Raw genomic sequence first — 142,859 nt, forward strand, 5'->3', positions numbered from 1 at the left:
ACTCTTTAGCTGAGAGGCAGTCCATACAAGTCGATTACCGAATGCACAGGAGTTCAGTTCAAGAAGGAAAGTACGTATAAATCTGATAATTGATTGCCTCGAATTATGTCACTTGAGTCACGGTTAGTTAGGGCTAAAGACTACAAGTGTCATGAGGAAATGTAACTTAGCAGTGACCAGGAAGTCCCATGTGTGTATAGTGCTTGATGTTTTGCATTATTTAAGGTTTTTATTATGAAACACACTTAAATTCAATTATACTGATGAATTCCTGAATTTTAATCAGATCCAAGTCTTACCCTATTATTATCCTAGTGATTATTTTGCAGATAAACCTAGTAAAGTTTGAGGGCTGAAACATATGGGTTTATGTGATTGTCAACACTGTCCATGTGCAACAGCACTTTGCTGAGCCTCGATTTAGCTTCAGTCGGTTATTCTAAAATCATTATTACCATTACAATATTTACAGAAATAATCAGTGATGGCAGGTGTTGGACTCATATTTATTGCCTGTGATTATTTTCTGTACAATCATACAATCAGGATTTTTATGACAAAAAACAGGCACTCAGAAACTCCATGAGTCAATAAAGTCCTGTTGTGCCCCCTGGTGGAGGTTTATGTAACTCCCAGGGCCCAGTGACGCATATCATGTCTCTTCTTTTATTTTATACATTTCTTTGTAAACTGACAAACTAATAATTCACATCTGCACAAAGATGTGCCTGAAGTCAGCTAAAGGGAATTAAAAAAAACAACAAAACAGCTGGCGTGCATCTTAAATCTAAGTCACAGGATCACTGACCACATGACTAAGTCCTTGCACGCTCTGCCTCCGGTCTGTGTATCAAGCCCTATTTGGAGCTGGTTCCTGGACGGGCTGCTCCTGGTTTGCCTTTACTTTCAGCTCCTTTAACCACACTCAGTGGCTTGTGGAGGGATAAGCTTGCCTTCTGGGTCACCTCGTGCTCAATCTTGTTCCTGATGGCAACCTCTAGACCCTTCAGGAAGCAGCAGAGGAGATCATGTTAAATTTAAGTGATCAGTCAAGCTCGCTAATGTCTTAACTGTTAGTCTGAGAGAAATGGACACTTTTTTGTCCTCACCTTCTTCAGCTTCTGTTGCTCAACCACTTGAGCCTTCTTAGGTGCAATGGTCCTCCCTTTAAAACGAAAAAATAAATAGAAATGTTGACATTTTCAAATGACCTTACTAACTAAAAACCAACAGTTTATCAAAATAAATAATAAACACATGCTTTGTCTGTCTAATTAGATATGCCTGAAATGTATTTTGTTACATAATGCAGAAATATATGGGGTTCCCTTTGTGTCAAGTTATATCTATGTGACTGAACACAACTCTGACTTGTACTTCTTGCACTCCCTGTCATTTGAAAGTTTTTCATGTCATCCTGATGCGTCCTCCTCTTTGTCATTTGTCTGTTGTTAGATGTCGACCACAGCGTTGTACTACGAAGCAAGTTTAACATACCCAGGATATAATTTGGTTATCTTGCTTCATTAACCCTAACATCTGCAGTCAAGCTTAGCGGTCACACAGCGGTGGTTATCCCCTTGATGAATCAACCCAATAATATGTGTTCACAGGGAAAGTGTTTTCAGCATATGGCCAATCACAAACATGGACTGGTCTACTGGCAGGAGAGCAAAGAGTAAACTATAATTAATTAGACAAATATGCAGAAAAGTTCAACACATAATCCAGGTAAAAAGTAAAATAGTTGCAGCTGCTAAATGCAGAAAAGAAAGCTGACACATTTTTAAAAATACCACTGTATAATGGAAAAAAGCATGCACAGCTACAAATGGAACCGCGTATTGGTGCACTTTAAATGTCCAGGAACTCTTCTTAAATACTACGAAAAATCAAACACATCTACAGCCGAAACATATTTGTTTTTGAGCATTCAAATAAGGAAATTATTATTATTTTTTGTCTTGTTATTAATAGTGTCATAAATGCATAAATAAATGTAAAAATGAATACAGGAATAAATAAACGCATACATAATTCCAGAAATAAATGAATGAGTAAATAAATGTGTAAATAAATAAAATAATAAATGCATGAATACATTAAATAATAAATAAATGATTTAGGCTTATTTCTACATTTTTGTTCACCTTTAATTGTTTATTTTCAGCATTTTTTTATTCGTGTAATTCTGCATTTATTTATGTTTTCCTGTATGTATTTATACATTTATTTATTTATTACTGCATTTATTTATGTAAGTCATGTTTAGTCCTCCACACTAGGTCTACCTGTCTATCAGAGCATCTAGCTTAGTAAACTGTGCTGTCAGACAGGTAACTGATTGTATAATTAGACCGGAACATATTAATCTGAACTCCTGTGACTAAATCTGGGTCAGACCTCTCTATTTAACAACGTGCGCCGCTGTTTGGCTAATAAATAGTCTAATAACAGTCTAATAAGTAGTCCCCGCGCCTTCTACAGCAGCCTATCAGAAAACATGAGATAGTGTGGATTCATACCTCCTTTCTTCGGGCCTTTGGGTTTGCTTTGTTGGTGTTTTTTAGAGGCTCCGGGCCGCTGCGTTTTAAACTTCTTTGAACCCTGAGCCATCTTTGCTAACCGGAAATACACAACGTGCAGCTCTTCTTCTTCTTCTTCTTCTTCTCCTTCTTCTTCGTTGTTTTTCTTTTTTGCCGAATGCAACACCAACTCACTGGTACCAATACTGCCGCCTACTGTACCGGGGTGTGGCGCACAGGATCTGGTTTTACATTGGTCTTTGAAAGTCAAATGCAATAAAGTTAATTAAAAGAAAAAAGAACCAGCAGAACTGCTTATATTATATTCAACAATCCGGTGTATACCATACATGTATGTACTATATTACTCCCTGTTTATTACCCTCACTTTATCTCCATCTGCATCTCTTTCAAATCACGCTCTGGTCCAGCATCTCTCCCCCTTGTCAGGAAGGATAAGTTTGAAAACTTATCCTTCCTGACACCTTCATCTGTCTTTTTCCTTCTTTGTTGCATTGCTGCCTGCAGGAGTCTCAGTGACAGGCCAAAATATAACAGACAAAAACAACTCATTTGTTTCACTGTGGTTTTATTATTTTTACTGTATTGATGTGAAAGAGAAATCTCTTAAGTCATGACTGCACTTTACAGCATTATATTCATATACATATATATTTAAAAAATCCAGTTTTTGAACCATTTCCACATGATACAAAATAAACCCAGATCAAGTGATTATCAATAACAACAATAACATACTTGCACTTAAAGAGGCCATCTGAACAACACTCCTTCCATGATGGTAACTGCAGGCCATACTAATCATTGAGAATAATACACAAACACTTGCTCTGATGAATTAAATCAATGTGGAAAATATGTGGCGAGCAGCGCTGAATTTTGGCACCTGATTATTAGCCGTGTTTGGGCGTCTCCAGGCGAGGTTGGTTGAAAATCTTTTCAAACACTGCTGCTGCTTCACAAGCGTAATGCAGTAACAACCAGCTGCAACCCAGAATAACGCACTAGCCTGAACCTCAGCTACTCTGGCAAACTAAAAGCACAGCCACAAATTATTTGTCACGATGGGTTTAGGATACAAGCATTAGTGAGATGTGGAGAAGTTTAGACCAGATATTTTATCTGCTTTGCCTGGCACGTTAAGTGCATGTGTTCGTGCATTTCGGTGTTTGAGTCCGTGTAGGCAGACAGAGAGGTAGTGTGTATGGTTGAGGAGGCCTCCCCAGTATGGTGTACTAATGGCCTAGTCACAAGGAATCACAATGTCATGAAATAAAACAACAAACCACAGCCAAACACTTATAATCATGATGTACAGAAAAAACAAAAAAATCTTGTACCTCTTAAAGATATAGAAAGAAAAAATAAGTGGCTGGTCTGACGGTCACAAAATTGCTACATATGTCTGGAACATTGTCTCAATTTGCCCCCAAACACGTGATGTCTTACTGTACAAAACCAAAGAAAGAAAATTCAAATGCACAAGTGTCTTTTACACTCATGTGTGACCTAACAGCATCTTTGTGAGTTGAGGTTTGATGGGTGGACAGAGGACAAACGAAGAGTAGAAAAATGAAAGCGAAGGAAGAAGTGAGCTTATATTACAGCATGATATGGACAATGACACTATAAGCGCTGCGGCTAGTTTTATTATTGACATTAAGCTTTGTTCTTAAAAGTGTCTTTTTTCTGGACCTCTCAGTGGTCCTGTTGAGTGTGAGGTTGTGTATTTTTCACCGGGTTCAATGAATGAAGTGAATCCACAAGGGCTGTGTGGGACGTCAGGAGTTAAGAAGGAAGCATATTATGTGGCCAGACCTCTGTCTCACCAAAGCTCTTCTCCAGATATCCGCAGGCTTGATGAGACGGTGGTCAGGCTACATAATAACTAAAAGAAACCAGGGTCATGATGCCAGCTCAAATCAGCGAGCTGCGTTGGTGCTGCACCTGTAAGGCAGTGAGCAGTCTGGCCTTGTGACATTCAGTGCAATGAGGCGGTGTGTGTCACATCTGGGACTTTTCGATGGAGCCTCTTAGAACAACAAGGCATTGCAGGTTCACTGGCCAGGTGACAGAACGGCAAGAACTCAGCTACACACTAACACCTTTCATACAATAACTGTTTACTGTTTATGGGTAAGTATTAGCTCACTGCCTGGTTTTAAAGGTCCCATACTCTGCTCATTTTCAGGTTCATAATTTTGTATTTTGGGTTTCTACTAAAATAGGTTAAAAAACACATTCTCTATCCTGTCTGTTTGAATATACCTGTATTCACTCTGTCTGAAGCGCTCCGTTTTAGCGCCTGTCTCTTTAAGACCCCCTCCTGAAGAAGCCCTCTGCTCTAATTGGTCAGTGTTTCTGGGTCTTCCAGATCGGTGCTTTCTGCACCATCACTGCAGCCGGGGAATAACTGTAACAGCACTGTAGCAGCACTTTCTACCGATATAAAGTATAGTTGCGAGATCACAACTATACAGAAGTCCTGACGGCTCGTTTAAAGACTACACTTCTGAATACAGGCTGTGTGCATTTCTCTGTGGACTGAATGTTTGGATACCCCACAGTATTTATACAGCACCTCAACCTGCTTTGAAATCGAAAAATACATGTAAATCTCACTTTTTACAATATGGGACCTTTAAAACTGATGGCAGCAATGTTATTTTTAAACGAGTCAATAAGGGTGCATGATGTAGTAAAATAGCAGATATTTACATTTGGCATTTTTGCTCCAAAAGTACTTCAGTAATTATTTTATCCAAATAGTCACTGATTATGTTTCTGTTAATCTAAAATTTGAGCACTAGACAAATCAGATTATTCAAAAGATGGCATTCCCCGTTTTGAAAATTGCTGCTCTACAACAACTTTTCTGCCATCTTCAAGATCAAGATAAACTCACAGCTGACAGGGCTGGAAATCGAAATTATTGAGAGAACTGTTTGTGTAGCCTTGTCCTAAATGTCTACCTGTCCTCAACCGCCCATGGCCCCGATATCATGCAGGAGCCTCATGGAAGTGAGTCTGGAGCAAAACAGGATCTCAGTTATGAGGAGGTATTAATCCAAAGAGGCCAAACACATTCTGAACAGAGCACAAAGGCAAGAAGTGACCGAGTGTCTGAAACGGGTTCAGACAAAAGCAAGTTAAAGGAGCAGAACTCAACATTCAGAGCATTAATATTTCAGCAAACAAATATCTGCCCGTATTTCGAGTACAGCTCCTTTAAATATTACATTCTGCTTGTTTGTGGCATTGCGTTACGTGTCGCAGAGCTCTCTGCAGTCGGATGCTGCAGTGTGGATAAAATCCCACCAAATCTTAAAGGAATAGTTCACCTCAAAATAAAGACATGAAGTCCTCTACGGCTCATCCTCACATCAAGTTTTTGATTGTCTCTGAAATATTTATGGCCACCGCAGTCGTCCTCTTAGACTTCTGAGTAACTGCAAGTAAAACCATGTTTTTAAGGATCTACAAAGTTAAATAAAATAAATGCCTTTGTTTCTCTGAACACTTTTAAATACCTGCATAATGTCACAACCGTGGGTATTTAAACCTACGTTACATTTTTTTTTTTTAGCACTGGGGGGCAGCGCAAGAAGGTGTAAACACAACTTTGACATATTACAACCGTATAAAGAAAACTGTGTAAATGTCCAGCGCAAACATGGTGGATACTATTTGTGAGTAGGGTAGGCATTCACACGAATGGTCCATTAGCATAAGTACGCGGAATATTTCCATATCAGACACCGCGTCCTGCCCCATATGTCCTATTGAGGTCCTGCTTTCAGAGATCCATAAAGGAAAGTTGATCATTTTAACAGCGTCAGCAGCAGAGTTAAGGGATCTGCTAAAGCAGAGGAAAGAGAAAATTATAAGTGCTAATATTGAGGTTGTACTGTGGCTGAAATAAAGAACTGGTCGCCACCGCAAGATAATCGATGACTGCTACGGGAGGGGATCAAATATTTTGAGTCGCTTTGCAGTTTGAGATGTTCATATTGATACGAGTCAAACAGCATCATGTCAGCATAATGATGAAATGTAATTTATATTTATATTATAACAGCCAACTAACTGCACATGACTCCTCCTTACTGGACTACTCGAAAACTGTTTTCGCACCCAACAGAAAATTCTTAATACGAGAAAATTGGCTAATGCGGCAAATACCCCTAAATCACTCGTACAGGCCACTTAAGAACGGATCTGAGCAACACGTTTCACAGTGCATGTAGTCATTTTTTTCCTAATAACTACAAAATATAGAGCTTTAAGTTCAATATTTAGCTTATTTGTGTTGTAATTGTTATAAAATAATTAAGGATGAGCCTTACTTTAACAATAATAACAAGAAGAAGCTATACAAGTATTTTTTGGTTGCACTAAACCCTAGTTAAGTCTTGACTAGGGCTGGGTACCGAACTCCTATATTTTTAGGCACGACCTAATTGCCACCAAAGCCCGGTCATTCATTAACAAACTTCAACACCTAAAGAATAATAACATCAGTGTCAGTGAGCCATTAAGCATGATTTAATAATGCCAATGGTTATCTAACGTTGCACATCGTAAAAGGCAAGCCTGAAAAACACAATGTTAAGCGCAGAGGCGGGCCTCACGTGTGTGTTTGTGTGTGTGTTGAGAGGCTTGACTACAGTGTGCAAGCGTAAAGGAACTACAAAATAAGTAATTTGTAATGTTGTAATTTCTTCTTGTTAAAAATGATTTTTATAAAATTGGTGGCGTTCAAGAACCAGTATCGAAGTCAAAGCACTGGTATCTAACAATCTTGAACGATATCCAGCCCCGGTCTAGACTGACATGCAAGTGAGCAGATGACCAAACCTTCATTTGGGGTGAACTATTCCTTTAATGGTGATGCCTGTATTACAGAAATACACAGCATAACAGACTTCTGAGATCACATCAAAAGCTATTATGGCAAAAATGACACAATTTCCTCCTTTTTTTGTTGGTTTTTCATTTTTACAGAGCGCCCTGTGCAGTATGGTGAATGTTTGTATGGTGCTGAAATAAGTACGGTTACATATAAATAAGAACATTATGAGAATACATGTGTGGTATGATACAGTACAATTGGGAATAGCAACATAGAAACAAGGAGTGAGGTATAAACACAGACGTGTATTGTCATAGGCTTCAGCTGACTAACGAGGGACAATCAAGGAATTTAAAATTTTGCCGCACAGCAAAAACGTGACTAAAATCTGGAAAACTAATTAGCTATAAATGGATTATTCTTCTACAAAAGGTTTCTATGCGAAACAAAATAAAATAAAATGTTAATATAACATTTTTGTTGTCAAATTTAATTTCAAATAACCACCTTTTTGGTTAAAATAGCAGTACCTTTTACTAGCAGGGGTTAGTTTTCTACATATGTACACACTACCAGCAAGAATATGTATATTTACAAGTAGGTAGAAGCATTTTAGAAACCATGGCTGATAAAAAAAAAACACTATTTTGAAATTTAAAAAAACTTTGTTTGTGGTTAAAGAAGCCATGAAAAATTGCCTTATAGCTTTTTTGCCACATGGAATTTAGGGCGCATTCACACTGTCCTTCCGCACCGGCCCAAAACAGGTTTTTCGGGTCAAGCCTAGTGCGTTTGAGCAGTGTGAGTGCAACCGCTCCGCACATAACTGCGGCCAGCTGGCCGTCCACGGCCCGTCTGAGAGAGGTGGGCTTTTGTAGAGCGCGTTTGCACATGTACGAGCGCGCGCACGTGTACGAGCACGAGGCCTACGACGGTTCTGACGTAATTTATGTGCGCCTGTTCGGACATAGAAAATAGAAGGACGGACCATGCGCGGACTTTTAACAACAACAACAATGGCGGTGAAAGGTTCCCGTTGGTGTGGTGCGGAGGTGGAGTGTTTACTGCAGATTTGGTCGGATGAAAATATTCAAAAACAGTCGGACAAGACGCACAAAAACTCTGAGGTCTATGGAAAGATTTGTAAACAAAGCAGACATTGCGATGATGAGAATCAATGCGTGTGACGTGTTACGGCGTGATGACGTATGGACAGAAATAAGCATTTGCGCGAGGCCCAGGCAGTGTGAGTACAAACGGGCCTGGGGCGCGGGGGGAGAGGGAGGGGGGGACAAGTACCCTAAAGCCCAGGCCGCGGTGCGGAAGGACAGTGTGAGTGCGCCCTTATTGGATTGAGTCCAGCTGAGCACTATTCATTGCTGCAGAAGCCATTTAAAAAGGAAAAGAGGCAAGAGACAAAGATGAGATGGAAAACTTGGGAACGGGTGGAATGGAAAGACAACAGAAAACAAAGAGGGACGTAAAAGAAAGGGGAGACTGCACGTGCGTCTGCTTGACTCCCTGCAGTGAATGTGAAGGTGAGTAAGAGACTGAAGAACATTTTTTCTTCTGTGTGCACCACTGACATGTAACGGTGACTGTGCGTTGGCGAAAATTAAATGAAACCACAACAATGACTGTGTCTGTGTGTGTGTGTGTGTGTGTGTGTGTGTGTGTGTGTGTTCTGTGATGAAATGAGAGTGTCTTCGAGTGTGTGACGTTAAGGTGCAGTGGTGCACACGGACCAGTGGGTGGGGCTGAGTGGCTCTAGAGGGCGGTGAGGCGACCGGTAAGCGCCGCCTGTAGCTCAGAGGGGAGGAAGACTCCCAGCTCTGTGATGATGCCTCCCGTGATGAGCTGGTGAGGGGTCACGTCAAACGCGGGGTTCCACACCTCGATACCTGCAGTAAACAGTGAGGAACGAGTGACAAGGTTAAAAAACAAAGCTGCTGATGTTTGAGATCGGTGGTACCTAACCTTTTTTTGGTGTTTTTTTCCAATACGTCAATACGTCTTTGGTGACACTGACATTTATTTCAACCATTTATTTTAGCTTTTAACCATTTATCCATTCATTTTAGCCAACAGACCATTACTTAAAGCTAACAATTTTAACTTTTTATCCGTTACTTAAAGCTAACAATTTTAACTTTTTATCCATTACTTTAAGCTAACAATTTTTACTTTTTATCCGTTACTTAAAGCTAACAATTTTAACTTTTTATCTATTACTTAAAGCTAACAATTTTAACTTTTTATCCATTACTTATAGCTAACAATTTTAACTTTTTATCCGTTACTTATAGCTAACAATTTTAACTTTTTATCCGTTACTTAAAGCTAACAATTTTAACTTTTTACCCATTACTTAAAGCTAACAATTTTAACTTTTTATCCATTACTTTAAGCTAACAATTTTTACTTTTTATCCGTTACTTAAAGCTAACAATTTTAACTTTTTATCTATTACTTAAAGCTAACAATTTTAACTTTTTATCCATTACTTATAGCTAACAATTTTAACTTTTTATCCATTACTTTAAGCTAACAATTTCAACTTTTTATCCATTACTTTAAGCTAACAATTTTTACTTTTTATCCGTTACTTAAAGCTAACAATTTTAACTTTTTATCTATTACTTAAAGCTAACAATTTTAACTTTTTATCCATTACTTATAGCTAACAATTTTAACTTTTTATCCGTTACTTATAGCTAACAATTTTTACTTTTTATCCGTTACTTAAAGCTAACAATTTTAACTTTTTATCCATTACTTATAGCTAACAATTTTAACTTTTTATCCGTTACTTATAGCTAACAATTTTAACTTTTTATCCGTTACTTAAAGCTAACAATTTTAACTTTTTACCCATTACTTAAAGCTAACAATTTTAACTTTTTATCCATTACTTTAAGCTAACAATTTTTACTTTTTATCCGTTACTTAAAGCTAACAATTTTAACTTTTTATCTATTACTTAAAGCTAACAATTTTAACTTTTTATCCATTACTTATAGCTAACAATTTTAACTTTTTATCCATTACTTTAAGCTAACAATTTCAACTTTTTATCCATTACTTTAAGCTAACAATTTTTACTTTTTATCCGTTACTTAAAGCTAACAATTTTAACTTTTTATCTATTACTTAAAGCTAACAATTTTAACTTTTTATCCATTACTTATAGCTAACAATTTTAACTTTTTATCCGTTACTTATAGCTAACAATTTTAACTTTTTATCCATTACTTATAGCTAACAATTTTAACTTTTTATCCGTTACTTAAAGCTAACAATTTTAACTTTTTACCCATTACTTAAAGCTAACAATTTTAACTTTTTATCCATTACTTTAAGCTAATAATTTTAACTATTTATCCGTTACTTATAGCTAACAATTTTAACTTTTTATCTATTACTTAAAGCTAACAATTTTAACTTTTTATCTATTACTTAAAGCTAACAATTTTAACTTTTTATCCATTACTTTAAGCTAACAATTTCAACTTTTTATCTGTATCCATTAATATTTAATTTGTTCTTTTAAGAATCCTTTTCATCATTTTCTAAAACAGCTGGGCACTGTAGTTTTTCATTTTGGGAGGAGTAAATAGTGCATTTGTTGGGGGCCGCTTTCAGATACAGATGAATGCACATTTGGTGTACGTGGGATTGAGTCTAAATAAACTACAGTACCATTGTTTATGGTAAAGCCACTATGTGTCTTATTAATTTGATTTTAATAGTTTTTGGACAAATAGGGCTCCATGGCATAGAGGAATACCCTGTAACAGGCTTTGGCTACACAGGCAATACTTGTTAGTAAAATCAGTTCATTGCTGATCTTTTAATGAGATTTGTTGACAGAAGAAAAAGGTAAAATAATGACCTTATTAAAATAAAATAAACTTTTTAGCATTTATAGCAAATGCAGTTAACAAGAAGGACCAAAGAGGGTGAGAGGAAAGTTAAAGAGAAAGGGAATCTTAGCGTACAAGCACACATCCGCCTCTCCGGGGGCAAGTGCTTTAATTACTGTGATGTCACAGAGCACCTCTTTGTTCTGGCAACGTAATTAGAGATCAAATTGAGTGCTAACAAACTCACCTTTAACACACTTTAAATGTCTGTTCTTATGGACTCAAAGAATTTGACACATAGGTCTCGAAGGGCTCAGGGCGTTCCCAAAAACGATTGAGGGCGACTTAAGGGCCGTCCACCCCAAAAACTAAAATGATAACGACAACTATCACGACGTGAGCTTTCACACTGATGAGCAAAAACGTTGACCACAGTGGCTCCGTGCACACGCAGCGCACTGCTGCTGTAGCTTTTATCTGTCATTATTGTCATGAATATATATGAGAGAGATGGGCGGAGAGGTTTTATATTATATTTATTATATAATTATATTGTTGACGTTACAGTTGTGGTGTTGACTTCACCCTTTGCATGAGTTAGAAGGATTTTGAAAAAAACTTTATATTTATAGTTACCCGTCTTGGTGTGGACAGCTCTTCGCCCACAATTAAATGCATTCAAATGTTAAAAACATTGACCGGGGACTCCCTGATGGTTTAAGGCGCAGACCATGAACTGCAACATATCTGGTTGGAATCTGACCTAGGACCTTTGCTGTACGTCATTCTCCATCTCTCTAACCCCCCATTTCCTGTCATCACTCTACTGTCACTGTCCAATAAAGGATAAAAAAATCCCCCAAAACACAGAGAGCTTTCAAGAACAAACTTGCAAGCAAACAGCACCGCAGACTTTGGGAAATCAGAGCCCAACACTTAACTGGCCACAAATATGCCTCTGCCCCCCTTTCTTCATAAAGTATTTTTGCACCCTCTTTCACTCTGGCACTTGCTGCGAGTGACGTCAATTAAAGTCTGTGAGGGTTCAGTGCTTAGGGCTCAGGGCAGACATTGGAACTGGGCCACGCTCATCCATCTCTCCAAGCCTGAATGTTTTCCCATTGCCCTCAGTCCTCTGACCTCACTGTTCGTACTCGTTTTTAACATTCAAAGTGAAATTCTGGTACAAAATCATCCCATGGTCTTTTATCGTGCTTTCATAAATCAAATAAACTATCAAGGCAGATTTTTCCGTGTAACAACTATTAACAGAGAAATCAACACTGATTAGCTCGGGGCAGTACGGTGAAGGCATTAAAACGTCTTTTTTAATCACTAATATTGCTCAAAATAACACCAAACCTCTGCAGCAGCATGATAAGAGTCCTCACACACAAAACGAAGCATCAATGAGCTCCTTTCCTTTGGATTGACTTTGGTAATCAACTTGAATGGTCTTTACTACGAGAGGAGCTGGTACAGGGGCCCGTTGGTAAGTCTTTCAAAACACTCCTTTAACAAACTCTGGGTTAGCCAACTACATTGTTGGTGCTTCGTTTTATGTGTAGGGATTCTTCAGCAGAGGTTTGGTGTTATTTTGATTAATATTAGTGTTTAAAAAAGATGTTTTAATGCCTTCACCATACAGCCCCGAGCTAATCAAGTGTTAGCCACGTCTGATACTCTCGGGGATTTCTCCGTTAATAGTTGTTACACAAAACAAACTGTCTTGATGGCATATTTAAGCGCTAAAAAAAAGACCATGGGATGAGTTTAAGCTGGAATTACTGTTCCCCGGACAAAATAAAACCCCATCATTGCACACTTCTTACCCGGGGCAGCAATGGGGACTCCATTTATACTGGTGAGTTCCTCAGGGGGGCGCACTTCGATGATGATGTCCCTGCCGCTCTCCAGGCTCAGGTCGCATGATGTGCTGGGCGCAGCCACATAGAAGGGAATCCCGTGGTGCTTTGCGGCGATGGCCAGCTGGTATGTCCCCACCTTGTTGGCCGTGTCACCATTGGCAACCACTCTGTCTGCACCTACCACCACAGCTGAGAGCGGAGAACGCGATAGAAAGAAAGTTAGTGCTCAGAAAAGAGGGACACTCGAATAAAAAGGAGAAAGACGCCACACACACACACCTGTGATGTCCATTTCTCTCATGGTGAGGGCTGCCATGCTGTCCGTTATAAGTGTAGCAGGGATTCCCTCTGCTACCGCCTCATAAGCCGTCAGTCTGGATCCCTGGTTGTACGGCCTTGTCTCTGTGCAGTACACGCGCTTCAGCCTTGCCAGCGCGTGGAGGCTTCGCACTACACCTACACACAAACACAGAGTCATTATTAGTTACAGTGGCATAAATACGTCACCCTCTTTTCTCATTTGACACCAAGGCTCCAGTCATACCGAGTGCGGTCCCGTATCCAGCTGTGGCCAGCGAGCCGGTGTTGCAGTGCGTGAGGATGGTCACAGAGTCCCTCGGAACGCCAGAGAGGATGTGCTGGGCGCCGTAGTTTCCGATCTTCTTGTTGTCATTGACGTCACGCTCCAGCATGTCTTCGATCCAGGCAATTACACTGCAGGAGGGGGCCCACAAGAGGTGAGAATTGAGAAGAGGCTCCGTCTGCCACTGTGGGGTTAGTGTGTCCATCAAGTCTGCAGTTTACAATATGTCTTCATGTTGGTTAGTCCTGACTTCAGTTCCTCTATAGCTCCTTTCTCCATTCCTCTAATCCATAACCTTTTCCATAATGTTAATGTATCCCTCCTTCGCTCCTTCTACTGTAGCTGTATCAAATTCTTCCTCATGCGTCAAGCATCGATCCAGCTTTTTATTCCGTATACAGACACTGATCCCTCAACCCAAGGAGTGCACCGATATCGATTCTTGCTCCGAGCCCCCCCCCCAATTTAAAATCTGCATGGAACTTATTTAAATCATTGTCGTGTGATCGAATATTAGGCCATGACGGATTGTTAAGGCGCGGCGTCGAAAGCCAGCTGAAATTGAACGACTGTAACTGATATCAGAAACACTGGCTTCTATAACGACGTTAAATGTGGATCGGTCACATCTGGCCGATACAAGATCCATTTCATAAAGGTCAGTATTTGAGCAGATATTCATTTGGCGTACTGGATCGGTGGTGTATTTTGGTGTATTGTCCAAACATGACAGCATCTATTGATGTACATACACTATGGATGCTATGTAACACCATATTCTCTCTCAGCCCTTCACACGTGTTCTGCTTCTTTCCTGCGTGTGCAGCTCTAAACTACGGCCCTGTTGATCAAATTAACACCGTAAAAATAACACTACTCGGGGCTTCTTTTTAATACTGACAATTAATCTGCAATGACATTTAGAATATACATGCTTCCCAGTTTTCACATTTTATGCAACCTGATAACTCTCACAACTTTCTAAAAAAGGCACCTGCAGCTGCTGTCAAACGAGAAACTCTTACAGCAAGGAAAGTTCAAATAACTTAAATTTAAAGTTGACTGACATAGCAGAGCGACCTATATACTCATTGTTTGCTGACAGTATACATTTGCCTTCAAGGTGTCCTGTTCGGTTATCTTGAAAACAAATAAAGTTCGCATACACTAAAGTTCACCGCTGTGTGTATCCTTGAGGCAAAAAGAAACGCGTTATCTTCTCATTTAACACTCGCAGTGTCATTTTTTTTGTTTGTTTGGAGCAAGCATTGTTAACATTTGTGTTTACTTGCAAATGGTCTTCTAGTCTGCTCAACTGCCACCAGTCTATCAGTGGAAATGGAAAAGTAGGGTGGGTTAAAGAATAAACCAATGATCAAGGCCCTTATTAACAGACTAGGGGGACTCATGGAAAACATTTGCAATGGGCCCAAAATGACCCCGTTTGTGACAATTTAAGACAAAACGTTACGAAATAAATTAGCAATTAAAGGATTCGTGATCATTTTCTTAAGTTTATGTAAAAACAATGCTCATAGTCTGTATGTGTCTGGCCCTGAAGAGATCCCAAAATCTACGGTCCTTGCTCTGTGTAAAAATGCATTTATCCAAAGCTATTATGAAGCTTCAGCAGCCTGAATGTAACTGGCATTATAACAGAGGGATATTGCTCAGGCATCAAAACAGACGGTTTTTGAATCGTGTTACAAAGCGGCGTAGTGAATAAATATGCAGCAATAATCTACTTTTAAATTCATTATGCACAGACACGGGACTTAGCTTATAAGTAACGATGTGTGTAACCCTAACCAAACCCTGTCTTTAACCTGAACCCTTCATAGCTTGCTAGCTGCGGACATAACTGTTGATACTTGTGCAGTAAGTTCATGCAGTCACGCTCAGTATCAACATGCCAGCAACCACCACTCATCAGCCGGGTATCCTCCTCCATAGTCACTGTCGTTTTTAGTGTAGTGACAGAAAGAGAGAGTAATGTTGTTGAACAACAGCAACTTATGAAGAGACACATTTGATCTGATAAAATACAACCTGATGAAGCCTCACGTTAGCTTTGGTTGAACTTTAAGAATCTATATTTTCTTTGAACAAAGATTGGGAGTTAGGAAAGGGTCTGTGAGTGTAATTGGAAAATATTTCTTTGAATCAGGGTTTAATTTAAATGACCCCAAACCATCGGACACAACAACGAGTTGGCAATCTCCAACCAGCCCACCTTTCTCTGAGCTGCTCTGAGTTCTTCTCCATGCTCTCGTTCTCAGCAAACTCCATCAGCTCGCGGGCGGCGCGGCCCATGTTGACGGCAGTGGGCCGAGCGGAGGTCAGGTGACACAGGGACTCCCTGATGAAGGTCACGGGGTCGTCACCCCCAGCGCCCGCCCGCAACTCCACAGCCAGGCTGAGACAGCCGACGATGGCGATGGCCGGGGCGCCCCGTACCTGTTAGAGAAGCGGGAACAGGAAAGTCAGAATCACATGATGCTCCTTGTCTTTGGTTTCTATGCCAACTTCCAACAGCTGTCTCCAAGTGGATTATTAATCTCTTTCCACCACAGAGATGTAAGTGGCTGATCACAGAGTCAAAAGTTGTTGCCCTGACAGAGTTGGACTGAAATGATATAATTGGTCTTGGGAGTCATTTATCTTTCTGCTATGACTCCATTATCATCAACCGCTGCTTATCTCTCACACACACACACACACACACACACACACACACACACACACACACACACACACACACACACACACACACACACACACACACACACACACACACACACACACACACACACACACACACACACACACACACACACACACACACACACACACACACACACACACACACACACACACGTGTGTCAGGGCTTCTGCTGTGGAGGGGAACCGAGCCAGAGGTGTCACCGAGTGCAGAGCAAGACCAAAACGCGAACAAAAACCCTGGCAAAGGTCATTAATAATTCATCAATAATCTCTCCCAAAGAAAGAGGAGGGGGGGGGGTGTTCATGCCTAGTGTGTCGCGCGTGCACATGATAAAATATATATACCAAAGACATATATATATATATTTATAAACCATAATATAAAAAGATGGCTGTGGGGGGTAGATGGCAGGTGTTGCGCGTGCATCCGAAACAAAAATACAGGCCGACAACGGGAGCACGGCGGCGAGCATACGGCAACACATGCACGCAGCTGTGGGAGCACAAAAGACCCGACAAAAACATGCACGACGGGAATAAATGCACAGACAGTGGAGCGTGCAGGTCGAGTGTGGAAGCGGAGGAGAAAAAAACCCTGAATGAGAAGAGCCGGAGAGAGAGAAAGAAAGAAAGATTCTCCGTACCTTCATGGACTTGATGGCCTCATAAGCGTCCTGCACCGAGCGGATCTCATCGTAAGAGGTCTGGTGTGGCAGCAGCAGCTGGTTAAGGATCTGCAGAGACCCGGCCCGGTAGCGGATCGCTTCCAGCGTCATGACCGAACTACGAGGCGGGATATTTGGGGAGAAATGACACGGATCGACCGGTTGCGGGGCGGGTGCGCGCACACGCACGCACTCTCTCGCTCTCACTCACACACACACACACACACACACACACACTCGTACACTTTCACTCTCTCTGTCTCTGAGCGGATACACGTTGAAGTGACCGCGGCCTGGCTGTCGGCAGTCCCGGGAGCCGTCGCAAAGTGAAGAAGCGGGAGGAGGAGGAGGTGCGGGAGGACAGAGAGGAGAAGGTCTGGTGTGATGTGCGGGAGGATAAATGGGGAGAGGAGTGAGCGAAGGGCTGCAAACCTTCACACACTCTGACAGAGAGGCAGGGAAGGCAGACACGGAACCACGTGCTCACCCGAGCAGGAAGCCCTCGCCTCTCTGTCCACGCCCACCAAAGTCTCGCGGGTTGTCCAATTTTCTGTTCTTGTGTGCAGCGAGTGAGCGCACCATCCCCCCTCTCTCTCCTTTCCCCCTTTTGTCAGGGGAAATTTCACATTCAAACACGTTATTAGCATAACACAAAGCCCCAAGCTTCTCCCCCAACAGCAGCAAGCATTGTCTGAAAGATATATATTTTTTTTTTATTGTTTCAACCCTTGTTTTTTGGCTTTACTTCCTCCCATCACTCACTGCTATATGGGTGAATAAATAGTATTCATCTCTATAAAAATCAACCAATGTTTTTCCAATTTCTTTGAAACCTGCTATGAAGAAAAGTATTGAAAGTGGATATTTGAGCGTGACAAGATACTGAAATGACCATGTATTATTGTTATTGCACCAATAAAGATAACATTTCATGTTAATACATACATACATATTGATATACATTTGTATAATGTATATCATACAATATTTCATACTAGGGACTCACAACACAAATGTGGACACTCTTTTCAGGGGTTTGGGTGGAAATGCTGGTTAGAAGGTCCTGCCAACACCAGTCACAGATAATTATATATATATAACTATTATTTTTATATATATATATATATATATATATATTTATTGTATATAAATAAACATATAATCTTTATTTGTATGAAATGCTGCTCAATGTGCTTCACATAAAACACAAATCAATAACACTTGTTTACCCTCATGTATGTGATTAAAAACTAAAAACACAAACTGAATTGGATCATCCTAGTTTTAAAACAATAACGGGCCATTAAACAAGTATGAGATAAAATAAATCGTTTAACTAAAATAAACATCAATTTGTTTTGAGCTGTTTCTTAAAACTATTGACAGACGTTTGTCTGATTTGTTTTTAATTTAAGTTTGTCCCCAAACTTTGGTGCAGAACTACAAAAAGTTGCTTGACCGAACGTTTTGTAAGTCATTTTAAGTATATTGAGCACGCCAGGAGCAGATGACTTTAGGAACAGTTTGGTACATACTCAGATAAGCAGTCAGAGACAAGGTGCTAAAGCATTTGCGCCTTGAAACAAGTAAAGTAATCCTCATTACAGGGAGAACTGGTGTTAACGTGTCCTCTTTTACACGAGAGAACATCAGATGTAAATCAAATGAAATCTATTATATGGAATCATGTTTTACAGAAACCAAAAAGAAGTAACCTCAATTTTCTGTGGCAGACTTCTGAAACAGTCATCTTACAATTACAAAAAGCCATAAAGTGATTAAAAACTTTTTTAAAAAAAAAGGAGGCACAGGATCTTAACTCAAACGTTGATCAGAAATCAGTGCAAATGAGAAAAACTGGTCAGAATGTTTCAGTCCAATGAAGACACAAACGCAGTGCTGTTTCACCATTTTATTCATGTTAACACCGACCTCCTACAGAAGATAATACAGCCTTTACAGTCAGGCCTTCATACATTCCCCATTTGAGCTGCACAAATCATCATGACTCACACATAAAAATAGAGACGGAGCATATTATGCTGTATATTTACTTTACAAATATAACATTTATACTGATTGCCCTTACATGATTTTAACAGATTAAAAAAATGCCATAGGTTCAAGAATAGTATCTTTCCAAGCCATATGAATTTATGTACTGCAGCAGATCAGGACCGAAAAATGACCAACGACAAACAATCACCAAACGTTCTCCTTTTTAAATGGAGTGCACGAGCAAACAGAGAGAAGAGAGTGTGAGAGTGTGTGTGGGGTCCTGTAAGTGTGAGAAAGGAGTGTGAGTCACCAGCAGGACAAACTTTAACAATATGTCCCTCTCCTAGAGTCTTGACCATCCAACGACCACACTGAATGCCGATGAGCTTGTTGTCATGACGACAGGTCAGCCTCAGAGGCCATGAGGTTACTCGAGCAGTGGGGAGGTGTGTGTGTGTGTGTGTGTGTGTGTGTGTGTGTGTGTGTGTGTGTGTGTGTGTGTGTGTGTGTGTGTGTGTGTGTGTGTGTGTGTGTGTGTGTGTGTGTGTGTGTGTGTGTGTGTGTGTGTGATGACATGAGGTTAAAGGTTTTGGAGTTAAAGAAAGGGATGCTGCTCAGTTGCAGTTTAAAATATGCCATACGCAGCCATATTTCATCTTTACATGCTTACATTTACAACAAACTACATAGTTTACATCTCAGTTAATCCTTCAAAAGACAAAGTGGAGTGTCGGTCCAACAAAACAGGACATTTGAACACATTGTCTTAGGTTTTAGGAAACTGTAAGACATTGCTTTTTCTGGCCTTTTATAAACCAATGAATTGATCTACTTTCCTAATTGTTTCAACAGTTTCAGGCAGCCATTGGCTTTCATTCATTTCCATACCGTCTAAAAAAAATTAGCTTGGCTGATGTTTGGCTTAAACATTGACACATTTGTGTTCATGTTTGTGTAAATGTTTGCGCCAAATGTTTGGCAAGCGACAGTCTGCTAACTGATTTTCGTACAGAAGGGCAAATACATGAAATCTGAAACATTCATTGAAAATTTGTCAAAAATGTTAAGTGTCCATGACTTCTAGTTAAGGAGTTAAAAGTTGCAGACACGCAGTCCTTTCAGTGCCACCCCACATCAAATTAAAAGACTAATAGTCATCTGTCCTTCCACCGACCCGTCCATCTAAAACAATATCAGCTGATCAAAAGCACCACACCGTTTACAAAGTGTCCGAATATATTCTCTCCTGATAGATTTCTTTTTTTTTTTTTAAAGTGGGGGAAGGGGCTTAAATAAAAATCAACACAGACTATGGAGGGCCATATCAGGTCAACTTTAACCAGGATTATTTGCTAATGTGGGTAGGCAGTGGGTGGATTAGGACGAACACATGATTCTCTGCTTTGTCACATGACCAAACAACTATAAGCAGAGTAAACAGACGTCATCCACGTTGAAGAGTCAGATAAAAACGTACAGTAAGGCCCATTTAAAGTAGTCTGCTACATCCTGACTGCATGCGATAAACATGGGCCAACTGAATCTGCGTTCGGGGTAGCAGGTTGTTATCTAACATCCGTCCAGGGTACTAAACAGAACAGGGAATACATGGCAGCAATGTGACATGTTTTTGTACATTTAGTGTTGTTATGGTGAAGCATTAGTTTCAAGGTGTCTGCATTTGTCACACATCTTACAAAGTTTCACAGGAGCCGATAGAGTTGTGTCCCCTTGACTTCACAATGAGTGTTAAAGTAGAGAGGAATGACAGGGATGTCTATGGGGCCACAGGAATAGAAATGAACAAGTACCCAGCCTTACTGACACATATTGGATTGTCCTCCTGTGGGGAGACAGCATCCACTGGGCTGCCACAGGATTGCTCAGTGGGACAGAATCTGGTTTTGTAAACTGCATGTGTCAAAATCTGTGGAAAACAGCAGCACGCTGACGCAGCAGCTGTTAATTATTTTCTAATCGACAGCATAATAGGCTTAATATTGTTTAAATCCAAGTGGAGCAGCCTATTACTCATAACTCAGAATAATCTCTGAATATACGCAAAGGAATTAGTGGGAAGATGAAGAAGTGGAGATGAAGAAGACAACAAAGAAGAAACAGCTGAGGAAGAAGAAGCATTCCTTTTGCAGAGTTAAGCTTCTGCCACATTCAGGCACGCTGCTAACACCCCCTCTCCCCAGTCCCAAAGGCAACTCTACGTCTGATCAAGTCGTCTCCTTGGTGACACAAACACTAATCCCTCATTATGGGATGTAGGCTGCGGCGCCCCGAAGCCCGTTTTTTTTTATTACCATATCACACCACTCCAAACGGAGCAGATTACTGTAATCTGCGAACACTGGAGCAGACAGATTAGATTAAGCTCATTACACACATAAAATATGGGAAAAGGGGTTAAAAACACCTTGGTCCATTGGTTAAACACACTTCAGAGCACACACAAACACACTTTTTTGGTCATCTGTGTACACCAACAAACTCTGAGCTGGTGCCAAATGTAAAATGTATAAATCTTCTTACGGATCTATTCACTTGCAATTCTCAAATGGAATTAAAAAACAAAACAATTAACAGCGCACAGGTAAGGTCTGTAAAGGCGTGCTTTAGAAGTGTTTAAGTGCAAATAAGCCTGCTTCTCCCATAACACATTTTAATGCTTGCCTGAATTTCTGTCCCTTTGTAGTTACAGATGTATTTTTAATGACTGTGGCAGGTGACGAACCACAAGTGATACAAATTATATGATCAATTGACACAATTTTCCGATCGGTTCATGCCGTTGTCTTGGACGTGAGCAGCATGCTAAAGGTGCTTAAAGTACCCACTGTAGTGTTTGTATATGAGTGTATGACGGAGAGAGAGAGAGGGAGAGAGAGAGAGAGAGAGAGAGAGAGAGAGAGAGAGAGAGAGAGAGAGAGAGAGAGGGAGATGATATAACAGTACTCCAGCCAAGTTTCCGCTCCCTTACTCTCCTCTCATCCCGTGCGTTTCCTTTTCAGCGACTCCAGCTGTAGCAGAGAGAAAGAGTACATTACATCGTGCATGATGCACATACATGATGATACAAATATTTGGTTATATTGACAGTAAAGAGTAACCCTAACCTCAGTCTCTACCATCCTAAACCTGCCCAGTGCATCCTTGGCAGCGTCCTAGAGAATATGGAGATTGAAAAACATACACAATAATGCTGCATTCATGTGGTGTCAGAATATCAGAAAATCTAGTTAAATACGGGGGAAAATTCATGTAAAAACCCAATCAAGTCAGAATGACAACTCAGAGTCATATCAGTCATACGTTACACATAAACATGGCGGGCAAAAGTAAATGTTGGGTTGATGATAAGTAACATTTTATCTGAAATATGGTATTCGGTTGTAGCTGTTTAATTGTGGTCCAAGTAAAGGGACTTAGATTAGTTAGAAAAGCTTTTTGTTAGCATTAACCCTGATAACAGGTCAGGCAGGCTGTAAACCAACTTTTTGGCTCACCTGCTAAGCGGACCGTTGGATGATAGAATCTACCTGCCAAGTAAATATTTTACACGCCAAATAATAAATTGCCTCTTTTTGTTGCATATACATCTGTTTCAGTACTTTTCATTGAGATGAACAGCACTGTATAGCCAGACATGCTTAGAAAAGAGGCCAAAGTATTATTTAGAAATATATTTTAATATTATCAATTTCAAAACATTGCAAATTGAGTGCAAAACTTTGACAAAGTCTGACTTAGTCTGCATCTCTAATCAGAACTCCTCATCACTGTCTTCAGCAGACACCCTCTTTGCACCACCATCCATATAGTCAGGCCGTCTGCTTCTAACTGACCTCTCGTGCCAGAGTCATAGTGTGTCCGGCAGATGGCGCAAAACATGACACCTGTCGAGTTTTCGGACTGAAGCCATTCCTTGTCGGTCTTACACTTCTCACTCAACTTCCTCACTTGTGCTTTTTTCGTCGATGTTTCGCCTTGTTTTCGACCTATCTCCTCTGTGTTTTTCCTCTTTGGTTCAGTCAGTCACTTCGCCAAACTTTTAAAGAGCGGTGATGCGTACGCTACCATTTGGCGAGTGGCGACCGCTAGTTTACAGCCCTGAGGTCAGGTATTGTATAGCAATATTCAAGTGGTTTTGGGGAATATACTGGTGCAGCAACAAGTCTGTGACAAAATCACAAATATAAAGCTTCAACCTGATTCAGCACAAAAGTGTATAAAGTGCACAACTGTACTCACCCTGTTGCCTTGGCTGGAGTATTTCTTCACAGAGTCAGCATAACCTTGGACGGAGCGCTGCAACACGTGTTCATACTCTATATGTGATGAAAGGAAATGTGGGTGTTTGAGAGGTTGAGACAAACTGTACTACAACCCAAATTCCAATGAAGTTGAGATGTTGAGTAGAACGTAAATAAAAACAGAATACAATGATTTGCAAATCCTTTCCAACCTATATTAACAATGAGTGTTTATAAGTTTATTGGCCTGAACAATAAATATCTTGTCTTTGTAGTGTATTCAATTGGATATAGGTTGAAAAGGATTTGCAAATCATTGTATTCTGTGTTTATTTATGTTTAACACAACATCCCAACCTCATTGGAATTGGGATATATGTGTTAGTGAAGTAGATACTTGTGTGTATTCTGTGTGTGTTACCTGACAGTAGAGCGGAAGAGCCTCGCTCCAGCTGTGCTTTCTGCCACTGTAGCCGGTGTGTGACCTCTTTGTGTTGATGGATGAGGTCAGATGGGGGATCCCGTCGTGCCTTTCGGTACTCTGCAATCTGAAGAAAGGCGTAATGACTGACAAGACTTTCGAGCCTTTGGGCCATTACAAGCATTAGTGAGGTGAAGACGGGCTTAGACCACACAAACGCATATACTGTACATACCTTTCTCTCCAGGCGCTCCTTGTCATAGTTAAGGAGGCTGAAGCTGTAGAGTTTGTACTGTGGAGGAGAGTTGTGGGAATGACTGCTCTTGCTGCTCGCTTCATGTCTGGTTTTAGACCGAGGAGATGGAGCCTGACACACACACACACACACACACACACACACACACACACACACACACACACACACACACACACACACACACACACACACACACACACACACACACACACACACACACACACACACACACACACACACACACACACACACACACACACACACACACACACACACACACACACACACACACACACACACACACACACACACACACACACACACACACACACACACACACACACACACACACACACCTTAATAGAACTGACTATCAATATATGTTTTTGCCAATAGCTTCTGTTAATCTTGCATGTGTTAACTTTGCAAAGGGAGCTACAGGATGACAGCATATTAATAAGAGGGTAGCAGCTCACATCCTCACTGAAGGTTGGGTAATGCTTGTGACAAACTAGATTGTACGACGTGTTGTTCAAAGACAACTAAAGTGTGTTTAAAGCTGTCACTAGTGGCCACATTTTAAAGCGGGGCGCAAAGCCTGCTCTCATAAGTCCGGTTTCCCTCCGAATGTAGCGCACATTTTAATCAAATTTTCTGATAATGTGCTAAACAAAATGGAAATGAATGCACGTTTCCATGTACTATCGTTAAGCCAATATTAGGAGTTGGTCAACTGAAATAAACAGCTGGTCTCTTGTGCCATTAAACCCTCCCAGAAGAAAAGCACACAAGTAGGTGATGGAATTAAAGTCCAAGTCAAATGTCAAAGGAATGAAAATGATGTAGAAAAACATGATGGAAATATAGCACTTGTTTGTTTCATGTATTCATTATAGTTACAGTCTCCTAATTGGTTCACAGATCAGAACTTGAGTTTCAAATGAAGTTTTCGCACCTATATGATTAATTTGTAACCTTGGAGCGTTATCCTCTTGGTTTATTTTCCCAGAGAAAAATACAAGTGAACCAAAATGCGTCACTACTAACCATGGGAGAATGTTTACTCTGCTTATTAATCAGATATGTCTGGAGCGAGAGCAAGAAACACCTAAGGAAGGTCCTTTGTCATAGACTAGTGCATATTTCTGTGAGAGCAACATTGCCAATTCCCTGTCTGAGTGTTACTACTACTACGCAAGCTGCTACAGTTTGTGTGTGCACTACTGCAGTCCAGAATGCAAAGCAGACCAGATGACAGCAGCCGTTTAGCTCAAATTTGTGGAGTAAACCTGGTAGATGGGTCTGATCACAATCTCACCTAGAGCAATATGTATATATATATATATATCATTAAAATGCATTTAAAATGTTGAGCGTAAATACCACTTTATGTTCTGATCCTTGCACGTTATGTTCATTTTGCACTGAAGTTCATAATACAATGAGCAAATACTCAGTACTTTTTATTTGTCAAGTATTTAATTCACACAGGAGTACACAAGAATAGGCTTTACTATGTGGTCATTTCATATGTACTATTTATTTATTAAATTACCAGAAAACATGCTATATCATGATACATACCTTATCAAGATAAGAAATGACCTTAGAATAAAACTATTTGGCCGTATCAATCAACTTTATTCTCACCACAAGCCAACTGTACCGAAGTGTACCTGAGTTTGTTTGTAACAAGACTGGTTGTTTTGGTCCACACCCGTGTTTGACTGCTGTGACTGCTTTGACAGCTGCCCAACGAACGCACCAAGGGTGTAAACGCTCCAGGGTTCGATTCAACCGAACCAAAAAAGGCAGGTGTGAAAACGCCTTAAGTCTGTTTGTACTTTTCTATACAGATAAACATTGTTACATACAGATAAACAATGCAACAGATGTAATGTATAGAGGGAGTGTAACTGAAGCTACCCCCTCCCTGGTTAGGCCTTTTGTTAAATCTATGTAGGGGGGGATTCCTAACACTGATAATCTGACAAACACTTCATTACGAGAATACTGACCCTTACAGATATCCCATTTTAAGGATGGCACACTGGCTTAGTTTTTTGCACAGAAACACAACCAGGTTTTAAGTGCGGACATCACTCGGCAGGCTAGAGCCTTTGTGAGGAGTCTGCATTTCCCTCCCGTGTCCTCCACAGTCTACACACATGCAGGTCAGGGGAATGAGAAACTCTACTCACCCGTTCTTTTTGTCTCTCCGGAGGAGAAAGAGAGGACACTGGATCAAGAACCAGCCACTTCTCTGTTACAGGCTGGAGATCAGCTCCCGATAAAGGCTCTCTGATCTTCACCCTCACCTCCAACTTTCCACCTGTAGCTTTACGTCCATCCATCACCTATGAAGCACATGCACGCTGTTGGATAGTTGTGGTGTGTATGTGGGTGTATGCAGTTGTGTTTACGGGTTATTGACACTCACCTCTATTATCTCTCTAATGTCACAGTGGTGTTCTAGAGCCTCGAGCTTCAGCTGAGCAGTGCCCACAACTCTGTCTGTCTTAAACAGGCCCCTGTAAAGTGCAGAGAGAGAGAGAGAGAGAGAGAGAGAGAGGGAGAGAGAGAGAGAGAGAGAGAGAGGGAGAGGGAGAGGGAGAGGGAGAGGGAGGGAGAGAGAGAGAGAGAGAGAGAACACCACAACTGATAAAAGCGTGTTTGCAGCATAAATCATGAGGATAAACAGGGAAGATTGTGAGTATATTGCCGCAAAAGCAGTAGTGGTTTTTACCCCTTGTGGACGATCTCAAACTTGACGCCTTTGGACTGGACGACTCGTTTGAAGCCTTTGTGGGTGCGGTTGATGTTGAGTTTGAAATTCTCTTTAAACTCTGGGCTGTTGGTGTTCTTTACTGTGTTTGTTTTGTCCCTCTGAGCCTCTTCCTACACGCACATAAATACATTAATTAAAGCAGATCTTGATATAAACAGAGCGAGATATCCATAATCTACTCACTGAGTGAGAAAGATCCTTACCGCACTAGGAAAAGGAAACTCAAACTTCACACTGGCATCCAGATCGCTCGGTGAGACACCTGAAGGCAGAGACGTAGGTGTAAGAGAACATACACTTGACACATTACTGCCTGGTTAATTAGAAGTCGCAGAGCTGCCTTCAGTACCTGAGGGAGCTGGTAGGTTGATGCCTTTGATGATGTACAGTATCAGGTCATTAGAAGTCAGGTTGGTGTGGATCCTAAACAACAAAAATTGGGGTCGTGATCTTTCAGAAACAGCACCAGTGATAGACAACAACCAGTCAGCATCATTGAAAGCCAAATAATCCTGACTGTAGAATGAGTCACTGCCAGAGCCACCTAGCTGTTAGCTTGGTATGATACTGGAGCAGAGCCAAAGTGAGTCACAGGGAGTCGATCTGACTCATCTGCCGTGCTAGTCCGTGAAATTCTGATGCAATGATACAGAATCTTAATAACCAACTATACATTCAGTTCAGTTTTAAAGCCTATACTAAAACATGAAGTTTATAATCCTTAAAAGTACAATGAAATAGGAATTATGACGACCCAATGATATACTGACTGTCGTACTTTACTTTTAAACTGAATTTCAGGGATTAAAACATCAGGATTGGATTGCTGGTAAAAAAAAGTTTATATAATTACTGCATCATTTAGCTGTCACAAAACCTTGGGATGAAAAAAAATCCCTTAAGTGGAATGCAACGATTATGCAGCCGGAGTTTATCACACATCACTGTAGGTCCAAGTAAAAGGAAACAGGATTTATGTGCATGAACACACAGAAATGCACCTCCAAACCCAGTAATCACAGCCAATTTTAAAATTATATTGAAGGTTTTACGACAGAAAAAACAACACGTTAATAAGAACAACTTACTCATAAACCAAAGCACTGGACAAAATAAAGTTTTGATTTAATGATGCCACTAAAGGAAAAGTCAGGGGATCACCTCAGTTCATTCTGTGGTGGATGTAAATGTGTGTACCACATTGCACGGCAATCCATCAAATAGTTTTAAGAAATTTCAATAAAAGCCAGAAATAACTACCTCAGGGTGACGCTACAAGAAACGCCAGGGGATCACCAGTTGTTAGGGTTTATCCTCTCAAAACCCTGAATCTCTCTACTAAGATTAATGGCAAGATTAATATCAACAATCTGATAGTAGTAGAGCTATTTCAGTCTGGACCAAAGTGCTGGACTAACCACCGGCATCTCTACAGTCGCTACATGCCATTTTGAAGAAAATATATTGTAATAAAATATTATCATGCAGTCCACTGTCTAAGAGTTTGTTGCTGACTTGATGGTGTTGAAGGTCCTCTCCTCTGTGCGGCACTTGGGGACTGGCTGGCCCTTGGCGTGGGCGTTTTTCAGTATCTCTATGTTCTTCACACACTCCTCAACGAGCTTCTCAAACCTGGGGAGAGACAGACATGGTCCTTACACACAAATGATCATACGTCATATGAAGTCTTACAGAATGGCCAGGTGCTTTCACAGGTCTGATCTCTGCACAAACAGCTCTATTTGCTGAAAAGAACCCATGTATTCCTTCATTTTGGAGCTTTATCTTTGGAAAAAACATGTTTCTGGGCAATAACAATTTTTCTAAGCATATCTGAAGAAAAGGGAAGCAATGCTGAAGACTGTTCAGGAGTGCATGATGTGTGAGGGTTAAATGTATATGAAAATCTGTGAAAAAGATCTGTGAGGAAAATGTGTAAAATATGCAGCGTGACATGAAGATGACACCACCCTCCACAACTGTGATGATGTGCTTCATTGATCAAATCGAACAGTACATCAACTCAAGAATATACTGCTTACCTGATAAGTCATTTCGCAGGTAAATATTAAACAGTAGCCTCTAAAATGTTTTTCTATTTAAGGTAATAAACAATGTGTTTCTCTGGGCTTGGGACTGTTAACTCAGCAATTTAAAAACGCTGGGTTGATGATATTTGTTGAAACAGCAAACAGCTAGCTAACGTTATTATTGTAATTCATCATACAGCATTCTATGAACATGATGTTGGTCAATCACTTTCAGTCACACTGTTTCAGCCAGTACTCACTCACAGTGGGTATTTTCTCTAGACTGAGTTTTTTCTATAGTACTTCAACCTGCTTTATAATCTTTTGTCATTTAAATTACTATTTTGACAAAAAAAAAACATTGTGAACATGTGTGTATGTGTGTATGCAATTAACCCAACTTCTAACACCAGAAATGTATTGCATTTTAAATGCACGGCTGCAGAAACATGCAATAAAATTCATATATGGAAAAATACAACTAAGGAATGTCTCTTACTTCAGAGCCTCAGCCACATTGCCCATGCGCGTGAGCTCTTGAGAGTATCCCAAACATTTCTGTAGATTGAGGTATGGAACAAAAGGAGGCATGGGTATGAAAACAGACAATAGCCAAAGACAATACCATACAGAACAATTGTGATTTAAAAAACTGCACAACTGGAAAAAATGATGAACAATATTTAAGGCTATAATCATTGGTGCTGTATGACATCAACATCAGTGTACGCTGGTCACTGATATACAGCAAGATTTAGGGTGTGCACTTTCTTATATAATTTACATAAAAAGAGAAGGGAGAGAGGTGTGTCTTGACCTCATGCTGCTTCCGAAAAAGTTCCATGAGGCCATGGTACTGTTCACTGGAGCGAGGGGAGAGAGGGGAGGTGCGGGAACGAGCCAGGGAGTAGTCCTCCTCACTGACTGGAGCATTGGGGATCTGTCAGGAAGGAGACAATTACAAATCTGGTAAGAAACAAAAACAAAACCTGAAATTGTGAATATCTGTTTCTAAGCTTATGCAATATTCTGCAGACAAGAAGACAAACTAACAGAGGCACAAGCTTAATATTCCTGGTTATTACACTGCGAGGATGAGTCAGAAAAAAAGTACATAGATTATACGAAGCAGAGATGTTGAATAAAGGTTAGGCAAAATGAAAGAAAGCCATATGGGAGAAGCGGTACTGGAAGTATGCAGATAAACTCACACACTCACAGGTACAGACAAACACACAGAAGGTGAGTGATGTGATACTGACGAGCACAGAGGGGTTTTGATTTCACCCCGTGCGTTTTTCATACCGCTTTCTATTTCTGTCCCATTTTGTGTTAACACACCTCACACTTTTGTGACAACATGTTCATCACACATACACCTGCTGTCTCTTGCCTGTTCTTGCATATCATTCATTTGCACATAAGAATACATTTATGACCTTGGTGATATCAACAGGTAGGCCAGACTTGGCAGCAGTGATCATGGGGTCCAGGCCCTTGGCATGTCGGAGGTGCTGCGCTGCTCCATTCATGTCCTGCAAACAATCACATGGCAGCAGGTGCATCGATCAAACTGCAGCAAACACAACAGATGTTCATGACTCCAATAAAACAAGAAGTGGCTGTGCTAAAGACATTTAGGTGTGTGTGCAGGGAACCCTTCTACAGCAAAGAAAAAAGCTTACCTTCATCTGTTTGGAGCGCAGAGCTGCACGCAAAAAAGACTGTCGCCTTAGCAACAGAAAATCTACTTGCTGCTGGGCTGCAAGGATAATTGAGAGAAAAAGAAGTGAAACTCTGCCACGTGTCAAACACATTTGGTACGTGCAGGAACTGGGCAGGCAGGTGGGCATGTTCATGCACATACACAACCCCTCACTCTGAATGCACCTTTAAGTCCCAGTTTTGGAGCCGAGGAGCCTCCAGGGGCCTGAGGAGCTGGAGACTTTGCTTTCTGGACAGGTGGGCGCACTGCAGGCTGCGAGGGATAGAAAATATTAGGTTTAGTCACCACACAAATGCAATCAAGTATACATTCCAAGCTACAGGATTATTCTCTTGAAGTGCAACTTGAGAAACTTGTGTGGTTGTTTTAGTATTTTTAACAATTTTAGCAAAGCTAGGTCTTCACTAAAATGTGGGAGTTACTGTTCTGTAAATAACCAAAGTATTATACTTTACTGTGGCAGGAGGTGCAGCAGAGAAAACACTCATGATTCAATAACCTAGCACAGAAGCTGGCATGGTAAACAATAAAACATTGCTAGCTTTGGTTAAAAGGCAACCGATCAGATTACTTGGCTGCACAACAACAACATGACCATTTGGTAGTGCCTTTATTTATTAATTAATTTTTACCTTGGCAGCCTCTCTTTGTCCATCCCCTTCTTCATCTTCAGCGTCTGCATCCTGATTAGCTATTTTCATAGCAGTTTCCAGGACACCCATGAAGTTCTGCGGACTCCCCTCTGAGCCCTGAAGTGGTGGACAGCCTGGAAGAGCAGCACACACGTGAGTTAGTGTAATTATACAGTGCAACCTAGAGGTATAATCCTGAGACACACATGGAGAGAGTTACCTGGTGGCACAGGTAGATCTGACAAGTTGACAGGTCGTCCAGCTTTGTGAGCTCTGATGGCATCCTGGTATTGCTGTTATGAGGATAATATTGAGAATCCTGTTATTGAGGGTCATTTCCATCCTTGGATACTCTTACACTACTGGTAGTGCATTTCATAACCTCTTTTTATGACTTGATGTTTTTGTAAATGAATATAACATCAACACTGTAAATTAAAAAACACAGCATATTTGCAAGAATACAACCTCCACATTTTTCTATTCTCTCACAAAATATAAAGTGGCGTATTCAGAAAAACAGAAAAAAAACAAAAAACAATACATACTGACAAAAGCTTAACTCCCACATGGAAATCAATGTCATCAATCTACTCCTACAAAAGCAATATACATGCCACACAACCGGATTTTGTCCTTTCTTTCATGTTCTTGTTTTATCTATTTTCCCTGCCTTAGCCAAATCAACTTTGATCAAAGCTGTCCTAGTTTCCCCACAATGGCTTTCAAACAATCCTCAGAGAACAAGACAAACTTTATTGCAGGTTTTTTTTCTGGTAGGCAATATGAGCAACAGTAGTGGTTACAGGCAAAACAACAGAGGGTATTTCCAGTCAAAATGAAGTGAGTCATACACTAATTATTCAGAGAAATGAGGAAAACACACCAGTGAATAGCAGCACAGAGCCAGGAACACAAGGTGCATCGCAAACAGCTGTATCTTTAGGAATATCTAACGCCATAAGTAGGTGTTACTGATGGAGGAAAAAAGAAACGATTCAAAAATATTCTAAAGTGTATGGTGTGTACCTTGACAATGCGCTGGTGCATGCGAGCCTTACGATCATCTCCTTTGCTCTTGGCTCCCTCTGCTGCTGACTTGTAGATGTCCATCCTCTGCTGCAGGGCTTCTGCCAAACTGCTGGGAGCTGGCAGATCTTTGCGACACACACACAGACACACAGACAAACTTTATTCTTGAAATTCCCATGGATCATTTTAAATCACCTGAAGGATCATGGCTACTTGGGTCTTACCAGCAGTAGCCACCTGGGTTGGGGTTGGGGCAGGTGCAGCGGGGGCAGCAGGTTTAGAGGAAGACTGAGGAGGAGGAGGGGCACACTTTTCTGCCACTACGTCTTCTGCAGATGATCAGACATGAGTGGAGGGTTGGAGATGGGCTATCATTATCATCATCATCATCATCATCATCATCATCATTATCACTTTTAGGTCAGGTAAGCAGCAGAAATATACACAATAAAAAACACATCCACTTACACACAAGCACATTTTTAACAGAATCAGAAATGATCACACATCTAAAAAAGTATGTTAAAAATTCTATTTGTATGACGCTTATTTATGTAAGGAAGTCTTTCCAAGTTCAGTATTTATTTACCCATGGGGTATTAACAATGAGCCAGTCCCAATGATAGCGTGTAGTTCTCTTCTTGTTGTTAATGAGGACCAGCCCACTCTTTCATATAATACAAAGAGATTAGTATGGAAGGCAGGCCACTTGGGTAAACTGCATTAAGTTCACAGACATTTATAAGATTGAACAATCTAGGATAGAACTATGGATTCTTGAGAATAAACCATGTTTTGTCTTGTCGGTATTCAGTATGTAAGCTTGCAGTAATTTCTTTCTAAAAGAAATTTATAGAAATCTAAACATGGCCTGAATTGGAAAAGGGTCATGTGCTCAAGTCTGTGTTCTAACAGACAAATATGCACAAACCCAGTTTGAGCAAAAGCAAGCAAAATACCATTTGTGTAGTAAAATGCAGTGATCAACATTATCAAAAGCCTTGGGAAGGTCAGGAAGTAGTGCTCTAGAGTGGTTACACTGACCAGGAGGAGGAGGTAGTGAACTCAGCTCTAGTGTTTTGCCTCTGTCCAGCGCGTCCACCAGCATGTCCAGCTTCTGCATGAAGGAAGGTCAATTCTATTAGGATTAACTTTTTCTGTATACACTTACACAAACAAATAGATGTATTAACCTGATAACTTTGACATTAGTTTCTGTCACCTTAGCAGTGAGGTAGTGCTGCTTTGCCAGGTCTATGTTGCCGCTCTGTTTGGCATTTATGGCAGCTATCTTATACTCCCTCTGTCTGGACAACACTGCCTGTTTCAGCTCTGAATGGAGAGAAGACATACGTGTGTTTGTGGGTGTAACGGAATGAGAGAGAGAACAAACTAAAAAGATTTTTGGTTTTAAAAGTTCAGGAAGATGACAGTGACATTAAGCAGGGACTTTTGAAGTACTGTGTCTGTGAGCAGTAATAAATAAGGAAAAGTGGTTATGTAGAGCTAGTTGATCGCTTTTAAAAATAGTAGAGATCACTACGTATTTAATTAATAGGTTTGATTATATTATGTTTATAACACAGCTTTGTTGAATACTTGGATAACAGATCGCTTCTATGGATAATATATGGACACAGTTCTGATCATAAACTCTGCAAGGCCAAAACAAATGTCTGATAATTGCGATCTGATCAGCAGGTAATAAGAAACAGCAACATCAGTAAACATGTACTATATTTACTTTGAGAGGACAAAGTGTGAAGCATAAATGTGCTGGATGAAAAGAACAACACACCATTTTCTAGTAGAAATAAAGATATTAAGTTTTAAATTGGGATTGTACTATAGAAAAAGTTATCGCCAGTCAAAAGGGTTCAAAGGGACAATCAATCCACAAATCCATTGATCAAATTTCAGCAGTTTTGTGGTGGTGAGGTTGCAAATGTGGAGAGACAACCACAGAGTACTCTGTATGTGATCATGAGCGTTCACCTGAGTGCTGTCCGTCAGGCTGGCTGGGGGTGAGGGGAGAGATGGCAGGTGTTCCCGGGGTGATGGCAGCAGCGGGTTTCTGGGGCACGGTCAGATGGAGCGGCTTCATATTTGGAGCTGCCGGCGCAGCCTCTCTAAGAGGCTTCTGATTTGTGGGAGGAGAAGGCATCAGCGTGGGCTCTGGCAGTTCTCGTTCTTTGATCGATTCAGACTCTGCTGTGATGGTAGACTTTCCACCAAGAGCAACTGGGGGCGGGATCTCTTCCTCGTTGACTGGTTTTCCTTTCCTGATAGACGTCAACATGGACTGCAGTGTCTAGGGTTGAAGAAGAAAAAAAAACATGAACATATGTTTTTAACATTACACAGAAGAATTGTTCAAAATGTTACAATATAAGATTGATGTATAAAAGACACATTTAGACATTTGAAGAGAGTTTGAATGAAGTATGGGGATCAAATTCTACTGAGGCTGCCTCTTTTCCCTCTCAAATTTACCTTTAACCCGCGGTCATATCTTCGAACTTTGCTCGTTTCCCCCGCAGCCTTGGCATTGGAAACTGCTGTCTTATACATCTCAATTCGCTCTAATAGGCACGACTCCAACCCAGTCGCACCACAGGGAGCAGCAGGAGGAGCAGAGTGGGATGCGACGCTCACTTTGGGAGCAGTCGGCGTGACGGCAGGAGGGGTGGGTGCAGGAGTTTGTTCCTCATCATCCTCTAAAACTTCATTCAGTTCTGCCTATGTACAGAGACGCAGGGAATTATACAGTTAAAATAAATCAAATATTTAGAGCCATTCAACATTAAAGCCTCTCCCTTATGAACTAAATGGATTATGGATGCGGTTAACAATTTGTATTTATTATCAGTTCACTATTTTTTCACTTAATCAAATAATAATTGTCTGTGAACTGTCAAAAAAGGTAAATATGCCTGACACAATTAACCCATTGTCAAAATACTGTGGTTTTAAAATTAATTTTCTGTCTACTTAACTGATAGATTAATTGTTTCAGCTCTGACAAAGACAACAGTGTCTTACCAGCAGATCTTCATCATCATCCAAATCTTCATCCCCCATGTCTTCATCATCTAGGTCTTTCATACAAAGAGCTGCCATTCGCTCTATATCAGCCATGTGAACAGGAGCTGTACGTACACAAGCATCACTAATATTCACTAACATATTCAGATCGAAGCACTAGGACTTGAATGAGACAGAAAGAAAAAATGTACCCTACAGTGGTAGATGTCAAGACATTAGAATAAGGGAATAAATGACCCTTTTTCACCTTTGCCTTCACCCTTCTTCCCCTGTAATCTCCCTCCACCTCCTCCCATCAGATTCAGAAGCTCTGCCTCCAGCTCTTCATCATTTCCCTCATCATCCATCCCTCCATCCGGGGTCAGGCCAAGGAGCAGCCCCATCTGAGACACAGTGAACAGACAGGAGGAAAGGCAAAGGGAGAAAGCTTCTGAATTATACCTGATGTTGACATACTAATATTATCATGATTCACACATCTCATTTTCTCACATGACGGGTGTTACCTGTTTGGCTCGCGCTGCCCCCTGACCCCGGGGAGGGGGGTTCCGACTGCGACTCATGGACTGTTACTACGCAACCTTAAAGTTAAGGAAGGATTAAATTAGTTGTGTAAATGGAAAGAAGGAGAAAGGTGATGAAAAGTATCCACTGCTAGTACACCTGTGACGTTATATAGTCGGCCATGACTTCAGTGGCAGTCACTTTGTGCCATTTTGTGTAATAATTCAAACTGCTTTAACGGTCCTGGCTCGAGTTTGTGCTCATGCTAGCTAACAGCAAGCACAACACACAAGAATAACATATCTACATAGCAACGCAGGCAGGCTATTTACCTTGTCAGTTTCACGAACCGTGATGTTACTGTTGCGGCCAGTCGGGTCGGTTATTTAAGTGTAAAACTGCTCAGAAACAAAAGGAGAAAAGACAGAAAAGATATACAAACACGCAGAAGAAATTTCACGTTTAGTTCGATCTGTCAAAACAAGAACGGTGAGGTGTGGAATTCACTTCCTACATTGCGTCTCCCATGGCAACGCACATCGCGTTTTACGGCTAGACGAAACACGCCCATTACTAACGTAAAAGAGCGAGCTATATATATATATATATATATATATATATATATATACATGATAAATAAAGTTAAAAATATATTTTATTATTTATTTTTACATTATATATTATATATATATATATATATATATATATATATATATATATATATATATATAATATAAATATATATAAATAGATATATAAATAGATATAAAATAAAATATATGAAAAATTGAAAAGGGGACAAAAAAACAAAGCGACAGACATTATCAAACCATTTAAATCAATCATATATAGTACATAAATAATATAAGAAATTAAGAAATGACAAAATAATAAGTAAATAAAATAAATAAATAAATAAATAGGTCTGATAAAATAAATACATCAAAAAAAGAAAATTTAAAAAAAATATATAAAGGGCAAGTTACAATGGCAGTTCACTGAATTTTATTTGTAATAAAATTCAATAGCTGATAAACCTAGACTCAAAATATACTTTTAATTCAATTAAAAAAAATGGGAATGAAGGGGTGGCCTTGGACATTTTACTTTATGTAAATGGAATTTACCTAGTAATATGAAGACATTAATGATGTTAAATTTATTATTGAGAGAGAAAGAGACAAAAATTATATTTTTCTCATCAAAGTGATACCTTTCTGTAGTTTTAGCAAAAAGAAAATGTTCCACATTTTTCCAAAAGATGATACAAAATGGACACTTATAAAATAAATGGATGATACTTTATCTTTTTTTTTTTTTTTTTTACAGAAGGGACAGCTGTCATCAGTGTCAGAAAATGTGGATATGTACACATTAGTATAGATGTTATGTAATAGCTTGAGATGTGATTCTCTAATTTTTGTTATAAATTGAAAATGTAAATGTGACAAGCCAAACTCTACTTCAGTTTGTATCATTTAAAAGGGAGTTCACATAAGTCTTTCCATGAGGGGTTATTTTCCTTTTGCCATAAAAGCATCTTCTAATATGTTTATTGGTACATTTGTGACTAATAAATCTGATTCACTCTAAGTAAAGTGTCTGTTGAGGGTTAATAACCTTGTGTAGATTACTACAGCCGTTCACTAGCTCTTTCAAGCCATTGGAGATAGAATTAACTATAACTCTCTATTCCTTGGGTTTGATGGGAAATCCTTTTTCTGTAGAAACATTTCATATGACATTACATGACCTTTGTTGTTAAAAGGATCCTTTAAACGTATATCCAGCTATAAATATTTCTTTTTTTATTGAAAAGATTCAATACAAACATTACTTTTCTTACATGTTCCAGAGTTATACTCAATACCAAAAATGTATTTCTAAATGTTGAAATAATAGTAACATAAAAAAAAGACAGTAAAGTAAATGAAGGATATCAAAAACAAAAACGTAAGGGGTCTGTCAAACTAATGGAGTAAATCTGAAATGGCTAAATAATCTAATAGTTTTTGCCAATTTTAGGTTTTCTATAGTGGTCAAATATGATTTAAAATCTGAATCTTTAAAAATACAAAAGGAATGCTGTTTGTTAAAGGTTGAATATGGAGAATGAGCAGAACACCGCCATCTAGTGTCTCAAGATTGTTGTAGCAACAACAAAACATAATTCCAGCAGTCGGGTTGCCAGGTTTGTTTCCGAGTGTGTCAGTGATCAGCCTGCTCCATGTCAGTGATGAATCAAACAGGGTAATGACTACTTCTGTCTAATCAATTAATTTAAACAGTATTAAACTTGAGCCAGTCTTTAACTGAAGTCTTTCTGTGAGTGGTGAGTAATCCATTAGCTAGCTCTCGACTCAAAATTATTCCTTGTTTCTGTAGCAACAACAGACAAGTCCGGCAACCGCCAATGCTGCCGCTATTGGCTGGTAAATCGTGACGTAACACAATTTCAAAATATGATTTCCGGTCCAAGCCTCGTATTTCTACAATGCAGCAGTGCCGTGTTCCCAGGTGTTTGAACAGTTTTAAGAAAACAACATAATTGTCATTTAACCTCTTTGTTACGGATGAAAAAGGTGTCTAACCGACGTTAGAGGTGATAGTAATTGTTCACATGTTCGGCCGTTGTGTCAGTTATGTTTGTACCCCGAAATCGTATTTTGAAAGGTTGTTATTTCAGAATAAACAGAACGTGACAGAAAGTCGCTGTCAAACCCATCAAAACAAATGTAAATATTAATTCAGACTAAATATATTTTTTATGGAAAAGCAATACTTTCATTCTGTACCCCTAAAACGGTAGGTGTAGTTTTTTTCTTTAATATAGCTTTAAATAAAGATTCTACATATTCAACCTTTAAAATAATTATAAGGATATGGTATTTTGCTAAGATATTGATCAAATAAATTATTTAAGTTTCACCTGCATAAACTTTGGCGTTGTTAAGAATTAGTAATAAATCCATCTTTGTTAGTAAAACATTTTTTTACTTTATTTTGAAAGGTTCTTCTGTGAATCAAACAAAAAGAAGTAACATGAAAAAAATCTCCTAACATGTTCACGTAAAACACCGATATGACGTCACAGTCCACGCACGGTTCAGGTAGGTGCTCATAAAAAAAAAATACAACGCTACCGACTGGGAATTAACTAAATCAGTATACATCGGTTATTTGAACCCGGCAAGTATACTCGGTACAAAAGATGTATCTTCAACTTCCTTCAGTCAGAGTCACTTTCTCGATGTTAGCTAGCTGCCTACTAACTTCCTCTAACTTTACTACATTCACTAGTGTTAGCTGTAAGCTAACTATCTGGATATAACCGTAACAATGGTACTTAAAGGCGGCAGTCTTCATACTGTGTTGTTATGTCTTCATTGAGTTCACTTCTTTTTATTCTTCAGGAAGAGGGCATGACCAAAGGAAAGGCACAGATCAACAGCAGTGGTAAAGAAGATGCTATTATCCCTAAACCTGAACTTTAATGTGCTACTGTTGAACAGCAACAATATATGATTGTTAGATTTTTTTAAGGAACTATATTTTTTTTACTACATAAAAAAATTCCCCTTGGTATAAAAATATATATTTGTATCATTAATACACGAACGGTGTTATTTAGTGATTACTTTCACTGAGTTGGTCCTTCTGTGTTAAGTGAGCTTAGCTCCACCCCAGCCGAGGTCCCTCAGGTCCAGGAAGAGGGAATGTCCAAGTGATGAAATCTTAGACAAAGACGATGTTCAGGTTTCTCTCCATCATCAGGTAATTTAGGTGATTGAAACAGAACTCGTGTTTATATCTTATTAAGCCAAATAGCCTATGAGTCAGTCTTTTTTGTGTGTTTTATTTTAGAACACAAAAGGAAATAATACAGCAGCGGACGCCACGCTACCGCAGTGCCCCCAGCCCATGATTTCAACTCATCAGCATGAGGCAGCAGAGCAGGCCTGTGTCACCAAACAAGATCCTGACACAGAAGAAAAACATGCAGAAGCGACAAATGTGCACTTAAAAAATGTAAAGGTTAAAGCTCCTGAAGAGCAAGAAGAGACTACACTTACCAGTCCCAACAATGATTCTGCGCTGGAGGGCTTCACGGTACATGGTGATAATGATGCCGACAAGAGTGGAAAGGATGAAGAAGTGACTGCAGAGGAATGTAGCACATCTCAAACGTGCACTGATCAACTCCAGGTCTTCTTGCCAATCTTTGAAGATGGTGATGGGACTGGTTTGGTAGAGCACCTTGGTGCAAAGGATAACTCTCAATGTAAATCTCTCAATTTGGAAAGAAGCCAAGAAGAACCCGGTAATGTGAACATGGCTGATGTCAATGAAGTCACAAAGGAGGCTCCAGCAGGGTTACCGGCCAAAAAGAAGCGAAGGATGGGTATGTGTGGTCTGACAGAGAGGGAGCGAAGCCACTTTTTACAGACACAAAAACGTGAAAATGGCCAGAACGGACCGGAGAGAGCTGAGAAGCAGATTTGTAATAACACTGCTGACCTTGTGGCTCAGGGTGAGATTATACCTTCACCTCCCTTATCATCCTCACAACCCATCCCAGCAGGAAGTGTCACAGAGCAAAACGAGGCAGAGATAAAACATCAGTCCAGTCACTGTGAAGAGGATCGCAGGTCAGAAAAATGTAGTGAGGAACCCAAACTACATATTAAATAATTTACATTTTTAGTTTCTAAGTTTAATTTTTGCATTGTCATGACAACGGCCAGTAGTGGAAAGAGTTGTCATGTGCTTCTCAAGTTAGATCAACATCTATCAATAACATCTGTACTATATTATTACTATATACACATTTTAAAGCATCCACATTATAAAAAGTGATATTTACGTGTCTTTTTTTTAAAATTATAAAGCAGGTCGGGGTGCTATAAAAATACTATTAAATTATCCAAAAGCTCAATCCACAGAGAAATGCACACAGCCCGTATTCAGAAACTGTGTCTTTAAACGAAGCGTCAGGACTTCTGTACGGCTGTGGTGTCACAACTATACTATATAAAGGTAGAAAAGGCTGCTACAGTGCCCTTATAGTCTTTCCCCTGCTGAACTGATGACGCAGAGAGCACAGATGTGGAAGACATGACACGATGAGCAATCGGAGCAGACTGGGCTTTTTCAGGAGGGGGAATTCAGGCATATTCAGACAGACAGTATGAAAAAAATAATGTTTTTTTTCAGCCCTAAAGCATGTTCTAGGAGAAACACAAATTAGTAGGAACCTGAAAATGAGAATAATATGGGACCTTTAAGTCATATACACTGCTTCAGTAAAAGTTCAAGTGTAATCGCTGAAAAGCACAAAATAATACTTGATCACACAAACAGGAGTAATTGTCATTTGTTACGTCCCCCCTTTGACTACAACATTGTTTGTCACCACACAGGGAAGAAACTGAAGTCCACATTGCTGTCACTACTTCAGATGGGAGCAGTGCTGTGTGTGATCCAAGCTGCTCAAAAGGGAAGGCTTGTGAGGTTAAAGGAGTGCCTGGTCCAGAGCAAACTGGTGACCTTAAGTCAGACCCACTGGCAGAGGAGGGGCTTTTAAGGAATCAGGAGCAGCAGGAACTTCAGGAACATAAGGCTGAACAACCTCAGGAACAAATAAAAGAGGGAGGGGATGGATCAGCAGTAGAAGACCAAAGTCCTGCCATCACTTTTAACTCTAATCCAGCTGAAAATGAGTTTGCTGAGAACACGGATGCAGTCGAGGCTGCCCTTTTACAGGTGAATAGTGTGACCAGGACAAGAGAAGAGACGAAGTTGACTGCCGATGCTGGGGAAGGTGATGGAGCTGAAGCTGGTGCTTCACCCACAGACAGCGAGTCAGGAGGAGTCAGCCCTGTGGAGCCCTGTGAGGCTGCAGTGACAGTCAGTGGCTTAGAGCTGAAAGACAGCGTGAGTTGTGGGACAAACATTCAAAATACCAGATTAGCGAAGCTCAAGATGTCCAGTTTTTGTTGTGAAAAAAAAAAAATCAAAGTTTTACATCATCTTAAATTGAATATCTTTATGTTTTGGACTATTAGTATGGATAAAACAAGCTAATTGATGATGTCACCTTTAGCTCTCTACTTGTGAGGGGTGTTTTTCACTATTTCCTAACATTTATTGACTAAGCAATTGACCAATTAATTAAAATAAATCTGAAAATATTGTTTGTGTAAATCAAATGTAGACATGCTTTGTGACATACATGTGTAAGCTTGAGCAGATTCTGTATATATTGGATTGATATATCCTGAGGGTGATGATACTTACGTACTACTTTACCTTATAACTTTACAGAAATGGTCGATTGATTTTTGTTTCACACAGTGTGCTTGTGACGATGAACCTGGTGCTGGTCCTCCTCCTACTGTGAACGCTGAGCCTCCTCAGACCACCACCACCACCGACCCGTTTGGATGTGGGTACTTGGATTATGTGTCGGACTCGCAGCTGAACACCATCATTCTCACGTAAGGACGTAGGGAAGGGCGTTAAATCCCACAAGAACCCTGACAGTAATGTGAAGAAAGGAATGGTCAGGGAAGCAAATGAGCCTTTGTGGACGGGCTATTCAGATAAAGTGTAAACAAATCTCAGGGTTTAGCTCATTAGAGGTGTGGGAAACCCTACGGTGTCTTCTGTTACCTAGACAAACAACTTACTCATTGAATCGTAGTAAAAGCTCCTTTGGCCCCAAAGATTGTACTGTACTGTACTAAGTTGTTTTTTTTAACAAAACGTCCGATTAACATGCAGGGAATTCAGATAGTTTCATTTTGTGCATTTCCTTACCTTATCTGCAAGAAGACATCTATATTTTAAAAAAACAAAAGAAATATGAATCAACATATCTACACATTGCTGTACTCTTTTGAAATAAAAACAATAACATGTAGGATTTGTTACAAGGTTATATGCCACTTAAAAATCCAACCTTGGACTGTGTCTGTCCAGTGAGGAGGAGGTGATGGAGAGGGAGGAAGATCATGACTCCCCAGACTGTCACGAAGATGCTTCAGACCTGATCTGTGGACTCGTCAGAGAACTCTCCTCCCTCAAGTAAGTAAATGCTTCTTTTTCAATATTTTCTATCATATTGCCTGCTTCTTCTTGGCCACTTCGTCCTTTTATCTAACCTCTGCATTCAGTTCATGCTTCTCTCAGCTTTAGTCCGGATGTAGACTGCGGGCATAAGCCTTCCATTGGTGTATTTCAAAGGCATTTTCCTCCCATTCCGCTTTCTATTTTGCAAGTGTGCCAACGCTGCATCCTGGGCAAAGCGCTGCCCAAGAAGATTATGATTGGTTTATAGAAATACAAACAAGCCAGAGCCTTTTTTCCCCTAAAGACAAATGATAATCAGTAGAGAGAGACACACACAAACACACACAAACACACAGCAATGACACAGCGCTATGGAGATATGGCTGTGCGAGACTAAGGACTAAGATGAGGTTAAACAGAGTACAACAGCGACTGGAGCAATAACAACTGCCTCCTACTCAATAAAATGACTTTATTGCCTTTTCTAAACACTTGCATACATTGAAACTAAATTTGTTCTCTTTATGTAACCAATCCTGTACAGTAGGAACATGGGCAGTTACAGTGCCCGGGGACCAACTTCAGTTTTTTTTCTCAGTGCCTTGGTCAGGGGCTCTGACAGGTGCACAAATCTAACCCAACATGTCCCCAAAGCAATTTCAGTTAAAAGCAACTGGACTTGGTTATTTGTCTAGGAAGATGTTTCACTTCTCATCCAAGGGGCTTCATCAGTTTATGTACACAACTGACCGCCTGGAAAGTCTTCCTTGACAAATGACCATGTTTTGTCAGTCTGTGGTGGCAATGTGCTCTTTTATGCTGCGGTCTGATGGGGAGGTAGCTGGACAAGCTGGTGAAAGGGCTGGCTCAATGCTTGGCTGGGGACTGTGGTGGAAAGATGCACATGGAGTAAGGTTCAGAGGCTTGATCCTGGACAATGTCAGTCATCCCATCAACAACATCCATGCAGGACAGAGCTGCTCATCTAGTTGCGCTGTGGGACTGAATTCTTCAGGAGACCATTTGTCCCCACAGCATTTTACAACGCTTCAGCCAATGGCAGAGGTTCATGACCTGGGCTATAGGTTGCTCCTTCCTCTCCCCATACCCACTGAACTCTGTGTGTCCTTCAAGGACAATCTTTTTGTTGGCACCTTTTCTTTATTCATGTGACATTTCTATTAAATAATTGTTTTGTTCTGTTTTTGACCCTGTGGATGATGCATTATTAAAGGTATTACCTTCTTGTATTGGGTACTGTCTCTAATCTACATGTATATATGTTAATATGTATTGTGTGAGCTACTGGACACTTTCAAAGGGGATGAATAAAGTATCTACCTCACTAAGGGCCACAAAGGGGTGGACAATTTCCATTAATTTTCTGGAAACTTTCCAGAAACTTTCATGGGAGTGTAACTCCATAACCATAACTCAAACTAGTGTAACTCCGTCGAAATTGAACCCCACAGTCTTTTTCAGCATGAATATACATCAAATAAGCCATTGAGACAATTTTTTATATTTATCACCTATTAACAGGAATCCCAGAGAGTCGCTAGCAGCCAGACATTACTAACTGATTAGCTTGTGATGGAGTGCATCCGAAATGGGTTTTTTTACCCAAAAATATTGCTTTTTTAATACGACTGTTTGGGATTTCTCTATTAATAGGTGATCAACAAATTATCTGATGTACTGTATAGTCATGCTGAAAAAGACTGTGGTCCACGAGTTACACTTTAAGATCAGGAACTTTGGAAATATTCCAAATTGGAAACTTTCCATGGGAATTAACTGGAAGTTTGGGGTAATTTAAACAGACTATCATATTCAAACATAAATATAAACATTTTGTTTTGTCATAGGCAGACATCCATGCAAAATAAGATTAAAAAACATTACATTTCAACAGATTTATTTGTTCCCCAACTATATTTAAAATCCCTGTTAAGGGCCAGCCTTTAAGTGTATTCCCATAAATTCCCAGAAATTTACAACCCTGATCTCACTGTGGGTTTGGTGGAAGCTAAAATACAATTTGCCCACCATAGAGCAACATATTTGAATAAGGTTATTGAAACAGATAATCACTGATAATTTGTCCTCTGGTTGTTGTTTTCTTTCTAGTCGTATGGTCATGGCCACGCATAGAGAGCTGGAGAACCTGCGCCGTAGTAGTAAAAGTTCAAGGACCGCCATACGGTGAGGATTCATTTCAAGTCCCTGCCATCCTGATCTTACCTATGGTTTGTGGGTGATTACTTCTAAATGTCACTTTACAGCTATTTTCACTTTTGTTGTCGGCTGGATTGTTCTGTTTAATGGCTTTGTTGTTCTGGTTCTCCCCAAATAAAGCTGGGTGTTGTTTATTAAGTCTGAGTATTAGCTGTCAGTGATGCGCCCAGATATAAATCTGCCCTTAAATCATTTCAAAGAATAGAGAGAGATGATGACAAAAAATACCCACAGCACTGTTGTCAGTGTAGATATTTTTAACTTCTGGCATACAATAATTCCACACAGAAAATTTGCACAAATTTCTTTTCACAAAGCAAGAAAAGCTGACATGGCATTTTAGAAGAGCCTCATATAGGTCACAATATTCAAATAAAATAAAACATAGCTCAAGAACAAGTATTTACTCATTAGAACAAGAACAGGTCACTTGTATTTTAAAAATTTAAAATGCAGTCATTGTACAGTGTTTACATGCTGCACTGTACATCTTGGAGAAGTTTGATAGTGTTATAATCCTTAAATACATGGACAGGAGGTATGAAACTGGACATAAAGGTGACCACGTTTTTAAAAATATGTAAAACAAACATACATTTACTTTGAAATATTTTTCCCCCGCTTTCATCCCACGAATAATATTTGGCAGTCGTTAAACGCACTCTACAAAATGAAAACAGACGCTGTTAGAAGGCTGTGGGTCGAGAAAAAGACCATGGTAAATAACTCCAATCAGAATTACAAAAGGCTCCACGGCAAACGTGCCAAAGCATGCAAATAAAAACCAAACCACACACAAACACACACGTGCTAATGAACAAAAGCACACTAAAGGAGGTTTCAGCCTTCTGCGTCTCATTTCTACCTACTGTACCACCTGTTGGTTCAGCGTCTGCTCTTGGCGTACACGGAGCTGTACGCGCTGTCCACCTTCGGACAGAAGCGCTTGGTGTGAGCTCTGGCCCCCGTAGCTCCGCACAGAGGACACGCGTACTGTCGCAGGTAGGGACACGTTACATCTCCGGCCTGGTTCTTCAGCCTGTGGGACCTGCAAACCAAGTCAGACTCCCCGTTGTGCTTACAGAAACTGCAAAACATGCGCTCAGATGACACAGGGATCAATGGTGGATCCGGTGTTTTGAAACAAGTGGTTTTCTTGCGGTCTTTTGGTCCCCGGGAGCCCGTCGGTCTCTGCGCTTGCTTCAAATCCACCGCGTTCGGTGTATCAGCCCGAAACGGATCGGTAACGATCCACGAACCGTCAGGTGGACGTTGATGAGCCAAAGGCCCTGTCAGCGTACTGGGGGGGTGCGGCGTACACTCTGCCCTGAGGTCGCGCCTTCGGCAAACTGCGTCGATGCGCACAGAGGCCAGTGCCTGGCACAGGTCATCGGACTCTGACTGCGGAGCTTCGGAGGCAGGGAGCGAGGACTCAGTGGTCGTGTGCCGGCCCAGGATCTCTCTCATTGTGTCAGACAGTCCCATGTAGTCTCTCCAGGGCTGGAAACGTTTGCTCTCAGGCTCCATGAAGTGCGGTAGGTGATGAAAAAGTCCCCAAACCATGCCGTTCTTTCTAGCTCCTTCTCGGCCAAATGGTGTCGTCTTATCTTCCAGACTGCCCTTCAAGTGAGATGATGGGAATATGTAATAACGATGTAAAGGACAGCAAACACACGGAGCCAAGCGCGCATAACAGAGTTTTGAAGTTGGTAATTGGTAATTGAGTGCAAGTGGTGAGAGGCACACGCCCCACCGTACCAGCAGCCAATCACATGAACTCATGTGCCACACGTGCAGGTCATCAAACAAGCGCAGTGACATGTCTCCTCGTGCCATGAGGCCTCTAGTAAAGGCCAACGTTGCAAATACTTGTTTAGGTCTCTTTTCTAGTTCAGTTTGAATGTATTTCTTAATGCAGCAGTGACTGATTAACCTTCAGGTGCTGGTGAAAGAGATGAGCAGTAACATTTACTGGGAGTCAGGAAAAAAATCAAAATAAATGGGAAATACATGCAAATGCTTTCATGCCAACATATCCAAAGCATTCTCCAGTGCTACCAGTGAGTAAATGGTACTCCCATCTGGTATTATCCAAAATGTTTATGATAATGTGGCCACATGTCCACCGTGGTCATTATTTGACGACCAGATTTAATTGAATCACAATTAAATCAAACACAGAGGCTGCAACCTCTATGTAACATCTTCATGTTTAAGTAGCAACAATGTTAAGTCTCAAACAATTTTAGTGTTAAAAAGATATACTTTACAGTGGAAGTAGAACGGTTTGAAGTATGAAAATAATGTGAATCATATGCTAGAGACATGCAAAATAGTTTAGTAATCTATTCCCTCAGGGAAATAAGTAATTGACAATGTCTCAAACAAATACAGTATGTGCAGTGACAGTTGCATTTCATATCCTTTAAATGTAATATTGGATTCTGAACTCTAAAAAAAAAAAAAAAAAAGAGGACAAATGCTCATTAGTAGGGCTAAATGCTTGACCACATTCAGAATTATCATAATTGGGCCAGGCTAAATGACAACAGAGAAAAAACAGTTTTTATTGTTTGCAAACAGCACCCTGGAAGGAAATAATACACTGGGATAAAAATTAAATCATCCATTATTGATTATTTAAAGATACAATGTTTTTAAAATCACCACCTATCATCAAAACTGTACTCAAATGACCAGTCTAAGTGTGGAGATTGTTGCGCGTGCACCATCCTATCCGCTTGGTCGTCCCTGGTCTCCGACCGGTCATTGACCTCTCTGGTTCTGAGGGAGAGGAAAGAGTAACAGTGATAATGGTGAACATTTTTACAGTCCAATTTGGGCTAAACTGGAGAAGACATTTGCACAAAGTTTAATTTGTACGTGTCTTTAACCAATCTATCCTCTTTTTAAAAAAAAAAAAAAAAGGGGTGGTTGGGGCAAATACTGCATCATCCAATACACTCCCACTGCAGTGAATGCACATGTATGTTTATCAACACATGTAAAGCTCAAGATGTTTTTTAATTAAACGTTCATTATTGCAACAACTGCAGGACTTTACTGACCTGCAGTTGTTGGACAGATTAAGGGCAGCGTAGAGCTCAGGCGTGCTGGGGGTTTGAACTCTGACTCTTCTCTGATGTGATCTGGAAACAGCAGTTGTTCCCGACTTGGTGGAAGGTGGTGTAATGGGAACACAGCCAGATATGCCCGTGGGCCCCAAACTTGAGGAATCTGTAGTCACATACATGTGTTTAGGACTTTTGCACTAAAATTTCTACATTAAAAAATATGATAATTTTTAGTTTCAGTTTGTCTTTTTCCTAGAACATGTTGCCATGCTCCGTTTTATTGACTGTCTCTTTAAGACCCCCTACCCTCCCGAAAAAGCCCAGTCTGCTCTGATTGGTCAGCGTTTCTGGGTCTTCCGCATCTGCGATATCAGAGTCTCTGCACCATCATTGCAGCCAGGGAATGACGGTAACGGCACAATACCAGCACTCTCTACCTATATAAAGACTAGTTGTGACATCACAACAGTACAGAAGTCCTGACGGCTCGTTGAAAGACAGTTTCTCAATACAGGCTGTGTGCATTTCTCTGTGAATTGAATGTTTTGATACTTTCACAGTATTTATTGTGTTTTAGGGACCTAGACCTGCTTTATAAAATAAATTTAAACAAAAACACAAAACAACAAAAATATCACTTTCATAATATGGGACCTCCCATCACTCCACCAATTTATCGGCATACTCACTGAGCGTAGTGCTCTCCCTTCTGTTGTTGTGTTGTGCTCCTTTACCAGACAGAGGTGAGTCACATAGATACTGCTGCTTCAGGAGAGAGGCCTTCTGTTGCTCAAAATCACGGCGCTGTACACACAGAAGATATACAATGTACAACTGTACAGATTGTAAAGAAATTGAGGCAAATCTGCAAAGCAACAGTGTCCTAACCTAATTCCGTCCCACCTCATGGCTCAGTCGTATGGCAGCATCAGTGAAGGATTGCCTCTCTCTTTCAAAAGTCCGCCTCTGATGATCAAGCTCTGCCCAGCGCACCTGAAGACGTTCCCACTCCTCTAAAAAGTAGGAATCGGCCAGCTCAGATGGGACGGGGTAAGAAAAGCTCTCCTGCTGACAGAAAGTAGTATTAGGAAGTCTGACACTAGCAAAAGTTCATATGAGAACGTGTGTTTGATGGACAATCATACCTGCAGCAGCTGCTGCTGTAATCGGACAAGCTGTTGACTCTCCTTCAGTTCAGTTTCTAGTTGAGCCAGAAGCTTGTCATGGTCCGTACCAAAACCAGTGTGGCCTACACAGTCAAGAAGGACCACATATTGTATTCCTTAGACTAGTGTCCCTCCATCATTGCCTTAGCGAAAATAAATTAAAGCTTAAGACAAATCTGGAAAGTGCAGTTCTTGATATAGTATTCCCCAAAAAAAAGATACAACATAAATCAGGACTTTAAAGATTGTTCATCCTGGTTGTTTACCTTCAGATAAGGCGTCACCCAGTCTCCTCTGCACCTGTCTCCAACTCTGAACCACACCTCCTGTTACGTGGTCACCGAGCGCTCCCTCAGCTTGATCCAGCCTTTTGTCTTCGGTCTGGGCCTCATCCTGAACATCCACCACATCCGACAGGGTCTTTAAAAAGGTTAGACTGATTGTTATGTTGGATACTTACCTTGGATTCAGCATTATAACTTCCAAGATTGAGAGTTTCAGAACACTTTGAGGCTGTCTTATCCATGGTGAAATTAAAAAGGTCCCTTATTTATAAGAGTGAGATACCATGTGCTTTTTTGTAAAAAAAAAAAAAAAAAAGGTCGAGGTGCTGTTTACATACTGTGAAAATATGAAAATGCTCAATCCACAGAGAAAAAAAAAAGCACACAGCCTGTATTCAGAAACTGTCTTTAAACGAGCCGTCAGGACTTCTGTACGGTAGTGATGTCACAATTATACTATATACACATACTGAAAATATGATAAAACATGTTTTTTAACACCAAAGCATGTAAACATGTTCAAGTAGAAACCCATATAAATACAGGTATGAGCCTGAAAATTAACATTAAATAGGACTTTTAAGAAGTTCGAAGAATGAACTTTCAAGCTCGAGAACAGCTACTAAGTTGACCTTGTGGTGTGATGGTTTTGTTAATGAAAAATTATCTTTTGATAGGTTCACTTAAGTGTTTGACGAACGTCTCTTGGGCCCCTAATGACGAATGATAGTTATTGACCAGCACGGGTGTCTTCTTTTACTCACATGCTCCATGTTGACTCTGAGTGCATGAAGTAAAGTGGTGAGGCTGTGCCGTAGCTTCATCGCCTCCCTGAGCTCCGCTTCTCTGCGCTCCAGCATCAGACGTAGTGCCGCTTCTTCTCGTCTACAAGGCGGGCGAGAGCACGTGAGGACGAGTGCATTTGAAGGCTACAATCACAAAGGGATGATATTAACCTACTTTGCAGTAGACCTGAATGTTCTGATTGGCTGTTCTCTTTTGCCCCGACCTCCAGGCGGGAAGTTCAACACCTCTATGGCTGGATAGAAAAATGCAAGATGGTGAATGTTGCGTTGTTTTCAGTGAATATTTTCTATACATATATGGGTGAAATATTCTGTGAATTTAATTGTAACAGGGCTGAGCCGGTCTCACAGGGTCCTTTCTCTTTGTGTCGGTCAGTCAGCTGAGACACTCGCTCCTTCAGTCTGTTTGTGTGCTGCTCTCGACGCCTCATCTCCGCCTCCTGCTGCTTGCACTGCAGCTGCAGACGAGTGCACTGGTGAGAGGGTAGAGATTATTTTGAGAAAGAAGGGGAGTAGTGTCAAGGTATTCCGACAGTAACACATTCCACTATGTCTGTCTCATATTAATCTTACTTTGGCCCGTTCACATCTCAGCATGTCCTGAAGCCTGGCCACGTGTTCATCCATATCCTTCAGTTGCTCCTATAAAAAGGTAGCGGTTTAGTTTCCCCCTAGAATTGACAACATTAATCTATTTCATTCACTTTTTTTCCCTCACCCTGAGGGCGTCTCCTTGCTCACTGTGCTCTTCCCTGTCAGCCGAGCAGGAGGCGCTGTGAGAGAGCTCATTCAGAGTGCTATGGCTAGAATCTCTTAACATGAAGGAGTCTAGGTAGACAAGAGGAGCAGCCAGGGGAAAGGAGAGATGGTGTGGATTGTTTTTTCCAGCATGTGTAAGCTGAAGGCTCATGCATTTATATTTCAGGTAAAAGGTGACAGTATTACCAGAGTTCTCTGTGTGTCTTCCAACTCTCTTCTTGCCGAACCTGGAAGCCATCTGGGTGCCATATTAACATATTAGCCAACAAAGACTTTACCACAACAATATCAAGACAATATGTACACATGCATCAACAACAAACGAATACTACTTTATAACTATAGTCGCTATGGATCAGTTCATGTTTCTAGTGCCTTACCTGAGCAGAAAAGTATAACTTCCACAGACAGATCAGATGCTGCCTCTTTTATTTCCAGGTGAAGGCACTTCTGCTAATTACCACCAACAACTGCTTCCTACCAAACTTTACCTTGAGCACATGATTTGAAAGCAAGCATCATTCATAGGACCAGTCACAAAGTGCTTCATAGCCAATGGAAAATACTAAAGTCAAATAAAAACATCAGATGAAATGTACAAGGGGAACAGACTGCTTTTTGAAGAGCCCCTAAGACCTCAAACTTATCCAGAGACTATTCCAAAGCTTAGGGGCTGCTGACTGGAAAGCACAATCTCCCCGAGGATTGAAATGTGTCCGGGCTACACTTAGAAGACCCTGGGTAGAAATGAACTACTTTTTATATATGGAACTGAAGGTGTTGCATGCCACATTCAAAGAAAACTCTTGGTAATCCCTGAGATACACGCACATTTACACACTCAGCATTTTTTTCTAAATCTGATCTAAATCCCAAAGTTCACATCATGTCAGCATATGGTGAAATCGTTCCAGTGAATCTGAGCATGGTTTTCTTTTTTCCCCCCTTACAAATATGTCAAATATCAATGAATGGATCTGAGAAATCTTCCAGGGCTCTGCCTGTATGAAACATTAAACACTGAAGTCGATTCTCGAGTGCTACCAGTGAGTAAATGGTACTCCCATCTGGTATTATCCTAAATATTTATGATAATGTGGCCACATGTCCACCTTAGTCATTATTTGACCAAGTAAATTTAGTCCGGCAGTTCACCGGCCTACGAAACAATCACCCTACTCACTTATACGACCAGAATTAATTGAATCACAGTTAAATCAAACACAGAGGCTGCAACCTCTATGTAACATCTTCATGTTTAAGTAGCAACAATGTCAAGTCTCAAACAATTTTAGTGTTAAAAAGATATACTGTACAGTGGAAGTAGACAACTTTCCAACTAGCTGGCTATGCTAGCTCACACTGTCCGCTTATCAACTCCTTGATAACTTCGACCACTGCTCATCTTAGAAAGGCTACTGCAAGAAAAGCTGTTCTTTGTTTAGATTTCCTCCTCCATCTCCCCAGGATCATGCCCGGTGGCAGCCAGAATAGCAGTGAAAACTAATCTAAACACACATTATATAACATAAAGAGTGTTTCCTTGCAGTGGACTTTTTAGAATGAGCAGGAGTGAATGGTACTGTAGTCTGTTATGATCAAGGATTTGATAAGCAGCGTAGCTAGCAAATTAGCAAAACGTTGTCTACTTCCACTTTAAGAGGGGGCTGTACTCGACATTCAGAACATAAATATAGTTGCAAACAAATATTTGCTGTGTCAAGATATAGTGGGGTAATGGCATCCGTCTGTGTTGATAGCCGGTCCAGATGTTCATGCATTAGTGCCTTGTGTGTCAGTAGTCATGTGGAGGCAATCCCAGCTCACTTTTCTCAGTATATCGAGTACAGCTCCTTTAAAAGAATAGTTTTCTTTTTAAAATAATTGTATTCAAAAATCACACACACCAATTAATCCGAAAAAGTAGTTTAATTCTTAAAAGGTTGCCCACAGTAGCAAAGGTAAGAAAGATACAGGCTAACAGTAGTAAAAGTTTGGTTGATTGGAAAATGATTCCAGTGTGGAAACGATTAATGCAACAAGTCAATGCAGCATGATTCATTCAATACAAACAATATTTGGAAGTTTTGAACAGATATATTAACATATGCCATTAGGCCATGTGTATCTAAATTGATTTACATTACATTTTTCTACCAGGTTTCATTTTCTTAACAGTGTAAGGCCTTGACGGTTTGTTTGTTTTTTTAAATTAAAGACAGGAACATAAAGCAACCTCAACAGGCTGTTAAATATATACAGAAAAGAGACGAGACTGAAGGAAAAAAACATGCCCTTCACTGATAGGGTTAAAGTCTGTACCATGTTGCTGTACCTTAGAATAGCAGGAACACCTTTAGCATTGCCACAAATACACGGATTGTTTAAGACACCAATTGATTTAGCTCAAAAGCTACCAGTATGTCTGTTGGCCACATACACAGTGTTTTCTAAAGACACACAATACATTTCAGTGTTTGTGTTTATATATATTCTTGAACAGCACCTGGTTTAAATTAATGTTTGACCTGCAACAAAATACAAGAGGAAGTTGCACCTTCAGTAGCCAATCACAAGGGGGACAGACACCATTAGGGCAGGAAACTGAGACTGGACATGTTAAGTACTAGGTAAACCAAGAACAGCTTAATCATTAGTCAAGTTAGTGTCATAATAGATTTTTTTTTCTGAACGTGGAGTTTGGCCCTGCTTTAATGTAACAGATAGGAGTTATGATACCATTAAATTTGGCAAACAAGTGGAGCAGTTCCCTCCCAGAACCCATGGGTCCCGTTTTGCATCATTCAAGAGGAGCTGCTGGTCGATCTACGGCAACATCAGGTAGAAGTGAAGAAAGCCTTCGACAGGGTAAATTCAGAAGTCCTGCACCATTCCTTCTGCTGTGGACAGAGATATCATAAAAATGAGGAAGGAGACTGAGCAAGCAGGCGTGGTTTAAATTGTACATTTTTCTTTTCACTGCACTTTGTTCATAGTTTTGGTAATATAAACTTAGCCCTGCTTGTTAGCCTAGTTTGGTAATCATGTTAATCTAAAGTAGATCTTTTGTGTAACATTTACATATTTTTAATATACTGTAACTAATTGGTAAAACAGAAAATAGATCTGTTACTTTGAGCCAAGATGACCTTTTATAAATGTCACTAACGTGTTTATAAGAACAGTTGCACAGTGGTGCACAGCAGCCGTGTGTGATAATATTCACCTAATGCGGCCACGTCTGCCAGCTTCCCTCCAGCCCCTCGACCCGTGCCGGGTGAGAGACCCGTTCATCACTGCTTGTAGCTTCAATTGATTAATGAAATTCAGGTTTGTTTTTAACTAAATATTAAATCTTAGCCACAGGGGTGGTAATTGGCTTTTGGCTTCACACGCAGACATGTTAATGTCGTACTTTTTTATGGCTATTATGTATTTGTATTGACATCATCAACTTGTTTTTATCACAAGTATCGTTTTTTAATCTATTTGAGATTTTTTTTATTGATTTGTTTTTTGCTTTTCAAGTTATTTTGTTTTTATTACCAGTGTAGTTAAGTTTTGTAAAGCACCTTGAGCTACATTTAATGTTATGAACGGCGCTATATAAATAAAGGGTTTTTTTTGGCAAACATTTGCTTGTTCCAGCTTCTCCAATGTCAGGATCTTCTGCGTTTCTCTATTTTATGTAATCAAGTAAGTACATTTAGCATAACTAAGCACATTTACTATATTTAGGTTGTTGGCTGTTTGTTGGACAAAACTTAAGACATCACCTTGGAAAACTGCGGTGGCCATTTTCTGATATTTTCTGCCCTTTTATAAACAAATCGGTTATAATCTTTAATCAAGAAAGATCATTTCCAGAGTGATCTACGATGATGAAAATAATAATTAGTTTCCAACTAAATGTGCATACGTATGTGGTGTGAGTGATTCAAAGTCAATCTTGAGTTCAATAAAGTTCATGTCATGTGAAATATTAGACCTGTCTGGGGCTCTATAGCGCCTTGAGTAGATTGACTTCAGTAATAACTTAATGTTGAGGTGTAATTCTTTTTATTCCTATAGTGTTATTACTGGTGCAGCTTAAATCTGCAGCTGAAGCCTCGTGAGGCAAAAGCAGGTCCATACCTCAGAACAGAGAGCAGGATTTGGGGGGTCTGAAGGGATTATCACTGGAGGGGACCCCGACCAAGAGGGGGTCCTTGGAGGCATTTTGCAGACAGAAGTTCCTCAGCTCAGCAGCAGCCTGGGACACCTGCGGAGCCAGACATATGATCATAACATAAACAGCACATGTACAGTACGTGTAATGCTCCAGCTGGCCTGCTGTCACACTTGCTCGACCCAACATTTACATACACGGACACTGACCGACACTTTCTTTTGCATATAGGCTGAATTTGCAAAGCAACGGAGCCAACGCTTACAGCAATGGGTGTGTCCACTACTTAACATTTTGAGAGATATGCTCCTAATCACCTGTTTCCTGTCGATAAAAACTAACACCGAGAGGCTTAACTTTTGATATACGTGTCACTTCTCTCGATACTTTGACACTTTAAAGTGGCGACGCCTTCCCCAAAACAGTCAACTGAAGTGAAGCTGTGGATTGGACAGCCAAATCAGAAAACAGCGTTTGTGTCGTGTGTGTAACTTCAAAGGCCGCTCATGTAGGAGTCCTCTGTGTCATTTCTGCAACAGTGTATCTCCGCCATTCAACAGTCTTCCGTGTTTGTGTGTCAGTGTTGTTGAGGGGTTCGTACCTTGATCCTCCGGAGACTGGCCTCTAACCGGAGCTGCTTCACGGCCCTCTGAGCGATAATTAAGTTGTTGCTGGCATTGTTGTTGGACATGACGACGGCTGTCGGCTGAGAAAAGTTAAGGGCTACTTAATCTACGGCCACCACCGAGCGGAAATTAGCCCCAACTGCTCCGTAAACCCTGAACTAAAGTGGGAAACACTGGTCACAGGCTGCCCCGCCCCCACGGGAGACAGCCGGACATTCTATTGGGTGCTGCGTCTGTCAATCAAGAAGTGAACTGACACGCCCCCCTGCTTACGCTGGCCATTATTATGAGTTTCCTAGAGAGCAGCTGATCAGTGTATACAGTGACCTTCAGCTGAGGGTGAACAACAAAAACACAGTGGGTTATCCCCACTTAATTTACCGTGCTGCAGTTTGGTTCTATTTCAAATAAAACATGTCAAATGTGATTGTGGATTAATTGCATCAAAATGTAGTGTGTTTGAGGTAGGCCCACTTCTATCAGGCCAGAAAGTCAGGGAAAGCATGGGGGGTCAATTCCATATACATTGGCAGTGGTGGAAAAATATCATTTACTTAAATGAATTAATAACTGACAACTAAAAAATGTTTTTTTTTCTGTGCTTGCTTTTGATGATCTTGTCTTTAATTTAGCAACTATTTTACTTGAATGTCATTTTGTGTGTTTCTTCCCCATTATTTTAAGGTTTTATTTTTTAACGACTGACAATTGAATAACTGGCGTCTAAGTTTGTGACTAAAAATGGTTTTGTAGGTTGTTAAGGCAACAAATTTGTGCGGTGAGGATCCAACGGCCTGCCACAAATAGTTTGATTCACCAAATAAATCCTAAACTCATATGCCCTGAATTTGCATTGACTATATAGGCATCGCTTTATGTTGTGTCATTGATGCTGCTAAAATTCCTCTTTTATTTAAATGTCATTCTATATGTGTTTCTTTCAATATTTATGTAAAGAACTTTGTTGTTGAATTGTGCTCTACAAATAAACTTGCCTTGCCTTAAACAAAGAGACCAATACAACTGTGTAAAAATATTCTGTTACAAGTGACTTGCATTTTGAAATCTTACTCAAGTAAAAGTGAAAACATATTAGCATCAAAACCCACTTAATGTAGGCTACTGAAAGTAAAAGTAATCATTACGCAAAATGACTCATTTAAGGATGATATATAATTATTATCACTTTTAATTAATGGTGCATTAATGTGGACATCACTTTACTGTTGCAGCTGGTAAAGGTTGAGCTCCTTTTTGCTACTTTATTTACTACTGGATAGCTTAATCTATAATATTACATCATAATTCATTAGTCAAATTATTATAATTAGTATTATTAACATGGGCACAGTGGTGTAGTGATTAACAATGTCGCCTTACAACAAGAAGGTTCTGTGTTTGAACCCACTCTTCTGTTGCTCCTGGTGTCAGTGTGGAGTTTAAAGCTTCCTCCCACAGTCCAAACACATATTAACTGGTGAAATGAACGTAGTAGTGAATGCAAGCGTGAATAGTCATCTGTCTCAATATCCAATATCAGTTGCTCCAGCCACCCACAACCCTGACAAAGATAAGCAGATTACAGATAATGGATGGAAAATATAAATCTGTAAAGTAACTTTAGATCATGTCAGATAAATAAAGTGGAGTAAATTTGGATCTGATACCAGGTCCGGGAGCAACAAGAAAATAAGAAAAAGAGGAAATGACAGTTCAAACATAAGAAAAACAGAAAAAAGAATAGAAGGCCTCATTTCAGGAGAAGTCATTGACAAAATAAAAAAAGAATAAAGAAGAAGAAGAGACATTTTTATAAGTAAGTAAATGTGCTTGTACAAATATGCAGACTGTATGTACATTTCTATGTATAAAACAAAACAAAGGCATCCCAGGCTAAACAAATCTCATGATCAGAGTGGAGTTAATCTATGTCAAAAATGGTTCCCAGGTTTGCGAGTAAACTTCACCTTTATGAGTGTGATACTGTAAGTACGTTAGATAGTCAAGGGACCAGTGTTTTAATATAATTCTGTGGTAGCTAGCAGGCATGGTCTCATGTCTTTAATCCACTTTAATGACACACATATTCTTGCATAAAAGGTTTACGAAGTAATATAAGTAGGACGACAGCCCAACAGGATTTTGCTCAGTTAGTGTGAGACCTTATACCAAGAGTTGTTGAGACATTTCACTCTAGAGCACACACGTCAGCCTCATGGTGGCACTAGATGTTAAGTCAGGGGATCACCAAAGTCATTATAATGCATCCTCTGGCCACCGTAGATAGATGTGTCAAATGTAATGTAACAAATAGTTGTTGAGAAATTCCACTCTGGACCAAAGCCACATGTCACACAATCTTTACATTTTATTTGACTACTGCATATTTCAATTTTAAAGTTCGTTTTGTCAAAAACAAAAGTGACATATACACATAAATCAGTGACACAGTTTACACTTTAATATGTCAAATTTATCATTGGATCTAAAGAATAATCCACGTTATTGTTTGGTAAAATGATTCCTAAGTAACAGAGACAATGCATTGTGAACAAATGCAAGGAAATCACTTTTAATATAACCCCATATTTTTGCTCACTCAGGTGACTTCTCCCCTGAAGATAAATAAGAAAGAGAGAGGAGACAAAAACAAACATGGTTATTTATCCCATATAGTTAACTGTGTTTTGACTTAAGCCCAGAGACCAAATTTTAACTCATACTCACAAGTGACTGGTCCAATGGTGAAGGAATTCAGAGGATCATAGTTGGAAACGGAGCGACGGGTCCTGCTTGTGCAAGGCTGTACATGGGAGAAGGCGGGAAAAGTACCATCAAAATCCAGTGTTCATTGGCATTGATTATGGATTGATGCTATTGATGAAGTAAACAACTCACTGGAACACAAGAGAAGATCCTCCGGTTACACAGACTGAGGCTGCAATGAAGGTAAATGTCCCTGTATTCATTCTGGAGCAGGAAGAGCAGGGCAGAGAAACGAGCCCGGAGGGATGAGCCGCTCTCAACCACCGACACCTGTTGGCTGTCAGTGGGACACCTGGCAGAGAAAATGGAGCAGTACACATGACTATACATTTAAAAAGTTCCTTTTTCCTATCACACTACACAAACCAAGGAGGAAGGACACTAACTTGTTCTGGATGAGAGGGTATTGCATGGAATCATCAGGGTTTGCAGAGTGGCTGGCGTAACAGTCCTCCAGAACAACTGCAAAGCTTGGATCTCGCTCCTCCACAGAGACGCCTACGTACAACGGTGAGCCCACTGGCAGGGTGACCCGGCCTGCTGAGTAAGTCTCTGTGTAGTCGGAGTTTCGGAACAGAGACATGACGGCTCTGGCTGTGGTACCAGAGCCAGAAATGCCACCCGCCAGCCTGTCAAGAACATTTTTGTCATGATCTTCATGTTGTCATTCATATTATTCTATAATGTATTGTTGTTTCTGGGTGTTTCCTTGGTTCAGACAACATTCTTACAAATAAAAGTCTCTTCATAAGCATTTTAAATCGTTACGCAGGTTTCTTCAGGTTCATCCTTGCTGACTGATGTTTGTGGTGTCCCGTATTTTGCTAATTTTCAGGTTCATTGCTGTATTTTGTGTTTCTACTAAAACATGTTTTACATGCTTTAATGTTCAAAAACACATATATTATATTTATTATATTTTTTCATGCTGTGTATCTGAATAAACCTGTATTCATCCTCTGTCTGAAATGCTCTGTTTTGGTGCCTATGTCTTTAAGACCCCGTCCTGAAAAAGCCCAGTCTGCTCTGATTGGTCAGAGTTTCTGGGTCTTACGCATCTGCACTCTCTGCGTCTCTGCGTCTCTGCACCGTCATTGCAGCCAGGGAATGACTGTAACATCCCTGTAGGTGCACTTTTTTTTATTCATTAAAAATTACAATCATGGTCAGACATACAATATTATTTCAGAAACCAAAAATAAATCACACACACACACACACATACATATATATATGTACACATATACTGTATTCGAGATGTGTAGAAACCAATATACACAAACCCTTCTTCTTATTAGACAAAAAAAATTAGAATTTACATAAAACTCTCCTCTTGGAATAATTTTGCTTTTACTTTGCAAAATTTGACAAATATACTTATTATAAAATTTTTATGATGTAAATCAATGCCATTAAAAGACAACGTAGGTTGAACATATGAGGTATTTAATATGCTACACATGCAACAGGAATTCTGTTTGGTGAGTAATTAGATATCAAGACAAAAGAAAGACCACCAATCTTTATCAAAAATGTGGTCAGGGATGAAAAACCATATAAAACTCTGGATATGCCAGGCATCATTTAAGCCAGTTAAACAGTAGGAGTGGAGCCTTGGAGTAATTAACAAAAAGCAAAAATAAAGGGTAAAAAAACCGAGACAGGCACTCAGCTTTCTGTAATGTCTCTTTAAAGCCAGAGGTTAAATATGTTCTCATTTGTTCTCAAAGTTCAAATATTGTCTGGCTAAAAGACCTGGATATAAATACACAAATGTTTACCTACATTCTTTGCAGTGACATTTTCTATTGATGTATCTTCACAATCATGCAATGGCAATAATCCACATTTAAGCATATTAAAGTGTAAGTCCAGCATTAATGGATCCTGTGGTCTTTTTCGGCAAGAAGGCTAAGCCCCTGATGAGAGACGGTTCATACAAGTCGATTACCGAATGCACTGAAGTTCAGTTCGATACCCTCCTCCTTGAACTGAACCCCAGTGCATTTGGTAATCTATGTGTATGGACTGCCTGTCAACATGGATGTAGCCGGCTGCTAAGGCTTTTAGCATTGTAAAACAGTTTTAAAAAAATAAACTCCGGGTTTGCTAACTACGTCTTTTGTGCTTTGTTTTTGTGCAGGGACTCTTCTCATGCTACTGCAGAGGTTTGGTGCTATTTTGAGCAATATTAGTGGTTAAAAAAAAGTTTGGATGCATTCAGCGTTCCACCCTGAGCTTCTCAGTGTTAACCATGTCTGGCTTGTGGCGTCTCTCTAGGTTTTCTCTGTTAATAACAGTTGATCAACGAAAACCTTTTTTAAACCTTAGCTTTAGGAAAACTATCTCAATAGCTTTTGATAACTGATCTCTGTCTTTGAGGAAAAGTTGTGTCATCCACTCATTGCAAAATTTTTATTTGTCTATTAAATATGGATATGCCTTTAAGATCTGGATCGTGGACAATATTTATGGACAAAAGCTCAAAAACTAAAATAAAAAAGGGATGAAATAGGGCTACCTTGTCTCATGTCCGCTTTATATCAAATCTTTAAGGAAGTGTTGAAGTTTATTACTGTGGCAGCACTTTTCGATTTATAGTATAGTTGTGTTCACATTTTACAATATGGGACCTTTAAACCATATTCAGGGACTGAATATGTTAACTAGGATGTGGGTGTTAACTTTACTTTAACTATACTTTGAAATTTGATACTGTGATTTGTGTTTTAATGAGTTCTTCTGTGAGTGAGGATGTTTGTGCCTTTGATGACTCCCAGTAGTTTAAAGAAATGATATAATCACATAACAAGTGTATGGATAGGAGCTTCATTATATAACGACTGGTCACATTCAATGAAATGCTACTTACGGCAGAACTGGTCTGATAGCCACATTGAGACTGGCTTCTGTGTCCAGGGGATACGCGCAGGAGAAGGGAAGACTCACAGGGAGGCTGAATGATGCGTTAGTTATTGGGTAGATGAATAAACTATTGGAGTAGATGACATGTGTGTCATTGATCTGAAAGACAGAGGACGATCTAATTATTAAACAGTTGAATGGTTATTGCAGCTTGAGAAGATGTGCTGCGTGCTAGCAGCAGCATAACCAGGTGGTTAGAGAAATTGTCCTAAAGGTGGACGAGTTGATCAGGTTTACAGCGACAACATGTAAAGACTTAGTTAGGACTTTACCCTCAGCATGTTTCCACAGGCACCTTCCTTGGCCTCCACTTCATACCACACGACATCATCACGCACTCTGACCCAGGAACAGTTTCCCGATGCCAGGTTGCCAGAGAATGGGTTCAAACCAGAGGGTGTAAGGCCATTTAAATCCAACCCCACCTGGAGTTTATCACGGCCACAAATAAGCTGAGGATGCTGTGGTGGAGGGGGCTGGACTGCAGAAACAGATAGAAAGTCACCAAATAAAAGTATGAGAGAATGTAGATAAGTTGGTAAACAAGTTTAGGAACCTCCATAAACCTCCACCTCAGTATGTAATTTTAAGTATTTTGTTTCAAATCATTTCAAAACATAAAAGGAAACCTACATTCACAAACAACGCTGGCATCTTCATTGTGACCACAGTTATGGACGCCAAACCCTGGATATCTGCAGTCAGTTATCGACGATTCATTTCCAACACAAATGACATCGTCCAACCAGATGGGTCCACTGCCCTGCCCAAAAGCTGCCTGTGTTGGTGCTGACCGAGCAGTGCCACAGCCCAGCTGTCTGCACACCACGTTGGCATCCCTCATGTCCCAGCCATCGTCACACACTGTCCCCCACTGTCCAATGTGGTAGACCTCCACTCTGCCAGAGCAGCGGTTGTCAGAGTTGACCAGCCTCACTGGTGAACCAGCTAACAGAAAAAATCATGCAACATCTTATTGTTGGTGTGAGATTGAGATGAAACATGGACTTCATGTAGACCATGGTATTTTAAAAAGTTAAAACTTAATACATTATTGTCTAAGCTGCACAAATTTTGTATTTACCTTCACAGACGACACCAGCATCTTCATTGTGACCACAGTTGTGAGATCCAATCCCTCCGTGGCGGCACTCGCTGAGCTCAGATTCTCTGCCTGTGCACATGACATCATCCAACCAGATGGGCCCTCTGCCCTGTCCAAAGCGTGCACTTGGTGGCGCTGACAGGACCCTGCCACAGCCCAGCTGTCTACACACCACCTGAGCATCAACCAGGTCCCAGGCATCGTCACACACTGTCCCCCACTGTCCACGCAGGAAGATCTCTACTCTGCCAGAGCAGGAGCTGTTTCCTCCATTGGCCAGGCGGACCTGCCCCTCTACTCCTGTGCTGTTACCTGCTGTTGTTACGGGAGTTGGCTCCGCACTGGTGCTGATGTTTTGATGTGTTGGGTCAGGTGTGGTTGGGAAAACTGTGCTGTTGAATTCTGGCTGAACTGAAAGAAAAGTCCATGTGAACACTCACCTTTTTTCAGATTTGCTGAAATTGTCACTTTATCCTGACAGCACAATGAGACAAACAATCTGTGAAAAAGTATCTTTACCTACATCTGCTGCTCTTGTCTGCTCCCAGAGCCCTCTCTGTGTGCTCCTAATGGCATCTGCTAGTTTCAACCATGCCGGAAGAAAAACAACCACTCAGATCTGAGGCGTCTCTGACGGAGCATTCAAGGCTGCTCTGAACTTCGATCAAACTGAGAAACTAGGCAGCACTGATCAAACATGAATCAAGATTCTGTTACTGTACTTTCTATTATTTGGATAAAGTGTTTTCAGAACCATATTTTAGTGTACTGTTTAGCTGTAAAATGAGAACTTTTGTGACCAAGTTGAAACAAAATCAAGCCTTGCCGACGAGCTGACCTGCTGGACAGACTTTCTCATTTTACAGCTAAACGGTACACTAAAATATGTTTCAGAAAAAACTGTGTGTGAGAAATAGGCAATACAGTGACAGAATAATGATTTTTATTTGATCAGCGTCGTCTTGTTAAACAGTTTGATCGGAGTTCAGAGCAGACATTGATGCTGTGTCAGAGACTGCTCGGCTCTGAATGGTTGTCGTCAGGTGCAGTGAAATCTTGCAGATGCCATTAGGAGCAGACACAGGGAGAGGGAGAGATAAATTACTTTTTCATAGATTGTCTGTGTCATTGTGCTGTCAGAATATAGTAACAGTTTCAGCAAATGTGATTTTTTTTTAATAGAAAGTTACCAACTTCAGCTTTAATGAGAAAAACACCAATTTTCTTTATTGTAGATATAACTAATAGGCATTTTGAGGGGGGATGCCAACCCCCTCATTAGCAAAATTATCAAAATGCATGCCCCTTGTTAATCTGCCATCCCACGTCTCCATCTCCTATAGCAGAGAGAGTGCAGCGGCAGAGGGGTGGTTTAGTTGAAAATGTTGTTCTAGTCTGCCTGACTCATTGATGGATTATCTGACTAAGGTTTGTGACACTTAGAATCTGTGGCCCCGACCATGGCTCTGAAATATCATTATCCTGACTGTGCTGTGTATTGATAAATCCTTGGCACTATCCATGGTGCTGAAATATTGCAGCCAGATTTGTAATTGCCACCCTGTCTGTCAGTTTTGTCTTGGATCTATAATATTTTCTCTAAACTATATAACTAAAGCAAACCGAGTCTGACCCCACTGTCAAATGTTAACAAATCGCCTACTGGATATAACTGATTAAGTTATCGTTAGGCACAAAACTCCATTCACGTTTTTAAAACAAACTTATCATTTAATGTCTATTTGACTTATTGAGCTACAAACATTATTTACTATGTGTGCTAAATATTGAAGAGAATTGTTGAGGCCATTTTTCTAGTTAAATGTGGGCAATGAGAAATGTAGTGTACTTTAAATATATGTAAATATTCACCTTCACAGACGACGCTGGCATCTTCATTGTGGCCACAGTTATGGACGCCAAACCCTGGATATCTGCAGTCAGTTATCGACGATTCATTTCCAACACAAATGACATCGTCCAACCAGATGGGTCCACTGCCCTGCCCAAAAGCTGCCTGTGTTGGTGCTGACCGAGCAGTGCCACAGCCCAGCTGTCTGCACACCACGTTGGCATCCCTCATGTCCCAGCCATCGTCACACACTGTCCCCCACTGTCCACTGTGGTAGACCTCCACTCTGCCAGAGCAGCGGTTGTCAGAGTTGACCAGCCTCACTGGTGAACCAGCTAACAGAAAATATCATGCAACATCTTATTGTTGGTGTGAGATTCAGATGAAACATGGACTTCATGTAGACCATGGTATTTTAAAAAGGACTTTATACATTATTGTCTAAGCTGCACAAATTTTGTATTTACCTTCACAGACGACACCAGCATCTTCATTGTGACCACAGTTGTGAGATCCAATCCCTCTGTGGCGGCACTCGCTGAGCTCAGATTCTCTGCCTGTGCACATGACATCATCCAACCAGATGGGCCCTCTGCCCTGTCCAAAGCGTGCACTTGGTGGCGCTGACAGGACCCTGCCACAGCCCAGCTGTCTACACACCACCTGAGCATCAACCAGGTCCCAGGCATCGTCACACACCGTCCCCCACTGTCCACGCAGGAAGATCTCTACTCTGCCAGAGCAGGAGCTGTTTCCTCCATTGGCCAGGCGGACCTGCCCCTCTACTCCTGTGCTGTTACCTGCTGTTGTTACGGGAGTTGGCTCCGCACTGGTGCTGATGGTTTGATGTGTTGGGTCAGGTGTGGTTGGGAAAACTGCAGGGCCTGTTCTGTTCACCTCTGTTTGCAATGAAAAAGTTTTATGCTCATAAATTGTCCATTCAATTTAAGAACAAGAGGACAATAGTATCTTGACTAGTCTTAAACACTCAAATGGATGTATTAGTTAAGAAAATGATTGTTACAGTTTAAAGATGTTTTTAATTGAAAATTACCTGCACAGTATGCATGGAAGCATGCATTTGGCTTCACAAGCTTGTAGACATAGTAGTTTCCATAGCAGAGCTTGACATGGATGTTTGAGCTAATAATACAACAGTTGCCGGCCCAGTTACTGCACGCAGTGCGACTTTCAATTTCATTTAACTGTGTGGGATGAGGTGCTGTCATCCACATAGTAGCATGGGTTCCACACTTGTTTATACCTATACACCTCTCTGGAATATGAGCACTGGTTTGCCAAAGAAACATTCGGTACCAGCCTTGCCAGTTGATATCATGGTCACAATGAATCCCATTAGTCACTGTGTTATTCGTTGAACGCCAGTCATCTTCCAGTACGGTGTAGTGGTCACAGGGGTCAGCACAGCGAGTCCCATTATTACTGATGCAGTCCATGCCTGAAGGACAAGCAGCATGTGCACAGTTGAACTGGACAAATTGGGAAGAGGTGTCTGATCTGCTCCTGGAGGAAGGCTCCAGGCATGTGAAGGACCCAAGGGTGTTGTGGCAAATCTGAGGTGGGGCACATGGAGAGTCTGGGAGGGAGCACTCGTCAGTGTCCACGCAGCCCATGTCAGGTGACCAGTGATAACCTCGGCTACAGCAAGAGGAATCACTGCAGAGTTTTGTACTGTAACAGGTGAGACCATCGCCTACAAAGCCATCTTTACAGACACAAGAGAGCGCTTGGCTGGTAAAAGAGTCGCCTCTTTCTCTTGACTCCAGGCAGGTGGCTTCATCGTGGCATGATTGGCAGCTGGAGACAAGTGTACCTGTGAAAAGTACGAAGATATTTTAATACATGGTGTTGCTCAATTTTAGTAGCTCTTCCAAATGAAAAGTTGAAATACATCTATTAATGGCAATAGTCATGAATGAACAAAACTTTTATGATTGAAGATAATTTATGTTGAGGTATTCTATGAGTAGGGAAGACCAGTGTCAATTTTTGGTTTTTATATCATGTCTTAATAACCTCTTGAACTATTTGGATAAGATATTTATATATCGTCACCCTCTTAAAATAATGGCCTGAGAGTATATGATCTTTATTAATCATTTCACACAAAAAGGTTATGTCAATAGATGACTGTTGACGTGCAAATAATGATGTCAATTGATTATGTTACATAAGAGGATTAGATGACAATTTGCCTTTGTGACTTACACAATTTTGAAACTGACTGACAGACCATGGGGAATCACTGACCAATAGGGAACGAGTCATGTATCATGGCAATAACTTCACTAGCTAGGTATCATTTCTTTAGCTTTGAAGCAGACGCCATCTGGAAAAGAGTCACTCTGTCTTGTGACTTGGGCATGATCTGTTCAACTGCAGATGTAAGTGATTTTACCCGAGGAGGCCAGCATCATGACAAACTGACATGTTTCACTCATTAACAGTTATCAAATGTTTTTTAAAGTAATGTTAGAGTCACAATATTGACTGAAACACTAGAAGTCAAATGTTACATCTGCCCCTATGTGCAGGGGCGATTGTGAAAACATGGGTTATATCTCCATATAAATACCAAGGATCACAATACAGTCTCAAGAATATATAATAAAACAATTTAATAACCACTGAACAATAAATGAATAATTAATAGTAATAATTAATTAAAACACTACAATTAATCACATAAGTCTTGGCAGAAAAAACATTGACAATTATGAGACATCAGCCTGCGAGTGAATGCACAAACATCCAGTCGCAGGCTGAAAGAGATCCCCGGGGTCATTTCAAGTGTTTCATGGTTCTATCTTGTTTCGAATTGTGACATTTTGAGAAGTTATAATTGCCCCTGTCACCAACAGGCTAGCGTCCCAATGTTAGGACCCATAGTGGAAAATCATGTGTTTATCGTGTTTCCTTATCAATATAACTGTAACTTACAAAGTTGGGTATTGTAATGTTGAGCAAAAAATAACTTGTACTAACCTTATGAGTCTGCTAATGTTAGCTGGCTATGCAAATGTCATTGGTAAACATGTTAATTGAAGTGATTACATTGGGTGCTGTTATTCTAGCGTGAGCTACGTTACACAACAATAAAATAATGTTACCTAACATTATGTTACAGTTAGGGTAACTTTTAAGGCAGTAGCCCTTCTCTTTCTGTTGTGTTATTGGTGGCGGTCGTGATGCTAAAAATCAACTTTGAGGCATGTTATTGTATCCTGATTATATCATCTCTCGCATACAAAATTTCAGGCACTTCCTTCTCGAGGCTCGGGACCGTAAAAGGGTCCGGTGGAGGAGGTGGAGCTAGACCCTTCTGCTTGTTACGATTGCCCCCGCTGTCCCCTACAATTACACAGAAAACATTCAAATCTTGCAGCAGAGGTAGACCTGCAGAATGACATGCGAGGTAGGCCTACAAGTGTGTGAATGCCATCATTCACATCAAATTTAGATGTCTGCCCTTTAAACTATATCATCACAGTTTATTTTATATTTTCCAAGGACATAACATTTCCACTGAATATAAGGTTTTAAGTGGCCTCTCAAGACTCATGGCGGATTACTGTAACAAAGCATCGTTCGCACAGAACTGTATTTCAACTCTAGTTTGAACCAGCAAGTTTTCAAATAAATATCTAAAAATTATGGTAATAATGTTATATTATTTATATTATATGACAGAATAATATTTGAAATTATGCGCAGACATCTATATATTTTCATTTGATGCAATGGTGCACGTAATAAGCTTTTTGGTTTTTTCATACAGAAGGGAAAGTACAATTACACAGTAAATGTGTATAATGTCTAACCTAAAATTAAAAGACGCTTACCTGAAGTGATTCCTGTAAAGATCTGCAAAATTAGGAACAATACAAAACCTCCAAACACTCCCATTATGGACCCCGGCCGCAACAAAAACCTGCTGATAAAAGATAAAAGAGATAAAACCCCATTTTCAAGGGGTGCTGCCACGCATAAAATTCATTATTGTCAGTATTGGTACTTACCTTTGAGACACTGTGTGGGAATCCAGAAGTTGGAGTTGAAAAAGTTGAAAGTGAAAATCTCCCGGGGAGTGAAAGTGTGAGGATTTATAGGTCTGTTTGTGTGTTCAAAGGACCTTACTAAGCAATCATTGGTGAAACACATACAGTACATGGGTCATTTACAGCGCTGATTCATACGACATCAATTTAGTTACTTATTGATCAAAAAAGGCAAAATTATGATTAAACAGAACTGGCACACAAAGTCCTCAGTCAATATCTTTTATGATTTACCACAATCAATCTCAGGTCAGTGCTGAAACATAATGGAGACCTCTTGGATAAGTTTGCACATTCCAACATTAGTGTTTTTACAGACTGGCCCATTTTAACCACCTTTTGTCAACAGCAGTGAGAGTTTCAAGTTTATTTAGTACTCAAAGGAGCAAATTATCTTAAATCAAGGTTCACTTCAGTCTGCGGTGGAGGGGCACTTCATCCGTCTTATTCCTCTCATTTTCTCCATCAAAGGGCCTCCAAGAGGACACCTTTGCTGTGTTTTTTTTAATCTCAACACTTTTCATCATGCATGAAATAAACTGCACATCTCCTCTCTACTGTCATGTGCATGTTGGACCCCGATTTATTTGAAACAATTATTATTTATTAAGGAGAAGTTTTATCACACTGTAGGCAAGGGTGTTTCCAGGGCGGCCTGGGGCAAGATAATGGTACCTACCATGACACAGCTTATGTCAAGAAGGGGGCTAAATAACGCTTCAAAGTAAAGTTATATTTTGGCGAGGGAAGAACTGCTTAGGGGTCCCTTGAACTTTGACCTCATGATATCTGAAAAAAATGGGTTCCATGGCTACCAGTAATTCCCTTTTACAGACACACCCAATTTATGATAATCCAGATCATTTGGGGAAAAAACATGCAGTGTTTCTCATACAGGGCAAAAAAAAGTATTTGAGTATTTGAATATTTCTGCATATTGGGGTCCATAAACAGTTTTTGAACTGCATAAATTGGGTCTGGTTGGAAAGCTGAGACTCTTATGAATTCAGTGAGCCCAATTGTATTAATGTGTAATGATGTTAGTCCCCATTAGCCATTTCACTGTATAAAATGACCTGTTTGAGGACCATAATAGCCTAATGAAACCGCAAATGACTGAGGGCACCTTGAGACCTTGGCTCTTCCAGGTATAATGCCAATAAGGAGGTTTCTTAGCAGTTTACAGAACAGATTGTTTGTTCTCTTAATGTGGTTTTCAAAGGTCTGTTTGAACATTTGGATCAGTTTCCAAGTGATAAAAAATTGCTGCAAAAACTTTTATGACATAATAGAGCATGAGAATGGGACTGATAAAGTATTTATGTTCTAAACCCTTATATGCTCTAAACCACATGTGTCAAACTGATCCAGTAAAGGGTCGCTGTTGCTGCAGGTTTCATTCCAACCAAGCAAGAACACACTTCTGTCTTCTTGCTTGGTTGGAATGGAGCCTTTTACTGGATCAGTTTGACACCCCTGCTCCAAACCTTCAACATTTCAATGGGCGTCTAACAAAAGCAAATGCTTATGACAAATGTATGACTAGAATAAACATGACACACAGTACTGGGCTGCATCTCAAATGAACATTCATGTTTCAAGGCTTTCATATGATGTATACCACTTATATGCGGCATCAACTGTTGACCTGCTAAAGTATCTCCCCCCTAAAAAAGCCAGTCCTCCCAAAAATACAAAAATGCATCTACGGTGGGTCTCTAAGGGGTTAAAGTACGCTGTAGAAGAATAGTGAGTAGAGACAAAAATGGTTAATTGATGATATTCAGATGTGTGCGTGTGCATGTGTGCACTTATTTCATAATACATGGGACCACCCCAGTCATGCCACAGTCTGCAGGGAACAGCAGTACTGTGCACCATGTGAGTGGATGACCTTTCCCAAGTCCTCAGTTTGGTTTATTGTGTTTTATTATATTGATGTGTCACTTCTTATCATTAACATGTAATATTTCTAATCTCACTTCCTCTTTCAACGTTTATTATTACAAGAAAATAGTTGACCCAGCACTTTGTTCTGCAAGACAAGAGCGCTGATAGTGTTTTTACAACACATTATTCCGGTAAGAACCTGATAAAAAGGTATACTACAAATCAAATTAAACACATCCTTAAGGAGATGGACATCATTCAAATAGAAATCCTTACGCAAATACAACTTTCAGTCACCCTGGCAGAAGCATTGCTAAGAAATAATATTAGTTTGTGGAGTTGAGTGCTCAAATACTTCACTAATAAGATCAAAAGAATTAAAATAAATCAAAACCAAAAGTAAATCACACATTGGGGCCCAGTAACACTGGACTAGGCGGGCTTTTTGATCTTTCTCATAAATAGATATGGTTTTTTTTTTTACATGACTTGCCCTAGTGATTCTTTTTAATTGAACCCATTTGACCTACATGATAGAGAAAACCTTATCTTTACAGCCCTTTACGGGTTGTTTCAGCTGTCATCACGTGACATAAGTATGGAACTTGAGTCACTCAAGATAACTTTGCTCATCGTCTCTCTCTGTCCACTAACTCAACTTTTACCCTTTCCCAGTCGATGCCGTGTCTCACTGATGTCGCATAGATGTTTTCTCTCTTTCCGTCTTCCTCTCTGGGTTTACCAGTAGAGGTCCTAAAACCCCTGAAGACACTGTTACAAAGTACAAATATTTCTTATATATATATTTTTATATTCTTGATATAATTTAATAATAAATTAGCAAAAATGAGAGATCAAAATCTGACCTTAGTTATTATTCATTAGGAGTTTATCACTCAAAAACTCAGCATATCTGCTTCATTTGGACTGTGTGGGTGTGAATGGATCAGACTTGATTGACTGACATGTTGACCTTTTCAAAGTTGTAAACATAAACATCAATGACATCACCTGACAGGCAGTTAACAAAGTTAAGCTGTTGCTCTGTAAGGGTTGGACTTAGGCATAGATATGCATTGAGCTAAATGTAAATTTCTAATATGCTAACATACCTCAAAATGACAAATGACACGGTCAACATCATGGCTGCTCTTTTAGTTGCTTGTAGCAATTGCCATCAATAAAACGGATCATAATGCTTCACTAATAGCTATGAATTGTGTTGTATTGTATTCAAAATTGGTAAAAAGACTTGATTTTTTGTGTTTAACATGAACACAAGACAACCACACAGAGCTGATAGGAGTCCTGATGGTGAACTGAATGGAAGAAGCAAGACAATCAACATATTTTGTTTTCACTGGTATCTGAACAGGAACTTTACCAAGTGATGTTACTGCTTTGTTAATATTTAATAAAGCTGAACACAGGGTGAATTACGAGGTCAGGATGATGGATGGAGAATGAAGAATTGATTCAGCTAACATAAACTGCATAACACTTCATCATTTTGTACATTTGAAACCACTGAAGGGCTAGACCTTACTACTCTGTGTCAACATACACTAAGTGTGGGGAAACTGCTTATATAAGTTACTTTGCAAACTTCGCTTTGAAGGTTTGAGGCCTTTGTGTTGTTTATTCAATGCAGGCATGTCTAGAAAATAAGGGATTGTATGTCCTAAGTGGTATTTTTTTTTTTATACTGATCAACTGAAAAATATTTTGCATCATAGTGAAAACTTATCTCTAAAGTGATCTAATATATAATGTAAAACCTCTATGTTGTCTTTAAGCTTGAGAATACTGCGACGATGGATAGTTTTGTCACAGATTTTATATTAGAGTGCTCGTGTTTACATGTATATTAAAACCTGTGGAATTATGGGGTGTGATGTGGAGATCATCGGAAAACTCTGCTTACAAGAAAATCTGTGTGTTTTGACACTAATGCTGCAGCATCATGGATGAATCACTGTTGAATTTGGCATTAGACACACTCCATGACGACACCAATTTGTGGGAGTGGTGCTGGGACTTATCAGGTGGCTTCACTATAACGCAAACAGACACACACAAACGCACATGCATACATTTGAAAATGTGCACTTTTTATAAGTAAAAATCCTCGTACAGATGTGGAGATTTGGGTTAATAATGTAATTCAATCCATGTCATTGTGATGAGTTAATTAAAACCACTTATTTACCATAACAAAATAAGAGAAAACCAATCACCTTCAGCCCTAAAACATAACAGAGATAGTTCTTTAATAAATATATTCCAGTAATATTATGTCTCTTATTATCTCCTCATTCATACAAAAAGCATAGTGTCCATCAAAAACATATAAAAGTCTATAAAACACAGTAAAAGACTTCTGGTCCAATGTTAATGTAGTGCTGTAATCTCGGAGTTCTCACAGTGATTTCCAAAGTCAAGTTTAGCCGTACACCTAACAACCAGTTACTCAGGTGTCTTCAACTTCATAAGAGCCCAATGATCCCAGATCAGACATGTCCCTGATCACTTGATCAGTACTCTTGCTACATCGCTTCTGTCCAGCATCAAACCTCTCCTCTCCAGTCTGTGATTAGGCAGTTTTTGTGTCACTCATTGAGGAGGTTCTCTGACATCTGCAGCGCTGCCTCCACGCTGTCTGTAAACCTGAAGCCCTGCAGTTCAGCTACTAGAAGAACCTCCAGAACAGAGGGCTGCATGTGTGAGGAACACAGAGACAGAGGGTGTGAAATAGACCAAAACAGAGGGAAGAAGATATTTTGATTTGTTGTGTTATTAAAAGAACTGAATTCTGGCCCCGAACAAAGAGGCATTTTATTTCAAAATTCTAATGAACAAATGTGCCGTTCCTGTTAAAACTGAACGTACCTGCAATCTGGTAAAGACCAGTTGCACTTCTCGTAGTTTGAACTGCCTCAGCAGGTCCCTGAGTTCGTTGATCACTGTGTAATCTACGATGCTGACATGATGGCAATCCAGGACCACTGATCGCGGAGGAGACACTAGGGGAGACAAGTTAACAGGGGAGAAAAAGAAAATGAAATGGTGGTAAAATCTTAAAGAGAGCGGGTGGTTAAACAAGACACTGAGTGTGCTCTAAACAAAGACAGACTACGAAACACACCCTTACCCTGCAGAGCCTGAGTGTGTATCTTGTTACTGAGATACTCTGTGGCAGGAAAGCTGAGTCCACCGCCCAACTCCATCACCAGCACACCGTGATCAGACACCTGCACACAACAGGAACACATCCGTTTAAAACACTCCAGCCGGCATTTTTGGTTGTGCCTATGTTTAATCAATCATCCTCATCTTCTTCAACTTAAAGTGTAATACCGGCGCAAAATCATCCCATGGTGTTTTTCAGCACTTACATACATCCAATAAGCCATCGAGACAGTTTTTTTGGGTAACAACTCTTAACGCAGAAATCCGGTGCAAACAGCCGGACGTGGCTAACACTGATTAGCTCGGGGCATTTATTTAACTACTAACACTGCTAATGGTAATACCAAACCTCTGCATTAGCATGATAAGAGTCCCAACACATAAAACAAAGCACCAACAACGTAGTTAGAGAAGCCAGAGTTCATTAAAACATTGTTTTGAAAGACTTACCTACTACAGCTCCTCTCATAGTAAAGTCCATTCAAGTCGATTACCAAATGCAATCCAACAGGAAGGAGCTCATTGGTGCTTTGTTTGATGTGTAGGGATACGTATCTATCTATTATCTACTTATCAATATTCGCCGGAATTACACTTTTTTACACTCTCCCTGAGGTGCACCCCTCCAACCATTGAGGATGTTGGTATTGGAGAAACTGGAACTGCCACTTCTGAGGCTGGAGTTTATTACTATCACTACTTAAGGCAACAAAATCTGACTAATAAACTTCAGTCTTGGATGCATCGAATTAATGATCCTGACATATAGTTTTAATTAAGAAACATAGACTTGTTTCTTGTTTTATTCTCTCAAGTCTTCCCCTGGCATGTTTTTCACTGCCTCTAACCCAAGAAAATGACTATTGTACCTCTACAGGAAACAAACAAATCAAAATTTGTTTGCTTTAAAGGCTACATAAGTTTCTCCTCACTTAAACACCGTCCTGTACAGAATATTATGGTACCTTTATCTGCGGCCTTGCAGTGTTGTACAGCAGCAGGGCTCCAGATACAGCAACACCTCCTATGATGCCGTACTGCACCTGCCAGAAACTCATCAGGAACGTCACAACAAAAGGCAGCAGGTCTAGCTCTGTGGAGGACACACCAGCACGAGACCACAATTAAACCAACACACGTATATGTGAGACACACTTAACTTGAGAAAAAGAGAGGACACCTACTGCGTATCCTCCACATCTTAGCCACCACACAGTAATCCACCATGGGAGCTACCGCACAGATGATAACAGCAGCTAGAGAAGCTTTGGGGATGTAGTAGAAGGCAGGCATGAGGAACGCCAAGGAAAGCAACACTATCACACCTGAAAAAACAGAGAGATAGATAGAGAGAGAGAGAGAGAGAGAGAGAGAGAGAGAGAGAGAGAGAAAGAGAGAGAGAGAGAGAGAGAGAAAGAGAGGGAGAGAAAGAGAGAGAGAGAGAGAGAGAGAGAGAGAGAGAGAGAAAGAGAGATTCCTCATTTTTAAACTAAAATAAAAACACAGACTCAGAGAAAGAGAGCAAATGCAAGGATAAATGTAAATTAATGAAAAGGTAGCTAGTTTGTTTTCCAAATAATTATTTAAAATGGAAAAATAAATAATAAAAGAACATGTTTTCTTAGTGTTTTTATTGGCAGACGAGATTGGTGTTGAAGCATCTTTTACCTTTGTGATGTTGAATGGAACCAGAAACGTTCTTTCAACAGATAACTGTGTACGCTGTCAGACTCACTTTTTTGAGCATGGTTAATAGTAATCTTCTAAGTTTGTGTTGTGCCCTCCGTGGATGTCTCAATTCCTTATATGCATCTCTAGGAGAGGGGAGGCTTGCAGGAGGAGCTATGAGCGAGGATAAACAAACGTATACCTTGCGGAAGTCTTTTCAGCACCTGTGACAGTTAAAAAAGTACACACAAATCATGGGATCTGTGCAGCAGGTCATATTTTATTGACATTATTTAAAATGACGGCTCTGAAGCAAGGATGTCTCATTTTGTCTCCTCCTTCCTCGTGTCTCTTCCTTGCTCTCTCTGCCTGCATCTCAGGTTGGAGGGACTAAGACACGACGAGAGGAGGAGAAGAATCGAGGATGTACAAACTGAGAAGTGAGAAGAGGGGTCGGACGTCTCAGGGAGACAGAGACGGAAGAAGAAACCAAGAAACAAGAGTGGGGATAATAGATGATACCACAGACCACCATAAGAGGGCGGAAAAGATAAAGTGAAAGTTGAAAGTGTCAGGACTCACTGGTGACGATCCCTCCGGCTGGAGTACAAATACCAGTCTGGGAATTCACTGCTGTCCTGGATGTGATGAGAAAACATGACACTGTAAATATGAGCTGAACCTGAGCTCCTCTCTTTCTCTCTCTCTCTCTCTCTCTCTCTCTAACACACACACCTCCCAAAGCTGCCAGTGACTGGGTAGGCTGACACAAAGGAACCCATGATGTTGGTCACACCAATTGCCAGCAGCTCCTGGTTGGCATCAATTCTGTAGTCGTTCTGACTGGCTGAGGAGAAACATGAAGTTGTAATCACTCAACACTGTCTCAACAAACTCATTCTTTAGCCGCCTGGATTATCTAATGTGTGGTACGATGTACAGTATCAAGTGCAACATGACACGTTTTATAAAAAAATGCATGAAGTCATTGTGAGTTCTTGAAGTAGCTTTTTACAGTTGCACTAGCACCTCTATGCTAACATCAGCACGCCAATGTGTTCACAATGACAAAGCTTACATGTTCTGAGGACAAACACAAGTACATTTGGGGCCAATGGGATGTCATTAGTTACGTAGGTATCTCGTTATAAACCAAAGTACTGGACAAATACCTGATGACAGCATTAGAGGAAAAGTTGAAGGATCACCAGTTATTACAAGTCATTCTAACAGGGATGTAATGTCTGTACCAAATTTCATGGTGGTCCAGATATTTCACTCAAAATATTAACCTCACTGTGGCACTGGAGGAAAAGTCAGGGGATCATTCTGAACAAAACTTCATTGAAATCCATAAAGTAATTGTTTTCAGTCTGGACCAAAATGGGGTACTGACCCACTGACAGAGCAATATTCCCATCCCAACTGCTGCTAGCGTGGCTTAAAACTCTTACCAAAAGCTTTAGCGATAGCTATGCTCTCCAGCACACCCATGAAGGGGATCACGGCGAGCCCTCCTCCCAAGTCCTTCAAAAACACACACAGAGCACTGAATCAGCTGTTTTGTGAACCAGAAAGATTCTGGGAAGTGAAAGTTGCATCGTCACTCTGCTCCTTACTTCTACAATCTCTCCAAAGGAGACGATGGTGCCGTTGCTTGTGGTGTCTGACGTGGGTGGGGGCCTGAAAGGCGGGAGCCCCTGGGAAGCGGCCCCAGTGACAGTAAACACGGGATTGCCGTAAGCGTTCCAAGAAAATGCAACAAAGGATGCAGCCACGACCACCAGGGCGTTACGCACTGACCAGGACAGAGAAGACACAAAGACATTGGAGAAAATTTTAAGAAAAGAAAAACACAGTGCAGACACCTACACTCGAATACCACTCAAAGATATAGATAGATACATAAATAATAATAGTCATAAAGTTAAACAAGATACAGTTTTAGTTTTGGGCTAAATTAATTTTTCTCTTGAAAAACACGGGTACTGACTGGTAGCAACAGTCCACACTAGTTTCCTGGCGACTCTGGAGGCAGGGGCGTCATCGGAGCCCAGCGTCGTCTTCATAAACGACAACATGACCAGCAGAGCGAGACAAAGCAGACCCAGTACCACATCACCGATCCTGGCTTCTGGGATCTTGTAGAAGGTGTAGTAAACCTCCAGGAAAAACTCGTGGGGAATTCCCTGGAGTCCTAGAATATTCTAGAAAACAGGAATGACAACATCAACTGAAACATCTCATACTGAGTGGAGTCGCTGATGTGGTCTCTGTCGTCTTTGTTAGACAGAAAGAGTAACTGCTAAATGAGTGTGCACACCAACGTGCTGACCTTCACAAGCCTACTCTGATGGTCAGTGTTTCAAAGTCTTCTGCATCGATGCTCTCGGCATCTCTGCACCATCCTTGCAGCCGGCACTTTCTACCTATATAAAGTATAGTTGTGAAATCACAACTGTGCAGAAGTCCTGACGGATCGTTTATAGGCACAGTGACTTTCACAGTATTTTTATAGCAACTCAACCTGCTTTATAATCAAAAAGACGTCTCACAAATCTCACTTTTTTACAATATGGGACGTTAAACTCTTACCTTGACCTGGCCAAAGCCAATGGTTATCGCAGCAGCACAAGTGAAGCCTTTTATTACAGGGAAAGAAATGAAGTCTAGCAGAAAACCTGCAGAAGAAAAGAAAACCAGTGAATGATTTACAGAGTTATGACACTTGAAGCGAAAAAGTAGAGAGCTCAACAGACTTCACAGAAAGTGTGTGGTGGTTAAGCTGAGGAAGTCGTAGATGTGCTGGTAGGAAGTGGCTCTAAAAAAACTAATCTCTACAGTTCTGTCCCTTAACATTTATGTCTCTCTATTCTTAACAACTAATTTCTAAGATCGTAATATCGTTAAATCAGGCTTTAATACAGAGCTCACACTACATTTTACAGACTGAAAGATAAACGCTAAAATATAATAGCTATTGGGTGAAAACAATGTGTCACATTGTGAATAATAAAAAAAAAAAATTGCAAAAACTGCTGTTTCTGAGTTAATCGACATGGCTCACGAGTGTCGTCTAAATGAAGAAAAAACTAAACAAACTGGTGTCACAAGGTTTCACATGACCTCAGCAGCAGCCCGCCCCTCACCTAATCTCAGTAACGCCATTACAGCCTGGATGAGTCCACAGAGGAGGCTGAGCAGCACGGCCCGGTGTGGCTGCCCCCCCACCACGGAGAAACACAGGAGGGACATGATGGCTGTGGGACCCAGTGTCACGTCCTTAGAGGTCCCCAGGAGGGTGTAGATGAACCCTCCCATGAAGGCAGAGTAGAGTCCGTACTGTGGAGAGAAATACTTTTAGATGCCTTTTTCCAAAAATGTACTGTCAGCTGCCATATCTGTAATCAATTTCTTTTCCCTCTAAAATCGCTATCAGGTTAAAAAATCCCATATTGGTCTGGCCCTTTATAAGACAGAAGAACAGCAGCAAAACCCCAATAGATTGACTCCCAAAACAGCTGCCGATTAATATTCCACCAATCAACTAATTGTTTAGGCTGTAATGATAAAAATAAATAAAGATGATGGTGTTAAAGTGAACGCAGAGGCATCAGTTCAAATTTACCAGAATGATGCAGGATGTAATCGATGGATGACATCGTGATATCAACTGTCTGAGGTTGGGAAGAAGTGACAAAACGTTTAGAGGGGATGCACACCTGTTCACTTTTTTTGTTCATGTAATTCTAGAGAATAAAGAATACTGGAGTTAACTGGAGATTATTTTAATAACTTAATAACTTGAAAACAGCCTGACAGAGTGATCCGAAGAGAGTTGAATCTGAATGTAAGTTAAATCCAAAGGATGAACCTGCACAGAAAACCCAAGTAGGATTTACCTGCACAGGAAGGCCGGCCACTTCTGCATAAGCAAGCGCTTGCGGTACAGTCGTCAGCCCAACGGTGATGCCTGCGAGTAGGTCCATCTGAAGCCACTTTAGATTGTACTTGGGCAGCCAGGAGAGGATTGGCAGCCAGGCCTTCAGGGTGCTGTAGGAGAAGCGGCTCCGGGCAGCCCCTCGGCTCAGCAGAGGCGAGTCCATCGCACAAGGATCAGAGGTGAGGGAGGAGAACCTGGAGAGCAGGATGACGACGGAAAGGATAGGGGGACAGCAGCAAGTGCACAAAGGTAATGTTACATTTTACATATTCAAATGTGCGCATGAGTAGACCGATTACACGATAAAAGCCACTCACTGAAAGTGATTAAGTTTCCTTTGCTGCTTTAAATGTTACTCCTCGGCCTTTGAGAAGTGATGCTTGGATTGCCTCCTCTCTACCCACAGAAACAGCATCCAGGGAGACACAACAAAGACGTGCTCTGTGTGTGTGCGTTTGTCAGTGTGCCTGTGTGTGTTTCTGGACAAACACACAGCACATGAAAGAAAGAGGACGCCATGTCTTCAGATGCATGCTGCGTTTTGTTTACAATGGAAAAAACAACAAAAAGTCTTCAGTCAACACACAAGTTATGTTTCATTTTTATTGGTGAAGAGCAGGTTAATGAAGGGTCGACAGTAAAATGAAGTGTGTTGGACAAGAGAACGGGTCAACTTAATAAATATAAATATAAAAAAAGATACAATAAGATAAAAGGACATTAATAATCAACACAACTACAACATCTTATATAACATTATTATTGTGAAGACATTAGTATAATATGATGACAATACCACGGAAAAAGGTGTTAATAAAATAGGAAGACAATAAGATAAAGTGACAATAAATGGAGAGGTACGATGAGATAATCGAACTATATCCATATATGGAAACGAGGGTTGAGTGTAAAAGTGAGTGACAGTTTTTCTGAAGGCTCAAATGAAGGGAATGAGAAGTTCTCCAACTTTGTACATGACGTACCACCTCATAAAATATCAGGCTCTCTCAAGTACAACCACTAAGATAATGTTAAAATAAAGTAGCGTAGGCCGACACTATTCATCTACGGACGGGAAGGTTTATTTCTAATCAGAAGATTATTTATCTTTAGCCACAGCCACGCTGTAGGAAGGACATGTCAGTTTTTTCAAACCAATCATTTTACCTCTGCTCACTCTCTTCCATCACAGTTTAGCTCGTAACTCATGACCGTGACTACGTAACAGGCTGCTATTCAAACAAACATGATATGACAGGAAATACTAAACTTATTTTAAATTACCTTTCAAGGATCTTAAAAAATGTTCTTAGTATTTATATTAATTTAGTAATTAATGTTTCCTTTTTTTAATTTTGTAAATTCCTTCAAGTCCCACCAGAGAGAGTTTGAGTACCACCAGTGGTACACGTACCACAGTTTGAGCACCAGTGGAGTAGTGAATCTGAAGGCAACCTGCCAAGTCAACCTCAAGGCAGACAAACCTCTTTTTGTGACCCCTGACCTTAACGAGCCGTTAGGTCTTTGAAATCACAAGACGGTCATATGACAGGTATGACCTCTCTTTGACAGCTGATTGTTTTAGAAATGCCATAACTTCCCCTATACAATCAACCACAAGTCATATAACAAAGAAATACCCCAGTGTTGTATGAGTTACGACTAACTTCATCTTACAGTATGCTGTTTTATTTATCTCCCATTATGATGTCCAATAATGTGTTTATGTTATGTAGGTGATAATATTGTGCTGAAATAGATAATAAAATGTTGAACATGAACATGAATGATTTAAAAGCAATAGCTGAGTGACTGGAACAAACAGAACAAAGAGAAAATAATGTATTAAAATAGAATAAAATAAAACAGAGCAACAGCACAGTAGAGCAGAATAGAAACAGAAAAGGACACAAAAGAGCTGCATATATAACAATGACATAGAATAGAGCAGAAAAACAATGCAATAGAAGAGAAAAACAACAAAGTAGAGTAAAATAGAAAACCAAGACAACAGAATATAAAAGATAGAAACTCTTACTGAACCTGCTGTCTTCTTCTTTATTTCTCACTGGTTCTGCTGTGATTTTCAGGTCCTTTTCTCTCAATGCGTTGTTGTAACTTTTGCTTAAAAACCACTTCCTAAAAGTCAAGTCATTTCGCTGATGTAGCGCGAGACAGACAGGTTCCTGTGTTCTATTCTCACGTGACCTCTGTCATGTGACCACGTGTGGGCGGGGCCTAAGTTTGTTTGCGGAAGAAGTGAATTAGTACACTACTGTTGTGATGCAGCTGCCACACAGCTCTTCTTGCCACTTCATGTACTTTATGTATTAATGTTGACGACTTGTAATTTCATGTTATTGTTGTGACTCACGTTAAATGTTTCGTGGTCAACACAGACGTCATTTTGAGACCTTATGGGAAACCGTGGAGAGTGATAACCATCGTCATCATGCTGCTGCGGTTGTTTCTTCTGCTCTTGGCATCATGTTGCATCGGAGAGGCAAAGAGGAGAAATGTCCTTCTGATAATTGGTGAGTGAGCGTCTGCTTCTTTGTAAAGTATGTTTATTCCCACCCTCAGAAGCAGTACACACTAAACATTTACACAAATACACACATTTTAGAGTAAGAATGAGATGAGTACATGAAAAACAAAAACACAGGCCAGCCCTTTGTTGACAAAATTGTTTGGTCAATACTAAGGATGCGAAGCTTGAAAGATAACAACCCAACATGCGGTGAAGTGAGCCAGCAAGTAGTAACATCAGAGTGTGAATCAAAAGCCAGTGCTTCATTTGTCCTGTAGTGTTTTCAGTCAGGCTGTGTAGTTTACCACAGGTCCCCAGACAGATTCAAATCCACCACTAGACCACCTCAGGTTTAACTTAATCTTCTCCAGGTTCAAGAATAGCATGAAGACTTTAAGTTGTATAGAAGCTTTGGGGGCAAATGGTAATTTCCATTCAAACAATATTCTTCTTCTAGATAATAATAAGTCAATGCAGTCGTAAGTTTTCCTCTTCAAACTTTGGTGATGGTGAGTAAACGTATACATTTACATCCAGTGCCAGTTTCAAAACTTCAAATGCCTTTTAAACTCTGACTGAAAGAATTATAAAGCTCAAATGTTGCCAGATTATCAGGTAGCTCTGGATAAAACCAATGCAGTACAACAACCCTGTAATCAAACCTATTGCATTTTACATAGAGGTGTTTCTGTTATTTAGCCTTTGAAATAGATGGGGTGGACAAAGTAACGGAAACATTTATAATGATGTACAAAAATCTTAATGCTACAGTGTAAAATGACATCAGTGTGCCTTCAACTTTGTAGCAACAGTCTGGGGAAAATGTTTCTGTTTCAAAGTGAAAATCCCACCGAGCACAAAGCTGGTCCATCAAGAAATGTTTTTCCTCCGTCTGGTGTGGGCGAGCCTGCACCTTCACCACCATCCAACACCTTTGGGATGAACTGAAACACTGACAGCGAGCCAGGCCTTATCGTTCTGCAACTGTCATCGTGGCTGAACGGGACCAAAATGTTGTCTACATACAGAATAGTGATAGACCGATACATCGGCCAGCCGATATTTGCGTTTTTAGGTGTATCGTATCGGCCGATGCGGGCTGCTGCGTTGGCCAATAGTTTTTTCCCGTCATTATTTAAAGACAGGCGTCCACAGGCAGCTCCGTGTTGCACCTTTTTTAAGTTCAATAAATGTTCCTTTTTTAAAAAATGATTTCTCGTAACATTTGTTATCATCATTGTGTATTTTTTATGATGTAAATTAAGGGAGCAAAAGTCGTATCGGCTCCAAATATCGGCTCAAGAAAATCGGCATTCTGTATCAGTCATCTGGTAAGGCTGATGGGGGGAAAAAATGGTATCGGCATCAGCCCTAAAAAATCCATATCAGTCGAATCCCTAATACAGAAACTGGCGTCAGTCCTGCGTGACTGCGTGAGTGTTAATCAAACAAATCGATACAGTATAACAAAAGCACAATATCGCGATACTCAAGTGTGTTGATATTTTCTCACGCCCCTAGTGTTTTCTCTCTTCCAGCCGATGATGCAGGCTTTGAGACAGAGGTGTATAACAACTCTGTGGTGCACACCCCCCACCTGCGCTCTCTGGCCCAACGTAGCCTGGTGTTCAGCAACGCCTTCACCTCTGTCAGCAGCTGCTCCCCGAGTCGCTCCACCATCCTCACCGGTCTGCCGCAGGTGAAAACACACACACCCACCCCCCACCCCCCCCCCACACACACACACACACACACACACACACACACACACACACACACACACACACACACACACACACACACACACACACACACACACACACACACACACACACACACAAATATATCAATGCCTCTCATTAGTGTTAATGCACAGTATTTAGGTATGTTTGATGTGTTTCCAGCACCAGAACGGCATGTACGGGCTTCACCAGGGAGGTCACCACTTCAACTCATTTGACGGAGTACAAAGTCTGCCGTTGCTCCTCAGCCAAGCCAACGTACACACAGGTAAGTGACAAAGAGAGCACTTTGTTTCAAGTCTACTCTCGCACACACACACACACACACTCTTTCCTCTTATCATTATTTCTCCCCCCCTCTCTCTTTTCTTTTACTCTCTCACTCCCACAGGTATAATTGGGAAGAAACATGTCGGCCCTGGATCTGTATACCCTTTTGATTATGCCTACACAGAGGAGAACAACTCTGTCCTCCAGGTGGGGAGGAACATCACCCGCATCAAACTCTTGGTCCGAAAGTTTTTTCAGACCCACAACAAAGAAGCCTTTGAACGTAGGAGAAAGAAGGAAGAGGACACCATAAAAGAGGATGAGAGGCCGTTTTTCCTGTATGTCGCCTTTCACGACACCCACCGATGTGGACACTCGCAGCCCCAGTATGGAGCTTTCTGTGAGAAGTTTGGAAATGGTGAAATGGGGATGGGCAGAATACCTGACTGGACTCCAGAATATTACACACCAGAACAAGTAAAGGTCAGCGCCATACAGATTTTATGTTTTCACATGTAGAAAGAAAGCCCACTCTTATTATTAGCCTTAAAACATATGCATTAGTTGGTATAGCAAGACATTTTAAAAACATTTTTTATATATACTGGCACGACTTCATGGTCACACTTCTGCTGCTGCTGTTATAATCACACAAAACAACTCTTGGCACATTAATCTGCTCTGTCCTCATGTCATATACTTCAGGTTCCTCCTTTTGTACCGGACACACCTGCTGCACGCGCCGACTTAGCTGCGCAGTACACCACTGTTAGCAGGCTGGACCAAGGTATGTAACAACACATGTGCATACAATTACACAAAAAAGAGGGTTATTCTTAAAAGCTATAATGATGTGTAATTCCTCTGCAGGTATTGGTTTGGTTCTTCAGGAGCTCAGAGACGCTGGTTTTGAGAATGACACTCTGGTCATCTACAGCTCAGATAACGGCATCCCCTTCCCGAATGGCAGAACCAACCTGTATCACTCCGGGACAGCAGAGCCCATGCTGGTGTCCTCTCCGGAGCACAGAGAGCGATGGGGAGACACCAGCCAGGCCTTCGTCAGCCTGCTGGGTAAGAGATGGAGGACAGGAAGAGGTCGGTTAAATATGGACCATAGAGTCCAGCAGCCTCTCGCTGTGAGCACAGTGCCCATAGCAGGTGTGGTTCCAGTTTAGTGCTCACACAAGTGGCTCCCAACCTTTATGTGAGTAGGTGGCCAGGGTTAATATATAAATAAATAATAAATAAACGGTTGAGTCAGTGTGTTCATCTGATGTGCTCGGTCGGCCACAAGATGGAGACTTAACAATGATGCATTAGAAGCACAAGATGAAAATGATTCCCTGAGAGGGGATAATTAAATGTAAAAATGTGTAAATATGAAAATAACATCCATTAAACAATCTTACCAGTTGTGACACAAATGCTTGCATATTAAATCAACTGTAACTATGGCAATTCTTCAAGTTCATATCTAGCAGGTGTAATGAACAAAAATGAGTGAGATGTGAGACAGTAACATAAATACTTGACGCGTATATTTGGGTTTTAAATGGTTTATTTACCTTCAAAATTGGACAATTTTTCTCATCTGAAAAATTTAAAATATCCAAATTTAGAGACGTGTTTTTTTATTTGACCTTGAATTCACAAGCTTATTACTATATGAATATTAACATTAAATTGATATTTATCACCTCAGATCAGTTACTAGTTTGTCTTATTTTCTCACCGTCTTGACTCTTCGTCTCTCTCTCTTTTTTGGCAGACATCACTCCCACCATTCTGGACTGGTTCTCTGTTCCCTACCCGTCCTACCAACTGCCTGGCAGCCCCGCCACCCCGGTCCACCTCACTGGTCGCTCCTTACTGCCCGCTCTGGTCACTGAGCCCAGCAGCTGGCACACGGTTTACGCCAGCCAGTCCCTCCACGAGGTCTGTGAGCACCACTGCTGTCCAGCAGGATGTCATCGCCTCACTGCATTTTACTTCTGTACTGTCATTTTGATTTCAGGTAACCATGTACTACCCAATCCGCTCAGTCCACCAGGGGGCGTACCACCTTCTGCACAACCTACACTACCGCATGCCCTTCCCCATCGACCAGGACCTGTATGTGTCACCCACCTTCCAGGACTTGCTGAACCGAACGAGGCTGAGTGAGCCCACACACTGGCTCAAAAGCCTGGAGCAGTATTACTACAGGGAGCGTTGGGAGCTGTTCGACTCCAGGTCTGTTACAGCGCTTTCTTTGTATGTTTTTAGCTTAGAAGAAGAGATGTGCTCGCTATGATGATTCACAGATAAGTATCAGTCACATTTGTTGAATGAGTTTGGGGATCAAAGCCTTAAGAAGGTGTGTAAATGACCTGCCACCGCTCATAGTGTGTTCAGATCTAATAAGGACATGGTCAGAAACTTCCACCATAAAGAAGAGAAAATGGACTAAAACAAAATCAAATTTGAATATCATAATAATAATAATAGTATAAGGGTAAATAAGTGTGCTTCAGTTTGGTGCTCTACCTCATAAAAATAAAAAAAACACCCTGCAATCTATTTCCCAAAAACAGAGTCAGGTAAAATGCGGCAAAAGCATCATCACTTGTGTGGGGACTGACAAATTCTTATGTTGTCAGTCCATATTAAGATATATTGTCAATACAATAAATTATTATTAGTTAAACCTCTTATATATTATATTTTTACGACTATAAATGCCTAAATTTGAATCACTATTACAAAAAAAATTTAAAAGCCCCAAAACGTATATTTGTATTTAACTTTACATCAAGCTGCAACCGCTGGGGCTGAAAATCTCTAGAAGCAGCAGTTCCTCGAATAGCTATGTGAGTCTGGCTCCAGAGCGAGTCAATGCCCATAGACCCCCGTGTAAAAATCTCCAATTTACAGCAGATTGGATTAGCCATTTTGCTCTTCAGAAATCTATGGATGACGTCATAGAGTGAAACTAGCTTGTAACCATCACGCTGCTTTCCAACACTGTAAACTGCTTTTTCTTGCCACATTAGAAAGGGAGGAGGCTGCTGGTAATGAGTCTCACCGTCTTTATAATTTTAAGTTAAAGTCTGAAATCCAAATCTAAGAAAATTCCTAAACTCATGAAGCTGGAGATGAATAAAGAAGGTAAATACGGAGTCAGTAAACAGAGTGCTTCATCACTTTGTTGGGTCCACAACATCTAGAGACACTCCAGCGTTGCTAAAGTGAGGATTTGATGAACAGAACATACAAAGAAAACTCAGCTCAAACAAATTCTTATTAACATGAATAAAAAGAATAAATATTACATGCCTGAAACGGAGTAGAAGTTTCCATTTAGCTGGCCCTACCCCTTTTCCACAACTTAAACAGTTAAATCATAATAATCAAGTATACATTGGAGAACAAGTTATCAATACTTGATTTGTTCTGAAATGTTGGTTGGACAAAATAATTGCCATTTGAAGACATTTCAATTGGCGCTTTTCACTATTTATAGATATTTTACATCAAACTAAATGACTTTTGCTTGACTGTGACGTAATACAACCAAGAACACAGCAGGAACATGTTGATCTCTGTGTAGAGAGAAGAGAATCAGTGATGCTTACACACACACACTTCTGCCTTCTTTCTTCTTATGGGACTGAAATACTAACAAACAAGGTAACAGAATGTTAGAACTGATTGCATATAATATAAAAAGTATGTATTTCCACTTATACATACTTTCCTGCTTGTAATAGGGAAGGTTTTCGTTGCCACCGTACTCTACGGGGGAATTGTTGGGTCTATTTAAATCATAAATAAGTCTTGAGTGTAGTCTTTACCTACTCTGTCAAGTGTCCTGAGATAACTGTTGTTATGATTTGGCACTATAAATAAAATTGAATTGAATTGAATTGAACTTACCTTCTGAAGTTATCTTGAATTTCAAACACCATCATTTATCACAGTCGGTTTTTCTCTGGACTGAGGTCATGTCCTCTGTAAATGTCAGAGGACATTTTATATTGTAGTGTTTTTAGACTTAGTATTATTTAAAGCAGACTACTTCTAGGTCCTAGAAAATAAATAAATCTATCACATAGTATTTCTTCACCCTCATTCATATTTCTGGCAGCTGGGAGACCTTGAAACAGCACTGAGACCTTCATCCTGAGTTTAAACAATAAAGCTTTATTTTACCATCAAAAGTTTCCTAATCATTTTCTAGGCGATTTAAGTGTACCGGTAATCTGTAACTAATTTTAGGGAACACGAGGACCTAAGTATAAAATAACAAAATATCGTTCTCTCAGTTGATGATGTTTAGATTTGAACAAATGCTTTGCCAACATAGGACGGACCCACAGGAAGTGAGGAACCTGGCAACAGACCCGTCCTACAGCGCCGTGCTGGAGAGCCTGAGGCAGAGTCTGCAGAAGTGGCAGTGGGAGACAGGCGACCCCTGGGTCTGTGGACCTGACTACGTCCTGGAGGACAAACTAGAGCCTCACTGCAGACCACTCTATAATGGACTGTGATGGACTCTAATGGTACTTTTACTCATCTTGATTGACATGATGTCCGTGTACATGAGCACATTCTTCTTATAAAATAAAAATCATTTATTTGCAGTTTTATTTTTGTATGTCTGCTTTTAATGCTTAAATAAAGACAAAACTTCATTCGACAAACAAAGCCAAATTACCTTATTTCCTAACGTTGTTTTTGGTATTGTGTCATTCTTCTTTATGTAACCAGATAATTGCATTTTTCAAGTCAGTGGTCCTTCTTATCTGTCTCTATACATTTAAGGGTACATTTTCCCATCATCCAGACCCCCTCATAACCCTGTTTCAAATAAAGGCAATATGGTTACACACTATTGATCAGTTTTTGTTATTATTTAATTGAACAAATGTAGATGCATCTCTTTTTGTTTAAGTCTCCATTACTGTTGTGCTCCTGCTGATACACACATGGTGGACATGATGACGCATGACCCGTGAGGTCGGCAAATCAATCATGAAAAGAGTTTGTATTGATTCCTCAGAGCTCTCACTTTGAAGACTGATTCTCAATCCGTCCATGTAGAAAGCTGTAAGAACGGAATATGGATCAGTCGATTATTCACTAATGTTTATTGATCTGCTCTTTTCTTTTAACTCCTAATCTGTCCATTTCACTCTTTTAAAGCCATGCTCACTGATCCTGCTTTGTTATGCACCTTTTGCTGCACGCAGTGGGTGAGCACTGACCCATTTTAACAGCTTTGATGCACTTTGTGTGTGATTTTTACAGACAAATTGATCCAAATCCCCAAATTTTATCAACCAACTTTTCACTGGTGTCTGAAATCAGAAATGTGAACACCAAGAAAGAAACAGACGTCAAGAAGTCCTCAAACTACTTTCTGACCAACTGGTGCCAGGGTTCACAATGATATTCAACCTGTCCCAACCTGTCAGTCTGTCATACCCACTTGCTTCATCAAGTACACCATCATTCCTGTGGCCAAGAAATCAAGACCAATCTGCCTGAATGGCTAGCGCCCAGTGGCACTTACCTCTGTGACGATGAAATGCTTTGAACGGCTGGTCAAGAATTACATCTGCTCCCCACTACCCAGCACAGTGGACCCACTACATTTTGCCTACCATCCCAACGGATGTGCACATCCTCCACACCATCTTATCTCACCTGGAAAAGAAAGGAAGCTATGTGAGATTGCTGTGTATTGACTACAGTTCAGCGTTTAACACCATAGTTCCCTCCAGGCTTGACCCAAAGCTCAAGGACCAGGGATTAAACACCTCACTGTGCATGTGGATCCTTGACTTCCTGACAACCAGACCTCAGGCGGTGTGGGTGGGGAAACACTCCTCTTCCACCCTCATCCTTAACACCGGAGCACCCCAGGGCTGTGTTTAGAGCCCACTGCTGTACTTTCTGTACCCACACGACTGTGTAGCCACTTTCAACTCCAACACCATCAAGTTTGCTGGTGACACAGCTGTGTGGGGCCTGATCACAGATAACAATGAAAAGGCGTACCTGAAAGAAGTAGAGGGCAAAACGAAAACCTACTCAGGAACATCAGCCATTCTGAGGAGATGATAGTGGACTTTCGGAAGAAGCAGGGAAGGAACTACACCCTCTTAATATCAACAGGTCCTCAGTGGAGAAGGCGGACAGCTTCAAGTACCTTGGTGTTCACATAACCGAGGGCCTGACCTGGGCGCTGTGTACTGACTAGTAAGAAGAAGAAGTAAGAAAGGCTAGGCAGAGACCGTTTCACCTTAGTATCCCCTCAACATTGAGGAATTTCTATTTCTGCATCATAGAGTGACGGGGAACATCACTGCCTGGTACAGAAACAGCGCTGAACAGGAAGAGCAAGAAGACCCCGTAAAGAGTGATTTTCTTTGGCAGAACATACAATAGACGGAGCTCTGCCCTGCCTTAAAGCTACTTACACCTGGTGCGGCAACAATAAGGCTAGGAGAATCATTAAAGATCCAAAGCCAGAGGGTAACAGCCTGTTCTCCCTGTCGAGATCTGAGAGAGGGTACCAGATACGATACGAGACCCCTGACCCCCCCCCCCCCACCCAATCATACACAGATATTTATTACTATTCTATGTCTTTGACTCTTTTTAATACACACATTAAAGGACCATTACATTTTACCAGCATCGTACCTGATATGATTACAGACAAATAAAAAATTGCATGAAGAGCACACAGCATTTTTATATCTATTTATTTAACCTTGATCCAGTGCTCAATATCGAATACCTGGTGCTCTTTTGTGATTCGTTTTTAATGAATTCTTTGTTAGAATTGAATTAGATTCTATTGCGTTTTAATGTTTTTTTTTAATGCATCCTGTCTGGATGTGATGTGTTTTAAATAGAGCTAGACAGATATATCAGACAATCAGTGTCTATCAGTGTAAATGTTTTATCATATGAAAACCTTTTCTTTTCCTTTTTTACAAAACTTATAATGTAGAAAACGATGCTTTGGGTGATTTGTGTCATATAGCTATTTTATGTATTTTTATTTATTCTTTATTTAAATGGTGATCAGCTGACTGCTACTGAACACACAGTAGTATTTGTCTATGTATTCTTTTTTATTTATTCTATTCATTGAACACAGCTATTTATTGTATTGCTTTTCTTCATTTACATGATATGTTGATTACTTGTGCATAGTCATACAGTATCTGTGCAAAATCCAGTTGACATAGACTATTTTTATTATCAATTATCACTGAATTTGTTGGAAAATCTCAAAAATCCCATATCATTTGGGTCCTAGTTTTAATGTTGGCCTAATCTTTTTAATGTCAGATCTGAACATGTAAACCAAATACAATTTTCTACCTTTTTGCACTTTAAAAAAAATAGACAAATTGTTTTCAATTGTATTTTATTTTATTCTATTGAATTGCCTGATTGATTGATTGATTGATTTATTCAAGGTTCTAGAAAATAACCAGTCTGCCTTTGTTAAGTTCATGAAATGTAGCTCTATTGATGCTTTAAGAAATTCAGGAAATATTCAATTTAACAATTAGTTTGTCAAATAAGTGAGACATAAAAAGGTCCTTGTCATTACAGCCTAAACTACGTCATTACGATTTCTACAGGCGTCAGAGAAAGTCCCTATACATCTCCAACCTCTCTCATATATATGCACGCGCACACGAACGCACACATACATACACACACACACACACACACACACACACACACACACACACACACACACACACGCACACGCACACGCACACACACACACACAGAACTGATCAATTCGGATTGGTCTTTTGTCATCATCCGCCCACCTCAGTGGTGATTTGACGTCCTGGGTCACGATAACGTCGCTCAGTCAGCCTATATAAGCAGCAGAAAGTAAACACCCAGCAAAACGTAAACTCGGCCTCTAACCAGCAACAGTCGAGAAAAGCGCCGTTTTTCCTTTGCGTAAAAAAGTGCCCAGACGATTCCAGACATGGAGAGGTCAGCGAGGTTTGCCGTGGTGTGCGTCGGAGTGTCTCTGCTCATGTCCTGCCATCCAGTCGAAGCCTGGTACAAGCAGTCGACCGGACCCAGTTACTACTCGGTGGGTCGTGCCTCCGGTTTGCTGTCTGGTATCAGGAGGTCGCCTTACGTCCGGAGGTCTGAGTCCGGAGAGACGCTGATGGACAGCGGGGAGGCGGCAGGTAACAGTGTGACTCCAGAGACTAACAGGCAGATCTCCATCCTCAAAAGCATGGTAAGTACTGTTAAAAAACTGCTTTTTAAAGTTTTGGGTTTATTTGTTTTTTTTACACATGATGAAGAGACGCGCGTAAAAACTGCTTTCCTTTCAGCACCACACACACTCTCTCACACATACATACATACACACTACCACCACATTGATAGCAACACATGTTTGAAGTTTGAAATATTTAGTAAAAGAAAAACTTAGTTCGAGATTAAATAGCCGTTTTATAACCCTTGCTTTCAACAGACGACAAAAAACTGTCGAGATCGAAATCTTTAAAGTTTAACAGATGGTGCGTAAAGGCGCAAAGCAAGGAGCGGCTTCAGGTCAAAGCGCATTAAAGCATTAAACGATAACAAAACACTGACAGGCTAACTAAACACATGTTATGGATTTAAAACAACCATTACCTACCAACACCAGAATACCGGCAAAAAATATAGAAAGAATGGAAATACTTATCTAATAAGCGACTGTCCCACAACATTTGTTTTATCGCAGCAACAACCTGCTGTTATTACTGCACAACGAAATAGTCCGGAGTAGTTTTAGAGGTAATTAAATACATGCCTATAACTTGGACAAGCCTTGGTCCCTTCAGAAATATAACATACAGCTGAGTTTTTGATTTCCAGCTGATAACTTTAAATTCACCTCCTGCAGGCCATCTGCGTTAAAGACATCTCTCCAAACCTGAAGAGCTGCGAGCTGCTGCGGGACGGGACAGGCACTTTCCAGTGCAAGGCGGACGTCTTCCTCACCCTGGACTCCCTGGACTGCCTGTCCGCGTGAGTCCCGGGTCGGACCGGCGCAGACAGTCCTGGTCCTCCACCGAGCCCCCCGGAACGCTACTCTGGAAACGATAAATGAAGCAAAAGAATGTGGAATGAATGAGTGTTTGGTGGGTAATAGCGCAGAGGAAATCCTGGTATACTGTCGACGATGGACCGCTGCAGACTGAATGTCCTCTTATTTAAAAAACTCAAACATTGTTCAGTTTTGGTTGTGTAGACAGGAGTATAAAAGAAAAAAAAACAGTGCGAGAGATGTAAGTTGAAACCATGTTCTTTCCAGATGACTTCCCACCTTTACTGTTTAACCCCTGACATGTACCCTCTGTTGCCAAGATGTATTAATGTCCAGAAAGTTGACTGCAGAGCAGATTCCCTGGAAAGTACTTTTATTTATTTTATCTATTAAAATGAACAAACACTGGTAACCCGTTGTGTGGCTTAAATTTGTCTTTAAATATTCCACTATCAGGGGATGAAAACTGGACATAAGTGATCCACCACTGCCTTGATTTTCTATCAATTAACATGTTCTTCTTCAAAAATAACTACCACATTTCTATCACATTTATTTTGTATTGCAGCTTCAGTACAATACACAGCAAAGAACATAAAACATCAGTCAGAGAACAGAGGGAACGAGAGAGGCAGTTATTCTGAAAGTGGAAAAAGATAATATGAGATAGTAAACGTTTAAATTACACAACAGCACTTCATCATGAGGCACTTGGGGGTGTTTTTCCTCTCTTCTTTCACCTTCAGTGCGCATATCAGCGCGTATCAGTCATTACCATATCTTGTTTATTACTGGAGTCAGAGAGGAGCTGGTGTGACAGCACAGTCAGATGCTCGGGGGAGCCTTCTAACCAGTCAGACCCCAGCAGAGTTAATGTCACACAAATCACATAGGAAGCATCATCCTGTTTGGCAAAGAAAGGTTTATGTGTGTGCGCGTGTCAGATAATGGCACATCAGATCATCAGAGGCTAAAGGGAGGAAATTAAACAAGTTGAAGGCTTCGGGGACGTTTCTTTACATACACTTTTCCCAGTTTTAATATGTAAGATTCAGGGGAACGGGCGAAAGCCCAGATTACAACGAAAGGTGCTCAGGACGAGTAAACACAAACTGGGGTGCTTTTACAGGGATCGCTGCATCATTAGGAGGCAGTGACGCACAGGATGTGCACAGACACGTTGATGGATGAGCGGAAAACACATGATGGTATGCATGAGTGAACCCCGCACAGAGGAAGTAACGGACAAACAATAAATCCTCACCTCCTCTGTGTCCTGCCCACACACACACAGAGGAAGAGATGGGCAATTAAATGGTATTTAGATACCAAGTCCTCAAAGAAGGAGTGTCAGGATTCATAGTCTGATTTTATAGGCGAGTACAAAAATATAAATGCCCATTACTCTCAACACAAGGTTTCAAAAGTTTTCTTATCTCACCGGGAAAAGAAAGGAAGCTTTGTGAGATTGCTATGCATTGACTACAGTTCAGCGTCCTAAATGTGTTAGGGCTCGAACCCAAAGCAAAGGAGCAGACAAGCGGTCTTTTTTCCTTCAGTGTCATTTGAGGATGAAATGCAAAGAGCGTCAGAGCCCCAGACTGCACCAGACAACACGTTAGGAGCAGACGACCTCTTTTAAAATGAAGACATCCAAAGGTTCAACAGTACGACGGTCCAGTGAAGTCTTGGACCTCCGCTGGCAGTTACAGGAGCGAAACGGCCTCCAGGTTCTCTTTGACTATCGTGTCCATAACCACCTGGAAGACGACCTGAACGTTAGAGGTGTCGGTCGCCGTGGTGAAGTGGTGATAGATGAGTTTGCTGGGAGTAGTGTTGAGTGAGACGAAGGTGGCGGCGATGAAGCGAGCAGACGAATCCACATCGCAGTCTGCACCTGGGGAAGAGATGGGGGATCAGACTTGACAGTAAAACATCTGGCTCCTTTCCACAGAAAACTAAAAGTGTGTTGGTAAAGTGTGTAATAGACCTGTGAATCACTGCCAGGGGTGTTTGTACACCGGGAACGATTGTGAGGTAGCTAAAAAACAATTTATTTGATTTACATAGTTGTGTTTCGGAGGAAAACAAACACACAAACAGGTTTACAAATTCTTGTGAGGCTGATCTGTAAGCACAAGACATGCGTCAGCTGTTGTACCCAAACACCAAGTGATGCATTTGAGAGTTCATAAAAACTAGTTACTAAGCAGTGATGGAAGAAGTATTCAGATCCTTTACTTAAGAAAAAGTACAGACATAGTATAAGTGAAATGTACTTAAAGTAAAACTACTTCTGCAGTAAAATGACCCTGTGACTGACTGTTAGATGGTTCATAATGACGCATCAATGTGTAACATTTTACTGTTGAAGCTGGTCGAGGTGAAGCTAGTTTATCTACTTTAGGTACAGTTACATAGTTTATTCCAGTAGTTTCCAACCAAAGGGTCGGAGGATGAATTTGAGGGGTCGTGAAATGATTTTGTTTAAAACTTTCTGACTTTTTTCTGTAGTCTCTTTTTTTGTGAGAAATATTGGATAATTTGAGGTTATTTAATGCTGAAGTCGGCAAGACTTTTTTGATCATATTCACTGAAACAGTCTGTATGCTCCGATAGAACAACATAAATCAGCCGGTTTTAGAAAAAAAAACGCACCTCTATACGTCCACCTAGAGCCTGTTGTGAGTGCTGACCGTCAATCATCGACTTTATAATGTATTATGTTATGTTATGTAAGTAAATGTATGCTTGCCTAAATGGGTTATTTTGGATAGCTAACGTTAGCACTTGTTGGTCAGGGGTTCGATAGCTTTATCGTGCCAGGCTAGCTTAGCGACGGTTCCATTAGCATGTTTGGTCTCAACAAATAAGAATTGCTTTGACAGTCATTATTTAAGTCTAGACAATGCTGTAGCAAGTACTGTTATCATACAGCCAATTAAGGACATGGGTTGTTGAGGCATATACATCTTCTGATTAAATACCTTAGCTAATAATCCAACCGGCTCATCTCACTGGATGGAGCAGCAGTGAAGCAGCATTGTGAACCGGTTGCGTTCACAGAAATCTGGTGCACACTCACTGACGAGCACAAGCTTGATGGGAGGGAGCTCGGTGGTAGAGTGGGAGGGGCGTGAGAGTTGTAAACATTCGAAATTTGTCGAAGGTCACGTCGATCTGCCAGATTTGCCGACTGCCGCTTTGAATGAGACCACAGGACTTTTCACACTGCACCAAAAAAGCATCCACACCTGCACGATCCGAGCAAATCCTAACTCCGACTTTAGCCTAGGGCTTGCTCGCTCTACTCTGGAGCGGCCCTGAGTTTGGGCAGTGTGAAAAGCCCTACGTGAAAACTATAAAGAAGAAATCCCTCTTTGTTGAAACTGCTAATAACTAAAAACATCTGAAACTTGACACGAATCTCCAACTACACACAGTACTTGAGTGAATTGTGACTTTCCACTGCTGTTATTAAGCGAGCAGAGAAGTAAAAACCTAAGCATCTTTCATTTTAGGATGAACTTCTGTTGTAATATTATTGACCGTTATATAATTAATAATAATATGTAACATTCGGTTGAAAGTACGAGAGCTCATCAGAGAGTGCTGTGGGGAAACATCTAACGAAAAAGGTTGTGAGCCACTGTGTTAGCTTCGTCGTCATATCGGAGGTCAGTGTGAAGCGGACACTTGCTCTGCTGGCTGACTCCAATCCCAAGAGTTTTAGCATTTATATTGACATTTGCATGAGAGCAGAGAGGACACAGCCCCTGTTGAGCCCACTGAGACGTGACATGGGGAGCAAAAAAACACCAGGTTGTCTTTGTGATTCGCCCTGAACTGTGCACATTTGTAAATACGGTACATCTGAAACATTCATTCATTTTTAAAATTCAATAACCACCAATATAAATTAGATTAATCACATTTTTGGATGTTATAAACAGTCAAATCTTTCACTTTTGCATGGATATCCCTGGCTTAGTGTGTTGAAATGTTTGTTTTGTATGATTTAAGATCATGTCTATTTCATGTTTTATGGTTTATTAAATTATGATTTAAGTGCTAAATATTTAAGTAAAATGGTCTTCTGGATGGATGGTTATGAAGAACTTGTGTTTTAAGAAGGGAATCTTTTTTGTGGCAGAAGAAAAAAGTAATTGATTTGTAATATACACTCCCTGGCCACGTTATTTGGTACACTTCTACATATTATTATACAATCTAATCAGTTTTGTTACAACTTTCAGAAGGGCATTGATTCAGCTACAGCATATGTTTATGACTGAGGTCGTAGTAAGTGGTGGCGTTGCTATGATGTGCAGTACTGTATATTTAAAGGTCCCATATTATGTTAATTTATTATCATTTATTAATATAATTATCATGTCTACTAGAACATGTTTACAGGATTTCATGTTAAAAAAACACATTATTTTTCTCATCCTGTCGGTCTGAATATACCTGTTTTCACCCTCTGTCTGAAATACTCCATTTGAGCGCCTGTTTCTTTAAGACCCCCTCCCGAAAAAATCCCAGTTGTGACATCACAAACATACAGAAGTCCAGACGGCTCGTTTAAAGTCACAGTTCCTGAATACAGGCTGTGTGCATTTCTCTCTCTGTAGCGACTATCCTGACCAGCATTTAGTCACTCAGATGAGCGTGTAAGGAGACCAGGTATTCTGACAGCAGTAACTGTTGGGTGAGGTTCTCGTTTAATCTGGAATAACTTGACTGCAAACATCACTTTACTTTCACTCTTGGTGATGGGATGGGTGGCTTAGCTTTCTGATGTGGCTGTAAATGTTTGGCGCTTGAGCAAGTGAGTGTGCGAGTGGTAACATCTGTGCAATCTCCGTCACCAGTGGCCAAACTGAGATAAGGTGAAAACATACAGAAATACAGACCTAACAACTGGCTCCTACACTCACTTTTTACAATATGAAACTTTAATATTCTTCCTCCCTCATGTTTGTAAATCATGTGGGCAAAACACCTCTCAATATGATGCAGTCCAGCTTAACATCCCTGCAAACGACAACCTTAATAATAAACGTTTAGTTAAATGAATACCTCTGTGACAGTGTCACTCATAACTGAAGATTGTTATCTTTACAAAGGTAGAATTTATGGCTGTGCTGTTATATTGGATTGCATTAGATTTTACAAGTGGACCTAATAAAGTTGCCACCATGTACAATTTTAAATGTAAGGAATGTTTTCATGTCGGACAAGTGTTTCTCCACTGTGTTTTTTGTCTTATTACACTGTACATCCATGTGGGCGCTTGTATGTGCAGGAAACAATAAATGACATAATTAACATCAGTCCTACCTTTAAACTGCGGCAGGTATAAACGCAGATGTCGCCCAGAGTGTAAAATCTTGTCTTGAAAAAGGTCTATCTTGTTCATGAATAAAATCTGCAATAAAAAAAACACACAAAACAATCAGCGAAGGGTACGAGATGCTTATCACAAGTCAAACGTTTCGTCTCCAGTGGAAAAGGAAAATCAATTTGGGAAGATATTGCACAAAAGAAAATGTTGGTTTGATTTGGTCACTGCCATCTTTACTGCTGCAATAACTAATTCAACAATGAAACCAATAAATCAGTTTTTACAGTCACATTTAATGTCACTTTACAGATATTTACCTAACGTGTGAAAATCAATAGCTGTGTTGATACCAGCATAGGGTGATGATGGCGGGTCGATGACTTCCCTCGACTCATCAGTGTGCAATCAATCACTTGTGTGGTCTCCAGTGCAGGCACTCAACGGGCTCAGCTACTACTTTCATACATCTCTGTCTCTCTGCGGTTTTCTTTTACTGCCTCTAAACTCAACTTGTGCTCAGCTTCCACCACATTTCCCGGGTACTTTTGGCTTTGTAGTCAACCAATTAAAACTATGACCAAGTTTTTTCTTTTCCGGCCTGTTTGATCGCAAAAACACAGATAAAAAAAGATTATAACGAGGGAGGGATGACGTAGAGCAGATTTTCAATGAACAGGATACAGAGCAACACCTGGGTGTGTAATTATCACTGACCAGCCACAGTGAAGAGTTAATTGAGGTGGAGGTTACAAATTTGCCTCCCACGTTAAAAAGGTATCGTTAAACACTTTTGTTTAATGAGCCTGTTAGCCATGTTAACGTGCAGGCCCACACACAACCCTGCACATAAACACGTCACACACAGACACGTTTAATTGCTCATTTAACTCGAATGAAGCCTTAAATAAAGTGGTGTAAAAAGTACTATACACTGACAACTTTCTTGTTAAAGCGGTAGCTCAGATTTTTTGAAATGGGGTTTGTATGACATATATATCCGTAGTCAGTGTCTTTCTTTTTTTACCTACTTCTTTTCCTGAGTTATTGCATTGAATAATGGATAGAAACCTTATGTCACAGTGAAGTTGACCTCTAACCTTTTGGATATAAAATATCACCTCTTCATCATTTTATCTTGTTATAAAATTACTTCAGAGCAGTTAAATGTGTTTTCTCAAAAGCACCACCAAAATCTTATCACTTTATCCTTGAGTGTAGGTGGACTTTTTGTGCCAAGTTTGAAGAATTCCCTGCAGGGGTTCCTGAACTATAGCTTTCACAAGAATGGGACGTATGTTTAGACGGACAACTCGAAAATATAATGCGTCCAACCACAGTTGTCGCCGGCACGTTGACATAAGTATAGAATTCATAGTGACAGGCTTCTGGAAAAGTAGCAGAAATGTTGCAGAGTTAACAGCAGGGGACACGTGCATGCAGTGACCTATGGGGTTTAAATTCAAGTTAAGGTGGAATAAAATGACCAAGCTCGTTACACGTTTGTCTTAATGTGATCATTTACTGGAAACAAGCATGGAAAAACACAGAGAGGGGAAAATGTCGTCTCACTAAAGCTCACCCTAATTACAACTTGCAGTTTAATTACGAGTGACAGAGGACTCAGAGACAAAGGGCCGGGCCCTGTGTGTGTGTGTGTGTGTGTGTGTGTGTGAATGTGTGTGTGTGTGTGTGTGTGTGTGGAAACAGCATTTATCAAACACAGTGTTATTCTTGTCTTATGGTGTCAAAGAGAATAAATGGGGAGCTACAAAAGAGTTTGCTTGTGTCTCCATGTTGTCCGTGCAGCAACTGAACTGTCAAACTTAACTGTGGTTCCCACCCTCTTCTGCTGGACCCCTTTTGTCTAGTGACTTTTAAATATAGCTATAGCTACTTGTCAGTCTCAGCGTGACTGGGGGAATCTACAACAGACATTTCCACTTAGAAACCGTCTCCATTTCGCTGAATAGATTTAACGATGAAATAGACCAAAAAGTCTTTAAGATTGTTTTCATATGCCATGAAATATGTTGCAGACACCCCCAAAATTATTTTGTGACCACATAGAGCAGTGTTTTTTAACATGATTAGATTTGATGGGCCAACACAGTCAAGATCGTACCCACAAAACGGGAGCGTACCTATGTTCCACCAGTCACATGTAAAGCAGGGAACATAGGACCCTTTTTTAAGGTTCCCATCTTGTCATAGAAAGGGTTAGGTCTGTTATTTTTTCCGGAATCAGTGCTGAATTTCCCAGAAAAATAGGCCTGTGTAGACCCTAACACTACCCCCTAAACCTGACCCTAACCGTAACCCCTAACCGTAACAAAATGCCAAATTGAATCAGCGATGGCATAGGCTTATGCGACCGGGGAACATAGGGATGAACCCCACAGAGCGAGTCACTGAACAAATCTGGCATACTACGCAAGCAACAACACTTAAGTTAGCTGCTAGCCAACGGTAGCTAAGAAGGGTTAAGGTTAGGCTTAGGCTAAAAGACAGGGTTAGGGCTACATCTTGTCATTTATGAGGTTATAACTTATACATTTAAATACAATATGTGTGTTGACGAATGCACAGTATGTAATTCGGTAGGTACAATCTAGCATCTAACGTCAGTTTGGGAGAAACAAAATTGAGACTCAGTCTTGCTAGCAGCTCTGTGAGGCTGCACTACTGCGCAGAGGCGCTTTGAGTTGAATGCTAAGATGCCTACAATGACAATGCTAGCACAATGTTTAACAGGTAAAATATTTCCCCTGTTTACCATTCTTTGTGTGTTAGCATGCTTACATTGGCGTCATCCCTATGTCCCCCGGGCCCTATGTTTCTCGAAAAGGGTCCTATGTTTCCCAGTCACATAAGCCTCTGCCTTCACGGATTTCATTCAGCATTTTGTTTGGGTTAGAGGTTACGGTTAGGGTTAGGGGGTAGTGTTAGGGTTTATTTGCTGGGGAATTCGGCAAAAAAATAGGCCGGGGAACATCTGGCCTTTTTTTTAAAAAAAGGGCCCAATGATAGTTGAGGCAGTGTTTGCCCATTTTGAAGCAGGAAAAAATGTTGCATGGCTGGGTCACAAACTTTATCAAATTACAGCTAAGCAGTACACTAAAATGTGTTTCTGAAACATTTCATATTTGATCAACGGCGCCCTCTGAGGTTTTTAGCCTGGTAAGCTGCGCTGGACAGAGACAGCCAGTTACCTTCATAACCTTCGTTTGGTAACTACATTCAAGCATGACACGTTTTTCTGTCAGTCATCTTTGCTCCACATGAGATAAACAGTTGTGATTGGCTTGCCCAGGATCTGATCAGCTGGAACTCTGTCTGAACGGGAGAGGGGCCCGGCATATCCTTCAGGGCAAATGAACCATGAGCTCGGCAGATTCGTTCTGGCACCATCACCAGGTCAAAACTTTTTGTCTAAATACCTGTAAAACTTTAGCTCAAAGCACCACTGTGCACAATAACAGCCTTGTTGCTGCTAGCGTGGCTGAAGACTCTCGTTCATTCAGGTTTGGTGCCAATCTCTTGATAATATTCCCCACTCAGGTTCTACAAAGTAATGAACAATAAATCTAAGAAGAGATAATCATGCTTTGGTTGACCTGGTCATAACCCATACATTGCTGCCTGAGGGCTGGCTAGTATACCTTTTTGTAAAGGGGTCAGCACACCTTTACAGGATGGTACTTTAAAGAAACTCTTACAGCTTTGGTGCAGATTGACAAAATATCAGCCAGGTCATCAAAAATACTAAGAGCATGCATGGATACACACATATACAACCACAGACATAATTGTTGCACTTTCACAATCGATTTCTGATCCATTCCATCAACAAAGACCCCTGTGAAACAACATATCTATGAATAAATAATCTTTTATGGTATCACTTATTGTGACTCAGGAAATCATTTTGCTGCAAATCGCCGTTTGTTTTAAAGCATTTTTCCTCCAGAGGCGAAGGAAGCGAGGAGGCGACTAATGAATGTCTCACCATGGATGTGCTGCGGAAGAAAACGTTGTTGCAGATGGAGGCGAAGAGTTTCATGCTCTCCTGAAGTCGGTTCTGTAGACAGAAGATAATAAAACCATCAGATAGCTGCAGAGGAGCTGACACTTTGTCATATTTAATGAGGATAGAACGTGATCTGACTGGGTGAGACTTAACAAGTGGTCTCTAGTTGCTTTGTCTGCAGAGCATGAACATTAGTGAGGAAGTGACTGAATGCAGCCTGTACCACGGAGGGGTCTTCCACCAGGGTCATGTCGTAACCGCTGAGCGACACCACGAACAGCACCGCCCGGACATCCTCGAAACAACAAATCCACTTCCTCCGCTCAGTTCTCTGGCCTCCAACGTCGTACATCCTACACACGGAGAGATGGAGAGAATGGGGAGTTTAACAGGTGTCCACAGAAAGAAGAGATGTGGACAAGTGAGGAATTGAGGCGAATAAATGAGAGGTCGACATGCAGAGAAAGGGAGAGGGAAATTAATAAAAGTCATGCTTAATGTGATACTGTTTGGCCAGATGTCAGATTCTGGACAATGTGATCACTCCCCAAAATGTCTGGCATCTGTGGACCAGCTGTGGACTGTGGATGCAGATGTGTTTCAGGCATGTACCCTTGAAAAATTGCTCACTGAATGACCAAGCAGCATATTAAAAAAATCAACAGCAGCAGTTACTTTTAATGTCTTTGGAGAGGGGATGGGAAGAAATAAAGGAGTGTGAGTTGGTTGATTTGAAATCTATTCAGTAATTTAACCCAGGATGATCATATTTTCTATCTGTGCTGTGAGGCTAACTTTGACTGAGCCAACATCGATACACAACTGACGTTGTATGGCGACTGAAATAGTCTAGCCTGTCACTGTTTACAAAGGTGGAAAAAGTGATTTTTAAACTAAAAACTATAAACCACCTTAAAAAATATTTAAGCCCTAATAATTTAACTCCATTATAGCTATTAGCTGGAGAAGAAAACTAAAGGTGAGTAACAACTACAGCTGTACATGTGTAGAGGAATAAGAGACATCCACACTGGGATTCTGGGCTTGGGTGCTATTAATTCATCAGGGTGACACACTCCAATCAGGGTCCTTCAAGAGGGTGAACAGCCAAACAGCTGTGACCCCAGGGAAGTCATTTTGTCCATATGCACTTAAATATAACTATTTCATTATTACATTGTTATGACACATGGGTGTGTATGTAACATTGTAAAAGTAATCATCCCCTGTGCAATATTTTACTACTACTACTAATAATAATAATAAAATATGTTTTTTTAATCTATTTATCGTTCATCAGACAGTGAAGACAGCACTGTATATAAGTATAAGTGTGTGTGTGTGTGTGTGTGTGTGTGTGTGTGTGTGTGTGTGTGTGTGTGTGTGTGTGTGTGTGTGTGTGTGTGTGTGTGTGTGTGTGTGTGTTTGCAAGTATGTGACATGAAATCTCATTGTGACTGACATGTCCTTTATCAGGATTCAATTTCCAGCAGACAAGTGTACGGCTGTGCTTTCTGTGTGTTCATGACCTTCCATACTGATGGTACAGACTACTGTAGTACTGACGGGTAACTCTAATCAATAACAGATTGTATTGGTTTTGGATAAGGTCAGATAATCCTAAAATATGCGAATTACACTCCCACGCACACACACACACACACACACACACACACACACAAAGGAGCGTGCCACACGTCTCTGCAGACCGGGCTACCTCCTTTTCAATTTTCACCAAGACAATCACAACATTTTCCCTGAGACAATCAAAACATGGCAGCACAAAAAGCGTAAAGGTCAATGTTCTCAGAAAGTGCAAGAGAGAAAACAAAACAGGAATAAGAGCAGAGAAACAGAAAGAGAAACAGATCGGTTTGACCCACTTCACCCATTTTCAAAGCCAGATGTGCCATCTCCCTTCCATTGCAGCATCCATCGAGTTAATGCAGCTCTTTATTGAGAGGGGAAATGCACACGTGGAGACACAGAAGCGCAAAGAAGGAAACAAACAGCGAAGGCGGTGCGAGGTAGAGATGAGATCAGATTTCCAGTGGAAATTTTCCGTGGAAATTGAAGACAGGCACACGACATGTCAGTGAAGCTGATGCTTCATTACACAAACGTACTCGCAAGCACATGTGCACAACGCAACACACACTCTGACGGGTAACAGGTGTTTCTGCTTTAACAATGCACAAACGTGTACACACTGACCACAATCTGCTCATGATGTTAGCTTTAATATCATATTTAGTTTGACTAGAACATGTTTACATGCTTCAATGTTCAAAAAACATACAGTCTGAATATACCCGTGTTCACCCTCTGTCTGAAACGCTCTGCTTTCACACCTGTCTCCATTTAAGGGAATAGAGTTTTGTTTTGTGTGTTGTGAAAAATGTTCTAAATAAATAATACAACTTTTAAATTAAATAGGATAAATAGGTTTGGACACATTGCAACTGTACAGAAGTCCTGACGTCTTGTCCCCACATAAATTATGCCAAAGATCAAGGAATCAACAACTACACAATTTTTGTGTTGATGAAATGTTTTCTATGTTTTGAAAAATAAGCTACTTTAGCCATTCTTGATTTATATTATAACTACTAAATGAGAATTTAAATTTAAATTAGCATTATTTTGATTTGGGAACACTACGGTATTATTAAAGGTTAAAAGTCTTTCTATGGGGAATATTTTATTATTCTCTAAATGAAAACTGATTTAGCAGACCGTACTGTACAAAGTCCCTTATGTTGGTGTCCTTGGTGTGTTTGTGGTATAATTCTCAAAGTATACTGTAACTTTTGTGTGCTTGTATTGTTTAAATGCACTGTAATTGCACATGTTTTAAATAAAGGTTAACACAGACAGTAAACATATTCCATACTTTGACCTCATCTGAAAAAAAAGCCTTAAATATTTCTACTTTATTATTTATATACTGCATACTTTATTTTATTTTTCTGTATGTACCTTATTGTATTGTCAACAGAGCCTAATGAATATGTTTGTAATGTTTTTGATGATTGAGAAATGTTTGGAATAAAGTTTTGAAAAAGAAAAAAACAAAAACAAACTTTAACCTCATCTGAATACCTCAACACTTTTCTTTATCACACCGTGTCTTCAGTTTGCATCATCCTTTCATCCTCTCCGCCCTTCCTGCCCCATAATGTTCACCTTCATCTGCAGTGTTGTAATTATAATTATCAGAGCAGTTGATGTTAATGATGCAGGAAAGACCCAGATTGTTATTACACTGAGAGGTCAATGGTCAAACAGGACATCTGTATGCGAACCTAGCTATGTCTGGGTGTCACGCACGCACACGCACACACGCACACACACACACACACACACACACACACACACACACACACACACACACACACACACACACACACACACACACACACACACACACACACACACACACACACACACACACACACACACACACACACACACACACACACACACACACACACACACACACACAGGCCCCAGCCCCAGCCCTTTGTCTCTGAGTCCTCTGTCACTCGTAATTAAACTGCAAGTTAGTGAGACGACATTTTCCCCTCTCTGTGTTTTTCCATGCTTGTTTCCGGTAAATGATCACATTAAGACAAACGTGTAACGAGCTTGTTCATTTTATTCCACCTTAACTTGAATTTAAAGCCCATAAGTCACTGCATGTTGACGCACATGTCCCCTGCTGTTAACTCTGCAACATTTCTGCTACTTTTCCAGAAGCCTGTCACTATGAATACTATACTTATGTCAACGTGCCGGCGAAAACTGTGGTTGCAGGTGTCACGCACGCACATGCGCACACACATGCGCGCACACACACACACACACACACACACACACACACACACACATACTCATTTCATACATAAACAGGATTTGAGTGTAAATGATGCCTCAGCTAAAAAGATGAAGAGATACAGAAAGGTAAAAAAAAGAGAGAAGGAGGAAGTTCTTATCGCTTTATCGCTATGAAGTCCTACTGTGAGAACAGTCAGACCTTTTGGAAAGTAGGACTACAGACAGTATATGAAAGTAAGATGAGAAGATTGATTCCACTGCCATAGGTGAGATCCAAACGCAGGTGATGGAGGTGTGGGTGAAGCCAACAGTATTTTTTTTCGTGCAGCAAGTTTGAGGAAGAAAATATCCTCATCGTACTATGTGGGATCATTAGGTTTGTCCGTAGATGGTATTTAATGTGAATTATGCAAATCATGAACATTTGGTCCCATTCATTATTCAGAGTAAGTTTGATACACAGAAGGAACTTAGACATTTTAAAAGCCTTGTACATTGTTAACGTTTTAATATTTGATTGTGTGTTTACTTCTTTATGACAGATTCCTTTACAGAACTTTTGGTTTCCAGTAAATGAGACGCAGCGAAGAAGACAAGAACACGCGTTTGATCAAACACATCCAGGTTTGGTGAATTTCATGCTTTCAAATATATTTCCACTAATATTTAATAGTTTGAAAACATGATACTGGTATCTCATGTTTGTTTTTTATGAAAGAAAAATAACCGAGTTATGTAAAGAAGATAAAATAAACTTGTCGCTGCTTTTTGTAACGATAACACAGTTTCTAAATGCCATTTGTCTGTTATTATATTGTTATTTATAGTCATATATCCCAATTTCGTAACTCAACGATTATCGATTAGTTCATATGTAGACGTCTGTTTGTAGAGATTAAAATCAGCCTAATGTTTGAGAAAGTTCTCCTTCCTCTTTGCTTTACAAAACCTCTTCAAAACTCATTTTCTCAGAAATGTAACACTATTTACTTTATTTGCCTAATTTTCTATTAATTTCCAAGAAGTTTACTGGAAAAGGACTAGGGTATTTCATTTGGTACAAAGAAAAGCTCTACTTAAACCCATGTAAATATTCTTATTCATTCATTACTCATATTTTTATTGGAAACTTTATTCTCTGTTTATGTTGAATTGAATGCTTTGCCTGTAGACACATTTCACATTCGGCAGACCTGACAAAAGGTCCTGGCCAGAATCAACCAGGGAGCACTAGGGATACATGGTATACATGATAGACCCCAAAGCCTTTGACCTGCCTTTTAAACATAAATCTGTGACTGGAAATTTGCAGATTCAGCAGAGCCACCAAACGGCAGCAATGCTGAAGGAGGGAGAATCGTTTAAAGTGGTAACGTTCAACATAAAACAATTCTTAAATAATAAAAGTAGGAATGTGCAGATGGTGGCTCAGATGAGAGAGAGAGAGACTGTCATTGAAGTGAGGCAGTTTCACATTGTGTTAGCCTCAATATTTACAAAATGAGCCCAAGCCTCAGCAGGACACTTTTTTTCCACATCAACTGTGCAGTCTTTGCTGCGTCACTGAACCTCTGACGAATGAAACTCCAGTGACTTTACTTAAGATTAAGGAAATCATTTGTTCATTTATAAATTAGTAAAACTACATACTGTCTACGTCTGAATGGAAGTACCTCACGCTTGCTCTTTCTGACAAACACAAACCATCTACTTCTCCAAATCCCTTTAATATCGTTTTTGTTTGAAATAATTACATTGGCTTATGCTAAGCTCTTCATCAACCCCAAGGACTTGCTCTCTCCAAGGCAGATATAAACCCACACACACACACCCAAACACACACACACACACACACACACACACACACACACACACACACACACACACATACACACACAATCAAGTTAACCCAATTATTTATCTTCTCAAGAATTCAGGCAGATAAGAGAAGAGGGTGTGAGGGCGGGGAGGCTGGCCTCCGTCCCGCAGCACCTCCTAGGACTCCTTGCTCTCAGGTCTGACACTGCCACCTTGTGATGACGTCACCAACAAAATGTTTGCCAGGAAAACAAACAAACACGCAAACAAATTAGAAAGAAGCAAAAACAACAGGCTTCTGAGTGAAGCAGACAGTAAGACTGCAAGGAAAACGCAGAATTTATCTGAACAGGAGATCAGAGCACCTCTTTGCTGGTGAAGCCTTCCCTGCTGTGAAATACTTAAACTCTTAGATCCAGTCAAGTGTGTGTGGCATTAAACACAAAAACACACCAAGTCCACGGCATCCAGAGACATTAAGCAGCATTTAGCTGTGACACCAATGCCCCAGATGGAAGTCATCTGCTGACAAACTGACTCCCTCTACGATGTTTATATGCTAAACAGAGATCTTATGAAAAGCCGAGGCGATGTGTTTTATTATTATAATGCCATATGTGATGAAGTGTGGAGCACGGGCGGCGGACAGCTCGTTATTGTGGCAGGACGAGAGAAGATGCGCTCCTCAGGTAGACATTACTAAGGAAGAAGAAGGAAGTAATCTGATTTTCTTGAAGAGATAGACGTGCACACAATGAAATGCGTGTAGTGCTGAATGTATGGCCCATTACTCTTCCAATGAAACCAAACTGTGGAAAATCACCCACAATGCTTCTGGCTGCCACTACGACCCAACGCTCTTTAACCCAACATCTTATACGGACCACAAATGTTCAGTATCAATTTGTCCAGTATTTTGGTTTATGACCGGTCACAAGGTTCGATTTCGGTGTAAAATCCTATGCCAAATCAAATATGCAGATCATAAAATCCAGATGATCTGCTGTGGCAACCCTTAACGGGAGCAGCCCAAGGTAGAAGACGACTTCGGTTTGTGATCAAATACCTGCAGAACTGACGAAAAAGATGGTGAACATGCTAAACATTACACCTGCTAAACATCAGCGTGTTAGCATGCTGTTGAAAGCATTTTAGCTTAAAGCTACACTGTGTCCGAGTTCAGCTCCGACAGTACCCTGAGTTCTTTAAGGGATTTAATTAACTCAATTATACACAAAATGTTTAAAACGGTTTCTTAATTGAATTTTCAGAAAATGCACTACATCACCCATACAACCACTTCTCTCAGCTATTTATGAGTACACAACTTCCACAACTAAACTAGTAATTTCCATAATTTCCCAGGTTTCGGTACCATTAAAGAGCTTTTGAAATCCAGAGAACGACACCAAAAAATTCCAAAGTTGTTAGCAGTGATGTGTAAAATACTGCCAATGAATAGTAGCTTATTTGAACACTGTCAAGTACCAAAGTTGGCGCTGAATCCTCAGACAGATCCTTCATATTGTTTTTTCCTTGATCATTTTGTCTAATTTAGATAAATTCTGCTCTAATTTTATGTTAATGTTGTACTCTGTCTGTCAGACCTCCAGAATTGAACAACAATCAAACTCCCTCAGCTCTTCTCACAACTTCCACTGTACAAACACAATTCACTCAACTGCAGCGCTCACTGCAGCCGACACTTTGACCGACATCGTTTCTCAGCTTAACCACTTTTACTGCATATTCAAATCTTTCCAGCACTTTCCCTTCAAGTGATTCTTCAACTTCAGTGAGTTTACTCTTAAAATGAAGTCCTGACGGCTCGTTTAAATGCACAATTTCTGAACAGGTGCTGTGTGCAATTCTCTGTGGATTGAACGTTTCAATACGTTCACAGTATTTACTGTGTAGAGTACCTCAACCTGCTCTGAAATAAAAAGAAAAAAATGAATACGCTTTTTACATTTATTTGCTCTGCTATTTCAACTTATTTCAGTGTTTTTTTATTTTGACTGCCACTTCAACTTGAACAGTTTCATTATTTCATCTACAAACAATCATAATTGCTACTTTCTTCAGGAAAACGTCCAGTTTTATGCTGTATTCTTCAAATATGGGATAATACATTTTTAAAAATGGATGTATTTGAAATGATTTCAAAAACAGTTTCAGTTTCATATTTTTCATTTTACAATGAGCGTAGTATAGCATCAGTGGTTTTTATGCTGGTTTGTTCTTCATCAGTCGAGCTGCAGAGAAATTAAGTTAATTAATATCTATCGCCCTGTCATGATCATTGGCGGCTTCGGAAAATTAGTTCAGCCATAGGTGATAAAGAAGTTGTTATTATGTGTCAAAGGCTCAATGATCAGAGATGAATATGGTCATTTGACATCAGCCTCAGGGGCTCAGATACCTGCTCTCTGCTTCTTAACTGATAAGAACGAGCCACTGACGCTTTTCAATGTGTGTGTTTGTGTGTGTGTGTGTGTGTGTGTGTGTGTGTGTGTGTGTGTGTGTGTGTGTGTGTGTGTGTGTGTGAGTCTGGTCAGTAGATGAGTGTAAAGCCAAATGATAGGTGCCATATTGACCTATTGAATGAAGGCTGTAGACAGAGATAAGAATGTCACAGGTAAAGAAGTGAAGTAAGTTTGTATGACAGCTGCTGGAGAAGCAGCTCTGACTGAGGCAGTGGTTACAGCCGACCTTTACTCTGCAGAGTTCAACTAAAAGAGTGAAAGGCTACCTGAATACAAGATGCTTGACTTTGAACTGGGTCTCTATCACGCCTGTCGTCCTGAGTCGTACTCGCAGAACGTCTGTCTCTGTAGGCACGTAATCTGGAGACGTGATGCGGGTCAGGTTCTCAAAGAAACTGCCAAACAAGGAGGAGGAGGAGGATGCCAAGAGAGAGAGAGAGAGAGAGAGAGAGAGAGAGAGAGAGAGAGAGAGAGAGAGAGAGAGAGAGACGGGAAGGAACATTTAATAACCTGCAGACAAACTTGAGATCAAAAGAGAATAAAATCAGGTATCAGTTGACTCGCACATCAGCAGGCAGGCTCTGGGAAGAGTGTGCAGGGATAAGGCTGGATCCCCGAGGGACGCAGTGGCTCATCACCATGAATATTCACACTTTGGTTTACCATAATAACACACTGAGGCTAAGCTTTCAAACACAGATTAGCCATTAACTCAGCTAGTGTAATCAACTGTACCATGTGTGGGTGCTCAGTGAGATGTGATCCAACACACACACACACACACACACACACACACACACACACACACACACACACACACACACACACACACACACACACACACACACACACACACACACACACACACACACACACACACACACACACACACACACACACACACACACACACACACACACACACACACACACACACACACACACACACACACACACACACACACACAAACACACCTACCTGAACTGACTGTGACATTCTCAACTAGTCATCCTGAATCAGTTTCTTGGATAGCGACTCACATCCTGCTGCTTAAAAAACACACTGCCTTCCGCACGATGCAGACGACATGCAATTGTCTGGTTTGTACTTCTGTCTTTGTGAGGACCATTCGGAGTTTCAGGGGCACTCGTAGTGATAAACCTGTAGAGAATTAGCACCTGAATCTGCACCTCCACTGAGCTTTACAGTGAGGCCTTGCCTGGGTCCAGCTCCACCCAGTTGGCATCAGGGAATGACTGGCTCGCTCTTCCCTGCTTTGGTTCACTCTCACCACTCTCATAGGGTCTTTTTTCTGCAGCAGGCAACAGTTTTCAGTGAAAACACTCTAAAAACCTGATGTACACTTCCTGCTGAGCCCCAAACAGATGACAGACAAATTTAGTAACTTGCTGGTGAAAACAGTGGAGCTTCTAAAGAGACAGAGACAAATGATGCCCTGTAACTGTTGGATGTGTTAATCAGCAACTGTTTGATGTGTGAATGTTGTGTCTAGACCCGATCTTTAAGGTTAGAGCTATTTATTTAGATTATTTTTCTACCTTTGCCTATTATTCCTGTCTAGTTGTGATAAAATTCTACTAGATAAGCTGAGATCTGAGAAAATTATCACAAAAAAAAAAAATATTGACAGGCCAAGAACATGAGTGGTGGGACGATGAGAGAGAGTTTGTAAACAAGTTGACAGTTTAGCCATATTATTGCTAAAGAATACAGTTTCATTTTGTAGAAAAACAAACAGTGAATTCCTCATTGGATGGGAAAACTTGGTACTTACAACTACACAAGCCACGTAAGTCAAATGATTTCTCTTAATCTTTTAAAATTATATGTTTGACCAATGTGAAGGTTTTTACTGATAAGAATTATAGCCTCAACATAAAAAAAGCTGTACTTAACTGGAATATACTTTTAAAGGGTAAGGTAAGGGTCTGGAAGATGCATGATGTCAATAGGGGTCCTTACAAGTATAGAAGTATGAACGTGTGTGTGTGTGTGTGTGTGTGTGTGTGTGTGTGTGTGTGTGTGTGTGTGTGTGTGTGTGTGTGTGTGTGTGTGTGTGTGTATGTGTGTGTGTATGTGTGTGTGTGTGTGTGTGTGGATGCGCCTGAGGAGAGCGGAGGGTGATGGTGATGTACGGTGGTTCTCAGTGGGAACAAGGGAGCCTGTCGGTGTAGATAACCCCAGAGCCGAGGCCTCTCGCTGGGATGGAGGATGAGAACAGACGGCCCCCCGGTGGGTCCCAGCTCTTGTCTTAACTTCTGTATCACACACGCCAACCCCTGTACACTCGTTTCTTATTTTTATCTTCATCGTCACTTCTTCTTCTTCATTTTTGGGCCTGTACAACTTTGTCTTAAATACACACATTTTTATACATTGTCAGTAATCAATATTCATACATTTAAGATTGAGAATTTGTGTCGTATCGCTTTACCAAACGCATGTATGTATTTTAAGGCTGTTATATGGATGTAATTCCACTTAACGTGGGTGTGTCTCCCTCCCTCTTTCTTTTCCACTCCCCTGACTCTGATTCCCAGCGACAGCGAGCACACGGCTGAACATCGGCCGCTAAGTCTGGCTAATTAGACCCCTGCATCGCCTCAGCACAGCGTGAGTGTGTGAAGGCAGAGTACTCACTACAGCGCTGAGTCATTGAGCTCGTACTCGTATCCCCGGGCCGCCGCCGCCCTCACCCCCTGGTCGGCCAACAGACAGGACAGGGCGTGGTTGAGGAAAGGGAACAGCACCTGTTCTTCGTCAAAACACCGTCCGCACGACAGGACAGAATGGGCATGGACCTGCAAGAAGAGACGGAGACAGATATATGGATGGATGGTCAGGGAGGAATGGAGGCCAAATGGAAAAAAGGATGCGATGTCTAAATGACAGATAAGTCATTTAGGAGTCTGTCTCTGCGCTCAAGACTTGGTAATTAGTACAGATGCACATATAAATGGGCACACACACACACACACACACACACACACACACACACACACACACACACACACACACACACACACACACACACACACACACACACACACACACACACACACACACACACACACACACACACACACACACACACACACACACACACACACACACACACACACACTGTACACGCCCTGGTCAGATTGAATAGAGGAAATACTTTGGTCATCATCTCCTGGCAAGACGTGCTGAGTGGGCGGATAGTGTATGAGCTCTGATAACTTTGTTGTTCAAACAAAGTTCAAATCAAACTGAACCTCACAATCAAACCACCCACCCAGTCTAATGTGGTGCCAGATGCAGGAGCAGCTGTGGCTGCAGTGCAGAGATGCTGCTCTCTAGTGGAGTTCTGGGTGCAGTGCAGCATAAAACTCAGAATAACTTTGAACTGAAGAGGAGCAGGATGAGAAAGCAAAAGGTAGAGAAGAGAAACAAAAATTGGGAGAAAAAGATAGAAACTGACTAACTGATAGAAATGAAAAACATGGAAAATAATTGCAGTTCAAAATGCCAGACGTGCATGCGGACTACCTTGTTCCTGCTATTAGCAAGGTTGATCCGGAGGACGCCCATGCCGTGGAGGACAAACTTCATGGAGGTCAGTAGGTTATCCAGCACTGCAGGCTGCCAAACATCAAACATCATAGGTTAACAGTCAGGGCTAAGGACTTTCAAAAGAGTACCTCACTTTTTCAAGCATAGTTCCACATTTTTAGAAATAGACTTATTAAATTTTTTTAGAGTGGGTACCACTCTAAAGCGTGTATGTAAAATATGAAGACACAGCCAGCCGATAGTTAGCTTAGCTTAGCATAAAGACTGGGAAATAGGTAGCCTGGCTTGGTCTTAAAGTTGTACTCCATAATATTTGAGATATGTTGTTTCTAGCGGCCTCTTTGGCAGCAAGATTCAGAGCCTCCATCTTATCACGTCCATGGTCCGTATGTGTGTTGACTATTTTTTGTTCTTTTGTAAACTTTATTGAAACACATTCACCTCTGTACTTCCGGTCTGCCCCCTATATGTGACCCTCTTACACACACACACACACACACACACACACACACACACACACACACACACACACACACACACACACACACACACACACACACACACACACACACACACACACACACACACACACACACACACACACACACACACACACACACACACACACACACACACACACACACACACACACACACACACCGGGGTGACGATCTGGGCCGACAGACCAACCGCTGTCAACAGCGTCACTAACATGGCGGCATGTAGCGTGTGAATGTTGCCATAGACACAGATATTGTAATACTATCCAAAAAAGAGAGTAGAAGTGCTTTTATTTGTGGATCAGTTGATCAATCACCATTGTTTTAACTCACTCTTTGATAACTTAAACTTAATAGACAATTAAAAAAAGACAATTAAATATATATATATAACTTTAAGGTAACAAAACTTCTAAAGCCCAAAAATTACCACGATACATCTTGTTTTTGTAATTTGTGCAAAAACTGAAGCATAAAAAAGACACATTGCAATTCAAACACGACCCTTCGTATCTTTTAGGGATGGTACAGATTTTTTGAAGTGGTTCGTATGAGATGAAAAGAGGGGATAAGGGCAGCAGCATGATCAATATCAGTTTAGGTGAAATGATTTTCACCACTTTACCTGTCCAACAGCCCCTGTTTACACGTTAGCTATGCTCTTTTTAAAGCCACCAGAGTCCTTTGACAGAGACAGAACACAGAAGTAGCAACTCCTGTAACTGTAACTAATACCAATGAATTTCATATCTACTTTTACCAATCAAATGTAAGCTGCTGGCTGGCCTTGAACACACCACCAACACAAAATTCTAATTACTCGTGCATTCTTTTGGATGGAGAGATGGATAGATGTGTGATTGCGTCTATCGCACCCCATGGATCAGCTATCAAGTCCTTTTGAGATCGTAGGAGATGAAAGTGCGGTGTAACTCACATAAATTAAACTCACAACTCTGTTTTAGTGCTTGGAAACCTTGAGACTTTAGTGAGTGAGCAGAACGACTCCTAATGAGAGTTGGGAAGTGTGTGTGTTTGTGTGTACATAATACTCTCCGTCACTCTCCTGCTCGCTAAAGATAAGCTTCACATTCCACCACAATTCTATCACGGTCTGGTCGCTCCTCTCTGTGTGTGTGTGTTTCAGTGTCCAGATCGAGATGTGTTGCTCTCCAAGTGAAATGTGCGATGTGAGATAACTCAGTGAGGTGACAGGGCTTCATCTTACGAGGGGAGCCTGGCTGAGGGCTGCTGACTGACACCACGGCATCAGGGACAAATTAGTCTCTTTCAGGAGAACCTCGGCTGACAGCGCTGCATTGATTTGTGTCAGAAATAAGCTGCTTTGTGCATTTGTCTCCCTCTGCCTCATCATCACTGTCATCTGCTCAGATATTCATACAACACTAGATTTGTTACATCATAAAAGCACTCTTATTGTCTTACTTGCAACAAATACTGGATTTCAATGGTACAGTTTCTATGTTTTATGACCACAAACAACACTAAAAACAATCAGGCAGTTTGTGATATCAGGGTGATGGCAGACTTGAGGGTTGAGAAGTACATCTGTGACCCAACAAAATCCTAAATAGATTAAGAGAGGCATTGTAGAAGTAAGACATCACAGAAGAAGATGAAGATGACTTTCTTAGTTTACCGTGTTAACATGCTAACATTTGCCACTAAAGATAAAGTGCAACTGAGACTGATGGGATTGCCACTACGTTTACAAATATTTGGTTATTATGATCCAACGTATTGGACAATAACATTTTTGACCTGGTGATGGCTCTAAATGAAGGGATTAGGGGTTCACCAAAGGACTTCTGGACAGCTGTGATGTCACAACTATATTACAGGTATATACAGGTAGAGGGTCTTAAAAAGACAGAGCGTTTCAGACAGAGGTTGAATTCAGGTATATTCTAGGGCTGTCAAATACCATTTTATTGTAAGGTGTATATATTTTTAACGGATCAGCTAAAAACGACACCAGTCTGCCACAGTTTACCCACACAGACCTCTGCACAATTCAGACTGCTTGGTTCAAGCGCGACTCTGACTGACATTTCTCCGTTCCCGGCTGAGACGGACGACAGAGCAGCAAAGATAAGTAACCATGCAGTCGCTAACTTGTTGCACCAGCTGAAATGCTATGAACGTGTCTTTCGGTTTAATTAAAGTATGGCACCAGTATTGAAAATTGACTACCCACCCGATGAACGAATAGTCAAATATTCGGGTCCGGTCCTAGTATATTGAGACAGTCAGTGTGATGAAAAAAATAATGTGTTGTTTGAACATTAAAGCATGTAAACATGTTCTAGTAGAAACCCCAAAATGTGAGTATGACCCTGTAAATGAACATAATGCCACCTTTAATTGAAACAAAATCTGCCTACGAGCAGGTAGTTTTCCAAACCTTTTATAAAGAAGGAAATACACTGAACATGTAAGATGTCAAGGATGCACACAATGTCATGTTTGTGAGAAACACTGAATGAAAACAGAACTTTTCTTTATTTACAAGAAAACTCCACACGGCACCTTTGAAGTCAATATGATGCAAACAAAGTATTACACACAACATATACTCCACCCCCAAATTTTTAATTTATAAACTTTGTAATCACCACAAAGGCATGATTTATCGGATTTATTAAATTGCTTTTCTATTGTGCAGGTATCGGTGCTAATCTGTCCACCCCCTGGATTTACAACTAATGAAATAACTGCCTCTCTCCCTCCAGTTGGTTCGTTCTTCTTCCTTCCTTCCCTCCACCTTTGTCCTCCTTATCTATTGTTTCCAAGTTCCTCCCTCTCCAACTCAAGGCTTACTTTATTTTTGTGTTGACAGAGGTGGGAGGCAAGGAGGGAGGGAGGGAGGGGCAGGGCTCAAACTTCCTTGAAAATCAGACACTTTGTGTGTAGAATGAGTTCCTATGAAAAACAGTATGTGCAGGAAACTGACCATCATCAGCTCGTACCGGCTTTTTCAGCTAAATACTCTCTTGCTAATAGCTTCATTATTACCCCTTATAGACAAGCACTGTCACACTCTCGCCATTCATTGACCAATACCCCCCACACACACGCACACACACACACACCCTGGGGCCACAGGTGTGTTGTTGGATTGTAATCTGAAACCACCATCAGATAATATACGTCAGCTCTCTGGAAAAGAAGAGGGTAAAAAGACACCGTATTTTCACCAGGATGTGTGTGTGGGGGTGTGTGGGTGTTCATCGGTTTTCCAGTAAGTCCAACAGACAGGAATCTTTCACACCTTTCTAACCTTTGTTCCTTTCTGGATATTAATACTCCTACCACCATCACCATCACAGATTAAAGCACTGTGAGAATTTAGAGGTTAAACTGTGCTTCAGTGCTGATATTACACCTAACACTGTAATCTCTAAATCCTTCCAGATACGCTGAAATATTGTTCTTGTCCAGTTTGCTGTTTGGCTCAGCTCCCCGAACACAAAACCAACAGCCATTAGTGGTTGTCTTGTGTCGGAGCAATTGCTACAAAAACACAACAACAAAGAATGTGGCTGAACTGGCGGCGGCCTGATATTTAATCATTAACTACAGACTGCTCCGCTAACAAAAGATGACTAAGAACGTGTGTGTGTGTGTGTTGTTTGTAGGTTTTAAGGTCTATTGATTTCACAAACCAGAACCTCACAGCCGTTCCAGCTCAGAACGTTTCCAGATTCATCACATTTTTCCAAGAATTGTATCCTTGATACAAACACCTGGATCAACAAAGAGACTGCACACACACACACACACACACACACACACACACACACTTGACAAAGAGCACACACACACACACACACACACACACACACACACTTGACAAAGAGTTGTGTGTGTTAGCAGAGAATGAAGGGAAAAAACTCCACAGCCTCGGGCTGCAAATAAAGGAGGGATGAGACAAAGAGGAGCCCCCTTCATATCTTTCCTCACCTTACTCTCCCCAACATGCTGCCCTGGCATGGTCCTAATGCAATACAAACCTGACTGGCAGGGCCACAAAAGACCAGACAGACAAATAAAGAGATGGGCTTTTCTCGCTGTGCCTTCAGGGGGGAATATGAAAGAACGGATAGTGTGGAGCAGGGACAACCTGTCCAGTTCTAGGCAGGTCCAGATGTTTACCACTGCTGCACACACAGATGCACACGTGGACATACTGACCCACATGTGGAACAAAACGCACACAGGCCTGATAGATAACGATGAGCTCATATATGTGTGAGTGTGTATATGAAGGGGAGGGTGTGTCTGTGTTTGCCGTGGGAGGCTGGGATGGTCAGGCAAGGGCAGGGCAAGTTTGTGGGTTAGTGTCAGTTTTCCAAAATAAGGGCGTAGCCTGAGAACAAAAGGAAAACCCAACTGACATCATGGTTCACAAAGGACATTTTACTACAGGTATTACACACGTGTTGATACGTGTTTGCATGCTTGCATATGCAAAATATCTTTGTGTACTGATTACATACCCGTGTAGATGTTCTGAATTATATTTTGCATAGATTTTTTCACTTGATTATATTATTTTTCTACAGCTTAAACTGGTTCAGGATATGATTTGTATCCCTTGCATACTCGTGTAGATGTTCTGAATTATAAATATTTAATATTATAAATATTATAAATATTTATTTCCGCATATTCCGAATATGCGCAGTAGTGTTTCTCTCGTTAGCTACGCCCACAAGTTCCCGCTCGTCTCATGAACTCTACATTGGGATAACATCACATTTTAAATTACTTTTCTGGGCTTGAGGAAAGTTTTACAAAGAGAAAAAGTCCATGGGTAAAAAATATGTGATAAAATAATATCTACCTTGCATGGCTGCAAGGCTGAGCGGTGGCACATTATCCAGTTCTACTAATACATCCATGGCTGAGATGAGCTGAATGAAGCCTACAGTCTATGCTTGCTCCCTGTGACGGCCTGACCTGTGGCCACGGTCTTTATTATCCAGAACTTTGAGCTTGAATTCAAATAGATGAGTTGCATTAAAAAAATAACCCCCAATTCCGTTGTCATGAATGGGGAAATTAGCGATAGAGACCAAAATTGTGTTTTCATGCAGGCTGTGAGCGTGTTTATCTCAGCTTTAAGTTGAGCATTTATATGCTTGCTTAACATCAGCACCTTAGCATTGTTATTGTAAGAATGTTAGCATACAGCCTAAAACAGTCCAAATTTGTATTTAAATTGGGAACCATCTAATCAAAGATGAAGTTAATGTTATTATGAAATAGACCAGACACTCCTTTCCAACTTTTGCCACTTGACAGTCCTTGATAGACATTTCATTCAGTTCAAAATTGTTGAGGTTTGTTATCCAGCCCTCTGCAAACTGATAAAAGAATAAATGGATCTGCTCAGGGGTAATCTTTCTTTCTCCAGCACACTCCCATAAAAGAGAGCATTATACTTGTGTTGACAGGAGTGAACTGCAGACAAGGTGACTGTTATGAGCCACAAGAGGCAGCAGGAGGAGAGAGGGGCGCGGGGAGGGGGGAGCTGGAGGAGTCTTCAATATCTAGGAATGCATTCAAACATCCCGGCTGCCTGTACAAACAACTGGGACCTTCATATGACATATGAGTGTGTGTGAGTGCATGGTCCTGACCAATAAGCAACTGCCACAGCTTTGGAAAAAGTTTGAAAGTGTTTTAGACAAAAGACGATCACACACACGCACCAACAATTCGTCCAAATCTAGTTCTAGCTCTCGTAAGCTTTACTAGGCAGAGGGATTTCAGTTTTGAAGTCTGTTTTACACGTGTCTTTCTGTGGGCTCTAACATCTTCGTATATGAAGTCAGTCTATTTCAGTGACAGGGCAGTCATTATAGAGCTGATCTGTAACACGATGAAAACGTAGAAAGGCCTTTTCTATCATCACATGCTTATAAGGCATGACAGAAAAGAGGAGGCAGGGAGAGAGAAAGAGGAACAGATACAGAAAAGCAAAGGGAAAAAAGAGGTTAAAGGAAGGGATGTGGCAGAAGGTAAGCCTTCAATAAAAACAAGCTGATAGGGTGAAGCTGGTGTGTGTGTGTGTGTTGAACCGTTTCCATTCTCCCCACCCCACCCCAACCCCTAGAACAACAGAGGAATTTGGCTTCCAGTCACACACACACACACACACACACACACACACACACACACACACACACACACACACACACACACACACACACACACACACACACACACACACACACACACACACACACACACACACACACACACACAGACACACACAGACACACACACACACACACACACACACACACACACACACACACACACACACACAGAAGGAAGAGCAGCCAAACCACTGCATACCGACTTCCTGACCCTGGGTATCGTGAGAAATCTCAGTCGCACACAACATCGCCTCGCTTTCCTTCTCATCTCCATCGCTGCCTTTCCATCTTTAACTTTAATTAATTAATGTATCACCGTGCAGAAGCTCACCTCTTGACTTCGCCTTCGGGTACCTACGTGAAACTAGACTATGACGATAACCCAAACAAATGACATATCGAGTCAGTTTAAGCAACTGATCAGTGCTGTGTTACTTCCCTTTAGAAGATATGAGATAAATGTGATTGTTGTGCAGCTCTCCTCTACTGGAAACTGGAGACTATTATCTGATAAAAAAACATTAGGCCCATCAAGTGTGTGTGTGTGTCTGTGTGTGTGTGTGTGTGTGTCTGTGCCTGTTTCCAACCTTGAAGCTGGTGAGCTCTTGCTTGGTGAATCCATTACTGTGGATGATCTTCATCTGCTTGACCAAAGTGCTTTTACCGCTCTCTGCTGCACCTGGAGGAGGTTAATGATGTGAGTGTTTTTTATGTAGGAGAGATAAATTATAATACACTTGAATCTTTTCATCTGTTATCAGGTTTTAACATTGAATCTGTAACGGCTGCATGTAAAAAAAAAACGAGTCATAACTCAGAAGAGGTTAAAGCCCACAGTTGCTCCAATAGGACTGGATAGACACAGCTCAGCAAATATAAAAACAATTGACACATTCCCTACATCTACCAATAAAATGAAGGGGGATTTACTTTATCAGACCCTACAGAGAAATGTACCATTCCTCCCAGGTTTGTTAGGTTGTACACAGAGTTCTGTTTTGTACCAACATTTGATGCCTGGGAAATATGGCAGATGGGGAAGGAATCTGACTTATTTTGTTTATAAATTTTCATCTGGAAATTTGTTTCTGTTTTTTATTGTCTGCTATGATCTGAACCTGGATGGGATTTTTGTTTATTTTCTATAAGCACTTGATTTTGTTTTTATGCATAATAGTCAGAACATGTGGCATATAAGTCTGTAATTATCTTCTGTAAATACTGAATAAAAAAAGAAAGCATCTGCAGTGGTTTAAATTAAACAGTGGCTCTTAAGGAGGACTCAACCAAATAACTGATGGGGACTTCCTTGGCTTTACACAGCAAACATGAGGAATGTTATCATGTCATCCACTGAAAAGTATCCAAATATGTATTCTGGTGCAGGCTGCTAGCACATCATATAGGCCACTGTATTGTACATAGGCACAAATACGCATAAGGCGAGTTTAAGGTCATTTTTTTTATCAGGATGTTCAATCTCACCTAGTAGCAGTATTTTAACCAAATTCATCTCCCGCTTGGCGTACTCGTACAGGTCTCTGTCTATCTTGGCACTGTGTATCCTCGCCTTCTTCTCCTCCTCTGTAACTTCGGTACCGAGGCACAGTCCCATCCTGAGCACTCATCTCCTTCCCCGACCCCGGCCAGAGAGGAAAAACAAAAGCAAAAGCAGTCCAGGCTGGGAATCAACCGGAGTTTGTTTCTACCAGCTGCAGGCTCCGAGCTCTCCTGCTGCTCCGCAAACTGCAGGGGTTACTTAGAACCGGGAGAGAGAGGAAAAGTTCAGGCCATCTCCGACACATCCTTTAAACATCTCACAAGTTGTAATTTAAACCGTCCTGACTCCAAATATTTTTCTTTCCCTTGTCAGTGGCAGATTTCCATGGCAGGTAACTTTGTCTCCATGCGAGAAAGCACCAAACTGTTACGTCACTGTGCGCCTCTGCGGTTCAAAAAGGCTGCCCTGCCGCCTTGGCAAAGACCCCCGAATAATCCGACAAAAGTGCCTCCTCCCACTGCAGCCTGCTGCACAGATGGAAAACTTTTTGGACTTCCCTGGGAAGTGACGTGCCGGGGACAAGACTGCTGAATGCGCAATTTCACCTGTGCATCCTGAGAAAACTAAATTGGCAATAAATCACATGTACTTCCATGTTGGAGGGGCAGTGGTGCAGGATAACTGAGCACTTTTACCCAATTACTTTTATTAGCAACACATACAAAACACATTCTCAGTTTATACAATGAAATATGATGCATTATCAGAGATTAAAGGTCCCTTATTATGTTCATTTTCAGGTTCGTATTTGTATTTTGGGTTTCGTCTAGAACATGTTTTCATGCTTTAATGTTCAAAAAAAGAAGTATGTTTCTCAGGCTGCCTGTCTGAATAAACCTGTATTCAACCCTCTGTCTGAAACACTCTGTTTAAGTGCCTGTCTCTTTAAGATCCCCTCCTGAAAAAAAAAGTCTGCTCCAATTGGTCAGTGTTTCTGGGTCTTCTGCATCTGTGGTGTCTCTGCACGTCAGTACAGTCTGGGAAAGACTGTTAGTTCACTGTAGCAGCACTTTCTACCTTTATGTAGTATAACATCACAACTGTACAGAAGTCCTGGCGGCTCCTTTAAAGGCCCAGTTTCTGAATACAGGCTGTGTGAACTTCTCTGTGGATTGAGCGTTTTGATATTTTCCTGTATTTATAAAGCCCCTTGGCCTGACCACACTTACAATATGGGACCTTTACAGGACCTGCATTCCCAAACAGGTGTCTTCAGTTATTATGGCTGATTTGACCAGCTCAGGTTTCAGTTGTGCAAAGTTATGATGGGATTTACAGTGCGTCCACTTACTGATAGGGGTGGTAAAGTTTTAACTTACAACAAAACTAACAGATAGGGAGATAGATGGCAATCAAGCCAGCACATTATACCCCTTTCATACGGCGGATCTGTGCGGCTATAGGTCTAAATGGCGAGGCTGATGCCATCTGTGCTAATCAGTACAACAAGCTCAGTTCAGAATCGCCCACAGGTGTTTATTGGCTTGATAACTGGTGACCCTGAAGGCCTCGGTAAATGATACACATCATTTTATACTAACGAGACGATTCAGTGAGCCTCGAGTAAAAGCATCTGCATTCAAGGCAGCATTTGTTGCTTAATCACTCAGTTATTGTTTTAATTCAATTGATTTACATGTTTTGTCACCTGTTGATAAGTGCATTAGCAACACTACAACTGCAGTAATCTAAAAAAATAAAAAATACTGTACCGTGATGTGGTCCTGTGTGTAGCAATGTAGAGCGCACATACCAACCCTCAACATTTATACACAATGCACCCTTTGCAGGAAATAAATGCAGCATCTGCCTGTTTCATCCTGGATGGTGATGTATCCAAATTAACACACACACACACACACACACACATTATTTCTTTTGGCATCTTTAGAGGTCTGAAAAGGAGAAAATATTTACTAAGAAAAATGAATCCCCTGTTGACCCTTTATCTTTATCTTGGGACTCCTTCAATTTTTGGGGCCACGGCACACAATCCAATCAAAATAATATTTCTCTATTAGTTATTTCTCTCTTACATCTGACAACTGAATGTCCAAACCCTCAGCTGTTAGTCCAAGAAAAAAGACTTTCAGCTATTTCCACCTACTACAGTTGTTGGCATGTAGGTCTCCTCTGGCCCCCCTGTGTAAAGCAAAGCCTCTCTTCAATACTAGTGAGGAAAGGCCTGTGTAAAAATACATAAAAACCTGTTTAATGCAAATAAATGTGGAGAGTGAGATCTGTTTGCTCTGTCCCTCAGCTGAATGATAGGACCCTTCCTGCAGAAGCTCCTCAGCGGTGCTCAGTCTGGAGGATTAAAGGCTCTTTGTGTTTGCAATGAGGTGACGGTTTGCATTTTTTGTTCAAATCTGAGAGCAGTGTGAACAGGACGGGACCAATCGGATTTAGCAGCTTCTGAGCGGCTGTGTCCTCATTTCACAGACTCAGTGAACCGTGACTATGTGCTGATCCAACAAAGATCTCATCAGGCTGCACACACGACACTACTTCTGTAAAACAGACATCAGTTGACGCCACATTACCAATTTATTTATTAAAAAAAAGGGACATTTACGCATTGCAACATAGTGATTGAAAGTAAATATATTTATTTCTCAGCCTGCCACCATCTCACCTTCCAACTCAGACACACTTTAAAACACATACTGTCCTGCACCGTTAGCGGTTCACTTCAGAGTAATATGCCCCGTATACTGTGACCTTCAACTATCTACAAATGTTTTGAGGAGCAGTTTGACAATGATATGGGGTGCCAAATGTTTAAGTTCTTGGATCCTTTTATAAAAGGAGGAGAAAGGAGGACATACATCTTTCAAAAAACACATTTCTTGAAAGTAGACTGAGAAGAGAAGGACAACTCTACCACCAGCTGTAGAGACACAGTTTAGACTTTTTGATACAATTCAGAGCCCTTACATTAGTTAAAGCTTCAGGAATTAGGCACAACATTACTGTTTTTTACATACACAAACAACACACACACACACACACACACACACACACACACACACACACACACACACACACACACACACACACACACACACACACACACACACACACACACACACACACACACACACACACACACACACACACACACACACACACACACACACACACACACACACACACACACACACACACACACACACACACACACACACACACACACACACACACACACACACACACACACACACACACACACACACACAAAATCAGGTAGTTAAAATCCACATTTAAAATTGAAATACTACTCCACAGATCATTTAACGTAGAATTAATGATTTTTTTCAGGATGGGCAAAAGGAATAGTGACTCCTAAATATTAAAATAAATTGTTTTCTCAGTGTATTAAAAAATAGACCACATTCAACATGACTGATGACGTGTCTAAGTATGATCATTAAAAAACTAATATGGTTTAAAATCTAAAAACATTTTAAGTTATGGCTTATTAAAAACGGAACATACCACTTCTAAACCTGTACAGGAGCACGTAGTGTGTGATTTCATGGACGAAAGCAATACATGACAGAAGACAACGTTAAAAAGTCCTCAGTGGAGGACGAGAGGTTTGGGGGATTTTGCAGGTTAAATGGTAGCATGTGTTTGGATTCTTTGTGTTCTTGTCGAGGCAGATCTATAGTAATCGCAGTAAGCTGGAGTAGTCTGTGTAGATGAGGCTGAGAGAAGCTAAGCCAGCAGTGTGCAAGACACACTGTCACCAAATATTTAGCAGGATTCTGCACCCAGTGGACTGGTGGAGACAGACCAGGTCCAGGTTTAGAACAACAGGGACCGTCTGTCTGGGTCAGTTGAGTCTGTCCTCTTAAAGCTGAGTGTACCAGGAGGAGTTAAGTCAGACACAGAACCAGGTCTGAGGTGTCACAAGTGAGCAGCCTGGGCTGCACCTTCACTCTGCTCCTGCTGCTCTTTCTTCTTCATCGCCTCGATCACTGCCATCTCCTTGGCCTCCTTCTTCTGGTTTCTGGCTTCAAACTGCAGCCTGGGAAGACGTTTTTAGATTTGAGATAAAAACAACGTAAAAATGATCCATATAGCAAGAAATTAAATGCAGATCAAGAGGATAAGGAAGTGGCAGTTAAGTTAAGAATGGAGAGTTGCTGACCTGTTTTCAATGATCCTCTGGACAATGTCATCAGTGGTGAGATTGTTCCCACTATCGATGGTCCTGAATACGCCCCTTTTCTTAGGCTCCTGAGGGCAGAACACAGATGGTTATATCAAACCAACGCAAGGCCAAAGTTCCCCTGTTATCCCCCGCTAAAGATGAGGTCCACCATTGAACTAACTAGAGCAACACTATGAAGTCAGAATGCAGCAATAACAAACCATTAAGAACATCTGAGATATTATGTGTAAAACACACAGCCACTGTGACGTCACCCATTGGTTTGTGGACTACTGTTTGAAGCCCCGAGTTTGGCATTTTGGCTGTTGCCCTGTTCTTTTTTGGGAGCACAACCGAGGACCCCTCTGTGGTAGCGACTTGTCAGTCACAAAGAAGCCATGCCCTAAAGCATCCCCTGCTTTATTGTTCACTCTAAATGGGACCATAATTTACTAAATGAACATCGTGCTCTATTGAAGAAGACTTGAAACTAGCGATTGAGACCATTAACTTATTAGGAAAATGTTTAGACTTCTATACAATCTGACTTTTCTTTGCAGGTTTAAGGCACCTTTGCATTGGCTTCACTTTCGGAACCAATAATGTAGACTCTTCGGATTAGGTCTCAGACAATAACTGAAGATGTATCAGGGACCAGGCGTTCCAGTTTGGAAGACATTTAGGGCGCACTCACACTGTCCATCCGTACCGTGCCCTGTGCTTTAGGGCACTTGGTCCGTCTTTTTTTCTATGTCTGAACAGGCACACATAAAACGACGTCAGAACCGCCGTAGGCCTCACACACGTGTGCACGCTCATGCTCGTACATGTGCAAAACGAGTTGTGGCCGGCAAGCGTACTGCTCCTAGGCGCGATAAGGTTGCACTCACACTATTCAAACGAACTAGACTTTAGCCGTGAAACGTGCTTGGGCACGGTACGGATGGACAGTGCGAGTGCGTTTCCTATCAAGCTTGAATGCACTTATATATATATATGCCACGCTTATGTAATATAAATGTCATTTACCCTCAAATTACGCCATGGTGTTTGTCTGCATTATTTCTCGTTGCTTGGCGTGTTTATGTAGGCTGCAGACGTGCACACTCCAGCAGGCAGATAGATAAGATATATGTATAAGGTGTCCCAGTATAAGAAGATAACGGACCAGGTGGAGTTTTCACAGAGTGACCAGAGAGGACACATGCCTGCCATCACAGACCCATTAAAATTTACCAAAGGCAAAGCCACATTAACAGTGTGGCTGGTACATTTGATTATGTTATGTTTTGAAAAATAAACCAATTAATTAAACATTCATCAACAGCACTTGCCCCAGTGTGAATTAGACCGTGGGCCAACAGCATATTTTGACCTTAAAATAATCTCAAATATAAACACACATAACGTATAAACACAGTGCTGCTTCAGAGACAAGACGACTCTGTACTCACAGCGTAGGGGTCTGACGCATCCTTGTCCGGAAACACCTCCGTCTTGCCATGACACACCAGGTCCACCTGCACAGTTGTACACACACATCTGATTAAACCACCCATTGCGTGTAGAGACATCAATTACATTGTTCCAGTATCTCATCTGGATTATATTCACTGAGGCCTTAAACAGTCTTTCTTATTACTTAGCATGTAACTTGAGTCTACTCTCAGTTTTTCCACGTTAAATTTGTTATTAGCTCTTTTATTAATTGACATAAGGCTTTTTAGACGCTGGATCACAACTTTTGAAGAAAAGGACTTTGTTTGTTCCCTCCTTTCAGGGGATCTGACAGATGTGTATAAGTTGTTCTTCTGATATTTAAATGTTCACAAGGGCGCATCATCTGGTTCAGTGTTGGTCCCTTTTTGTAATTAATGATGTACAGAATTTATCTTGTGGAAAATCTTTGCAGCACAAATACAGTAGTCTATTGTGTATTTAATCTGATTCTGTCAAAACACCAACAGGAGGACTTCTCCTATTGCCCAGTATGCTAACTTCTAAAGACACATTGAAATACTCATTCATTCATTTAAATACTAGATGACTTTATTATATTTTTTTTTTCTTTTTAACTTTAGTCCTGTTTTACATTTGTAGCCAGAAAATGATTTTTCATTTTTTTTCAAGATGAACTATTGACTCCTCCGGTTTACTGCATAAGTTGTACTTTGCTTACAATTGTGCCTTAAAACAAACTAATAATTTAACTGTACTGTAATTTACAGTTTTACACTAATAAATGTTATGGCTGCCCTTCTCCTTCATTTATAAGTGTATACAGGGTTCCTACACACTTTCCAAGGTCAGATTCAAGCACTTTCAAGGTCAATTTACAAGCTTTTCCAGCACCTTACACCTAAATAAAAAATAAAAATAAAAATAAATTCCATTTTTCTACAAATATATTCTTATTATTTCATACATACATATGATTATTTTAGTCTCAGTATTATGCTAGTATGCTAAGACAACTAAATTTGTGTTTTGTAAATCCAGAAGGATAAGAAATTTAATTATTTATATTCTATAGCTATTTGTTGTGAAAGAAATGCAGATACAACTTCAAGCATTTTCAAGTACTTTATCCAAAATTCAAGCACTTTTCAAACCGCGGAAACACAAGATTAAAATTCAAGCTATTTTCAAGGATTTAAAGCAAGCAATATTTACATACTGTTCACCACCAATGTAGGAAACTTACAGACACTTCTCACCTTAAATGACACAAATGTTACGGACAGTTTAAGGACTGGAATGGAATAGTGCAAATGTTTTAATATAAAGTTCTATTTTGTGAAAAATAATTAAGTTGCTATTTAGGCCAAGACTCTTTTCAAAATGAAGGTGCCATCCTGGTTCAGAAAAGGTCTAAATAAAAAAGATTAAGATCAAGTCAAAAATCCAAATCAAAGGCAACTCACCTTAAAATGATCCAGCAGGTCTTTACCGACTGCATAGGGAGCACCAATCACCACCTCTGACACGTACTACAGAGAGACGGGCAAGAGGACAGTAAAACGTATCGTTATAAGTGATTTACTTAAGCTCTTTATTCCAAAGTGAATTACTGTTTAAATGTCAAATTTGAACAGACAAGCATCTTTTGGAAAAACACAGCTCGAGGGTGAAGGTGTTTTAACAGTTTACTGCTTCACTTGTGGCAAACTGAACACCTCCTCATCAGACATTGTGTAAAACTGATGGCAGAGCACAGCAATTTAGCAGTTTTATAATTATGTAACATGTTTGTTTTGTGCACCATCCTCATAAGTTGGTTTAACTTCGACACAGACACACTCTCACACACACAGTGCAGATGGGGGCACAGAGACTCATTGTTCCAGACTGATAGCTGACCAGCAGGAATGGAGGGAACAGAGCCAAGTTCAGCCTGCAGCGCTGTGAGCGTTCAGGCTTGGATTACAAACTGCGTGCGTGTGAGTGTGTGCACGTGAGAACTCACCCGACAGGCCAGGACACTCAGCGTCCTCTCGTGGATGTTCATGATTGGATAGTTCTTCCCTTTGTACCGATTCACTTCCTGAAGAGAATGAAGACATCATGTACTACTTTTACCTTTTAGATATTTGGCCAACTTGCTTGAACCAACAGAACACAGTTGTGTGAAGTTGTTCCAAATGTTTGTGGTTTATTTGTACTGCTGACACAGCAGGGTGCGGCGGCTTCGCTGAGATGTGTCTGAGAGTGCATGTCTGTATAAAGGTGTACCTGGTCAAAGTGCAGACCCACAATGACGTAGGGTCTCTCTGCCTGCTTATAGACCATCTCTAAAAAGTCAACGTGGCCAATATCTGTAAGGAATTTGTGGTCAAGGCGACAACAATAACATGTACCACAGAAATGATTTCTACCTGTGTTCATAACTCAACTCTGGTTATTTCTGTGTGATAAGGATACGGAAGAGGTCGAAGGCCCCGGCCACATAGATGATGGTGTCTCCGGGCTGAGGCTCCTTTCCTGAGGCAAACTGAATGATCTTCTGGGATGTCTGCAGAAACTGTGACACTCCGGTCCATGGACTGTGGCCTTTAGGACCCTGGAACACAACAAAAGACAAGTGTGTCACTGGGAATAATAAAGGCTAGGCGATGTCTAAATTTGGGAAAGATGTTATGTGGCTAACAGATATCCTTTACATGATGAGGCTTGACTACAAAAAACCCCATGCTACTCACTTTTCCAAAGTTGTCTGTGTGCAGCTGGTAATCTGGGTTATCCTGAAGAAAGAGTGATTAGAGAAGAAAAGATAAGACCAACACCAAAACAAACAAACCATTGCTAATCCACTAAATAATGAGCACACTAAAGGAGGATTTATAATTGTGCGTTACAGTGTAGACACTTACACACAGTCTTGTGTTGTGGTGGTGTTAACAAAGGGTGAACATGAACAAAAAACCTAATGAAGCTTAACTCACCATGTTGCTGTGATGGGCTTTGGTCATGAGAAGCATTCGTCCCACCAGGTCAGTGGTGGAGACGCCTTGTGTGCGCTTACATTCCCGGTAACGGCCTTCGCGCTTCACCTCTTCATATGTGTCCTTACCATCTACCGTCAGTGTGATGTCATCTGGGAAACATAAACGATGACATTAGTCCATCCGTTGTCAGATCTGGAGGCTTGATCACTGAGTAGGACTCTTCTCTCAGAAATGACACATGACTCTCTGTGTGTTCAGGACAGGAACAGGGATTTAAAGAGCCTCACCTCCGTGCACACAGAAGTCACAGTTGTACTTGTCCAGAGTCTCTAGGGTGGTGACGTAAGGCGCTCCTTCTACCATCTCATCCACCCACTTGATGGCCCGTACCATCTTATAGCGTTCTTCCTGAGTGAAGACCGGAGGACCCTTGTGCTTGGAAATCTCAGCTTTGAGAGAAGATGGGAGGTAATCTATTATCAATTATTGGACACATAAATCTGTACATCATCTGTATTGACTCTGAATTTGTGCTTTGCTCCAATAGAGACGCTCTTCTCTCTCCGCTAGCTGTTACTTTTGCCACTTGTCTCAAACTACAACACATGAAAGTAAGGTTTCCTTTAACAGCTCAATCACTGGGAGGATAACTGAGCTGCAGTTATCCATTGTGAACAGCTTTCTGCTAGCACAACACTAACATGACCCACACAATAACTTGGTGGACAGAGACAGTGTAAAAGTCTATTATTAGATCTCAGTGCTGCATTTGCCACGGGCGATCACAACATATTTCTAGATCTGCTCCATTAAGAATCATATCTCTCACAGCATCCGAGACAGGTCTGCTTAGTGCTCACTGTCCCCAGAGTAGCTAAACTAAACACAGAGAAGCAGCAATCAGTATTCATGCATTTTATTTTTATGTACCGTATATCTGAAACAAACTCACACCAAAACTTGAGATCTGAATCAGCTCTCAGTTCTTTTAAATGTGGGCTGAACACTTTTCTGTTTGCCACTGCATTTAATTAAGTGCAGTTAACCCGGGACTATTTATTCATGTGTTGCAATGCACTGTAACTCTTCTACTGTTTGATTTGTCTTGTTCTATTTTATCTTATTTGTATCTTCTATCTTATTTTGATTTACTCATTTTAAAATCCTATTTATGAGTTCTAAATTATCTTGTGTTTATTTTATAGATTTCCTTAAAGCCTTTTTGTCTTATGTAAAGCATATAGAATGCAAGTATTGTAATAAATATGTTAATAACTTGATAATGTGCATAACTATACTGATACATTTTCACCATCAATAGCTACTGCATCACAGTTGCTAGTTGCTCCCAACTTTGAGAAATGTATAGTATGAAAACGGGCAGGCATAGGGCATACTTTCTTGCTGCCATACTACTCAATATATCATTACATGCACATGCTTTCTTTAGTTTTTTATTATAAGTTTCCTTATTCATGTTTCTTTTACTTGGTTATTCATGTTTGCTTTGTCTTGCTGTCTGATTTTTTTGTATAGAGGGAGGACTATGTATAAGCATCTTGACTTCATTCCTTCCTGAGCATATTCATTGTGTTTTATTTGTTCATGTCTTTTACTACAATGTTGTAATTGGGCAAATGGATTTATTTATCCGTTTATGCCAAATGCCAAAAACATTGCAACAGGTTACAATAACATATAGGATTATAGCGAAGGCTAATTTGCAACCCTGGTTAGGCTTATAAGTTATAAAGTGTAAATCTTGATTTAAAATGAGTTTACTTAAAGCAACGCAAACCGATCATCGCGACTGCAGTCATATCAACATCCATGTCTGTAATATAAAAGGTGACCGCAGAAATTCAAACACGTACAACTGACTGCTGTTCACCCTCTTACAGAGTCTCATGCTGTATGAGAAACCTACAAGTAATACTGGAAAATCATTTCATGATTCAAACACAAGTTATATTGGCTCTGTCTGCAGTAACTGAGGAGAACTATCTTTGTTGCCTTATATCCCAAAGCTGTGTTGATTTTGATTTGATTAGAAATAAACAATGACTGGACTTGACTGTAGAGTGCCAGACTAATCAGTCACAAAAACATATTCAATCAGTGTAATAACCGTTGATCACAAAAGGGTTTAACAGAAATATCCTTATCATAATGCGTGTATGTGTCTTACCATCTGTGTGCACTCCGACTATGAGGTAATCTCCCATGGCTTTGGCTTGCCGCAGCTGGTTGGAGTGACCATAGTGCACCATGTCATAGCTGTGGAGACACAAAGAAGAGACGACAACGTTATCAGCATGTAAAACAACAGATACTGTAAAACAGATATAAACACAGATAAACACGCACAACAGCTAGGATAACTTTGACTGGCCAACTAACATTATCTTTTCTTTATTTGAATCTCCTTTCATGGTGACCTTGAACAGTGGTGCACAGTGTAGTTGAAACCAGCAATATCCCAAAACACAGACTGATAGCCGTTTGAACATGGTGAAAGGAAAATGATAAAGGTTAGTGGGAGAAAGGTAATGATCAGAGACACTGTGCGTACAATGTGCAAAATTGTTTATTTGTTTACTGCCATTGCACAACTTTTACAGTTAATGTTTTGTTCTGGGTTATGTATTGAATATGAAGTTATGCGAGTTCACTTCCCTTGTTGCAACATATTCAAAGTCTACATAGCTTATTTTAACCCAAAGAAAAAAAGTAATTATCTTTATTTTATTTTCATAACTTCTAGGATGTTGCTCAGCTCCAGTTCAGTTTGTCCAGATGTTAATTAAAATATATGCGCTTTTGTTCAGCACCCTGCAGCTTCACAGTCCTACAGTTTCAAAACAACACATCTCACAGGACGGTCCAGTGTGACCACAGACTGAGCAGCTCTGCAAGAGCAGCTGGTGGTTATGAGCCCATGCTATACACTACTCTTAATGCAACCATTACTTGTAAATATCTATACGTTTTTGAGGAAATCAAAATAAGTACTCGGTCACTAACCTTTAGCTCTTTCTATTATTACTTCTGTAGCTTATTTCCAACAGATCATACCGCTTTAACAAAAGACCTCATCTGTGACTGTACTTCCAGTGGACAGACCTCTTCTCTATAATGACATTACCACAAGCTGCTGGTCTAAATTCTCTTAAGAGTAATCCCCCAAACTCCTGCACCTCCCCAGGTCAGGATCAGTGAGACACTACGCTCCCAATTGTACAGAACTCTTCCTCAGAGTAGCTGTCAAAAGACTTAATTATCTCTTAAATTTAACCGGATGGAGTCTGGAAGTTAAATCTCAGTTAACATCTTCAGTTACTATTTTTACCTCAATAAATATTTTACAGATTCCCTGACTATGTGTCATGGCATGGGCCACCGCAATTCTGCTGAATCCAATTACCGGTACAGACTGCTGGGTATTTTTCTACACTCTTACTTTAACTGCAGCAAAACTAATTGTTTCATATATATTTGTCATTTCCCTCCAATCTGCTCCTCTTTTCTCCCTTGTCAAATTGGAGGCCCTGCTCACCACACCAGCATGCCACTTTAACATCACACTGAACAACATGTTCACTGTGCTAGTTATTTATAACCACCACATGAGCGGGTCGTGTCAAACTAGCTATCAGCAACCCGTCCACTTCTTGTGCACGGGTTGCTGTGCCCACACAAACACACACAAACACACAAACACACACACACACAACACACACACACACACACACACACACACACACACACACACACACACACACACACACACACACACACACACACACACACACACACACACACACACACACACACACACACACACACACACACACACACACACACACACACTTGAGCAGTCTGTTTATTTATCACTTTTTTGTGTTTTACTGACACTTGCCCTTTTTAAAAAATTAACAACTGTAAATGTGTTTTTACTGTGTACATAGGCTATTATTATATTTTGTATTCTGCATCTGTTATTGATGTATATATTATATTGCTTTTGATATTTGCACTATCCTCTTTTGCCGCTTTAACAATGTAAAGTTCTCCACTGTTGGACAAATAAAGGATTCTCTTATCTTAATTATTCCATTGTGGTTATGCTGCCAGCACCAAAGATTTTAAAAAGAACTTTTAAAAACAAGTGTTTTATGAATTGGAAAATAACAACTATCAGTTTTCAGATAAAGTGACGTCGGCTTTAACTAACACGGTAGTAACTAAGTTATGGATGATGGAACAGTGACACTCCTGTTGCTACGTTACTAACTGCTAATGTAAGAAGCTAACAGAGCTAGCATTAGCATGCCGCCCCACTACGGTGCTTATGCGCTGCCGAACGGCTGCGTGTAGGACAATAAACTATGGATAGAGTTAAATGAAGCAGGGTAGGACAGTAGCTTAGACACAGAGACTCACCAGCCGTCACACCACAACCGGACGACGCGCTTCCTTTTCTCCGGGCTGCACATTGAACCACCCGGCTTACTGCAACAGTCGTCCTCCCGCTGCTCGTCGGTAGCATGGTGACCGTTTTTGATCATTTCGCTAGGTTTCTCAAAGTGCCAGTAGTAATAAAAAATGAAAGTAGAGTAGGAGTATTCGGCTCCGGTTGATCTAAAGGATTATTTCAGAGGACGTCGTCTCAGGTTTCTGTCCGCTCTGACACCGACCGGCCAACGCCTCCAACACTACGTCACATCGAACGAATCCTCGCACGCTGACGTGCGGATTGCGTAACCAATCCTGTCACGTGATCAAATGCAACCTATAAACAGATACCAGACTGCACTAACCATGTAAAAATAGTGGAGCTACTTGTTGAGTATTTATATTTCCCACCACTAAATACTTAAACGCCAGTCAGTAAATTTCCGTGGGAAACTTGTTCTTTTTGTTACTTAAATACATACCTTATCTATGATAGTGATCACTGTGTGCTGTATGAGTACTTTTGAGTACATTTGGTTATTAAACTTTTGTACTTCTAGTAAAGGAGAACTTTTTATTAAATTATTTCTATCTTACTAGTAATGGTGTATTTTACACATGATCTTTTATTTAGGATTCTAATACTGCAGGAAAGTTAATTATTAAAGTCAGTGTAAATCCATCAAGAGTGAGTTACTTCAATAGTATTAGATATAGGGTGTTCTGTTTCAGATATATATATTCACAAGTCCCCTGGTCTATATTATAAACGAAAAATAAGTGAATAAGTTAAACAAAAATCCAGGCAGAAAGCATAGCCACTTGCAGAACTAAAAAAAAACATCACACGGCTAAAGGTTAAGCTAGAGTGCTGTCAAGTTAAGTCTACAAATCAAGTGTACTATAATATAGTTAAAGCAAAGGCCCACAAATGCAGATGATAGACACAATTTAAATCAAGGAACTCTTTGTCTCAGAAGTATAGCATCTTTTTTGCCAGATACGATGGAAATCAAGGAGTCTTCACATACATTTTTACTATCGGTTTGAGTTTTAAAAAATGCTGAACACTACTACCCATGGTGGTTATCTGTCCTTTAATAACATCTGACACTATACAGTACAGGATGAGATTATTAATAACACTGGATCTCCCTGAGACAAATTAATACACACATATTTGGATGTTTCTAATCACTTATCGAGCATCGCTGGATTTAGTGGCAACTTGCAGACTGCAAACTGAACACCCCTTCCCTGACCCCTCCCATTTCCAAGCATGTAGTAGAACGATGACCTTCAGGTAGCGTAAATACACAAAAAAGCCATCCTGAGAGCCAGTGTTTGGTTTGCCTGTTCTGGGCTACTGTAGAAACATGGCGATGCAACATGACGAGGACTTTCTCCCTGTGTAGATATGAAGGGCTCATTCTAAGATAACAAAAACACTATTCCTTCTTTGAGGTGTATCCACTTGTGAAAATACAGTTATGAAAATGATGTTCCATCTCTGCCAATAGAGCCCCCCTAAATCCAACACACTGCTCCTTTAAGTAAACAGTAACTTGACAAAACATAAACTAACAATTAATCCAAATGAAAGTAAAAAGTCACAAATCCGCTTTCCTTCTTTCCTTTCTGTAGAACTGACAGCACCAGAGTCTGCATCTTCAGCAGAAAAGTTGAGATAAAAATGTAAACATAAGCATTTTCTGTAAACTGAGGTACAGTAGGTGTACACCCTAGCCTGCAAACCTGAGGATGAATGACAGCAGAATGAAGGTTGACTGTGAGTTCAGGTCAGGAAATAATTTAAGTGAATCAAAATAACCTTCAAATAAAAAACACAAATAAGCACTTGTTAAAAAAAAGGTACATTCAACAATGTAGGTTTTAAACATTTGAAAAAGACTATAAAAATATATGTCACTCTAAGTAATACAAAATGTTTGAGCTGCTGAATCTCTTTTCAGTAAAAGCTGTGGCAGCACAGGAATCAAAATTTGGCCATTGGTTTGCTGCTGCTGTTCTACTGGAATTTGACACTTGTAAACACTACAGCACAGTCACATACACTTTAAACGTTAAATTTGTTACTGCTACGCACCAATACCAACTTGGTAAAAATACAAATTTAACTCAGGCTAAAATGAGACTCCACTTAAAGTGCTATCTTCTGGAGAATCATTCACCCCTCGAAGCTTCAGTGGTGGCTGTAAAAACGTTATGTTGTTGAAAATATGTTTGTGTTACATTGAACGGATGGGCATCGTTTCAAAACTTCCTTTTCAAACTTTGACATGTTTTTTATCCAATGTCACTACTGGTATCCACTGTGACTGTCTGGATTAGAGCTGACCGTATATGTTGTTTTTGAGCCTACAGGTTGGAACTGTGAATAATTTTTTGGTTTTCTCTTACAGGCTCTACTTGCTGTACTGGGCTAATACTTAGCACTACTAACCGCTAGTTTAGCTGCCATACATGTAGCATGAACAAAGCCACTGTTAGATCTTGCTGTTACTGTTAACTGTTGTTCATGGTGCAAAGTGCAAACTTATATTTCTCTTCAAACACACTGCATGTGACTGGATGACACAAATGCACTCAAAAAAACATAACAGCACCAGAAAGTCCAACTCGTCCTCATTTTGGGACTGAAATCTGAATCCCTCATTGGGAATGGTCACTTGACAGAATTGACAGTATGGGCCTTGGTTATGAGGAGTTTTTCTTCTTCTTCCTTCCTTTGCCATAGCCTCTTCCAAACCAGCCACCCTGCACAGCTGTAGCTTCTTCTGTCTGCTCTCCAGAGAGAGGTAAGCAGTCCTTCTGCCTGTGAAGGGGAGCTATGACCTCACGAGTATGGCTGTCAACCTCTTCTTGCTGCAGAGGTGTGGCGAGACTGAAGATGGGGTCCTGCGCCCTAATGAGACAGAATGAGGGAAACTGAGTGTCAAAAAGTTGCATTAATTGCTTAATTGTATCCTTTAATATGAGATAAGTCTATTTGAATGCTAATTTTATAATAATGAAGCCAACTTTGGAGGGCTTTGTGAGTATACTTGATGTAATTACTTCATAAAAAAAAAAAAGGTCCTAACCTGTCATACAGAGGAATCTGAATGTTCAACTCCTCCATTAGGAGGCTCATGACATCATCACACTTGCCATGAATTTTCAGCACAGCCAGATCATCTTTTGGTGTCCACTAGATCAAAGACACAGCCATGTAATCAGCCACAACTCAATTTCCATCATTCAAATTAATTTGCATCTTATTCACCTAATATGTCAAAATCACAGATACCTGTAGGTTGACAATGTAGAGTTTGGGCCTCTTGCTTGCCGGTCTGTTCATGCACCACAGACAAGCGTATTTCTTCAGCACCTAGAAGAGCGGGAAACAGAGTGCAAGAGAGTGAAGATGCCAAGAGCCAATAAACTATCACTAGAAACTGTGTAAGATATTAGAATTTACATATCAATGAATGCATTTATATGATATTCATTAACCTGATTAAAACAAGACTGTTTTTTAAAACTTACCTTCAGACTGGAGCCTAAGCAGAGAATAACATCGGCCATCTCTGCAGCCTTTGCAGCTCCCTTCCAGTTGAGAGGCTGCTCCAGGGTCCCACGTTCCCCGAAGTGCACAATGGTGTCCTTGAGTTCACCACCACAGTGGCTGCACCTGCGACCTGTCCCATGGCGGTGCAGCGACGTCCGCTCTGTCACGTCAAATAAACGTACGCACTCTCTGACAGGGGAACAGGATGTACACACCTAGAGGATTAAAAAAAGAGAACATGTCAGGGTAACTTACTTTCTTTCTTTGGAGAACGGTTTTCCCATGGGTGGAAATCCCCCAAAAATCTCAAAAATGTAGCTTATTCGGCAATGCCCATGCTACAGCAGTGTTTATCTGCTTTAGGGATATCCTGTGAGGGAAAACATGTTGGTGAAATATACACAAGCCTAAAGCAGCTCTGCTTGTGTGGATCAGTGAAGCACACAGCCATATAGTTGATTAAAACTGCTGCTGACCATATCTACATTATCTTCCCAGGGGGGGAAAGAGTGTGTGTGTGTGTGTGTGTGTGTGTATGTGTGTGTGTGTGTGTATGCGACTGAGGATATGGTGTGTGTCTTACCTCCATAAACATGTTTCCATGAAGCTCAGACAGGGCATGTCTGGGTAGACCGCTACGTAAGTGAAGTCCATCACAGTTTTGAGAAACAACATGCTGTACCTTTATAGACAAACACAGAATGCATATCAGTATGCATAATTACCAGTGGAACATCTACCTGCATAAAAGTTATTCATCCAAGTCTGAATACCAGCTTTTCCTTGTGTAGCATCCTGATGCACATGTGCGTGAAGGTCGGCTCAGCTTTACTCAGGTCAGACGAACTGTTTGTAAGGAAAAACAAGGAACATAATCACAGTTGGAGTTTAGTTCACTTCAAAACAAAATGCTCCTACTATCACATCAGTGCAAAGACCAACATTTCTCACATGACTGTCCGTCCCTTCTGTAGCTGTGTCCACACCCCATTAGGGCCCCTGTAGTCTGGGATAGAAGCTGCCTGAAAGGAAAGACGTCATCAGTCCTGTGAAAATTTAAAAAGGAAAGGAAAGTGACGACCCAGAGTGTGACGTACCGTGCTGATACCGGCTCCAGTGTATACCACCAGGTGTTTCGCTTGTTTGACTGCCACAGCGAGCCGCCTGACTTTACTCTTCAGCTCATCAGCATCATCAAACACCTGCAGATCGTAATACAAGATGTTTAAAAGGTGCCATATATTAAAACTTGGGTTTTCAATGGGTTGGTTGAGGTGCCATATAAACCCTGTCAAAGTATCAAAACACTGAGCACTCTATATAAATGCACATAGCCTGCATTCAGAAATTATACTTTTAAACGAGCCGTCAGATGATGTCACAACAATACTATTTATTATGTTACAAGGTTTCCCCCAGAACAATTGATAGGCCTGACAACAGGTGTCCTTTTTAGTCCTAATTTAGTTTGACATCCGGTTTAATAATCTGTTTAACTGTGGATATTCACATTAGGTCACACAATTCATTTTTCTTAGCTAGTCCAGGAGAAACCATGGCTGTCATTCAACCTATAACAGTTTCAGTTCTTTCACCTACTACGCCACTGTGATGGTGAGTTAGCTTAAAAGCTACTACTCTATGGAAAGCAGTTTTAACATTTAATCAAATCACACTCTTATCTGTGATTACATTTTAGATGTCCATAATACCATTTCTCCAAGTCAAAATTGAATCCTCACTGTAGTCAGAATCTTAATTTCAGATCTCCAATGACATTCTTCCTATCTACAATTGTCATTTCAGATATCTACAACCTAATTCTTACTAGTATAAATGACGTCACTTTTACCATTCATGTGTATTGGGCTTTTATCTAAAATGTAATTGTGGATATCTAAAATGAACATTCTGGATTACAATATCTTACTGGTCAAATCGCAGTTGTACATTTCCGTAATGACATTTTTACTAGTCACAATGTATCTTGGATAGTCAAAACTACATTATGGATATCTGAAATGTTTTTTCATTATGGGTATCTGAAATGTCTTTTCATTATGGATATCTGAAATCAAAATTATGACTAATAACAATTGAATTGTTAATATGTGTAATGGGAGTTTTTTCTAGTAATAATGACATTAGAGAGATCCAGGATCTAAAATATGATTGTGGATATAGAATTGAAAGCTCAATACACATAAAAGGCAAAGTGGTGATAGGAATAATGAATTACAGATATCTGCCATACATATTCAGTCCACCACTTAAATGTTAGAGCAGCCTGCGGTCCTCCTCGGCGGGCCTGGCAGCCTCACCTCCTCCTGCTTCCTCTTGAGGACGTTTCTGCGGACTTGTCTCTTGCAGAGCTCCTCCACGGTGTCTCTGTGCAGCAGTAACACGGCGGCCTCCTCCTCAGTCCGCTCACACTCCGGTTTCTTCAGGACGCGTCCAACCTTCAGTTATCAGACAGAAACAAACCGGCTCAGACTCCCAGCATGACACACAGTAAAGAACCCATTTAGCCAGCTAGCTTGGTACAGACACCGGAGAAAGTCTCCAAATGTGTCGACCCGCACTCTTACCAGCCTGAAGATCTTCCTCTCGCTTTCCCGTTCAAGTATTTTGGCCTTTTCCAACGCTTTCCTCTCCGCCCGCGAAGAAACGCCAGTGTCCGCCTCCTCTTCCATCCCGTTTAAATCAGCTGAGAGGTAGCTTATCTATTCAAAACACAGCACATAACGCCAGCGGCCAACGACGGCAGCCGGGGCCGGATGTTGTCTCTCTGTTAATGAGCTCAAGCGGCCTGCAGCGCCCCCTGCTGCTGGGAGCCTGTACGCGTTAACGCTGAAGTGTCAGCTTTCACAAACTTCAGAGCAGCTTTCAAGTGTTAAGAAATATTTATTACCAACCACATAATAATAAATAACATAAAAAACAGGTACAAAGTTCGTACAAATATATATATAAAATAATAATTGCAAAAGCTGTGTGTTTTCTTCGCACATGTGATCCAAATACACTAGCAAAAAATATTTAAGGCAACACTTGGGAGGAACACTATTCAAGTATTTGCTGTAACTCTAAGATTTGGAGCTGGATATTAACATTTCTGTATAAGTGAACACACAGTCCTACAAAAGTTCTGTAAATATCAAACTAACATCGGTTGGCAATGAACTAGGCACGTAGACTCGAAGGGACTGAATACTTAAGTGTTGAAGTCCGTCCCTCAAAGCAGAGATTTAACATTGGACAAGTGGGAAACACACTGACATGCAGTTGATTAGCAGCCATGGCTTACTTCACACTTACTTTTCAAACAAAGCTAAGTTCCAACCCCTGGTCACAGGTTGCATGTCTACAAGTTGTAAACAAATACCCAAAGAGTGATGCTTAATCAAGTCATCCAGTAATTTCTTTCATTACAGGTACAGCGCACAGAGCTTTTCAGCCAAAGGACACCAAAGTGTGTGGGTTTTTTTGCACCACTAACTTCTGCATTAGTACACTGAAACACTTCCTGATAAAGAATCTGTTTCTGACAGAGCAGCTGCAGTGATATCCCACCTGATCCACTTACTGTGAAACCACTGTGGCTGGTTGTAGAGTGTAAAGATGCCGCAGCACACAAGATATGGAACACAATGAAATATTTGTCAGCTACAGGCATCGTTGTCTGTCAAATTTGGAAACTCTCAAGTGATTAGTTATACAATATTTATGTAATCGCTAGAGGTCTTATTATGAGTCCTCACTGGGGCCAATTAGGAAAGTGTCATCGGGGTCTAGAGGAGTAAGTGCTCTTGGGGACCCTCTGAGGATTTGCTCTGAACTGTCCTCGTTTGTTTTCCAGCGGCT

General features: G+C 40.6%; 13 protein-coding genes and 1 long non-coding RNA gene across 17 annotated transcripts in view; 3 read left to right on the top strand and 11 right to left on the bottom strand.

Moving 5' to 3' along the window:
• Positions 1–489: 489 nt before the first annotated feature.
• cUnh19orf53 (chromosome Un C19orf53 homolog) lies at positions 490–2,638 on the bottom strand. The gene is made up of 3 exons (XM_083935239.1): positions 2,526–2,638; positions 1,110–1,165; positions 490–1,004 (listed from the first exon to the last, which is right to left on the bottom strand). Exons 1-3 carry the CDS (start codon positions 2,614–2,616, stop codon positions 858–860), a joined length of 294 nt encoding a protein of 97 aa, XP_083791365.1. The 5' UTR covers positions 2,617–2,638; the 3' UTR covers positions 490–857.
• A 3,701-nt stretch (positions 2,639–6,339) lies between these two features.
• Positions 6,340–17,500, bottom strand: mri1 (methylthioribose-1-phosphate isomerase 1). The gene is made up of 6 exons (XM_083929944.1): positions 17,081–17,500; positions 15,946–16,169; positions 13,674–13,843; positions 13,409–13,585; positions 13,094–13,318; positions 6,340–9,299 (listed from the first exon to the last, which is right to left on the bottom strand). The coding sequence occupies exons 1-6, from the start codon at positions 17,210–17,212 to the stop codon at positions 9,166–9,168; spliced, it is 1,062 nt and encodes a 353-aa protein (XP_083786070.1). The 5' UTR covers positions 17,213–17,500; the 3' UTR covers positions 6,340–9,165.
• Positions 17,501–19,023: 1,523 nt separating this feature from the next.
• Positions 19,024–36,284, bottom strand: cc2d1a (coiled-coil and C2 domain containing 1A). 2 transcript variants are annotated; one of them, XM_083935478.1, is made up of 28 exons: positions 36,128–36,284; positions 35,798–35,872; positions 35,539–35,674; positions 35,289–35,395; positions 34,740–34,985; positions 34,242–34,557; positions 33,469–33,578; positions 33,291–33,363; positions 32,471–32,575; positions 32,244–32,371; positions 31,435–31,507; positions 31,215–31,348; positions 30,747–30,834; positions 30,542–30,618; positions 30,296–30,391; positions 29,674–29,796; positions 29,356–29,414; positions 28,342–28,458; positions 27,176–27,249; positions 27,030–27,088; positions 26,785–26,936; positions 26,479–26,569; positions 26,240–26,395; positions 24,018–24,149; positions 23,783–23,909; positions 23,360–23,436; positions 22,225–22,272; positions 19,024–22,128 (listed from the first exon to the last, which is right to left on the bottom strand). In XM_083935478.1, exons 2-28 carry the CDS (start codon positions 35,852–35,854, stop codon positions 22,096–22,098), a joined length of 2,994 nt encoding a protein of 997 aa, XP_083791604.1. In that variant the 5' UTR covers positions 35,855–35,872; positions 36,128–36,284; the 3' UTR covers positions 19,024–22,095. The 2 variants fall into 2 exon arrangements, with proteins under 2 accessions (XP_083791604.1, XP_083791603.1); XM_083935477.1 differs by having other exon boundaries at positions 23,783–24,149.
• A 2,825-nt stretch (positions 36,285–39,109) lies between these two features.
• LOC310964075 lies at positions 39,110–39,807 on the top strand. The gene is made up of 3 exons (XR_014593716.1): positions 39,110–39,251; positions 39,463–39,569; positions 39,660–39,807. It is a non-coding gene; the product is annotated as an uncharacterized lncRNA (long non-coding RNA).
• A 6,182-nt stretch (positions 39,808–45,989) lies between these two features.
• Positions 45,990–46,667, bottom strand: nanos3 (nanos homolog 3; the record flags this gene model as incomplete). Its single annotated transcript, XM_083922210.1, has 1 exon — positions 45,990–46,667. One exon carries the CDS (start codon positions 46,665–46,667, stop codon positions 45,990–45,992), a length of 678 nt encoding a protein of 225 aa, XP_083778336.1.
• A 1,100-nt stretch (positions 46,668–47,767) lies between these two features.
• On the bottom strand, positions 47,768–51,431 carry LOC310956410 (afadin- and alpha-actinin-binding protein B; the record flags this gene model as incomplete). Its single annotated transcript, XM_083926614.1, has 12 exons — positions 47,768–47,888; positions 48,173–48,341; positions 48,868–48,982; positions 49,082–49,243; positions 49,324–49,427; positions 49,611–49,764; positions 50,393–50,513; positions 50,589–50,667; positions 50,784–50,907; positions 51,008–51,076; positions 51,153–51,262; positions 51,380–51,431. The coding sequence occupies 12 exons, from the start codon at positions 51,429–51,431 to the stop codon at positions 47,768–47,770; spliced, it is 1,380 nt and encodes a 459-aa protein (XP_083782740.1).
• Positions 51,432–58,582: 7,151 nt separating this feature from the next.
• Positions 58,583–67,070, bottom strand: LOC310956421 (uncharacterized protein; the record flags this gene model as incomplete). The annotated part of the gene is made up of 12 exons (XM_083926625.1): positions 58,583–58,602; positions 58,715–58,790; positions 58,886–59,045; positions 59,140–59,382; positions 61,626–61,777; positions 61,951–62,159; positions 62,312–62,576; positions 63,028–63,194; positions 64,656–64,970; positions 65,103–65,534; positions 65,690–66,469; positions 67,055–67,070. 12 exons carry the CDS (start codon positions 67,068–67,070, stop codon positions 58,583–58,585), a joined length of 2,835 nt encoding a protein of 944 aa, XP_083782751.1.
• Positions 67,071–72,734: 5,664 nt separating this feature from the next.
• slc26a11 (solute carrier family 26 member 11) lies at positions 72,735–81,555 on the bottom strand. Of its 3 annotated transcripts, none has more exons than XM_083929777.1 (15): positions 81,443–81,555; positions 79,722–79,938; positions 79,364–79,598; positions 78,611–78,803; positions 78,057–78,142; positions 77,455–77,668; positions 77,081–77,259; positions 76,916–76,988; positions 76,197–76,308; positions 76,044–76,099; positions 74,978–75,118; positions 74,759–74,886; positions 73,756–73,855; positions 73,494–73,627; positions 72,735–73,318 (listed from the first exon to the last, which is right to left on the bottom strand). In XM_083929777.1, the coding sequence occupies exons 3-15, from the start codon at positions 79,565–79,567 to the stop codon at positions 73,214–73,216; spliced, it is 1,725 nt and encodes a 574-aa protein (XP_083785903.1). In that variant the 5' UTR covers positions 79,568–79,598; positions 79,722–79,938; positions 81,443–81,555; the 3' UTR covers positions 72,735–73,213. The 3 variants fall into 3 exon arrangements, with proteins under 3 accessions (XP_083785903.1, XP_083785904.1, XP_083785905.1); XM_083929778.1 differs by having other exon boundaries at positions 81,448–81,544; XM_083929779.1 differs by lacking the exon at positions 74,978–75,118.
• Positions 81,556–81,669: 114 nt separating this feature from the next.
• sgsh (N-sulfoglucosamine sulfohydrolase (sulfamidase)) lies at positions 81,670–88,797 on the top strand. Its single transcript, XM_083935055.1, has 9 exons — positions 81,670–81,938; positions 83,473–83,633; positions 83,839–83,944; positions 84,068–84,429; positions 84,652–84,733; positions 84,817–85,020; positions 85,718–85,884; positions 85,964–86,181; positions 88,295–88,797. Exons 1-9 carry the CDS (start codon positions 81,857–81,859, stop codon positions 88,476–88,478), a joined length of 1,566 nt encoding a protein of 521 aa, XP_083791181.1. The 5' UTR covers positions 81,670–81,856; the 3' UTR covers positions 88,479–88,797.
• A 3,163-nt stretch (positions 88,798–91,960) lies between these two features.
• npb (neuropeptide B) lies at positions 91,961–93,010 on the top strand (the record flags this gene model as incomplete). Its single annotated transcript, XM_083937828.1, has 2 exons — positions 91,961–92,224; positions 92,882–93,010. The coding sequence occupies 2 exons, from the start codon at positions 91,961–91,963 to the stop codon at positions 93,008–93,010; spliced, it is 393 nt and encodes a 130-aa protein (XP_083793954.1).
• A 605-nt stretch (positions 93,011–93,615) lies between these two features.
• gnav1 (guanine nucleotide binding protein (G protein) alpha v1) lies at positions 93,616–122,758 on the bottom strand. The gene is made up of 9 exons (XM_083925137.1): positions 122,290–122,758; positions 121,392–121,483; positions 114,093–114,185; positions 113,202–113,362; positions 110,807–110,935; positions 102,623–102,752; positions 102,379–102,450; positions 98,369–98,456; positions 93,616–94,922 (listed from the first exon to the last, which is right to left on the bottom strand). Exons 1-9 carry the CDS (start codon positions 122,417–122,419, stop codon positions 94,732–94,734), a joined length of 1,086 nt encoding a protein of 361 aa, XP_083781263.1. The 5' UTR covers positions 122,420–122,758; the 3' UTR covers positions 93,616–94,731.
• A 2,805-nt stretch (positions 122,759–125,563) lies between these two features.
• Positions 125,564–135,668, bottom strand: pcyt2 (phosphate cytidylyltransferase 2, ethanolamine). The gene is made up of 12 exons (XM_083933356.1): positions 135,413–135,668; positions 133,158–133,246; positions 131,257–131,418; positions 130,967–131,118; positions 130,724–130,765; positions 130,446–130,584; positions 130,257–130,339; positions 129,991–130,068; positions 129,449–129,514; positions 127,979–128,044; positions 126,522–126,610; positions 125,564–126,398 (listed from the first exon to the last, which is right to left on the bottom strand). The coding sequence occupies exons 1-12, from the start codon at positions 135,535–135,537 to the stop codon at positions 126,278–126,280; spliced, it is 1,212 nt and encodes a 403-aa protein (XP_083789482.1). The 5' UTR covers positions 135,538–135,668; the 3' UTR covers positions 125,564–126,277.
• A 2,164-nt stretch (positions 135,669–137,832) lies between these two features.
• Positions 137,833–141,714, bottom strand: sirt7 (sirtuin 7). The gene is made up of 10 exons (XM_083932092.1): positions 141,584–141,714; positions 141,317–141,454; positions 140,093–140,197; positions 139,947–140,017; positions 139,769–139,841; positions 139,579–139,677; positions 138,974–139,210; positions 138,735–138,815; positions 138,529–138,635; positions 137,833–138,350 (listed from the first exon to the last, which is right to left on the bottom strand). The coding sequence occupies exons 1-10, from the start codon at positions 141,686–141,688 to the stop codon at positions 138,143–138,145; spliced, it is 1,224 nt and encodes a 407-aa protein (XP_083788218.1). The 5' UTR covers positions 141,689–141,714; the 3' UTR covers positions 137,833–138,142.
• Positions 141,715–141,924: 210 nt separating this feature from the next.
• Positions 141,925–142,859, bottom strand: part of cp110 (centriolar coiled-coil protein 110) — a 9,669-nt gene continuing 8,734 nt past the window's right edge. Inside the window, exon 8 of the mRNA XM_083934766.1 lies at positions 141,925–142,859. This exon is cut by the window's right edge and continues 74 nt beyond it. Within this exon, the coding sequence (XP_083790892.1) occupies positions 142,777–142,859 (83 nt within the window). The 3' untranslated portion in view covers positions 141,925–142,776.

Source organism: Echiichthys vipera (genome assembly GCF_963691815.1).
Source record: "Echiichthys vipera genome assembly, chromosome: 2".
Lineage (NCBI taxonomy): Eukaryota > Metazoa > Chordata > Actinopteri > Perciformes > Trachinidae > Echiichthys > Echiichthys vipera.

Coding starts and splice junctions, on each gene's coding strand:
- cUnh19orf53 (XM_083935239.1), bottom strand. CDS start 2,616: ATGGCTCAGGGTTCAAAGAAGTTTAAAACGCAGCGGCCCGGAGCCTCT. Junction 1,166..2,525: donor CAAAGGCCCGAAGAAAGGAG/GTATGAATCCAC, acceptor TTCGTTTTAAAG/GGAGGACCATTGCACCTAAG. Junction 1,005..1,109: donor AGCAACAGAAGCTGAAGAAG/GTGAGGACAAAA, acceptor TGCTTCCTGAAG/GGTCTAGAGGTTGCCATCAG.
- mri1 (XM_083929944.1), bottom strand. CDS start 17,212: ATGACGCTGGAAGCGATCCGCTACCGGGCCGGGTCTCTGCAGATCCTT. Junction 16,170..17,080: donor AGGCCATCAAGTCCATGAAG/GTACGGAGAATC, acceptor CTTCTCTAACAG/GTACGGGGCGCCCCGGCCAT. Junction 13,844..15,945: donor TCAGAGCAGCTCAGAGAAAG/GTGGGCTGGTTG, acceptor CCCCTCCTGCAG/TGTAATTGCCTGGATCGAAG.
- cc2d1a (XM_083935477.1), bottom strand. CDS start 35,854: ATGAGTCGCAGTCGGAACCCCCCTCCCCGGGGTCAGGGGGCAGCGCGA. Junction 33,579..34,241: donor GCCTGACGGACAGCACTCAG/GTGAACGCTCAT, acceptor CTCTCCATTCAG/AGCTGAAACAGGCAGTGTTG. Junction 29,797..30,295: donor TACCTGTTGATATCACCAAG/GTCATAAATGTA, acceptor CCTTCCTGACAG/ATCCCCAATGCTCCAGTCAG.
- slc26a11 (XM_083929777.1), bottom strand. CDS start 79,567: ATGGACTCGCCTCTGCTGAGCCGAGGGGCTGCCCGGAGCCGCTTCTCC. Junction 78,143..78,610: donor AATGGCGTTACTGAGATTAG/GTGAGGGGCGGG, acceptor TTTCTTCTGCAG/GTTTTCTGCTAGACTTCATT. Junction 76,100..76,196: donor GTCACTGGCAGCTTTGGGAG/GTGTGTGTGTTA, acceptor CATCACATCCAG/GACAGCAGTGAATTCCCAGA.
- sgsh (XM_083935055.1), top strand. CDS start 81,857: ATGCTGCTGCGGTTGTTTCTTCTGCTCTTGGCATCATGTTGCATCGGA. Junction 83,634..83,838: donor TCCTCACCGGTCTGCCGCAG/GTGAAAACACAC, acceptor ATGTGTTTCCAG/CACCAGAACGGCATGTACGG. Junction 85,885..85,963: donor CCAGCCAGTCCCTCCACGAG/GTCTGTGAGCAC, acceptor TTTTGATTTCAG/GTAACCATGTACTACCCAAT.
- gnav1 (XM_083925137.1), bottom strand. CDS start 122,419: ATGGGACTGTGCCTCGGTACCGAAGTTACAGAGGAGGAGAAGAAGGCG. Junction 110,936..113,201: donor CTCAATGACTCAGCGCTGTA/GTGAGTACTCTG, acceptor CTTGTTTGGCAG/TTTCTTTGAGAACCTGACCC. Junction 102,451..102,622: donor TGGTGGAAGACCCCTCCGTG/GTACAGGCTGCA, acceptor TTCTGTCTACAG/AACCGACTTCAGGAGAGCAT.
- pcyt2 (XM_083933356.1), bottom strand. CDS start 135,537: ATGATCAAAAACGGTCACCATGCTACCGACGAGCAGCGGGAGGACGAC. Junction 131,119..131,256: donor TGACTTCTGTGTGCACGGAG/GTGAGGCTCTTT, acceptor TATGTTTCCCAG/ATGACATCACACTGACGGTA. Junction 128,045..129,448: donor ACCTGCTGGATCATTTTAAG/GTGAGTTGCCTT, acceptor ACAACTGTGCAG/GTGGACCTGGTGTGTCATGG.
- sirt7 (XM_083932092.1), bottom strand. CDS start 141,688: ATGGAAGAGGAGGCGGACACTGGCGTTTCTTCGCGGGCGGAGAGGAAA. Junction 141,455..141,583: donor AGAGGAAGATCTTCAGGCTG/GTAAGAGTGCGG, acceptor TGATAACTGAAG/GTTGGACGCGTCCTGAAGAA. Junction 138,351..138,528: donor CAGATTCCTCTGTATGACAG/GTTAGGACCTTT, acceptor CTGTCTCATTAG/GGCGCAGGACCCCATCTTCA.